The 144,179-nt window shown below is 42.5% G+C and overlaps 2 protein-coding genes and 1 long non-coding RNA gene across 3 annotated transcripts in view; 2 read left to right on the top strand and 1 right to left on the bottom strand.

Annotated features, from left to right (window-relative positions):
* The window catches only part of SLC37A3 (solute carrier family 37 member 3), a 150,806-nt gene extending 104,108 nt beyond the window's left edge, over positions 1 to 46,698 (top strand). Inside the window, exon 15 of the transcript XR_009610236.3 lies at positions 46,087 to 46,698. The gene's annotated coding sequence lies outside the window, so the exon portion shown is untranslated. The remainder of the gene's footprint in view (positions 1 to 46,086) is intronic.
* LOC144614588 (uncharacterized) lies at positions 11,097 to 13,260 on the bottom strand. Its single transcript, XR_013552440.1, has 3 exons — positions 12,978 to 13,260; positions 11,652 to 11,727; positions 11,097 to 11,320 (listed from the first exon to the last, which is right to left on the bottom strand). It is a non-coding gene; the product is annotated as an uncharacterized LOC144614588 (long non-coding RNA).
* A 14,028-nt stretch (positions 46,699 to 60,726) lies between the features above and the next one.
* KDM7A (lysine demethylase 7A) lies at positions 60,727 to 142,770 on the top strand. Its single transcript, XM_060633931.3, has 20 exons — positions 60,727 to 61,047; positions 96,296 to 96,381; positions 101,036 to 101,153; positions 104,420 to 104,580; positions 106,646 to 106,787; positions 107,092 to 107,278; positions 108,505 to 108,667; positions 112,337 to 112,424; positions 113,707 to 113,813; positions 117,160 to 117,251; positions 119,542 to 119,631; positions 126,499 to 126,708; positions 128,218 to 128,342; positions 128,556 to 128,710; positions 129,929 to 130,026; positions 130,515 to 130,663; positions 130,998 to 131,206; positions 132,593 to 132,678; positions 135,213 to 135,486; positions 136,148 to 142,770. Exons 1-20 carry the CDS (start codon positions 60,854 to 60,856, stop codon positions 136,240 to 136,242), a joined length of 2,829 nt encoding a protein of 942 aa, XP_060489914.1. The 5' UTR covers positions 60,727 to 60,853; the 3' UTR covers positions 136,243 to 142,770.
* The last annotated feature ends 1,409 nt before the right edge of the window (positions 142,771 to 144,179 follow it).

Raw genomic sequence — 144,179 nt, 5'->3', positions numbered from 1 at the left:
GCCATTGCCCAGAGAGTGAAGTCAGACAGCCATTGAGCTAGATGAAGCTGGACTGTGTAACCACACCGTGGAGTTTAATTTGCTGACCTAGATGTAGTTTGCAGCCCACAAAACCTCATACCACAGCAAAACTTTTCTTGTGCTGAGACAGCTGGCTGAGCACGATGTTGCAATGACTCAGTTCTTAGTAAAGGGTCTGAAGAAATTAGGGGCAGGGCTATGGCCCTGAGACCACAGCTCCAAGAGACCTTCCTGTTTATTCCAGGGCGAGAGAAGGGGAACCTTCTGTTTGTGGGCACTGGTGTTCATCAGAAGGGACGAGGCTGGGGCTTTGGGTTCGAGCTGTGTATACACGGTCCACACATGATGGTCAGACGATTATACTTAGACTGATCATTCAGACTTAACCACACAGGCCAAAAGCATTTTTGGAAAGTGGTCTTCAAACTACGTGAATCAAGTCATATTTCTCCTTGACTTCCATTTCAAAATTGGGACTAGTTTACATGAGGAAGCCTATTTCAATAAAATTAGGGTGGAAAACGTTGGGTTCTGAGGACTTCCCGTTAAACACAGCAGATTGAACACGTCCATCAGCCTCAAGCCTCCTCCCCAAGCTCTGCTAAGATGTGGGTAAAGAGACTTAAAAAAAAACAAACAAAAAAACCATATACCCATAAGAGAGATAAGAGCAGAGAGAGGGGTGAAGAAATCCTAGCTGAAGCCTATTCAAGGGAAATAAACTTACTTTGGATATAACTCCCTATTGTGAAATATATATCTAATAATAAGTTGTTAGACATTGTTACATTGGACAGTGTGCTCTGAAATACGTGTATGTTGTTTCGGCGGACACAATTTTACATAAATTTACGCTCTAAAAAGAATACATCTTAGAGTGTGTTAGTAGAAAGAAGGGGAAGGAGATTTAAATACATCCATGTGAGTTTATAATATTTTTAGTATTTATGATATTTATAGCATTTAGTACTGTAAATATAAGGATAGTATTATTTAGAGTATTTAGTATTTATATTTACTAAATACATTTAGTGTTTTAGTGTAGATATATATATTTAGTATTTAGTAGTAGTAGTGTTTTTTAAATTACTATTTGAGAGAGAGGGAGAGAGAGAGAAAGAGAGAGAGAGAGAGAGACAGAGAGAGAGAGAGAAAGTGCACAAGCGGGATAGAGGCAGAGAGATAGAGGGAGACACAGAATCCAAAGCAGGCTCCAGAATTTGAGCTGTCAGCACAGACCCCCATGTGGGGCTTGAACTCATGAACCGTGAGATCATGACCTGTGCCAAAGTCAGACCGTTAACTGACTGAGCCACCCAATAGTGTTTTTAATAGTATGGTATAGTATTAGCATTTATAGCATTTTTTCAACCCTAGTGGTGCATTGGAATCATCTTTAAGTGCTTATTAAAAATGAGAATGCTTGTTAAAATATATATATACATATATTTACATGTATGTATTTACATATATACATACACACACACACACACACACACACACACACACACATATATGAATGAATGAAACACTAGGATTGTGGATGGCAGAATTGTCAGGAGTCTGGTTTTCCTTCAATTATTCATTTATTTGTTTATTTTTAAATTTTCTTCAATTTTTTGTTTTGAAAATTTTCAAACATATAGAAAAGTTGAAAGAATACAATACTCACCCCTAAACCTTCCACCTAGCTTTCACGATGATCCCATTCACTACATTAGTTTTTTTTTCCTTTCTCACACTTTCTTTGGTTAAAAATTTTTTTTCTGAAATTAGTAAATTTCAGACATCCTGACATTTCACCCTTGTTGTGGGTTGACTTATGTTCCCCCAAAAGACAGCCTGAAGTCCTCAACCCTCGTACCAGTGAATGTGACCTACCTATAAGTAGCACCTTTGCAGATGTAATCAAGTGAAGGTGAGAGCGTACTGGAGTAGGGTGAGCCCTAAATCCAGTAACTGGTATCCTTATAAAGAGAGAGAGATTTGAAGTCACAGAGAGGCACAGGGGGGAGGACACGTGACTTGAAGGCAGCGATTAGAGTGAATGTGGTCCTGAGCCAAGGAACAACAAGGATTGCCAGAGCCCCAGGAGCTGGGGGGAGCAAGGAAGGATCTTCCCCCAGAGGCTTCGGACAAAGCATGGCCCCCGCTGACACCTTGACTTCAGACCTCTAGCTTCCAGAACTGTGAGAGGGCAAGGTTCTGTTGCTGAAAACCACCTGCTTGTGGTTATTTTGTTACAACCATTCTAGGAAACTAAGACAACTTCTACATACAGGTGTGGGTATTTCACAGGAGTAAAGACATCCTCCTCATAACCAGTACCATCATCACACCTGCAGAAACTAACAATACTTTTATAATATCCAGTCCATAATCAGAAGGATCTAATTGTCCTCCAAATATCTTTCGTAGATTTTTTTTTTTTTTCGTTTTTGGTCAGAATCCAATCATGGTACCTTTTATATTCATTTGATTGTTAAGTCTTTCTAACCTCTTTGATTCTAAAGTAATCCACTTTTTTTTTTAAATGACATTAACTTTTTGAAGTGTTAATGAAAAAATTATTGTCAAACGATAACGAAGATTATTGTAATAAGGGAGACAGATTGTGCTCAGCTCTGAAACAAGGACAGGTGGGGATTTATAGCCAAAGAGCAGGATGAGGGCATCGGTGGATGGACAAGTACTAAGAGCAGACATCAAGGGTAAGTGGGATTCTTGATACACTGGCCTGAAATGACTCGCTGAGGGCAGGTCAGGGACTTAGACATCAAAGCTGGGCGGAAGACCTTGATCCGAAGTCAAGGGTGATCAGATGTCAAGGGTGGGGGATGATTTAGCAAGATTCTTTGCTAAGACTAGCTGGGCAGGCTCAAGACAGAGTGGGGACCAAGTTCAAGTCCTAATCAAAAGACATTCAAAGGACCCTGACTAAAGTGTGGTCAAGGAGTGAGCCTTTGTCACCGGTCAGTTGTCTTATGGTCTGTTCCACATTGTGAGTTTATCTTCTTGATTTCTCTTGTTCCTCTATCTCCATCTTTCTCATGTGCTGGAATGTAGTCATGAGGCTTGGTTAGATTCATGGTAGTTACTTTGGCAGGAATAATTCACAAGTGGTATTGTGTATTTCAGATTATATTACATCAGAGGCACCTGGCTGGCTTAGTTGGTTGAGTGTCTGACTCTTGATTTCAGCTCAGGTCATGATCGAGCCCCACACTGGGATCCGCACTGACAGTGCAGAACCTGCTTGAGATTCTCTCTCCCTCTCTCTCTCCCTCTCTCTCTCTCTCTGTCTCTCTCGCTGCCCCTCCCACGCTCTCTGTCAAAATAAATAAACTTAAAAAAAGATTATATTACATCAGAAGGTGCATAATTGTTGTACTATTGGTGATGCTCTGTTTGATTACTCAGTTAAGATACTGACTCCCAGGTCTCTCTATTGTAAAGAGAAATTTCCCCCTTGATAATACTTGGGTCCTCTGTGGCAAAGTGAATATCTTACTGTCTAGTAAACTTTTATCCAGTGGCTCCATTGATAAACTTTGTATAAATCACTTATTTTACTGGGGGCTGCAAAATAGTGATATCCAATTCTATTATTCCTTCCATTTTTATTAGTTATTTCCCTTCCTTCCCCTCTTGTTTTGAATATCACTATGGACACATAGAGTTTGTTCTATTCCTTGTGTTACCAGTTGTAGTCATTATTCATTTTGGTGCTCTAATTGTCCCAAATTTGGCCAGTAAGAATCCCGTCTATATCTCCTATGTTTTTCAACACTTCCTAGTCTTTTGGCACAAGTTGATGCCTCAGTTTCACTTTCTCTGCCCCAGACAGTGAATCAGCCATTTCTCTAAGGGACAGAAAACATGGTCATCCTTCTCGGTTACCCAGAAGTAAGGTGTCACTTTCCCTATCCATTTAAAAGAAGCTTAAGAATAGCTAATGGATATTAGGTGCTGTGTGCCCGGCACTTTGTTTTCCATGCATCACCTCATTTAATTCATGTGCCAATTCTTTATGGTAAGTACTCTTACTTATCCCCATTTTATAGATGAGAAAACTGGGGCGTGGAGAAGTTAAGCAAATTGTACAGGGCCACTCAGCTAGCAATTAGGGGAGTAAAAAATTAGAATTTAGATCATTCTGATTCTAAAATCAGGCTTGGAACCACCATGCTATATTGCCAGTTTTGCTACCAAAAAAAAAGAGAACTACTTAAAAAGAACGGAACTTCATAATATCTACACTTAAAAACAGAAGCAAAAACCATGCTTGGTGATGACAGGTATTAAGCAAAATTTAAAGAAGGAAATCCTTGATGGGGCACCCAGGTGGCTCAGTCGATTGAGTGTCTGACTCTTGATTTTGGCTCAGGTCATGATCCCAGGGTTGCGGGATCAAATCCCTTGTAGGGCTCCTTGCTGAGCATGGAGCCTGCTTGGGTCTCTCTCTCTCTCTCTCTCTCTCTCTCTCTCTCTCCCTTCCTCTACCCCTCCACCTCTCTCTCTCTCTCTCTCTCTCTCCCTCTCCCTTCCTCTACCCCTCCACCCCCCACTCACTCTCTCTCTCTCTCTTTCTGAAATAAAAAAATAAATTAAAAATTAAAATTAAAAAAAAAGGAAATCCTTGAGAAATCTGGTACCTTTCTCATGATTTCTAAATTGCCAATAATCACAACTTAGCATAACCTGGGTCAGGCCTGGAACATGATTAGAAAGCTTTCTTACAACTCAACTCAAAGCCTTATCATGGAATGAAATAGAGCAGGGACTTTGGACCAGTTTAGTGTTCAAAGCCTTTCGAGCTTCCCTCACAGCTACCGGTGGTTTTCTCTGCTCCTGGGGTGGTCTATTCAGAGCTCAGGCTGTCCAGGTTATTGAAAGGGAGAGCAAAGGGAGGGAGGAAGGGAGAGCTGCTAGGATTATGTAACTGTCCCTTTTCTCCTGTCCCAGGGTGCTGGGAAGTGAGAGGGCAGCCGCCTGGAGGAAGGGGCCCCTTTCTCTAATCTGCACAAAGGTGCCTTATTGGCTAGCAGGGGCCCTCTGTGACTGAAGTTCTTCCTGTACGAAACTGACTGTTCTGGGTTCAAGGGCGAGTAACTCTCTATTATCTCTTAACGAGAGAAAACTTCCTCCTCCCCACAGGAATTTCCAGTTGTAGTTATTAGCCTAGGTGTAACCTGAAATTTCAATGTAATTACATTTCTCTTAGAGCTAAGGTTGCCCCTGGCAACCTACCAGTTTCCTGCTTTCCTTCTCAGGAGGAGAGTCTTTGGCCTTTTACTCCTTTTGTCCTTTTCCACTTTGACCATAGAGTCCAGTTGAACTTGTGTGGGGGGGTGGTGTTTAGTGAGGACGCTTAACCCAGGACACCAAGTCTCCAGCTTGTCCTCCCCCCCCCCCCCGCCCCCCAGCCCTGAGTCTTTGCCTGGGGCAGCAAGAGAGTGTCCCAGCGGTGGTGAGGTGGGTGGCAAGGAGTAACAGGGAGTGATGGGTGGGGGCCCATTAAGATAAGGAGGAAGAATAAACAGAAGCAGATGTGCCTTCAGCCCAGGTCTCCAGCCCACTGGAAAACAAACAGATGGCAGCTTGTCTCCAGGGCGGGGCCGGCCTCCTTGGAGCCAGGAGCTGGGCTGGGCTCCCTGGTCCTCACCTCTCCACTGGATCTTGTCTTCCTTCCCTGGGGACAGGCCAGAGGAGCTGTCCCTCCACACAATACAATATTCACATTCCATCTATTACCGATGCCAACGACTCCTCTCCATTGGAAAAGATGTGCACACACCGCCCGTCTGTGAACCACAGAGAGAGACACCGTACATATGCACACACTCTTCTGGATTGACATTCACAGCCCCGAGGTGACTTTAATGCCCTGGAGTGACGGACTCCTAAAGTTAGGGGCCCCTCCATAGGATGGACCCTCCATAGGATGGACCCTCTGGCTGTAAAGTCCCCTGGCTCTCCAGGCTGTTTTGGGCTACCCACCCCCAATCCAGGAGGGATCAAAGATCCAGGAGGGATAGAAAGTCTGGACATTCAGGCTGTGCAGGGCTGGGGCTGAGGCTGATGATGCTCTGGTTCCACAGCAATGTTTCCCTTTCAGAAGGGACCTGAAACTGACTTAACATTCTCAGTTTTTAATATTACCTAAATAGGTGCAGAGTTAACCCTGGGTATTCACTCTCTGTGCTTGTAAGTAGTCTATAGTCATAAAACTGAAGGAGGGAGAAGGGAGGAGCCAGGGTCTTACGCTCCCAAACCTCAAGGATGTCTCCAGTAGGGGGTTTCTGTTTCTCCCAGACAGACCTGCTGTGACCTACTGTGCTCCCAGCTTCTGCTGGATGACCCCTGGGCTCGGGTAACACTGCCCCATCTTCTGTCCTAGTCTAGGGGGTGATGGTGGCTTCCTGCTGTTGCTCATTGCTGGTTTGCCTCACCCTCCCTACTGGAATTCTGGATTCTTCTATCCTGGCAAGCTTGAGGTGGGAGGCAGTGTTTCATAAAGGTGGGGAACGCAGGGGTCTTAGGTGGGATGTCCCCAAAGCCAATGCTAAGAAGGAGATTTGCAAGCAGAGAGTTTATTGGGGAGCATGCCCCCCAGCAGCAGCTCTTAGAAGTGAGGGAAGCAGAGGGATATGTTGACATGCAACAGTTGCAACAAAAACTCCGAAGCCAGGATGGCCCTTCGGAATTGTCCCAAACTGAGGCAAGGGATTTGATTTTTGTACCCCACCCCCACCCCAGCACGGCTGAGTTGGATGGGGGCCGCCCCAGGAAGGGGCCAGTGTTGGACATGGGGTGGCTCCCTTCAGGCAGGGCTATTCCTGAGGGACTGGCTGTGAGCTGTCATCAGCCCTGAAGGGGAACCTGGACAGAGGCCACAGCGTCCACTTCAAGTTCAAAGTCCGCTTCTGCAACTTACTAGTTATGTGACCTTGACCCAATTCCTTATCTTTCTTTAGCTCTGGTTCAGTTTCCTTACCCGTGAACAGGGAAATTGTGAGGATTAGCTGAGATTGGTTCCGTGTTCTGTAGGGGAGAGAAAGTCTCCACCCCTCTGCTGGCTTCCCCCCAGGTCGCTGCTGTAATCTGTTTGGTCAGGATCCAGGACGCTGTTTCAGACACTTTTATGAGGGGGGTGGGGCTCTTGTGCAATAAAGGGTCGTGTGCCCAGGTGTGGCCTTTTCTCTCACTTCCTGCTCCCAGGGGCTGGGTGGGCGTCTCCTCACTGGGGACGGAATGAGGAAGCTGAACCCTCGTCCCGCTGCAGGCTGGCCTCGTTGCCCTCCCTCTTCTTCCTCCCTGGAGCACTGGCTGGTACAGGGAGCTGGGGAGCCAGAGCTCTAAATCCTGGACTGAAGCTGAGCTTCAGTCCTGTCGTTGAGCTCGGAGCCCTGTCCTGAGGTGGCAGTGCATCAGGCTCTGTGCTATAGAGCAGCACCCCAAATTTCTTCAGGGTCCCCCAGGTACATATGGAGACTTGGTATGAATTAGAAAAGGTCCTTCCTCTGGGCAGACACAGCCTCAGGAGTGCTCAGTGTAACAAATAGATAGTGCCTTTGTGTAAACTAGAAAAAGGCCCCCAGTCCTCTTTGTTCAACTTGAGGTGCAGTGCGCAACCTGCCCAACCCTATGGGGTGACCCTGAATGAAGGCTCCACTAGATGCCACAGGTTCTTGCCCTGCCTCTGCTTTGCCAGTTTTCTCAGAACCCACCAGATCTAAGGTGTAGCCCTGGATTCTAAACATTTTGTGTGGTTTATGCGCTTATTCTGGACAATCAAGTTCTATGCCAGAGAGCCTATCTCCCCACACATCCAACCTCTCTGCCTCAGAGCCTCTGATGCTACTTTCAGTGATGGCATTCATAGTTTCCAGTGGGTCCTGGAACTGCAAGGGAGCAGAGAGATTACTGGACATTGCTGAGTGGCAGGGACACAAAATCTGTTCCAGTGGGGACAGACCCCCCAGTCACAGAAGCACCCCAGCCCCGTGATTCTGTCCCACCGATCAGAGCACATGCCTAGGAACTTGGGTCAAGCGTCTTGTCTGTGAGACATGTTGCTGGAGAGGTGGTGCGGGCAGAGCAGAAGTCAGGAGCCAGATGACTTCAGGCTAGATTTAGCTGGATTTGTTCGATCCAGAACCAAGTGTTGACTCGTATGACTTTCCTTGAAAAAAATCTATATGGGCACGATGGGCCTGCATTCCTTCATGGAAACACTTGACTGGAGCTGAGCAGTGTCTTCCTCAGTAGGATTGTAGGGGTGGCCTTAACCCTGGTTTCATGGGGGAAATGATATACTCCACAGTTAGCCCGAGTTTGAATCCTGGATCACTTATTAGCTGTGGGACCTTGAAAAAGTTATTTCTCTGTGACTCAGTTTTCCCACCTGTCAAATAGGATGATGATATGATAGTACCCATATTACAGGGTTGTTATAAGGATTAAATAAGTACTTACAGCAGCACATGGCACATAATATACATTAGCTATTACAATGACAACAGGTGAGTTTCCACTGAGTAGGCATTTATGTAATGTTTCCACGAACATCATTTTATTATCTTAATGACTTCCAGATTCCCAGTGACAGATTGTAGCTGGCCTAGAGGAACCCAAGTTGGGAAAGTCACTCTTTGATCGATGAGGTCCCCTTCCCCTGAGCAAGGGAATCTTCCAGACCTCCCAAGACATGGGTGGCCTATGGCCATGACTCGTGATCTTTCCTGCTCGGAACTCTGTCCCTTCCGGGGGTATGCAGGGAAGCAATGTGAAGTTACGCTTCCTGTCAGCCACTTCTAAGAGCACATCCTGATATCCCAAGGCATCCTCATTCCTCTTGTAAGTCATTAAAATCTGTCAACAGCAGTCTTGGTTACTGGGCATTTTTATTTCCCGCCTGATGCCTGCTTGGGGTAATGAGTTCCATGAGCTTACCACCCACGGAGTGAAGTCAGATTTTCTTTTATTCTTCCTAAACAGAATTCTCTCAAGCTTTTAAGCAGGGCACCCTGGTCTAGTTCAGGATTTGGTGAATGCGTTCGTGACCAGCCTCACCTAACATTCATGATCAAACAGATGTGATTCCTTCTTGGCTTCTATCTTCCCAGATGGAAGAACCCTCAACATATTACTCTGTATTTTTATGGTAGCTTCCCTATTTCCTTGACGACTTTGGCTGGCCCTTTTTCTAGGTTCCCACTGTCTTTCTTGAGCTTTAGTAAGCGCACAGGACAGAAATCCCTCCCCCACCGCATACTGACCCGATGCCACATTCTGTTACACTTGGATGCCCTTCCAGGTACCAAATGAGAATTTCACTTCAGTACATGCAAATTGCAGTCATTTTGCTGAAAACCAGAACAAGAGGGTATTGGGAGTTGGTGAAAGAGAAGAGAGTCAAAGCAGCAAGGAGAGCACAGCCAGAGGATTTGCCGTAGAGGTGTGGGAACAATAAAAGAAGGTGAGATCTTAGAACCCTGACTCAGAACTCCACCCCGAGGCCGCTGTACACAATCCAGTCCTTGCCCCCTCACCATGGCCTTGGGTGCCAGGCTGCATCAGTCAGAGGGATTTCCTTTTCTCAGTTTGCATGAAGCCATCTCATGGACCAGCGGCTGTCCTGCCCAGGATGGGACAGCTGTGTCCTCTAGAGGGGAGGGCAGAAAAAGCCAGGTCAGAGCAAGGCACTGGGTCCTCCTACTCTGACACAAAGTTCTTCTCATCGTTCATCCAGTATTTATTGAGCATCTCTGCACAGCACTGTTTTAGGTGTTGAGAGGACAGTGGTGAATAAGACAGACATGGTTGCTGCTCTCATGGAGCTTACATTATAGTCAGGGGAAATAAATAAACAAGGTAAATTTAGACATCACAAGCATCACGATGGTCTAGATCAGGGTTGGCAAATCCAGCCCTTGGGTCAACTCCGGCCCTTGGCCTAGTTAGTAAGGCCCATGGGCTAAGAATCATTTATGTATTTTTAAGGATTCTAAAACAATACAGACTTCTAGGAGGCATGCAAACCCTCATTATCTACTCTTTTTCATGACAGGAAAAGTTTGCCAAGTACTGGTTTAGACAGTGACTCAAGGTGGTAGGGTGGTCTAGTGACACATCCGCTGCTTCCCCAGCACCCCTCCAAATGTCTCAAACGCATCGTAGCCTTGAGATTTGGGTGGTGGCATGGGGCTTTCACCGCCTAAGCCTACTAATTAGGGTCCTTTGAGCACTGACTGGTTCAGGGTTACCCCAGTTAGTGTGTGGGATTCTCCTGGGCTAAGGGACTGGTTAGGTGAAGTCCGGACTTTCCTTTGAGTGTTGGAGGACAAGAATCTCTCTTTCTGGATGAGGTTGGATATGGATGTGAGGCCAGGGATTGCTGCAGCCATATTGCTGCATGAGCCATTTTGAGCATGAGGATAAAGGTGACCTGTTGAGGGGAGCACCCAGAGAATCACAGAAAAATCCTGACTATACCCTGGCCGGAGCCTGATTTTCTTCTGGACTTAGTTCTACAGCCAATAGACTCCCTTCAATGTTTAAGCCGATTTAGGTTTCTTGTTCCTTTTGACCAAAACATCTTAACCGATATAGATGGTCAAGGAAGAAGGAGGTGATGTTTGAGCTGAGATATGAATGGGAGCAAAGAAGATCTGGACGAAAAACCTTCCAAGCAGAGGAAAATGCAAATGCAAATATCCCAAGATGGGTATGAGCTAGGCACACTGGAGAAGTGGGAAGGTCAGTGAGCCATGGGGAGAATGGTATCCGGCGAGGGAGAGGAGCAGGCCAGGTCTGGCGGCCCAGGAGAGGAGCTTCGCTTTTGCTCTAAATGCAACAGGAACCCACTGTTGGTTTCTTTTTAAATTTTTTAAACGGATTTTTATTAACATATAGCAGTACAGTACACAAGGTTTAAGGGCACAGTTGGATGAAATGAACACCTATGCACATATACATAAATCTCTGTCACCCAGATCAAGAACGTTCTCAGCCCCCACAAACCATGTATGTAATTTAAAATTTTCTAGGAGCCACATGAAAACAAGTAAAAAACAGATGAAATTAATTTCAATAATGTATTTGATTTTAATTCAGTGGATCCCCAATATTCTCTTAAGGCATCATCAGTGTTAAAGGTGTCAGTAAGCTGTTACTTTTCCCAAGTCTTTCAAATCTTTCAAATCTTACATGGACAGCACATTTTGATTTGGACTAGCCACATTTCAGGGCTCAGCATCCACACACGGCTAGTGGCCGCTGTAGGAACAGGGCACGTCTAGAGAGTAAGGAAATGAAGCAAACATGGTCCATTGATCAGAATAGAAGTCATGTAAATGTAAGCCACTGACCTTATCTCGGTTTAGAGTACTGACTCTTTCATTTTATTTTAGTGAAAAAAAGTTCCCACCCATTCTCAGTTCCCTACCCTATATTCCTCCGAGGTCTTATACACGACACAGCATTTTCCTACCATCAGTGGTTTTCATTCCCTTTTGGGCTCTCGTGAATGGAGCTGTCCTTCTGCTCATTCTCAGGCACTATTAAGTGTGGATAAGGAAGGGAGCCACAGCTGGTGACCCGTGTTCATCCCCCCGTTCTGTTCTTACCTCCAGGACTGGCTTTCCTGGCAGCGAGTCAGTGGAACCCCTTCTTCACACACAGGTGTATAATACTGGAGCTCACCTGTGTTGCAAGGGGACGATCTGAAAGAGCAATGACTAAGAAATTAACCTAGTCCTTCTGGATTTCATTCTAATTGTTGGGTGTGTCCTGGGCGCCAGAATCATAAAGCAGGCCTGCTTTCCTTCCTTTGATGTATTTAAAGAGCCCTGGATTTGCAGCCACAACACTGAGTACTAGTCCCACAGCCATCACTAACGGCAGTATCACTTTGGGTGTAGGGTTTAGCTAATCTGAGCATCACTTCCTCTGCTGGTTAAACATGAGTAATAATACCTGTCTTATAGGTTACAGTGATTACCAGATAAATCATACAGTTTGAAACTGTAAAGCATTACACAAATACAAGACGCTAACCTTTACAGCAGGGAACATGATGCAGGACATACAACAGGCGGAAAGGCCCCTCTAAGATGCTCAGGGCAGGAAGCACGTTTCTTCCCCTCTGCCCTCTTGCCTTTGCTCTTTGCCCCCTCACAGTTTGTAATGGCGTGTGTGTGGCTTTACAAGCAGCAGGCGCTCTGATCCAAAAGAATGACTAATTGAACACGCTCCTGGTATTTTGGTCCTTCATACACACCTGTCCTGGGCTCCTGGAAAGGCAACCCCCAAGGGAAGCCTCTTGGCCAGGTGTGCGAAAACGTTTCCTCCGCAGGCAGGTGGCAATTCCTCCGCCGGCGGGTAGGTTTCCATTGGCTCCGGGGGCGGGGGAGGGGGGGGGGGTAGGGAAGGGTTCCCCTGCGTCTATCTTTTATTGGCTGTCTGTAGCTGGGACCAGGAGCCACAGGCCCTGCTTAGTTCACAGCCCCGGAATCCCTGAGGGCTGCTGGCGCCTTTGCTGCCTCCTGTCCCCAGGTGGCCGGTGGGTGCGCCCTCCACGCCCCCTGGGCCCTTCCCGGACTGCTCTTCCAGCCCCAGGCCGGGCACCTACAGCCTCCTCTCAAATCGCCTCCTTGGGGGAACCGTCCCAGGCTTAACCCAGCCATTACCAGTCCCTTAATGGACACATTTCTGGTCCCCGGCTCAGAGGCGGGGCATCGTCCCCGAGCCACGCACACGAGCTCTGCCTTTGTCACTTTCTCAAGCTCCGCCAGCTGCGTTAGAATGCTCAGGTTTCTTAACTCTTCTCCCCGCGAAACACAGGTCGGGGGATGCAGTAAACCTCCTGGCTCCTCCCCGAAGAACTCTGGGACTTCAATGCACTGGGCCCCAGCCAACAACCGAATAAAGTGGAAAATTTTTTCATCACTTACAGAAAGTATTTTCACTCGGCAAAACAGCAGCTCCGGCCCCTCTGAGCAAGCCCGTTTTAGCCGCGCCGGGCAAGAGAGCACCCGTGCAGTTGGCGGCGCTTTCCGGAGGCTGCTCCAACCCCCCTCCCACTTCCCATCCCGCTGTCATTGTTCCCCCGCCGCTCCGGGCCGCGCAGCCCGCACCCCGCACCCCGCAGCCCGGCCCCGCGCGCCCGGGCGGCCCCCCGCGCTCCGGACCGGCTGCAGCCGCCGCGGCTCGGGGCGCCCCTTCACCAGCCCGGGCCTCCGCAGCTCGGCGGGGGCGCGGGGGCGCAGGCGGGGCCCGAGCTGCCAATCCCCGCGCGGCGCACGTGCGGCACGTCTCCGCATCCGGCCCCCGCCCCGCGCGGGCTCCGCCGGGTTTTCGGGGGTGGGGGGGGGAGTGGGTCCCGAGACAACCCGGGCTGCGCCGGCGAGGGGGGTGCGCAGGGGGTTGGAGGTGGGACCGCGCGGGGGTCGGGAGTGTGCTCGGATTGGGGGGGGGGGGCTGGGCGGTGCGAGCGGCCCAGGGTGGGGGGGGCGGTCAGTGGGGTGTTGAGAGGCTGTGAACGCGCAGGGGGTAAGGGGGATGCCTAAGGGTCGATGGGGTGGGGATCGCAGGGGGCGGGGGAGTACTGCGCGCCGAGGGAGTACCCCAGGGCCCACCGGAGGGTCCGCCCGCAGCTCGACCACCTCCCTAACCTGTTAGGGGAGCGCCGGGAAATTCCCCAAGCCCTCTCAGCCCGTTTCTGTCCCTCTCTGTCACTAGAAAGTGAGCTACGGACGGGTGCAGAAGGGCCTGTTGTCCACCGCCAGCTTAGCCGAGGGCCCTAGGCAGGAGGGCGGGGGGCCGGCGAGAGGGGGCCTTCAAATGCTGGGCCCAGAGCACCTGTTCAGGAGACAGCAGATCATTTTAGGCCCCTTCTTCACTACCACCCTCCCCACCCCCGCCCCGCTCCCTCACTTCCCTGCATCCCCGCCGTCTCCGCCCCGAGAATAGGGAGCGTTTTATTTCTGGTTGTGACTTTGAAACGCAGCCATCCAATGTGTTAGCCTCTCGGCGGAAGCCCAGGAATCAGAGCTGTGGACTTGACAGAGCGCAGAGCGGGGCACCGCCTGCAGGGGACTGGCCGTCGCTGATGGTCCACTCCGAGATGGAGCTTGCCGATTGCCCCTCAGTGTGCTGGGAAGGAGGAAGGCGGAGGGGCCGACGGTCTGTATACACAGCGACATCTTCATTCCCCCGCTGTGCTGCTTGGACCCCGGAAAGTTCCGCGTCCCAGCGTGGAAGCCAGCTGGATGTCGCTGTACCTCGCTGAGAGTGCCCCACCCTCCCCCCCCCAGCTGCACCGCTGTTTTACCCTCCTTGAAAGGCTGTAACAACTTCCGGAAGAGGGACTCCCTTTGAAGTGTGGGCAGCATTTCGGTTCCTCTGACTTCTCCTTGTCTCCTTTGATGTGGAATGACGCCAGGCTTAGCAGAGACTGGCTCCTGGGGACCCATAGATCAAACGCCACCCCCAAGTTCACCTCCAGCAGGACGGACATATTGAAGGGCAGACTGAAATACTCTAGAATCTTAAAATTTTCCATTTCCTGCTGTTTTTTTTAAATTAATGCTGTTCATATTTTTCAAATGTATCATTCAATTCTTGATGCCTGTGAAATTACAGTGGAAAACCTTGGGCCCAAGTGCTTTATCTACATTATTTCATTTACTCCTCACAACTACTCTCTCCCATGCGGGTATTATCCCCCACTTTATAGATGGGGAATTGAAAGCCTAGCTGTCTGAGACCCTTTCTTCTTAAAAAAAAATTTTTTTTAATGTTTATATATTGTAGACAGAGACAGCGTGAGCAGGGAAGGGGCAGAGAGAGAGGGAGACACAGAATGTGAAGCAGGCTCCAGGCTCTGAGCTGTCAGCACAGAGCCGGTCGCGGGTCTCGAACCCAGGAACCCCGAGATAATGACGTGAGCTGAAGCTGGACACTTAACCAACTGAGCCACTCAGGCCCCACTCTCTTTTTTTTTAATGTGCTATTTATTTTTGAGAGAGAGCTTGAGTGGGGGAGGGGCAGAGGGAGAGGAAGGGACAGAGGACCTGAAGCGCGGTCTGCTCTGAGAGTAGTGAGCCCCATGTAGGGCTCGAACTCATGAAACTGCGAGATCATGACCTGAGCCCAAGTAGGGCGCTCAACCAACTGAGCCACTCAGGTGCCTCTAGAGCTTTCCTTCTTGAGCACCTCCTCCGCTAAAAGCTAATTGGGTGAATCAAACAAATCGAAACCCACAAAGCACAACAGTGCCTGGCACACAGTAACTGCACAGTGAAAAGTTATTGATTTTTTGGATGACTGTCGCCATTACGAAGAATAAGCATGAAAGTTCTATCGTGATAGCAAGTTCTACAGCAGTCGTAGGCAGTAGACCTTGATGCGTTCTTTCAGAAGCATTCAGGGTTTTGTTTTTCCCTGGTGAGAGCTGTCTCTAAATGGTATTGGGAATTGGACTCCAGAACAAGTTGCTCCAAGACAAACTATACTCAAGTTTTCCCACAGAGATTTGCTCCGGACCTGATCTGTCCTTCCTTCCCAACTGGAGACGTTAGCAAAAACACGTTAGCAAAAACATGCCGTTCAGACCTCAGCTGGGTGCTTTGATGCCCTGGAGTTAAAATGGAATGTGTGTGTGTGTGTGTTAATGACATGGAAATGGTAACTTGACTTTGACATTATTTACCAAATCATTTACTTTTTTAAAAAAGTGGGGTTTTTTTTTATTTTACAAAGTAATGTTCTTTTTTTATTTAAAAAAATTTTTTTAACGTTTTATTTATTTTTGAGACAGGGAGAGACAGAGCATGAACAGGGGAGGGGCAGAGAGAGGGAGACACAGAATCCGAAACAGGCTCCGGGCTCTGAGCTGTCAGCACAGAGCCCGACACGGGGCTTGAGCTCACGGACCACGAGATCATGACCTGAGCCGAAGTTGGCCACTTAACTGACTGAGCCACCCAGGCGGCCCTCAAATAAACTTTAAAAAGAAACTGAAATGGAATAAATATTTACCATCATGAAAAGGAACAACCACCCTTTGTCCTCTGGGCTCTCTCCTCTGAGGAAATGACTCTCAACTGGACAGCCTTTTTCCTGGCATTTACCTCTATTTTCCTAAATAATATGTGTATATTACTATTTCTTGATTTTTCAGTTTGGGACATTACCTGTTGACTTCCAACCATGGTAGCTGAGGAGATAGCCCCCTACCATGTCCCTCTATTACAACATTTGATGAAGTGGTCAGTGTACCCATCGTTAGGACTAGACAAATGTTGTCAGCCTCTGACCACACCCCTTTCTCCTACAACCCTTTTCTTATTATGGAGTTATTATCAGCTTTTTTTTTTCTTTTCATCTGCCTGATTCTCTTTGACCATCTATGTTGCCCATATGCTCTGCCGTCTCTGCCATATCACTGTCACCAGGTCCTGTGCCCTTCATTTATCCCGGGCAGGGCAGTCCAGGTGCCAGGAAGGAGGAGGGGTTGTCTTTTAAAAGTGACTAGCAGCTTTCTGGTTTTTTTTTTTTGAGGTGGATGTTTCAATTCAACAAATACACTGTTCATCTCACCTGAGTGTAGAGGTTCATCGTTCTGGTTTCAGCACGTTAATCATCTGTTACGAGAAGCCAGGTCTGAATCCGGGGGAACAAATGACTGGAGAGCCAGTGATTTCTAAACTCACTCTTACAGAAACTGGTGTTTTTGTTGTCGTTGTTGTTTTCCCCTTGAGGGGGAAGGAGGTGGGTGGAGAAGGGGTGGAGATTTGCCGCAGGCTGCTTGCAGGAGATGGGGCGAGTGCAAGGGTGCAAGGTGCATTTTCTCCATCTCTGCACAGAATCAGCGCTGGTGGGTCACGTGGGGCGTGGGGGCCGTAGGGCATGGAGGCGGCCCCTCTGACCTGGAGACTTACAGCCTCACCATGGGCACTGTGCCATTAGCAGTGGTGGCCCTGGGGCTCTTAGTGGTGGTTTGGGGGCCATGGATCTCAGCCAGAGAAGTCAGGGCAGAAGGACACAGTCGTGACTGGGACTAATTAGGGAACCCTTTTGAGGACTCCCTGAAAGACCCAGGGGAAACTTTCAGGGATGGGACTGAGCACTGACATTCATCCAGCATCTCAGAATCACTGTGATTTGAAGTAGCAATCTAAAAGGGATCAGATTTCACCCCAGGCTGCTGAAAACTCAGTGCACGTGAATGGTTTCTTCAGAATGATTCAGGAAGACGGACTGGGTATTTTTACCCTTATTTTATGGATGGGGAATCAAAGTCTCAAAGAAGCGTGTCTTTAATTTTTTTTTAATGTTTATTTATTTTTGAGAGAGAGAGATTATTTATTTTTGAGCAGGGGAGGGGCAGAGAGAGAGGGAGACACAGAATCGGAAGCAGGCTGCAGGCTCTGAGCTGTCAGCCCAGAGCCCGGTGTGGGGCTTGAACCCATGAACCATGAGATCAGGATCTGAGCTGAAGTCTGATGCTCAGCTGACTGAGCCACCCAGACGCTACTTGAAGAGGCTTGGCTTTAAGCAAGAAATGGACTTGGGCCCCCTGCCCAGTGCTTTTCTATTTTCGTTGAACACAAAATTCAAGTTGCGGGAAGGTACGAGGGGACATAACAGGCCCATCGTACAATTCACTGGTCCTAGGTGCCAGGTATTTATTACATTCAGTATGGGCATCACATTTTAAAAGGCACAAGAGTAAACTCAAGAACTCTCCAGGACTTAAATAAGCTTCACGAAAGCAGATCAAGCCTGACCTTTTCAATGTTACCTCCCATTGCCCAACAAGACCTGGCACGTAGGTGCACAATAATTATTTACTGGACAAATGAATGAGTCCTGGGGATGACGAAAGACCTAGAAACCAAGTCATTTGGGAGGTTGCTGGAGGTGCTTAAAGCACTGAGGGGAGGAGGAGAGCACAGGAGAACTGTCTTCAAGTATGAAAAGCCACCGCACGAAAGAGGGATCAGACTGATATGTGTAAGTCCAGATCAGAGACAGCCGGGGGGCAGGACAAGAGCCAGTGGGCAAAAGCTAGAGTGACACCAGTGTTGGCTTAGAGTGACAGGACAACTTACAACACTTAAAACTGTCCAAAGGGAAAATGGAATGTTAGGAGCGACCGTCACAGGCTCTGCTTTGGGAGGTTTCGCTGTGCCACTTGGGGTGCAGGCCGCTGGTGCTGGAGGGTCCCAGGGGCCCATCTCCCCACTCGCTCCTGTGAGACCAGGCTGCGGTGGTCTTCACTGGAACCTTCTGTCTGCCCCCAGGAAGAGCCAAAGATCTGTGGGCCCCGAGAGCCCGAGAGCCCTCCGGACAGAGTGGTGCCCCACCCCGGGGCCCAGGGTGGATTCCTGGAGAAAGGTGCTGGAGGTCGCATCACTGGCGTCACCGGTGGAGACCAGCTGTGTCAGGAATTGCGTTGAAAAGTGAGCCCAGGGCCAGGCTGCTGGGAAAGGAGTGAAGACATGAAGAATGTCACTAAAGGAACTACAGGACTTGCTGGCTGATTTAATGCTGGGGGAAAGGAATCCTGAACTTTCCAGCCTGGTAGCTGGACCTTCACAGCAGAAATTGGGAAGGAGAGACGTTCCTCAGATACTGACCGAGACAGGTACCTTGGAACCAGCCCGGGGTCTGGGCGAGAAATGGGATGGTGAACTGATGCAGTGTTTGCAACCCGTCAGTGTAGACTGCACGCATGAAACCGTGTGGGCAGAGGGGCTCTGAGATGAGGCGTTGGACAGGGTATGGAGCCGAAGAACACACACAAAAGTCACGGTGTCCCAGAGCCCAGAGTCCCGGCTTCAGGCCTTTGGACACATCCCCGGCCACTGGAGTTATTAGTTTCCCGTTGGGTACTTTCTTAAATACCACAGGTGCTCCGCTGGGACCCCACAAGGCTGGTGTCTTCCCACAGTTGGGCATCGGTCTGTTTCCTGTCTTTCTAGCCTGATTCCCCCTGAAAGCAGAGCCTGAGAAGATGGACTTGCATGCGGGTCACCTCCCCTGGGAAATGATCCCGAGGAACTAGAGAGAGGACCGGGCAAGACACACAGGAAAGGGAAACGTCACCCCAATTGGCTTTGGGTAACCAGGGCTCAGTCCTGCCGGGGGTCTTCCAAGAAGCCGTGAAGACCACGCCTGTGACTTGTTTGCCCGGGCAAAGGGGGTGGAGCCTCCCCACTGGTTCTGGTTTCCTGGTAGTGAGAGCTGCCCCACGGTGAGTGGGTTGCGGCAGGTTACCGATTCCACAGGTGACAGTAGAGAAAAGCCAGGGCAGAAGGCAGGAGATCCGGGGCACAGCTGAGGCAAGGTGCCGTAGGTGACACCCTGTGTGGCTGGTTGCTGTAGCAACAGCTGGAGCGGAAAGAGGATGTGAGGCACGATGTCCCATCCCCGTATTCGGCATCACAGCGGGACCTCCCCCATCCATGCCTACACTACCCGGAAGCAGAGTTCTCTCTAGATTTTCTACATGACGATCTCCATATGCACCACAACATGCTCAGTGCCAGGGGCCCGGGCACCCGTCACCTGCCTCTGGACCACCTCCCATGTGGCTAATCTCCTCCACGGGCTGCAGCCTTAACAATTGAGATGGTTGCAAATGATTAATGATTAGCTCAGCCTTGTCAGGGAGTAAACTTGCTTTTGGTTGAGTTTCCTAAATTCCGGGACCCATACACTCTCCCTACAGCCCGTCGGTCTCCCTGGCAGCTAGGAAAATGCACTAAGAAGCTGCTGGCTGTCTTCCCGCTGACAGGTGCAATCTCCCCACACCTTGTTCACTCCCAGCACTGGGGCTGGACCAGGAAGGAGGGGCGGACAGGTGCTGGAGGGACTGAAGAGCTAGTGACCTGTGACGGGCTGAGTCTCCCAAGATGCTTCTCCTCAGTGGGAAATGGATGGGAATTTCCTATATTCTGATTTCTTCAGGCAAGACTGAACTTATTGCTGTAATGGGAAACTCTTTTAGTGAAGGCTTGAGCATCCCATCCCAGCGATTTCTATCACTATTGGATTCTAAGCTCTTTATATTTACAGATTTGCTCTGCCTCACTCACGCTACTACGTGTACTTTTACTGAATTTCTATGAACAGGCTAAGTAGTTTTATTTCCTGACTTCTTGTGATTTTTCAATGACCCCCGTTTGGAATTCATGATCATACAACCGCAGGGGTTTTCTGAGGTTAAGAGAAAACAGCAGCTTGAAGGCTCAGGAGGTGGATGGACTTTGGGAGTTCTGGAAATAGAGCCCAGATGTAGATTTACAGATCCTTGATGAGCCTGGATTGGCAGCTTGGATGACCTGATCCTCCAAGGATGAGTAATGCTGCTAGATTGGTCTCCTGCCTCTGGAAACACAGCACACAGAAGCTTCGAGAGGATTGGTCTCCTGCCTCTGGAAACACATCACACAGAGGCTTCAAGAGTGAGTGGAAAGTTGCTGGTCATACCTTCTCAGGTCCAGATATGCATTCCGGGCCATATAGTTAGGAATCATCCTTATGGTTTAGAGAAAACAGTTGAAATTTCCTGATTTATATCAATTAGTTTAGATTCGGCCACAACAATAGCAGCTTCAAACAGACATATTAAATTGCTTCTCATGTACACAATCTAGTTCTAATATGTCAGCTTCAGCATTATCAGGGGTACAGGCTCTTTCCAGCCCTCTGTCTGCCCTTTCTAGATGGTGTGTCTCATCCTTCATGGTCCAAAACGATTGCTGGGGTTCCAGCCATCACACCTGACTTCTAAGCAGTAGGAGAGAAGAAAGAAAGAAGGCCCTATACCTTCTTTTAAAGACACTTTCCTGGAAGAACCGTACTGTTTGCTGATACTTCACTGGCTAGAGCTTAATGGCCAGACCCAGCTGAAAATTAGTCCATTAGCAGGGGGTAATTCTACTTGGAATAAATTTGGGGTTCTGTTACCAAGCGGGAGAAACAGCATTGCTGTTAGGTTGGGCAGACATCTAGCAATCTCTATCAGAGAAAGCTGTATTTAGTAGCTGTGAAATAAACAGGTTTTTGGGATTTGTAATTCACTTAACTCTGTGTGGCACCAACCCTAGGCAGATCACTTTACTTCTTTGAGCTTCGGCATCTTCACTGAAAAAAGAAAAAAGTTAGACTTCCTGACCAATAGCCGTGGCTGTTAAACTGTGTTCCATGAAGTCCTGGGGTTTCTCGGAGGCGCCTCAGAGGCTAACAGAAGCACCTTGAGCTGAGACAGGCGAGGAGCCCAAGCCAGGACCTGCTCTTTTATTTGCTTTGTTGTGTTACCAGGGATCTCAGCAGTTGTAAAGTTCCATGGCCCCAGGGAGAAACTTCAGGAGCAATGGTGGAAAGTTTCTGGGTTTCAAGAGAAGCAAATTGAACAGGTTATGTGGGCTTAGGTCTCTGTGGTTCTAGAGATAGAGGCACACATTTCTGTAATTCAGGAAACCCAGGCTCAGCTAAAAAGCTTGGTAATACTTTTATGATTTTGTAGGTAATGAGACATAATTTTCTTTTTTTTTAATGTCTATTTATTTTTGAGAGAGGGAAAGAGGGGGAGGGGCAGAGAGAGAGGGAGACAGAGAGTCCCAAGTAGGCTCTGTGCCGATAGCGCAGAGCCCAACGCAGGAGCTGATCTCACGAACTCTGAGATCATGATCTGAGCCAAAACCTAGAGTCAGACGCTTAACGGACTGAGCCACCCAGGCGCCCCCAGACATAATTTTCTTAACTCGGGGACATTAGAATATATTTCCTAAGGGCTGGAGTGAAGAGACAATGAACTTTGGAATAAGATCCAGGCTTGTTCCTCTTCTGTTTTTTGCTGCTTGATACTCAGCCTCTCTGAGCCACAGTGTGCTCATCTATAAAATGGGGATAATAATGTCCACTTGGAGGGCTGCTGGGAGAATTGAATGTAATTGAGTATAGGAAGCTTAGGCCATGAGGAAGTGTTAGTCTTCTTCAGTGTCACCCATTGAGCAGAGGGTCCCATACTGCCTGGGGTAGCGGGGAGGGGGAGCAGAAGTGATTCAGCCAATTGGTTCCTAAGGCTCAAGATAAAAATGACGACACCCACGGTACCTGGGTGGCTCAGTCAGTTAAGCGTCTGACTTCAACTCAGGTCATGATCTCACAGTCCGTGAGTTCAAACCCCGCGTTGGGCTCTGTGCTGACAGCTTGGAGCCTGGAGCCTGCTTCGGATTCCGTGTATCTGTCTCTCTCTGCCCCTTCCCTGTTTGCACTCTGTCTCTCTCAAAAATAAATCAACATCTTTTAAAAAAATGGTGACACTGGACCCGGGAGCATCACCCTGATGGTGTCTAGACTGAGCCCCTATCCCGTGGGCGTTTGATGTTCCAGTGCCCTAAAACCAACCAAGTCGCCCTGCTGTTGTTACTCTCTTCCCTAAATCATTAGTCTTTCCCTCTTTACTGGCTTTTCCCCCTCACCATCCATTACATACTTGAGGTCTTTCTCATCTTGAGACAAAATTCCTTCTATTTCTAGGCAGATGACTGTCAATACCTGTGTCCTTCCTCCTTTCGCAGCCATGGCGTTGTCTGCGTGAACCGGCTTCCCTTTCTCTCCACCTCTGCTCTGCCAGCTCTTGGGGAGGGGGTTTGTGCCTGACCTCTATATTGAATCTGTTCCTGCCAAGGTCATGAACATCCCCAGTAACTGGCTTCAGTTCTGCAGCCTGAATGTCCCTAGTTCCTGTGACTTCCTGAGGTCACTCTTTAACAAGGGAAGGTTCAGCATGCAGTTGTAAGTAGAATGTATAAGTGGGGTGTGAGCCCCAATGTTTCCGAGGGAATGTGGTGTGTGTATGTCTTTAAATTCTTGCAATTTTCTCTCTTAAGTGTTCCCGTCCCAATTCCTGTGGCTGGTCTCAGCCTCACTCTCTGATGCGCGTTATCCCAGATATGAACTCACCTCTTGTCTTCATACCCAAGGACAATGCTCACCCAGTGGCGCTGGGTGGAAGGGACTGTTATTAAAGTCTATAGATGCTTCCTGGGAATTATGGCACGGAGAGCATGAACACTGAGTATCTGAACCCACATTCCTGATGTCCGATGTCCAGTGAGTCTGTGGAAACTCCTTCCAGCAGCCTCTCTTCTTGACCAGTCTCCTGCCCTGTTGACAGAGCCTTCTTGCTCCCCACGTAGAATTTCCTCCCACATTCATTAGCTTCCCTTCGTGTCAAGGTCCATCCCAGAGTCCTGTCTCTGAGGTCACCAGGGTACCAAGGGCCCGTGAAAATAACCCTTACCTTTCACACTGGGTAATTCCAGTTCCCTTTTGACTCAACTTTCCTTTTGAGGTGAGGGTGGTGACGGTGGGTGCTGGGGGGTGAGCCTCCCCTGCTTTTACACTGTGGGCCCACGAGGCATCTTCCACACCAAAATGCAATCTCCCCTTGGGTCTCCACCTTCAGCCACGCAGAACACTGGCAGAAATTCTGAAGCCATCTTTTCTTTCATGGAGTCAGTGGTTCCCAAGAATATTCCAGGCTTCTCTCCCCACCAGTAGCGCCTGTGGATGGAGAGTGGAGAGCTTTTCTAGGGCAAACTTGTGGGATTGAGGTTTGTTTGTCTTGTCTCCCCCTTGCATTTATGTGGCCTTTCTGCAGCCTTGACCCCTCAGACCACAAACTTCTGTTTGACTGATGCTCTCCTCCCTGGGCTGTTACCCCCTCATGGTCTGCTGTTTTTCCTCTACCTCCATGCCTGTTCTTTCTGTCTCCTCCTCTGGTGCCTCTCCTGCCTCTTTTCTTTTTTTTTTTTCTTTTCTTTTTCTTTTCTTTTCTTTTCTTTTCCTTTCTTTTCTTTTCTTTTCTTTTCTTTTCTTTTCTTTTCTTTCTTTTTTTCTTTTCTCTTTTCTTTTCTTTCTTCCCTCCCTCCCTTGCTTTCTTGCTTTTTTTCTCTTTTCTTTTAAAATGATTTCAGACTGAGGTGCCTGGGTGGCTCAGTCAGTAGAGCCTGCGACTCTTGATCTCAGGGTTGTAAGTTCGAGCCCCATGTTGGGTAGAGAGATTACTTAAAAGTAAAATCTTAAAAAAAAAAATTCAGACAGAGAGAGTATATTTGCACAACCGTGCAAATCTACTTAACGCTGCTGAGTTGTACCCTTAAAAATGGTTAAGATGGGGGGCGCCTGGGTAGTTTAGTTGCTTAAGCGTCCGATGCCTGATTTCAGCTCAGGTCACAATCTCATAGTTTGTGGAATCAAGCCCTGCATCAGGCTCTGTGCTGACAGTGCAGGGCCTGCTTGGGATTCTCTCTTTCCATCTCTCTCTGCCTCTCTCCAGCTTGTATATGTATGATCTCTCTCTCAAAATAAATAAATAAATATTTTAAAAAATGGTTAGATGGCAAGTTTAAAGTTGTATGTTTTTTTTAACCACAGCTTTAAAACAGAATGCTGTTTGAGGGACGCCTGGGTGGCTCAGTTGGTTGAGTGTCTGACTTCGGCTCAGGTCATGATCTCACAGCTCATGAGTTCAAGCCCCACATCAGGCTCACTGCTGTCAGTGTCGAGCCCACTTCAGACCCTCTGCCCCCTTTCGCTTCCCCTCCCCCACTCATGCTTCTCAAAAATAACTAAACATTAAAAAAAAAGAAAAGAATGCTGTTTGAAGGCATAGTTACATTGCAAAGGGGAAGGAAGGGGTAGAGATGGAGGTTGAAGTTCTTAGAGAAACAACTAACAAGTCAGTTTTCAACTCCATTTAATAAATATTTAGCACGTAATACAACCTCAAAATAATCTCAGATTTACAGAAAAATGTAAAAGAATGCCACAAAAAATTCCAGTACACTCGTACCCTACTTTCCCAAGTGTTAACTTGTTTTATCATTATCCATCCATCCATCCATATTACTTTTTTCCTGAACTGTAGAGAGTGAATTGCAGACACAATTCTCCTTTGCCCCTAGATACTTCTATTGGTTTTTACTTTCAAGGGCATTCACTTACAAAGTACAATGCTCAAACTCAGAAAAACACTGATATTGTGCTGTTGTCTAATCTGTAAACATTATTCCAAATTTTTCTAATTGTCCCAAAGTCACATTAATGGTAAACTTTTTTTTTCACTTTTTTTTCCTGGTCCAGGATTTAATCCAGGATTATACACTGAATTCTTTAGTTATTGTGGTTTTTCCTTGGTATCCTTTATTTAAAAAAAAAAATTAATGTTAATTTCTTTTTGAGAGAGAGGGAGAGAGACAGAGTATGAGTTGGGGAAGGGGCAGAGAGAGGGAGACACAGAATCTGAAGCAGGATCCAGGCTCTGAGCTGTTAGTGCAGAGCCCAACACAGGGCTCAAACTCACAAGCCGCACGATCACGACCTGAGCCGAAGTTGGATGCTTAACCGACTGAGCCACCCAGGTGCCCCTTCCTTGGTATCCTTTAGTCCAAAACAATTTCTCAGCCTTTCTTTCCTTTTTTTTTTTTTTTTTTTTTTTTTTTTTTAGCATTCTCTACACCCAACATGGGACTCAAACTCATGACCCCAAGATCAAGAGTCATATACTCCACCAACTGAGCCAGCCAGGCACTCCTCTTTCTTTGTCTTTCATACTCTTGGAATCTTTGAAGGGCCTGCTTGGGATTCGAGCATGGGCTAGTTATTTTGTAGAATGTCCTTCAGTGAGGGTTTGTCTGATGTTCCCTCTTGATTAGACTCAGATCATGCATTGGGGCAGGAATATTACAGAAGTAATGTTGTGTCCTTCTTAGTACATCATATCAAGAGGGACTTGATGGCTATTTGTCCCATTACTGGCAATAGTTATACTGATCACTTCTTTTTAAAGTTTATTTATTTATTTTGAGAGAGAGAGAGAGAGAGAGAGAGTCAGAGAGTCAGAGAGAGAGAGAGAGAGAGAGAGGAAGAGAGAGAGAGAATCCCAAACAGGTCCACATTTTCAGTGTAGCACCTGACAAAGGGGCTCGACCTCATGAACTATGAGATCATGATCTGAACCAAAATTCAGAGTTGGACGCTTAACCGACTGAGCAACCCAGGAGCCCCTGGATGACTTGGTTAAAGTGGTGTCTTCCAGGTTTCTCCATCATAAAGTTACTTTTTTCCATCACAATTAATCAGCGTCAGGTGTGGGAGATACTTTGGACTACGTGGAATTTCTGTCTGTCTCTAAATGCTGATCTTTCCTGGGCTCCATCCTTAGCCTCTGCTTTTCCCATTGGATCATGTTCCTGGCTCCCGTTCCTCCTCTCACACTGCTGAGTCTCAGACCTCTGCTCCGGCCCACATGGCTCCTGGAGACACAGCTCCCTCACCGGATGCCCCTCAGGACCTCTCTCCCTGGCTGTCCTTCCCTGAGCCCTTCCTCCTCTATGCACTGATGTCAGCCCGGGCTGGAACTCCCCTCCTGGACTTCTCCCTTTCCCTCAGCTTTGTGCACAATCTTAAGTCCTGTGGATTTTATGTTCCTCATACATTTTACTGCTTCCTTGGTTCAGGCCATTATCATCACAGCCTCAGAATCCTGCCACTGTAGCCTCTTCCTGCCAAGAACATTGCCTTCCCTCTGATTCATTCTCCATCTCCATCATGGGAAGCAGGGCGAGCTTCCCAAAGTGTGGATCTGAGCATGAAATTCAGAGCAGGTGAGATGGGTATTACTTAGAATCCCTCAGTGCCTTCACATCACCCTCAGGATACCAACCTACTCCATTTTTGTTTTTTTTTTTCCCCTAAAGTCGTCTCCATGCCCAATGTGGGGTTTGAACTCACAACCCTAAGATAAAGAGTCACATGATCTGCTGACTAAGCCAGCCTGGCACCCCCAACCAACTCCTTCTTGGTGGTCAGGCCTGACTACCTCTCCACCTGCCCTGGTCACGTTGATGATTTTCATTTCCCTTTTGAGTTGCTCTCTCTCCTTGACCTTTCACACATGAGATCTGGAGTGCCCCCTCCCACTTGGACTCATTCACTGGCTCTCACTGTCATTCAGGATTCAGTGTAGACTCACTGTGGAAGACATTCCCTGTGCCCCTGGGCAGGAGATATGCTCTTGCCAGGTGCTGCTCCCATTACCTTGAACTTGCCCCAACCCTACTGTGACGTTGTCTACACTGTTGAGATGAATTAGCTCTACTTTGATGCTTTCTACTGGGCTATGAGCTCCTCTCATCCAGAAACCACGTCTTGCCTATTCCTTGCTGGGAAACCTGAGCTAACATATTATCTAAGATACATGCTTTATAAACATTTGTGAATAGATAAGTTGGGTGAATGAGTGTGGGGGAGGGTGAATGAAGGCAGGACTCTGACATGACTGCAGGGTTTTATTGATCTAGCAAAAGTAACCAAGGCTCAGGGTGCCTGGGTGGCTCAGTTGGTTAAGCATCTGACTTCAGCTCAGGTCATGATCTCCCAGTTTTTGGGTTCAAGTCCCACATTGGGCTCTGTGCTGACAGCTCGGAGCCTGGAGCCTGCTTCGGATTCTGTGTCTCCCTCTCTCTGCCCCTCCCTTGCTTGTGCACTCTCTCTCTCAAAAATAAATAAAACATCAACAAAAAATTAAAAAAAAAAAAAGTAACCAAGGCTCTGGTGACTCAGATACTTGGGTTCTGGAGACAGGGTGGCCGGTTCTCAGAGACCAGGTCTCCCAGGCCTAGGACACCAGGAACAAGATGAAATATTTCAGAGTACAAAAGACTTAATTAACGCAGGACATTCATCAGATATCCAAGGTGCCCGTGACCCAGGAGGACTGGGTTTCCAAGTTGCAAATGACTCCAAAGGAATAGGTTTCCAAGGCCCAGGTGACTCGGATAGGGTTGGGCTTCGGAGCTCAAAAGGGGAAATGATAGGTAAGAAAGCAATCAGCAAGGTTTCTGCCCAGGTGGCCAACCACATGGCTGAAACCCTCCATTGACTTGGCAGCCAGTTCAGCCTACAGTTTCCTAGGGAACCAAGGGCCAATCTGTAGTGCAGCTCGGCACGGAGCCAGGGACACTTTATGAGGGCCAGATGGCTGGAGTCCGGGCACTGTCAGTGCTGCGGGGTGGGTGGCTGAGGGTCCTGGGGGTAGGACTCAGCCCTGAAGCTGGGAGAGTCTGAAGAGGGCTGGAAACTCACATCAACCGCACAGGCAAAGGGCATGGGAACAGATGAGACCAGAAATATGGGTCGGTGTTGAGAGCGTGGAGCCCAAGCCTGGTGAGCAGGCTGGAGCCAGGGGCCATTGCTTCCAAAAGTCAAGAAAGTGAGTTAAATAGGGACTCAGAGTGAGTGACCGACCACATGGTTGGAATCTGGGTCAAAAATATTATTTTGCCCCCTGAGAGCAGGAATCTTGTCATGACCTGGAACAAAAGAGTCACACAGGTCAGACTGAGAGACAGAATCAGGAGGGCTGCTTGAAGGTCGAGGTAATCGTGACTCATTGAGCCCTGGAGGAGAGTTCTGGTGAGAGCACTGGCCATACGGTTTTTAGTTTATTTACTAGGATTAATGGCTACATGAAGCCCTGATGGTTAAAAAAAAAATCATAAGGAATGAACAAGTGAACAGTGATGATACTAGGCATCTTTGCTGGATCCCTAGTACCCTGGACACCTAACCCGGCTGGAGAAGGTGGGGCAGCTTGTCTGGGATGGCCCCTTGCTAAGCGGACCTGGGGCAGCGAGGGGCTTCATGGGAAGCTGAGGAGCCAGGAGCGAACTTCTACCTGACTTGTCCTGAGAAGGCAGGAAATGACTAAAACTGAGCCTAATCACCAGATATCTTCTGTCTTGATTTTACTCAGTAGATATGCCGATGAAAGGCATTCCGAGCACGCGTGCTGGCGGTCTGGTAAGTTAGGCTGAGTTATATAACAGGGAGGAGGACCCGTTTGTGATATGTGGTTGGAGATGGGTGCAAAATGCTCCGTCTGTTGCATTTTTTTTCCTGATGGCAGCAAGAACTGGGATGTAGACACATCTGGGCAGCGATCTGAGGAGCTAACGGACAGGTGGAAAGGCCAGGACCGCTTACAGTCAGGAACGTGAGCTGGAAGTGCAGGCAGGGAACCCCCGCCTCCAGCAACGAGGGGCTCTGGACTCTGAAGTGAGCGTGGGCCAGAATGCCTCTGATACGCGCGGGATGGGCTGGTTCAGTGCGTAAGGGTAGGGGCAGGGAGACAAGTCAGAGAACTGAGCAGACCGGGTACCGGGTAGGAGGCAGGCACGAGAGGGCAGAAGACACGTCAGCTTCTGCTACCATCCCAGACCCTGCCCGTGGTGCCTCATTTTCTGTAGTGTCGTAAATGACTCCTCTTTATGAGTTTCAAGGCTCCTCAGCACCACCACCATCATCATCATCACGGTACCGTTGACTGAGCACTTCCCATTTGTTTAGTTGCCTCGCTTAGTTCTCATAAAACACTACTGGGGAGGAGTTGGAAATGGGTAAACTGGAGGCTCAGAGAGATTAAATGACTTGCTGAGGGTCCCTGTTACTCCATCATCACCTTGTAAGTGGCAGAGCCAGATTTTGAATTAAGGTTTGACGGGTTCCAGACTCTATATCGTAGCCTAGAGGTTAGGAACCCCAGCTGTGGACACAGAGTCGCTAGTTGTGTGACCACGGCAACTTAGTTTTCTCATCTGTAAAATGGGGATGATGGTGACAATAGAACTACCTCGTGGAGTAAGTAGGGACCATAAAATATAACTACTTGAGGAACAGGGTTGCCCAGTGTAGCAGATAAAAATACAGGATGCTCAGGGTGCCTGGGTGGCTCAGCCGGTTAAGTGGCTGACTTCGGCTCAGGTCATGATCTCGCAGTTTGTGAGTTCAAGGCCTGCGTCGGGCTCTGTGCTGACAGCTCACGGAGCCTGGGGCCCGCTTCCGATTCTGTGTCTCCCTCTCTGTCTGCCCCTCCCCCATCCATGCTCTGTTCATCTCTCAAGAATAAATACACATTAAAAAAAAATTAAAAAAAAAACGGTGGATAATATTTTAGAACAGAAAGTCTTGCAATAATTGGGACACACTTATACTAACAATTATTCTTTGTTTATCTGAAGTTCAAATTGAACTAGGCATCCTGTGTTTTTTCTGGCAACCCTGTCGGGGAGGCTCCCTCGGCTGGCCTTGACCCATCGCCTGGTGTGTTTTGCAGGACCCTCTGCTCCAGTGGGACTTGTTTCCTCCCTGGCCTCCCCGCCTCCCTGCTTCTGGTCCTGCTCTTACTGGCCCCCACGCCTTCTCCTCCTTTTCTCCTGGCCTCCTGAGCCTGTCTTTCCCTCCAGTTTCCTCCCAGGGGTCTTCTGAGTCTTCACAGCACGCTCCCCCCCTGACAGATCCCACTGAGATCCCCACCATGCCATTTAGCTCCCAGGTATATGGGCCAGGTTCATTTGTCAATCTTCCAGGTGACTGACCCTGCTCTCTCTAACGAGGCTCCATGCACCTATCACAAAGGGCTCTGTCTTCCAAGACCAGAGCGTGGACAGGTGCCAGGAAGTCCTGACTACCGCAGCCGTTGCCCAAACGGACCAGAGGGAGGGAGGGAGGGAGCCGCTTCTGTTTTCCTAGCACGGCTGGGGTTGTACCGTCAGATCAAACCAGAAAGTTTCGGCATCTCCAGAAACCCCGTTCGGCCCTCCTTCCTCCCCAGCCCGCAGCCCGTTTCACTTCTCCTTCCCATGGAGGGTAGAGGCTTGGACAGAAGCTTGTTTTTTCTCAGCCAAGGAGGTGGCACCCGGTGTGCCTCCCCTTCAACTGCGATAAGGAAGCCACAACCAGCCCGGGACCCTTTGAACGCGGCGAGAAGCAGGATGCCAACAAAGATCCTCTTACACCTTTGCCACAGTGCATCTCAGGTGGCATCAGGTGTGTGCTGAGTGTCGGGGCCTGCCTGGCTTCTTCCCCTGGCCCTTAGGCCAGAGTGGACACACCGTGCTCTTGGATGGACACGCTGACCCTGGATACTCTGTCATTCCCGCTTTTTGTCTTTTTCTTCTTCCCTGGCCAGGTGCGGGCTCTTGCAAAGGCATGATTCATAGGCTCCCTTGATTCATAGGATCCCTTGCCTCCCACACTTACCGTGCTGTGTTACTAACTCCATGCTTTTCAAACTAGTGAGCCTGAGTCACGGGGAGGGCTTGTGAGAACACATATCACAGGACCCCGCCCCTGGAGTTTCTGATTCAGTAAGTCTGGGCTGGGGCCCGAGAATTTGCATTTCTATGGAGTTCCTCGGTGATGCTGAGGCTGCTGGTCCCAGACCACACCGAGACCCACAGTCTGCAGATCTCTAGGTCAGCGGGAGTGGAGATTCCGAGAGGCCTCTTGACCCTCAGCTCCTGATTTTCAGCATTTGGGGAAGATGAGGCATCCCAAGCCAGCATGACGGTCCCCCGAAGACCCCTTTATCATGGCTGGCATCCCTGTAGCATAAAGGACTTTGGTATTTGCAGGCCCAGTTGGTAATCCCGTCCAGGGAGGCCTTCAAGAGGCAGGGCCTTGTGAGGGACGCTTCTAGCTGAAAGGGCAAGTCTTTCCCACAACATGCTCATCATCCAATGTGGAAACAAATGAGAAGTACAGGTAACGATTGTTCATTATGTGACCATCCCTCTCAGGAGTGGGTTCTGTGAATGCTCTTTCCCCCGCCTGCTGGGAGGAGGTGGCTGATGGCTCTGAGTTGAGTCTCTTTCCAGAAATTGCTGTCCTTGCTCAAGGTCACCCGCCTTCTCCCAGGACTTCCCACATCTACTGACTGGTGAGTGCTGGGGTGTGGCTCCCTTGCCCCAGTGCTAGACACTGATGGGCCATCCCAGCTCCAGAGCTCCTTTCGGGGGAGCTGAGGCCTTTGTTGTGACCACATCACAGCCCAAAGCCTCCCTAGCCCCGTCCTGTTTCACTCTGGCCCCACCAGCGATGAACCTTCGGGCATTCCCAATAACCTTCTTGTCTGTCTCAGAGTCCGATTGCCTGGGAACCTGAGACCTAAACCCGTTTGTCCCTAAATTTGGGGAAGCTAGAATAGATAATAAAAGCTTCTAGAAGTTAGAGGAGGGTGTTGTCGTCAGCACCTGGTGTTCACCTGCAGGAGGAAGTAGACGGCTGTGGCGGAGTCTGACTGCCTTTCCCCACCTGCTCTTGTAACCTTGGCAGCCTGCTCTGAGGTCCCAGGCTTGCTCTCTCCAGGCCTTTGGCCCAACTTGTCTGCTCACCCCCTTCCACTTGGACTCCTGTTCCCTTCACACCCTTCCTCAACCGTGACCTTTGGTCATTCCCATAAAAGCCACTCAGGTAGACGCCATCTTCAAGAAGAAACGAAAAGAGGGGCACCTGAGTGACTCAGTCAGTTAAGCATCTGACTTCAGCTCAGGTTATGATCTCATAGGTTCATGAGTTCGAGCCCTGCGTTGGGCACTCTGCTGCTAGCATGGAACCCGCTTTGGATCCTCTGTTCGCCCCCTCCCCTGCCCCTGCCCTGCTTGCTCTCTGTCTCTCTCAAAAATAAATAAGCATGAAAAAATTGTTTTTAATACAAAAATAAAAAAAAATATTTTAAAGAAAGAAATGAAAAGAATGTCTGGCAAAAAAAGATACTGAAACTCTGTGGTGAATCTTGGAAAGGGTCCCCTCTAAAGTGCTGTGAGTGTTTGTGAAAGCCAGGAGTGCCTTAAAGTTAAGGGTGAGGTACCCAAAGGACTTCTAGATGTAAGGATCCTTGTCCTTGAGAAGAAGGACTTCTGGGCTCACCTTGGGGAAGTCCCCAAAGGAAATTAGGATAATAGTCACAGGGGCCTGCAGCAGGCAATCAACAAACACGGGGGGAGGAAATGGCTGCACTGAGCATCTCTCTCAGTCATTTCTTAACGAATAGCACTGATGCTCTCAGCACATATTGGGACTGTAAAAATATTCCCGCATTTGTACAAGGCCTTTGCAAGCCATGACCCTTGATGACTTTAGAGGCCCCCAAGTCCTACGGAAAAGGAAAGAAGGAGGCCAATTTGGAAAGCATATCTGAAAAGGAGTCATCAAATACATCCCCTGAAAACATTCGTAACCCTCCCACTGATGGGCAGACGTAGGCTCTTCTCCCTTTGGGTGGGCACGTCCCTGAGTGCCCCCCTCTAAACGCCAGGCCCTGCTGCTCCTATAGCTCTCCAGTGTGCATAATTCCTCACCTGTCTCCCGCACAGCCTGTGAGCTCCTTGGGGTCAGGGGCTGTGTGTGTCCTTATGCCCCCACCCAGTGCCTGCCACACCGGAGGGACTTAATCGATATTTAGTGAGTGAGCAAACAAATGACATGTATTTGTTCTAGAAATAATCTAGCATGGGAAAGATAGGGCAATCAATTTTAGTTTGGACAAAACCTCATTCTGCCGAAATCCTTGAAGGTGATGAAGAAGAAACAAAAAAGGCAGAAATTTATGTTAGTGGCAGCACCAAAACAAGACTAATTAGAGCTGTGGGAGAAAAAAAGAAAAAAAAAAAAAAGATGTTCTCTGTGAATCTGGGTTCATTTTATTCTCAGCTCCTTTTCTGGAAATCAGGGCTTTCTGTATCTTTTTTGAAACAGTGGAGGACACCGAGTGCAGAGAACATAATGACTTTCTTTGTTTTACTGGAAGGCTACTTTCTCCCCCAGTTCTTAGAGTTTGTCTGATTCTTGCAAATAGGCACAACTTAGATTCCTAACGTCTTGTAGTCCCATCCGCAACAAGAATTCAAGAACATACGATTATCGAGTCAACTGATAGTTTTACAGTTAAATCTCAGATAAGCTCTCCTTTTATAGTTATTATATAAAGCATTCTAAGAGCAGCAACCTATACAGAGTCCATTTTCATGTTTCCAAACATCAAAAGGATTTTAATTTTTTGAAGGCCATTTTTGTATCTTTCCCATTTAATATAGTTCTCTTTCCTCCAAGTTTCCCCGTCCCCTTCCCCCCATCAGCAATGTTTTGTTTTGTCACGTCTTCAATCTTTCATAACAATCTACAACTCTACCCTCAAAATTTCTTTAAATGAAACCAGGTACTCCAAAGAACATTCGAGAAAGGTCTGAAAAATAAAATAATAGCAGTTCAGATTTACTGAGATGTACTGAGCACAGAGACATTCCAAATGCCTTACTTACTTGGATCTTCACAGCAACTCATGAGGTAGGTGTTGCCAAACTCTGCCCCCCCTTACACGTGAGGGTCTTGCCCAGAGTCACAACGGTGTTAGGTGGTGGGGCCAGCCTGCAAACTCTGGTGTATAACTTTCTGAGCCCGTGCCCTCAGCCAATGTAACGTCCTGCCCAGCAGATTCTCTGACCGAGATGAGAAAGAGGGAAAAATGGGGGGCTCTTTCTCAGGCCCCGTCAACGAGAACTGAGATATTATTACTGCGTAAGGTGCTCTCCTGTGGTCGGCTGAGCTCATCAGATCTGAGGCTGCTTGGCTGTCTCCAGCCTCAGGAGCACCGGTGTTCGATGCAGAAAAAAGGGATCTGGTTCTTTCTCTCTCTCTCTTTCACCTCCATTGTATTCTGTTGCTATCTATCTTAAGGCTTCTTGGTGGGTTCTTACCAAAAGAGGATTTCTTCTACTTCCGCTTCATAGACAGTTGAACTTCCTTCTACCCCTTATCCTCCCCCACTGCTCCCAGAAGCGATTGAGAGGTCAGAGGTCAATGACAGGAGTCAAAGGTCATCAGACTGGCCCCTTAAATGGTTGAAGGTCAGACAATTGAAGACTTAAAGTATGATAAAAATGTGTGCATCTGTGAACCAATTAATTATCGGGCCTCTGTCCCTGTGGTGTGAGTGTAAGACACCCCAGATCTGGTGTTGGCAAAACTACCAAAACACTGGCTAAAGGTGAAACCATCAGGGAGAAACAGAGCTTTCCAGAAAAAAATTTGGCTTCTCAGAGACCTTCTATCTTCTCCTTCTCCTTCTCCTTCTTCTTCTTCTCCTTCTCCTTCTTTTTTTTTAGAGAGAAAGGAAGATAGAATCCCAAGCAGGCTATGCACCTCCAGCATGGAGCCCAACACAGGGCTTGAACCCATGAACCATGAGATCTTGACCTGGGCCGAAATCAAGAGTTGGGTGCTGAACCCACTGAGCCACCCTGGCACTCCCCTTGGTTCTATCTTCCATTCACCAATTATAACCAATATTTGTGTTGGGCCTTTGATGAGCAAGGCACAAGGAGAAGGGCGTGAAGCACGTTCTATCCATGATAGCAGGACACTCGGGGTGTCTCTTTCCTCCTGGGGTGTAGCGGGGCATCGCCTCGGCAGGACCAAGCACCTCTGAGCTCTCAGATCAATTCTCCCCTCCTTCCGTTAGTCGTTTCAGACCAGACTCCCTTAGCGTGCAACCAGATGCTCTGTTTTCCTTTTCTGGATAGAGAGTAGTCTTTGTCCTGGAAAGAGAGGCTTTGGGGCCTGCCAACTGAGAGCAACTCACACCTCAAAAGCAGATCAGGTTTGGGCTCTGTGTTCTGACTCCGGTTGTCCACACTCCCTAAGTAACCTCCCCGCTGCAGGAACTTCCGTGTCCAGCATCTGCATAGCGGCAGGGTACTTCCCTCTTAGGATCCAAGAGGATTCGTGCGTGCGTGGTCCCAGAACGATTTTAGAGCAAATTCACAGGTCTTCATCCAAAAGTGTTTACTGAGATGGTTAATAATAATGATAATAATAAAAGAGTCATAAATGGATTTATGGAGAGAGTAATATATTCACAAAAAGAGGAAGATTACACAGCCAAAGGTGTGGCCTCTTTTTGCCCTTTCTGTGATATAAACAGCTTCATTTTAAAATTAGAAAATAGAGGGGCGCCTGGGTGGCTCAGTCGGTAAGCGTCCAACTTCAGCTCAGGTCATGATCTCGCAGTTTGTGAGTTCGAGCCCTGCATCGGGCTCTGTGCTGACAGCTCGGAGCCTGGAGCCTGCTTCAGATTCTGTGTCTCGCTCTCTCTCTGCCCCTCCCCTGCTCATGCTCTGTCTCTCTCTGTCTCAAAAATAAATAAAGCATTTAAAAAATGTTAAATTAGAAAATAGAAATGCTATTTGATGAACATGAGCTTAGATGAACAAAGCACTCCTCATAGCACGATGTAGAAATAAACTTCTGCCTTGAGCTATGATGGAGCCACAGGGACTGGATTTACCCTCCCACCTAAAACAATTGACAAACCAGACAAGATGTATAAGAGAACAGTTTTCAGACTTTGTACAACAGGCAATGCAAAACAGTGATCACTGAAAGAATTGGAACCAATAAGGGGCACCATTAAATTCCCCCAGATTACTACCTGGTGAGAGTGTCTGCCTGCCGTGTAAGGAAGAGGATTCTAAACAGAGCCTAGTGGTGTCTTGAGTTGAGAGAGCCAGTGTTGGAGTTTGGAGAGGCCGTGATGGTTAATTTCATGTGTCCACTTGGATAAGCCACAGTACCTAGAGAGTTGGTGAAACACCATTCTAGATATTTCTGGGAAGGTATTTGGTATGGACTGAAAATTTGTGTTCTCCTAAAAATTCATAAGTTGAAGCCTTAATCCCAGTGTGGTGGTATTTGGAAGTAGGGCCTTCAGAAGAATGGAGCTCTCATGATAAGATTAGCACATGAGCATGCGAGACAATTTCTCTCTCTCTGCCGTGTGAGGACACAACAACAAGGCATCCATCTGCAAACCGGAGAGCAGGCCCTCACCAGGGACCGAACTGGCGGGACACTTGGTCTTGGACTTCCCAGCCTCCAGAACTGTGAGAAGCAAGTGTTTGTTGTTGAAGCCACCCAGGGATGGTGTTTGTCATAGCAGCACAGGTTGACCAACCCAGCATTTTTTGGAATGGGATTAACATTTGAACCCGTGGACATCACCTCCATAACGTGGGTGGGCCCAATCCAATCAGTTGAAGGCCTTGAGAGAAAGACTAACTGCTCCAGAGGAAGAGGGAATTCTGCAAACGGGCTGCCTTCGAACCTGAGTGGCAACATCAACTCTTCCCTGGGTCTCCAGCCTGCCAAGATTTTTTATTTGTCAGCCTCCGTAATCAACAATCAATCACCCGAGCCAATTCCTTAGACTGGGAGCCTGCTGCAGTCTAACAGCAGGGCAGTGTGGATCAGTGAGGTGCTTTAGGAAGACGCCTCAAGCCGAACTGGAGGAAAGAGGGGCTAAAACTCAAGGCATCCAGGTGTGTGGTAAGAAGGAAGGAAAAGTGTGGGAGGGAGGCAGGGAAGAAAACAATTTTAATTTCTTTTTATTAATTTTTTTATTTTAGAGAGATTAATTAATTATTTTTATTTATTAGTTAATATTAATAGTATATTATTATAACATATTACAATATAATATGTATCGTTATTAATATATTATTACTTATTAATTTTGTATGTTAGGGATGGGGGGGGGCGCAGAGAGGGAGACACAGGATCCAAAGCAGGCTCCAGGCTCTGAGCTGTCAGCACACATACAACTCATAACCTGTAAGATCATGACCTGAGCTGAAGTCAGATGTTTAACCACCTGAGCCACCCAGGTGCCCCGAGAGAGAGAGAGAGAGAGAGAGAGACAGAGACAGAGACAGAGAGAGAGAGAGAGAGAGAGAGAGAGAATCTTAAGCAGACCTCATGCTCAGTGCAGAGCCCATGCGGGATCAGCCCTGAGCTGATACCACAGCCCTGGGATCATACCTGAGCTGATATCAAGAGTCGGATGCTCAACCAACTGAGCCACCCAGGCTCCCTGAGAAAACAATTTTAAAGAAAGATGGGGCTCCTGGATGGCTCAGTTGGTTAAGCATTCGACTTCGGCTCAGGTCATGATCTCGCAGTCTGTGAGTTCAAGCCCCGCGTCGGGCTCTGTGCTGACCGCTCGGAGCCTGGAGCCCGCTTCGGATTCTGTGCCTCCCTCTCTCTCTCTGCTCCTCCCCTACTCGTGCTCTCTCTCTGTCTCTGTCTCTCCCTCTCAAAAGTAAATAAACATTTAAAAAAATTAAAGAAAGACCTCGTAGGGCCTGGTAAAGCCTATTTCTCATTCACGTGACTGGGATGAGGGCGTTAAAGGCCGGGTGGCAAAGCTCGATGGAAATCCAAGAAGATAAGGGTTGAAGGTGCACGACTGGAAGACGGGTGATGAGCAGGAATGAGGAAGAGAAGCGGCCGTGTCTGAACAGGGATGGAGACTGAGGTCGGCTCGAAGCCTCCGAAGGGGCGCTCTCTGAAGGGAGGGGAGGTCTGAGGTGTGCAGAGAGTGGAAAGCAAGAGGAGTCGGCAAAGACCAGGCCCCAGAGCAGGTGCCGCCGAGAGAGGGCCGTGCAGGCTGTGGTTGGTTGAATTACGAAGAGAGCAGGGGCTGCCGCAGCCGAGAGGATACTTCTTTTAGAGAGTGAGTCATCATCGCTGCCCGGTGTTGCAGAGACTGAGAGGAATGAGGACGGGCAGAGGGCCCTCGTTTGGCACACTTGGGCCTTGGTGCCCTTCCTGGAGCCCTTTCAGTAATTTCCTAGTGGTGCCAAGCACAGCACCAGGGACCGGAGAGGAAACAGAGGCTCCGAAGTTCCTCGTGGGGGGAGGGCACTTGGGTCAGTTCCTTCAGGAGTGACAACCCCAGAAGCAGCTTATTTAGGATTCCTTCTGTTTTTGTTGTCTTCGTCCCGTGTCAAACCTTTCTTAAGCAGTTACTGCCATCAGACACCCCGCTAGGCGGTGACAGGGAAACTTGGGCTTTGCAGAAAGAGAGAGAGAAAGGGGCTAATGGGGAGCAGGGAGGGAAGGAGGCACACGGGGGGAAGGGGACGAAGGCACAGAACAGTTGGCCAGAAGAGGGAGAGCAAGGGGGGTGAATCTCGGGTGGAGGGCACGGAGGGCCAGCCTGCTGCTGCTGAATGTAGAGACGCACAGGTGGTCTGGGAGGGGACGGGAATCCAGGGGGTGGGCGAAGTGTGGCCTCCATCTGCCCTGGGGGTCTCTGCGAAGCCGTTCCCACCTTTGTCCCAGGCGACTGTTGACCGAGTCCTAATCACTGCTCACTGAACGCGTGGCTGTCCTCTGCCTGTTCAACAAGTGCTGTTTGTTGATCTGGCAAAGGGGACTTCTGATTTCTGGCCCGAAGGTATCCCAGGATGTGAGAAAAAGGTATGTTTGGGGCTGGAGAGAACTCCTCATTACAAAACTTCCCTTGGGACATGGAATTTCAATGTTTTCTCACTGAGGGGACTTTGCTCCTCGTTTTCCTGAATGACTCAAATGTTTGCTTCAGACAATGGCAGAGTATCTTGCTTGAATCATTGGATTTCTGTTATTTTTGTAAGATGTGGGTGGGCAATATGACTCAGTATTTTTCCAAGAGATGTGAAAATTATATTGCCTATTTTGGATCATTTCATGCTGAGATCTGGAACATTTTTCTTGACTTTCAAATCTTGAAGCTTGGGGAATTTTTGTTTTTATTTTGCCTTTCCATCATTTCAGATCTTTCCCAGACAGAAATTTAAGGGAAAACTACTTAGCAATGGCTCTCAGTGATGAAATAGACTTTGAATTATAATAGTCGGCATTTCTTAAATAAAAGATTTGCTAAATCCAGTGATGTGGTTGTCATGTTGATTGTGAAAAAAATTGGAGAATGTGGGGGTAGTGGAGTCTTGAAGGTTGTTTAATTTTTTTTTAATGTTTATTTCTTTTTGAAGGCGAGAGAGATAGAGCACGAGCCTGTAAGGGGCAGAGAGAGAGGGAGACACAGAATCGGAAGCAGGCTGACAGCTCAGAGCCTGACACAGGGCTTGAACCCATGGATTGCAATGTCATGACCTGAGTAGAGTCGGGCGCTTAGCTGACTGAGCCACCCGGGTGCCCCGAAGATTGTTTAACTTAAAACCTTGTCTAGTGCTTGAATAGCCTCAGACTAGTTTTCCAGCTTCTGCTTGGGCACCTGTCTCTGACAATTGAGTTCTGTGAAGGCTTCAAGTGACGGAGAACTCTTCGGGTACCAGGCAGTCCCACTTTGGCACGGCACTTTTCACACTGTCATCACCTGCCTCCTCGTAGCTTCCAGACGTGAAGTCCTCCTTATGATCCCATTCTCTGTGAATCTCCTGAATAATTCTGCAACAGAATGATAGTTTTTGAAATACTGCTATATTTTCCTTTTTGATAAATGAGGTATTTTTTCCATCAGTCTTATTACTATCAGTGTTAGGACAAGAGGCTGAGCTTAGTGTCTCCCGAGAAGGTTAGCGTTAAGGGGTAAATTGTGTCCCCCTCCCCCCCACCAAATTCACATGTTGAAATCCCAACCCTAGTACCTCAGAATGTGACTGTATTTGGAGATAAGGTCTTTAAAAATGATTAAGTTAAAACAAGGTCTTTAGAATGGGTCCTAATCCAATCTGACTGGTGTCCTTCTAAGAAGGGGATTTTTGGACACAGAGAGACACTAGGGCATGACAACACAGAAAGACAACCATGGGAAGGTCCAGCAAGAGGATGGCCATCTTCAAGCCAACAAAGAGGGCTGAGAAGAAAACAAACCTACCAACATCTTGCTCTTAGACTTCTAGCCTCCATAAGTGTAAGAAAATTCATTTTTATAGTTTAAGGCTTCCAGTCTGTGGTATTTTGTTGTGGCAGCCCAGGCAAGCTAATGACTTTTTGGCAATGAAGAATGAGAAAGACATGCCCCTAGGGCAGTCTCTTTCAGAGAGAAATATTAGACGGGGAGGGGCACAGTCCTTCCAGCATGTGTGTGTTGAGAGCCCTCCCCCCACCACTGAGTGAGCATTAGCACAGAGCGTGCAGAAACATGTCAGATGCTAGAGCTCTCAATGTCCCTCACCCCATGTTCCCAAGCCTCGAGTCAACTCTGGTGGGAGCCACTGAGGGGTGATGGAAGCATCCAGAAAGTTCTGGAACAGAGGTGGATTTACCCTGAGGTCCATGAAGCTTTAGCTTCAGGGGCCTCCTACTTGCTGGAGCTTCTCCCAATGTCTTAGGAGGGCTCTAGCAAGGTATTCACATATCGTGTTTTGGGTTTTTTTTGTTTATTTATTTTTGAGAGAGAGAGAAAGCTCACGCAAGCTGGGGAGGGGCAGAGAGAGAGAGAGAGAGAGAGAGAGAGAGAATCCCAAGCAGGCTTCACACTGTCAGCTGCGAGCTTGAAACGGGGCTCAAACCCATAAACTACGAGATCATGACCTGAGATGAAATCAAGAGTTGGACACTTAACCAACTGAGCCACCCAGGTGCCCCTTCACATTATCTTGTTTTTAACAAATTTGCAAAAAAAAATTTTTTTTTGGTATTTTAATTTATTTTTTTATTTTACATCCAAGTTAGTTAGCATATAGTGCAACAATAATTTCGGGAGTAGATTCCTTAGTGCCCCTTACCCATTTAGCCCATCCCCCCTCCCACAACCCCTCCAGTAACCCTCTGTTCTCTATATTTATGAGTCTCTTATGCTTTGTCCCCCTCCCTGTTTTTATATTATTTTTGCTTCCCTTCCCTTGTGTTCATCTGTTTTGTCTCTTAAAGTCCTCATATGAGTGAAGTCATATGATTTTTGTCTTTCTCTGACTGACTAATTTCACTTAGCATAATGCCCTCCCGTTCCATCCATGTAGTTGCAAATGGCAAGATTTCATTCTTTTTGATTGCCGAATAATACCCCATTGTATATATACCACATCTTCTTTATCCATTCATCCGTCAATCGACATTTGGGCTCTTTCCATACTTTGGCTATTGTTGATAGTGCTGCTATAAACATGGGGGTGCATGTGCCCCTTCGAAACAGCACACCTGTATCCTTTGGATAAATACCAGGTAGTGCAATTGCTGGGTCGTAGGGTAGTTCTATTTTTAGTTTTTTGAGGAAGCTCCATACTGTTTTCCAGAGTGGTTGCACCAGTTTGCATTCCCACCAGTGGTGCAAAAGAGATCCTTTCTCTCTGCATCCTCACCAACATCTGTCGTTGCCTGAGTTGTTAATGTTAGCCATTCTGACAGGTGTGAGTGGTATCTCATTGTGGTTTTGATTTGTATTTCCCTGATGATGAGTGATGTTGAACATTTTTTCTCATGTGTCGGTTGGCCATCTGGATGTCTTCTTTGGAGAAGTGTCTATTCACATCTTTTGTCCATTTCTTTGCTGGATTATTTGTTTTCTGGGTGTTGAGTTTGATAAGTTCTTTGTAGATTTTGTATACTAACCCTTTATCTGATATGTCATTTGCAAATATCTTCTCCCATTCTGTTGGTTGCCTTTTAGTTTTGCTGATTGTTTCCTTCGCTGTGCAGAAACTTTTTATTTTGATGAGGTCCCAATAGTTCATTTTTGCTTTTACTTCCCTTGCCTCCGGAGACGTGTTGAGTAAGAAGTTGCTGCAGCCAAGATCAAAGAGGTTTTTGCCTGCTTTCTCCTTTAGGATTTTGATGGTTTCCTGTCTTACATTGAGGTCTTTCATCCATTTTGAGTTTATTTTTGTGTGTGGTGTAAGAAAGTGGTCCAGGTTCATTCTTCTGCATGTCGCTGTCCAGTTTCCCCAGCACCACTTGCTGAAGAGACTGTCTTTATTCCATTGGATATTCTTTCCTGCTTTGTCAAAGATTAGTCGGTCATATGTTTGTGGGTCCATTTCTGGGTTCTCTATTCTGTTCCATTGATCTGAGTGTCTGTTCTTGTGCCAGTACCATACTGTCTTGATGATTACGGTTTTGTGATACAGCTTGAAGTCTGGGATTGTGATGCCTCCTGCTTTGGTTTTCTTTTTCAAGATTGCTTTGGCTATTTGTGGTCTTTCCTGGTTCCATACAAATTTTAGGATGATTTGTTCTAGCTCTGTGAAGAATGCTGGTGTTATTTTTATAGATGTGGCATTGAATATGTAGATTGCTTTGGGTAGTATCGACATTTTAACAATATTTGTTCTTCCTATCCAGGAGCATGGAATATTTTTCCATTTTTTTGTGTCTTCTTCAATTTCTTTCATAAGCTTTCTATAGTTTTCAGTGTATAAAATTTTCACCTCTTTGGTTAGATTTATTCCTAGGTATTTTCTGGGTTTTGGTGCAATTGTAAATGGGATTGACTCCCTGATTTCTGTTTCTGTTGCTTCATTATCGGTGTATAGAAATGCAACTGATTTCTGTGCATTGATTTTATGTCCTGCAACTTTGCTGAATTCATGGATCAGTTCTAGCGGTTTTTTGGTGGAATCTTTTGGGTTTTCCATATAGAGTATCATGTCATCTGCAAAGAGTGACAATTTGACCTTCTCCTGGCCGATTTGGATGCCTTTTAGCAAAAAGATATTTTGACGGCAGTTGGTTAAAACTGACGTCTCTTTCCACTCCAGTTTCCTCTCCGTCACATGTACCCTCCTGGTGGGTTGTGGAGGAGTGGTGCCCCGATAAGGAAATTTGAATTGGGGTTTCCTTTTGTTTGGGTTTGTGGGACAGATTTCGATAGGTCGCAGTCAGTTCTGTGCGTGGTTATGCGACGGCAGAGCGAACCTGGAGAAGGAGCGGCTACCAGGCCGTGCTAGGAAATGCTTAGAACCAGGTTGGTACCCAACGCTGATTTCTGTGCTATAAATGCTCCCACCTACTCCAAGCTTTTGGTGTCATCACTGTATGCGGGGCGGGAAGAGTATATACCATCGTCTAGTATAGGCACCGTATGAATACAGTAGATGTAAATAACTCCAAGAGCATAGTGATAGTAAAATGTCACGAAATAATTAGGAAAGGATGTGTTTTGAGTATTTGTTATCTTTGTTTTTAGCATTATTTCATTATACGTTTATGTTACTTAATTTTTAAGAATGGCTATGATCAACAACGACCTCCCAAAATTCCCGAAAAGCTAAGAGTCGGTGCTGGTGAGCCAGAATGAGCCAGCCCCATCACAGCGCTGAATACCAGGAGCACTCCTACCGCCACTATGTTGATTCACCCCGTTTTATGACACGAAGGTTCAGGGCAAGAGCTGGTAATTTGATACGAAATATGTGCATAAGGGAGAAGAAACCGGTTTCTTTAAATGTATGGAGCCAGAGGCCAGTCAGTGGAAAATTCTTTCAGTCATCGGGTATGTAACCTTTACACAAATGATTTGGTTTTCATCAACGCCTAGTTAAAAGTTCCTGCCTAGGAACTTGCCTATCAAGAATGTTCTTGATAATGCGGGCTATAGCATCATAAATGCCCCATAGATTTTTTTTTAATTTTTTTTTTAACGTTTATTTTTGAGACAGAGAGAGACAGAGCATGAACGGGGGAGGGTCAGAGAGAGAGGGAGACACAGAATCCGAAGCAGCTCCAGGCTCTGAGCCGTTAGCCCAGAGCCCGACGCGGGGCTCGAACTCAAAGACCGCGAGATCGTGACCTGAGTTGAAGTCGGACGCTTAACTGACTGAGCCACCCAGGCGCCCCAATGCCCCATAGATTTAAAGGAGAATTTTGATGGTGTATGAGTTATCTATTGCTGTGTAACAAATTACTCTGAAATTTAGTGGTTCAAAACACAAACATCTATTATTTCACAGTGTCTGTGGGTCCGGAATCTGGGGGTGGCTTAGCTGTATCTTCTGGCTCAGGGTCTGTCACAGACTGCAGTCGAGGTATTTGATAGGGCTGTAGTTGGCTTGATAGGGGGGTTGATTCTGTGTCTTTTCTTTTTCTTTTTAATTTTTTAAAGTTTATTTATTTATTTTGAGAGAGACAGAGACAGCGTGAGTGGGGGAGGGTCAGAGAGAGAGAGAGAGGGAGAGAGAGAATTCCAAGCAGGCTTTGCACTGTCAGCACAGAGCCTGATGCAGGGCTCGAACCCATGAAATCATGACCTGAGTGGAAACCGAGTCAGATGACTGACCGACTGAGCCACCCCCGTGCCCCTGATTCTGTTTCAAGCTCACTTAAGTGGTAGTTGGCAGGATATAGTTCAACATAGTTTGTTGGACTGAGGACCTCAGGTCCTCACTGGCTTTTGATCGGAGTCCTCCGAATGGAAGAGCCTGCTCATTCTTTAGGTACTATTTACCTGAAGCAAATAACTCCATCCAGCCATGTGAATGAAGTCTGTAGTGCTCAGAGATTTTATTTTGCTTTATTTTATTTTTAAGTTTATTTATTTATTTTTAGAGAGAGAGAGAGAGAGACAGCACAAGTGGGGAAGGGGCAGAGAGAGAGGGAGGGAGACAGAATCCCAGGCAGGCTCCATGCTGTCAGCATAGAGCTTGATGTGGGGCTGGAACCTAAGAACCATGAGATCATGACATGAGCCGAAGTCAGCCACTTAACCAACTGAGCCACCCAGGCGCCCCCAGAGATTTTTAAAGTAGCATGTCCCCCTCTGTTGAAAGCTGTCTAATGAGGCTTACTTCTGCTTGGGTCAGCTACTCTTACTACTCACAGTGTGGTTCTCAGACCAGCAGCGTCGTATAACCAGGGAACTTGTAAGAACTGGAGAACCTCAATGCCCACCTCAAGCCTGCTGACTCAGAATCTGTGTTCTCATGTGGCCCTCAGGTCACGTGAGTGTTTGCTAAAGTTTGAGAAGTTCCGTGCTCCACCATATCACAGGGCTCTTTCTTGCCATTTTGTTCACTAGAAAAACTGAAGTCTTTCAAAGAGCAGATAAGGCCTGTGTCATCTGCCCCTACTCTCTTACCTCTCTTATATCCTCTCTTACAAGACTCCCTTTTGCTCTCTCCACTCCAGCCACTGGGTACCTGGAGCTTACTCAGTGTATTCCTGCCCCAGGGCCTTTGCACTGGCTATTCTACCTGGAATACTTTCCCTCAGCTATCCCCATGAGCACTCCCTTATCACTTTCATGTCTTTGGTTATTTAGTCACTTTCTCAGCGAGGCCTTCCCTGGTCACCCAATCCAAAACTGCCATACGCCCACGCATCCCTTGACCTTTCCCTAATTGAAGTTGCTTTAGACCTTACCACCTAGGATGTGAATTTCCTGTACTTGCATGTAAGTTCAGTTTTTTGTTTCTTTTTCTTTTTAAGGTTCACTACTGCATCCCCGGCTCCTAGAAGAGGGTCTGGGACATGGTCGTAATGAGTTATCTTGATCTACCAGGCTAGTAACCAGGAAGAAAATCAAGTTCATCGAGCCATACTGGCTCCTGCTGATCCCTATCACTCTCATTTCCTTTCGTGATGAACTGATTTTTAATTATAGAAATAATGCACACACATAGCAAAATTAGAATGATACAGAAAAGTAGAAAATGAAAATATAAAACGAAAAATAGACATATTTCCTTGCCAAACTACTCCCTCAGTCTCACTCTTCAGAATTGTCAAGAATTCCTGTTTAAAAATGTTATGGTGGTTATCACAGAACCTGAAATAATTTGCTTATACCTTTGTTTTTTGGTTAATCAGAAAGCATCTACTAATGCCTTGCTATGAAAATGAAGAATCTAATACATCTTACAATGCCACCTACTTTCCCTACCAGTTTTTATTCGATATATTATTTTAGTTCTTTAGTTTTCCTACGGGGTATTTTACAATTTCAGATAAAATACTAAAACCTTTATTTCTGGATTTATCAAATTCTGGCAGATCCAATGGGTTCTCTGCTTTTCTTATCTGTCTCTTATTTCCTTATGTGACTTTCTTTTTTTCTTACATTACCAAGGTTTACATTCTGTTCTGTAATCATAATGATGGTGTGTGTGCGTGCGTGTGTGTGTGTGTGTGTGTGTGTTTTGACTATAGATTGATTCTACAAATAAAAATCATTAAAAAAGCCATTATAATATTATAATTATTTAAATATTATTTACCACTGAACCACCAATGATTGGCTCTATAGAAAAGGAATGGAATCCAATGTCACTAAATCTTAGAAGTTTCAAGAAAAATTGCTTAAGCATCAATACCTAATGTATCCCATTTTCTTTTCATCTTCCTTTACTTCTAGGTCATTCCCAGCTACCACTGTGTCTGGTATTTCAAGCCACTTTATTTCTTGGAGTCCTGATTTATTTTTCTGGAAGTTCTAAGTTGTTTTGAAAGCTACTCAAATACCATTTTCATGTAGGATAGGTGTCAAATAAATTTTCTAAATCCTTACAAGTCCCAAAACATCTCTATTTGCCCTTCTACTTAGTCAACAGTTTGGCTGAGTATAGAATGTTAGGTTCAAAATCTTTGCTTCTCAGAACTTGGAAACAGGACTGCCTTTATTGGCATGAGACCTGTGCTCTCCAAGAAAGAAAATAGCATGAAGTATTATAAGCCTTGGTAGCTGGGAAGGACCAGGAAATAAAGGAAGCACAAAATAAGAGGCCCCCGTACTTAGAAGGACCCTGTGCTTGGAAGTGCCCACCCTCCCCTGTTTGGTATAAGACTCTCCTGTCACCATCTTGAAATTCTTAATACTTTTTTTATCATGGAGTCCCACATTTTCATTGCCACTGAACCCTTAAGTTATGAAGTTGACCTTGCTTAGAAGACATTCAAGCATCTAGCAATCTTGGTAAGTCTGAAGTCAGACTGATTCTTATTCCTTGGTAAGTAACATGCTTCTCTTTCTGGAAACTTTCCATGTACATACACATAGATATTTTAATCTGAATTTTATTAGGGATTTTCTCCAAGATGCACCTAGTTCTGGGTCTTGTTACACCGCGCTGGCCTGGCATTCTGTGGGCCCCTTCATTCTGAAATCATTCATTCTTAAGCTTAGGGATATATATATATATATATATATATATATATATATATATATATATTGCCTTGTTGTTTCTGATTTTTCCCCCCTTCTCCGTTTCTCCGTTTGCTTTCCTTGAAGAACTTCCATTTGATGAACATAGGACTTCCTTCCTCTTCTGTTCATTTTCCTTCACATATCATGTATTTTCTTGTCTTTTGTATCATGTCCTGGGACATATCCTTGGGTTTATCGTCCAGATCACGAATTTGGCCATTAATTTGTTCATTCATTATTCTGCTCATTCACTTTTTTTTCTTTTTTTTTAGTTTTGATAGTCATGTATTTTAGGTTCCTCAAACTCTGTGAGAAGCTGGACTCCTTTTTCATAGCAGTTTGCTCTCGTTGCTTGACGTTTTCTCTCGTTTCTCCGAGGCTACTCACCGAATTAGGACAAAAATACATTTCTCTTCCTGAATTATACTTCTTTTAGGGTGAGTTGTTTGTGTGTGTGTGTGTTTCACGTTAGTCCTCCTCTTTTATACCGTGGATTTTCTTCACATGCCTTTTCGTCCCTTCACATTTATAATACACGTTCCTGTGGGGCGCCTGGGTGGCTCAGTTGGTTGAGCATCCGACTTGCACTCAGGTCATGATCTCGCGGTGGGAGAGTCTCCCGTTTTGTGAGTTCAAGCCCCGCATTGGGGCTCACGGCTGTCAGCGCCCAAGCTGTCAAGGCAGAGCCACATTTGGATCCTCTGCACCCCCCTCCCTTCAAAAATAAATAAACATTAAAAAATATACAACACACGTTTATATATATAAAAATAGAGACGTTAGTGTGTAGCTGCTTTGGGGTTTTCCTGCAGTTGATTGACGTGGTTCTTCCCTGTATGGGAGCCCTGAGTGTGGGTTTTAGGTCAGTGGGTGAGGAATATTTGCAGGCATTCTGCTGGTCAGGATGTGGGCAGCGGGCAAGCAGGTTGGGGACCTCCTCAATTGTCAAAGTAAGAAGAGCTTTATTCTGGGAAAATAGCAAGTTAGCGTGTTTCTATCCTTGGCTTTTACTCCTGCTTCTTTTCCTTCTTTTTCCTGGCATCTGTTGTGGAGGCCTGGAGTTAGTTTTAGCTGTGCTGCGTGTCTCCCGGCCCTCAGTCCCCTTATTAAGAGCCCTCCTGAGGCACGTTCCCTGCCGGTTTTCGTGTACTTTTTTTTCTTTTCTGTTCAAGTTTGTATTTAAATTCTAGTTAATTACCTTACAGTGCAATATCGGTTTCAGCAGCAGAATTGAGTGACTCATCACTTCCATATAACACCCTGTGCTCATCATGACGAGCGCCCTCCTTAGTCCCCATCCCCCCACCTAGCCCACCTCCCTCCAGCAACTTTCGGTTTGTTCTCTGTCGTTAAGTGTTACGGTTTTGCCTGTTTAGAGAGCAGTTCCAGCTTCATCCCGGATTCGAGGTTCTCACTGTGGTCCCAGATTCCCTGTAGCCGCAGCAGCAGCTTTATCAGGAAACTGCTAGAAATGCAAATTCCTTGCCCCACCCTAGCCCTACTGAAACTTTGGGGGTGGGGCTCAGCGATCTAGGTTTTAACAAGCCCCAAAACAAGCCCGGTAGTGTGACACCTATTGGCCTAGGGCGAAGCCACCGCTGCCAGCAACTCTGTTTCTGAGAAGGAGAGGGGAGGGTACACCTGCTCCAGCTGGTTCTCACGTTCTTTAGTGAGTTGCTTTGCTGACTGTCCCATGGCTCACTCCTCTTTAAATGTATTGACTGGTGACTCATTATTACTTTTTGCGGTGTGGTTCCTTGTTTCTTTTTCAATCAAACCCCATCTGCTTTTAAAAAATTAGCAATTTAGGGGCGCCTGGGTGGCTCAGCCGGTTAAGCGTCGGACTCTTGGTTTCTGCTCAGGTTAGGATCTCAGGCTTCGTGGGTTCAAGGCTCACATCCGGCTCTGCGCTGGCAGCGCGGAGCCTGCTTGGGATTCGCTATGTGTCTCTGTCTCTCTCTCTCTCTCTCTCTTTCTCCCCCTCTCTCTGCCCCTCCCCGACTCGTGCTGTCTCTCTCAAAATAAATAAATAAGCTTAACAAAATTAGCCATTTAGGGGCACGTGGCTGGCTCAGTCGGTTAAGTGTCCCACTGCGACTCAGGTAATGATCTTACCATTTGTGAGTTCGAGCCCCATATCGGGCTCTGTGCTGACGAACCCAGCACTGGACACTGACAGAGCAGAACCCTGCGGGTGCCCGCTCTCTCTCAAAAATAAACATTTAAAATAAATAAAAAATGAGGAATTTTGTCATAATGATATAAGTAACAGATCAAATAGTACAAAAGTGACTTGCAATGAAAAAAGCAGTCTTCTGCTAACATCACTACACCTTGCTGCCCTCACCCATGCCACCCAGACTCATTCTCTACTGGCAACTGTTTTGAACTCTTTCAGCCTCTTTTTCTGTCATTTACCTCTGTATTTCTAAAAAATTTTTAAATGTTTCTTTATTTTTGAGAGAGCGAGAGCATGTGCGAGGCGGAGGAGGGGCAGAGAGAGGGAGGTGGAAGATCCAAAGCGGGCTGTGCACTGACAACAGAGAGCCTGATGTGGGGCTTGAACTCACAAACCACAAGATCATGACCTGAGCTGAAGTCAGACGTTTAACCGACTGAGCCACTCTATAACTCTATATTTCTAAATAACATACTTATAGGGCTATTTCTCAATTTATCAACTTTGAATATTACCATTATCATGACCTGAGCTTAGATCAATAGTCTGATGCTTAACTGACTGAGCCACCCAGGTGCCCCTATATGTATTAGGTTTTTTTTCTTTTTAAATCAATAACCAGACTTTAAATAGGATTCACTACAGAACCTTATAGTGTACTGTTTTTCGTTTACAATTTGAGTTTGTCCTAATGTTAAAATCAACCAATTTTTGAATTTGCTTCTTTTTCTTTTTTTTCCTTTCTAAGAGTTTATTTATTTTGAGAGAGAGAGAGAGAGGAGAGAGGGAGAGTGAGAGGTAGAGAGAGAGAATCCCAAGCAGACTTCCCACCATCAGCGCGGAGCGCGATGTAGGACTTGAACCCATGAATCGTGAGATCATGACCTGTGCCAAAACCAAGAGTTGGATACTTAACTGGCTGAGCCACCCAGGAGCCCCTGAATTTGCTTATTTTTTTTAGTGTTTATTTATTAATTTTTTTCCTCAAATGCTCCAATATACTTGTCACACTCATCAGTTGTATTTTGTTTGTTTAAAATACCATTTCAAGCCATTTGTCAGTTTCATTGTTTTTGTTTTTGTTTTAATCCCTGGAGACCTTCCTCTCCTAGCTGTCTGCCTTTCCCATCTGACAGGTTGCTTTGCAGGCTTCTGCTCAGCTACACTCCTGGGGTTTCCCTTAACCATTTTCCCATGTTGCGTGAAACTTAGCAGGAAGTATTTAAGCAGGTCAGCGCCAAGTCATTCTTCCTTGAATTGTATGTCAAATTCCTGGCCTTCTGGCCTAGTCCCTGTGATTAGGTCATTCTTTTGATGTATTTCAGACAACATAGGCCTAGTACCTAACTTTGCTCTAGTCAGTTTCCTTGCCTAGGGAAGGTCACCCTAACCCTAGACCCCAGTCCCAAGAAGTGGGGGGCGGGGGGCTGTTATAGGTGTTCACAGACTTACTTGATGCCAATGGGCACCTCTGATTCTTGAGTTTATTATTCCTTAGATTCCACATTATTGGGCCATCTTCAACATATAGAGGAAGATACTGTGAAGTCATACAGACCTGGGTGAAGAGCTCACTGGCTCCTCTCACTTGCTGCCTAACCTTAACCTGCACATTAAGCCTTATTTTCCACATTAGAGAAGTCTGAGGATCATCCTACTCCCATTAAGATTGTTGAAGACATTAAATGAGAGAATGTATACTAAGCATCCAGGATAGTTCCTGCATAGAAATACTAGCTCTATTCTCCATGCCCTATTACCTTGTCTCTGATCCCACAGTAAACTGCTGTCTTTGCATTGCCAACTGGTTTTACTCTTTCCTTTGGGCAAACTGACCCTCATACATATGAACCTACGTCTGTCTCTGGCATCACCTACCCCTGCCTCTCTCATACTTTGATACTTCCCTTTGGCCCACTCAAAAACTAAGTCTAGTTTTAAACAGAGAACCTTTCTAGTCTTCCCAATCCTGCTACAAATAAGTCGGGTCAAATCAGTACTTAGTTCCACATGCCATCTTTTTTTTTTTTTTTTTTTTTTTTGGCAGAGAGTATTTTCTAGCTCAAAGATGTCTTCTGGTAAGAGTGATGAAAATGAAATAGATAATTGGGCAAGTTTGCTTTGTCATCTGTCAATATTACACCATCAGCCCCAAGCATCCTGCCTATGTCTTCCTTGTTCTTTTCTCACTCTCTTTCTCAGAGTCCCTTTAATTGTCTTTAACTTTTTTTGGCAAGGCCCATCCCATCCCATGCTTTAATCTTCCTCATATCTTTTATACAAGTCTGTGCTGCAGTTCTGTATTTGTTCTTGATTGAATGTCCCTTTGTCCAACTTCTCTGAAAATCTTGGCTTTCCAGGGCTCCTTGTGTACCACACGATTAGCCCTTTGCTCACTATTTTTACTCCTGTAAATTATAAGTTACTTAAAAGCAGGAGCCATTTGTATATTTCTTTCATTTTTCTCCATGACATCTAGCATACTGCCTTACATGAAACAGACCTCAGCAAAATCTTATTAACCCCCTTTATTTTTGTTATTACATGCTCCGGTAATTCTTAGTGCATTTGTTAAAAGCATCTTTAAGGCTATTCTTTCTCAAACATGTGGAAATGCAAACTTCTTTCCCATAAATGGCCCTAAATATTAAGGCTTACTGTACATTAATTACCATTTTTAAGTACTGAAACAAAAGAGACCTGGGAATTCTAAACGCTATCTCCTATACTATGAAGAAAGATGTTCAGTGGCATTTTACAGTTTTTGAGCAATTAGAAAAAACTAAGGGGCGCCTGGGTGGCTTAGTTGGTTGAGCATCCAACTCTTGATTTCTGCTCAGGTCATGATCCCAGGGTTGTGGGACTGAGCTCCACTTCGGGCTCTGCTCTGAGTGTGGAGCCCGCTTGAGATTCATTCTCTCCCTCTCTCTCTCTCCACCCTGCTTCCCTGCTTACCCACTCGTACTCTCTCTCTCTCTCTCTTTCTCTCTCTAAGAAAGAGAGAAAGAGAGAGAGAGAGAAAGAAAGAAAGAAAGAAAGAAAGAAAGAAAGAAAGAAAGAAAGAAAAAACATAACTGTAACTTCAATTTTGGTTTTATTGTTAATTTCTCAATTAGGGTTTAGAGAGGAATAAATCTGTGGGACAATAAACTCAAGAGGCAGGACTCACAATTGAACTAAATTTATAGACTTACTAGGCTGTAAATATAGTTATGCATAGGCCATAGGTGATATATGAGGAATTTAAAGACAATGAACAATATCTGTACTTATTACATATATATTTAATGCTGCAGTTTTCAGGTCACAAAAGAATTACCTGTCATTTGGGGTCAGTTTGAAAGAGATTCTTTGCATTTTAGAAATATTTATGTATAGGTCTTTAGGAGTGACTACTGATTATTATCAATCAGAAATGAGGATGAATTACCCCTGAACTAGGAATGGAAACAAAATTTAGTAAGAACTTTCCCATAATTTTCTATTATGGTATTTATCCAGTTTTTCTTTATATCTGCAGTTTTGTTAAACATACTGCCTTGGGTGCTTAAAAAGTGTTTGTGGTTGTTGGTACACTAGTGTTGGTACACTGTCTTATTCAATCCCTTTTAAAGATATACAACCTGACTTGTTTACTAGTAAGCACTATCTTGATTATTTCATTTGCTTCTTATAGCCTGAAAACTCTAAAACCAATATCTATATCTATATCCGTATCTATATCTATACTTATAAATATATATATCTACTTGAGATATATATATATAATATATATGAACACAGTAAATGTATATATATATATATATATATAAGTATATGTTTACTTGAATATATGTATAGTATATATGTACTTGATATATATGTGTCTATATATGTGTAGACACACACACACATATATATACACACACACACATATATACATACATAACATACATACATACATGTGTACATATTACTTGATAGATACATCTACTTGCAGTGAGAGTAAAACTTCCTTATGTTGCTTGGAAAGTAAATTTTTAATATTTCAGAAATAGGGACAGTGAAGGACATAGAGCTTCTTTCAGTGTTTGTCTGCCCTTTAGAACTAAACATGTCCTGATCTATCCCAGTCTGGATTAGCTGACCCTTCTACGTGCTGCTACAACTCTTTGTGTTTTTCTCCACCACAACACTTACCATAATGTGTTATGGTTTTTTTTTTTAAAGTTTATTTATTTTATAAAAGAGAAAGAGACACAGAGAGAGAAAATCCCAAGGAGGCTGCATACTGTCAGTGTAGAACCTGACACGGGCTCGACCTCACGAATCATGAGATCATGACCTGAACTGAAATCAAGAGTTGGACACTTAACTAACTGAGCCGCCCAGGTGTCCCCTGCTGTGGTTTTATATTTACTTGTTTATTTATTTATTTTTTTACAGTGAGAGCCCACTGGGGATAGAGGATGTGTGTTTCATCCCTGGTTTTCTTAGCAACTATCAGATGTATGTAGTAGCCAGTCACTCAATAATGATGAATGAATGGATGGATAAAATAAGTTACTTTACTTTTAAATTTAGCCAATCCCTCAGGCTAATAATGTTACACATATAGACACAGACCTGCATACTTTTCCAGACTTAATCATTAGTAATATGTTGCTCACCCCACCAGGCATACCTTCTTAAACTGCATCAAAGTGTCACAGAAATCAGAATGGGAAAGCATGATCTAGTGCCCTGCGTAGCTATATTTTAGCAACTGGGTTCGTATTTGAAACATGGAGACCTTGTAGGTAATGTACACAACAGTGTTTTGGAATAAACTCTATTTTTTAGAACAGTTTTAAGTAGTACAGAGTTTCCATATGCAAATACCAAGTTTTTCCTATTATTAACATCCTACATCTGTCTGATACGTTTATTGTAATTAATGAACTGATATTGATACATTATCTTTAATTAAAGCCCATGATTTATACAGATTTCTTTAGATTTAATCTAATGTGGTTTTTTTTTCCCCCTGAGGATCCCATCAAGGGTACCACATTACATTTAATTGTCACATCTCCTTAGGATGCTCTCGGCTGTGACAGTTTCTTGGGTTTTGCTTGTTTTCATGATCTTGGCCATTTTGGGTATACTGGTCAGGTACTTTGTAGAATGCCCCTCTGTAGGAATTTGTTTGATGTTTTTCTCATGGTTGGACTGGGGCACAAGTGGAGTTTTTTTTTTTATAAGGATCTAACATGGTGGTTATCAACTTTTTTCTGCTTCCATGTTGTACACATGTGTGGCACACACCCATGAGTAACATCTCCCACTAGATGACAGATGGAGGGGTGGAGGCACAGTGTTAGCAGCACTTCGAAAACTTTCTGGATGTGCATATAGATAGTCTAAAAATGTGCCACTCCCTGTTCCTGTTTAGAAGAGCCATATTTGGGTTTTAGAGTTTAATGAAATAATGGTCCTATAGTACTTTGCTCTTTGGAAGACAGGTGAAACTCCAAAAGGCATTATAACAAGAAAAGAAACTGTAGAGATATTCAGAATAGGAAATCATTGACTACATAAGTATCATTTAACTTCTGAGCAGACTCAGGAAAGAGGCTGTATTATTAAACTTATGAAAAATTACAAAAATACAGAAAAGTTGAAAGACTGGTCCATTGAACATTCATGTACACATCATTACCCAGATTCAACAATGGCTAATGTTATTGTACTGTCTTCATTCATCTCCATCTTCTCCTTTTTTTCTAAATCTTTCAAAGCAAGTGCTGATGTCATAATGCTTCACTTTTAAAATATTTATTTATTTATTTATTTTTAAAAATAATGCTTCACTTTTAAAACCTCAGCATGTCTTCTAAAAATGAGGACATTCTTCTTTTTTTTTTAATTTTTTTTTTTAACATTTATTTATTTTTGAGACAGAGAGAGACAGAGCATGAACGGGAGAGGGTCAGAGAGAGGGAGACACAGAATCTGAAACGGGCTCCAGGCTCTGAGCTGTTAGCACAGAGCCCGATGCGGGGCTCGAACTCACAGACCACGAGATCGTGACCTGAGCCGAAGTCGGCCGCTTAACCGACTGAGCCACCCAGGCGCCCCGAGGACATTCTTCTATAAAACTACAATACCGCATCACACCAAAGAATATGAATGTTTTCTTAGCATCATCTAATGCCCAGGTTATATTAAAATGTCCCCAATTATCCCCCAAACTGTCTTTTATAGCTATTTTTTTTGGAATCAGGATCAAGGTTCATGAATTGTGCTTGGTTCTTTTCGTTCTTTATTTTATTATTTTTTTTTTTTTAATTTGAGAGAGAAAGCAAGAGAGAGAGCGCATGAGCAGGGGAAGGGTAGAGGGAGAGAGACAGAATCTTAAGCAGGCTCCATATTCAGCACGGAGCCCGATGTGTAGGGCTGTATCTTACAAACTTACTTGGCTGTGGGAACCCTGCAGTCCCCAGAATATTTCTTAGTGTTACTGCTCCACAGAATCACCATCAATGGGATACCTCTCACACTTGATACATCTGTCTTTGTTCAGGAGCCTTGAGGATAGGAGACCCTACCTACCGCTACCTTTGAGGGATGGGACTTTTATGTACCTTGGCAGGTTGATGAAGAAAACAAGTTGGGATAGGTAATTTCTTTCAGGACCCCAAATAAATTGCATAGGACAAATGGTCTATAGCCTTCATCACCATAGAAGCATCCAGAGCTACTGCTAAATATTTTACTAATATCCCTTCTTTTGTTAAAAAAATTTTTTTCTCATTATTCAATTTTTTCCTGTAAGTATATAAAGTTTTGGGAAGCAGGCTCTTTCAGTTCCTGAATTTGTAAGAAGGAAATTATCCCCTAGAAAAAAAAGTATGGGTACTGGCTGAATATCTGGGTAACACACAAGTAGTATGCAAATTAAATTTTATGTATATAAAGGTACACAGTATCATCAGGATTGGGGGGTGGGTTTTGAACAGCATTTTGAAGAAAAAGGGAGAGAATAGCAGACATGAGCACGGAGCTAGACAAATATTGGTAGTAGTAGGAAGCAGAGTTGTTAGGCTGGAGAATATATTTCTTTTCACAGAAATGAGGGTTTAAGGACAAGTGCAGTGTTAAAAACAACCAACAGAGCAGCTTAGGTTTGATATGAAAAGTAAAGGTCTACTTCAGGTACTAGGGTATCTGCAAAGGAGAAAAAGGCGGAGGGAGCCCCACAGTCATTGCCGACCAATGCTAGCAGGGAGCTGGGTGTCTTTCTTCAAGATATTTTCTTTCGGAATTTCTCTCCCCCTTGACTTGGGATAATACTCTCGTAGGCTTCCCTTCTAACTCTCTAGATGCTCTTCAGTCCTATTATTGTCAATAAACAAGTAAAATAATTATTCATAGTTACAGCTAACAGCTATATGGGTTATTAGGCACTAAGAATTGTGGCCAGCATTTTGTTATCTCCTTTAATGAACCCAACCCTGTGAAGCAGTTATTCTTATCATCCCCATTAAAATGAGAAAACTAAAACCCAACAGTACGTTGTCACAGAGATAATAGACTGTAGAATCTATGCTCTTAATTACCATGCATGGCGCTTGTCACTAAAATTTTGGCATTATTCAGACGTGTGGCCTTCATCCCTTTCTTCTCAAGGTCAAATATTTGTGTTTACAATTTCTTTAACCTTTCCTTACAGATCGTATGCCTTATAGTGTTTTTATTCTTGCTGATTTCTTGATGTACCTTTTAAAACGTTGCATTTCCAAACTAGAGACTCCTCTAAGTAGACCAGGAAGAAATACACAGAAATGATGTTAGTATACTTCTCATTGGATCCTATCAGCTGGGGCACAGTTTTGATTTGTCCCATTACCAATGGCCTTTAATCACTTAAGATGGTGTCTGCCAGACTCTCTCCACTGTAAAATTACTCTATTCCCCTTCATAATGAACAAGTATTTTGTGGGGACATAATCTGAAAGTATGTAAATATTCCAATCTTTTTCAAATTATCAGTTTATGTTATTTACATCTGTATGGTTTCCTGTGCTATTCAATAGGCTATAATACATTATTATCATTTTTTATTTTGAAGCTGGATTTGTCAAAGATTTGGCCAGTGGGACCCAAGTTGGCCTGTGTCCATTTGACATGCCCCATTATTCTTTTAGCATGTCCTTATTTTCTGGCACAGCCTGAGGCTCCAGGCTCATCCTGTACTTCTCTTCTCCAGTCCTGAAATCAGCCAATTTGCCAAAAAAGAAAAATAAGGAGAATGGTAGAGAAGCCAAGATCTGGGGGCACCCGGGTGGCCCAGTCTGTTAAGCATCCGACTTCGACTCAGGGCATGATCTCACAGTTCTTGGGTTGGAGCCCCGTGTTGGGCTCTGTGCTGACAGCTCAGAGCCTGGAGCCTGCTTGGGATTCTGTGTCTCCTTCTCTCTCTGCCCCTTCCCCGCTTGTGCTCTGTCTCTCTCTCTCTCTCAAAATTAAATAAACATTAAAAAAAAAAAAAAAAAGCCAAGATCTGGACTAGATGTGCTCATTGTTTTGTTTTGTCACTACTCCCAGACTGTCTCAGTGGACAGAGTATATACTACTTAAACACCTATATAAATAATTGACACCTCCATTGTCAGTCCACTACCAAAAGGCTCATTCTAGTTTTCTTTCCATATATTTGTAACTCTCTTCTTTAATAGTGAGACATATGATTCCCATTTCCCTTATTTACTTATTGGATCAATACTCATATATAACCAATCTCCCACCACCAATACTGCCCCCTCTTCTGCTTGGCTGCTCTCTTCAACCTACCCAGGCTGATTTCCCAAGGTCAGATAGCCCCTCAGCAGGGAGAGGAGAGCACCCTGCACCGGACCAGTTCCCTGTGTGGATGCCCTTCTCACCCCAAATCCAACATGACAGCTTTGGCTGCCTCTCCTTCCCTTACACTCGGCTGTGCTATCCCCTAACAACACACATCCTCTACAATGTACTTTTAAAAATACATTATCTGGCAGACCCTGGGTGGCTCAGTCAGTTAAGCATCCAACTTCGGCTCAGGTGGTGATCTCCCAGTTCGTGGGGGCTCTGTGCTGATCGCTCAGAGCCTGGAACCTGCTTCGGATTCTATGTCTCCCTCTCACTGCCCCTCCCCCCCGCTCGTGCTCTGTGTCTGCCTTTCAAAAATAAGTAAACATTAAAACAAATTTAAAAATACATGATCTCTTTTGCTTGTTATGAAAACTCTGTGAGGTAGTATTACTATCCATAATTTTTCTTTGAACATATCTCCAAGGGATCTAGTTGAAGAGAAATGGAGTGACTCGCCCAACGTTGCACAGCTTATATATATGTAGGGTCTGAGTGTGGGGCTTCCACTCCATCATGCCTCTAAACATATGCCAAAATTACAGTAACTTTTTTCCTTTTTCTCCGGTATAAATGTTTCGAACGCATTCACTTTGTGGTCAACTCTGATTTCCAGGTGTTTCTTTGCCTGCAAAATACGTGCCAGGTAGTGGTGTGGAAGAAAAAGGATTGGCGCATAATCAAGAAACTGAAAGTTTAGCTCTAGCTCCGATCGGTGAGACTTCAGGCAAATTACTCACTTTCCTCGGTTATAAAAAGTAGGTTAGATCAGCGATTCTCTGTCGGGCTGGCTGAGATGGGAGCCATAGGGCTTTCCCCATGATAGAAATTACTACGAAATTCAGCTACAAATATCTGATTCAATAATCCTTAACGTGCCTTCCAATTCGCGTAGTTATGATTCCAAAGCATTCTTTCTCTATTCAGTACTTGTTAGCTGTTTTTATTATCAATCTCACCTCTCATTCAAAAATATTTATTAATGGCCTGTTACGCGCCAGGTACCGTATTGTCTGTTTTTTTTTGCAGTATTCCTTTCCCGAGGTGTCACTGTCATTTAGAATTTTATCCTTGTCTTCCGAACTTGGGACTCGAAAGCATTCGCATCTACGTCGTGTTATTTATAACACGCCAGAGTCCTTTCCAGTCCTTTCTCCACCCAGCACACTTCACGCTGGTCCCTCTCGGCTCGCTGACATTAATGAATTCCTCTTGAGAACCACCTCCTTCACCTATCAGCGGCTCCATCAACACTAATTCCCTAGCTGGTCGGTGGGAATTGGAGTGGGACGTTTTCGGGTCTGAGGAACTCCCCAGCACACTCGGGCACCTTGGCAGGGCTCGGCGTGCTGTTAAACCCTCGGCTCCGGCCCGCAAAGGTCGCAGGGAGGCTGCTAATTGCCTAAGGATTCTCCCCTCGTCGGGAGGTGGCCCTGGCGGGGCTCTAACTTCCTCGGTTTCCCTTCCCGGCGCACAGACGCAGCGTGTGCCGCTCTCCACTGCGCAGGAACTTCCCCGGCCTCAGCTCGCACTCAGAAACGCCGAAGCCGGCTTTTCGCACGCTCCCGCCGTCCTCCTCCTGTGGCCGCGCTCCCTGCGCCGCCGCGCGTGTCCTCAGGGAGCCTCCCTCCGCCTCCCCCGCCCCGAGTGCCCTTCAGCGGGTACCCCCCCCGCACCCCCCCTAGCGCCCCCGCCCGGCCGACGCGAGGGGAGCGGGGCGCGCGCGCCGGCGGCGGGACGACGTGCGCGAGACGCACGGCCCCGCGCGGAGCGCCGGAAGGAGCCGGGCCGGAGCCTCGCGCGTCGTGCGCGCGCCGCCGCCCGCCCCCAGGCTCCGGCAGCGACCTCGCGCGCGCGCACTGAGGCGCCGCCGCCGCCGCCGCCGCCGCCGCAGCCGCCGCGGCTGCTGCTCCGGCTGCTGCAGGAGGCGGCGCTGGCTGGCGGCTGCGCTCGCTCCAGTCGGCGAGCGGAGCAGCGAGCGAGCGTGTGTGTGTTTTTTAAAGATGGCCGGAGCGGCGGCGGCGGTGGCCGCGGGAGCAGCAGCTGGAGCCGCCGCGGCAGCCGTGTCGGTGGCGGCTCCGGGCCGGGCCTCGGCGCCCCCGCCGCCCCCGCCGGTGTACTGTGTGTGCCGGCAGCCGTACGACGTGAACCGCTTCATGATCGAGTGCGATATATGCAAGGACTGGTTCCACGGCAGGTAAATAAACCCCCTCCAGCCCCGCCGCCGCCGCCGCGGACGGCCACGGGCCAACCGCCGCCGCCGCCGCGCCGGCCGCCCGCGCCCCCCTCCGCCCGGCCGCGGCGCCGAGCGCCGAGGGGCCCCAGCTCCGAGCCCCCGGCCCGGGCAGCGGGGCGCGCGGGGCCCCGGGCTCGCCGGGCGCTGGGCGGGCTGAGGGGGGCCGGTGGGATCTCCCGGCCGGGAGAAGAGTCGCCACAACAAACGGGAACAAAGGGGGCCGGCCGAGAAGTTGGCAGGGGGAGACCGGGGCGAGGGGACGCGGCCGGGGCAGGCGCCGGCGGAGGCGGCGGGCGGAGCGCCGGCGGGGCCCGCCGCCCCTCGCGGCGCCCGCAGCCCGGCCGCCGCCCCGCCCGCCCGGGGCTCCGGCCCGGAGTCGCCGCCCGGCCGGCCGCCCTGCTCGGCTGGCCGCAGCGCCTTCCTTCCGGGCGGCGACCGGCTCGCCCCAGCTCAGGGTCTCCAGAATTTGCCCTCTTCCCCTCCCCCTCCGCGGTCCCCGTCGCGCCCCCTTCCCCGGTCTTTATCAAACTTCCTCGGCCGCGGGACACTGGGACGGGGGCGTCGGCAGCGCCAGCCCGGCGAGGCTCCGAGGAGTAAACAGAGCAACAGATGAGGCACTCTCGGGGACTTAAAAGATGCCAGTCGGAAGTTTGGGGCCGGGGGTCCCGGGCGGGGCGGCAGGTCGGCTCTGACCGTGCCCCCCACCCGCCGCCCCAGCACACCCGGTCCTGGCGAGGGTGGAGTGGTCAGCGGGGCCCGAACGACAGCCTCTGGTCCCCAACCCCCTGAGTCGCCCCCGCGCCGCAGCTCAAACTTTACAAAGAGTGAAATTTCCCGTCGCCCAAGGAGCCGGCGACACCCGGACGGCCGGGGGTTCGCATCCGGGGGGCCTGGTGCGGGCGAACTTTGGCCGGCCGGTGGGCACTTTGGGTCGGGTGGCGGGGGCGGCGAGCGTCGCCCTCTGCCTCCGCAGCCGCCTGCGTTTCGGGTTTGACGTTTGTGAGAGCTCGGGCCGCCTCCGCCGCCAAGCCGTCGACTCGTGTGTTTTGTAATCAAAGTGTGAGGCTAATAAAGGGCGGCGCCACAGCCTCTTGACTCCGGCGTGGGAGGGATTCGCAGGCATTTAAACAAAGAAACTAGTTGGGGTTGGGCTCCCAAAGTCCTTATTTGGGTGTTGTGGCAAAGCCTGCGGTCACCTTTAGGTGAAGCAGGTTACGCGAGCACCGTTTGGCGTTGTATCTTGGCGAGAGTACGCTCACGGCTAATAGCAGATATGGTGACTGTGATTGTAGGAAGTGTCCTTTGATTGACAGCAGGACATTTAAATACAGCCTCCGCTCCCCCTCCCCAATTTTACAGAAACACTGCACGACCAGGCCAGATGTCTTAGTCTCCCTCTACTGGCCCTGGGAGAGAAAACCGCTTCTGTTACAGCGTTCTTTGCAGTGTTTAGTGCTAGGTACAGTTAGTTTTACTTAATCTTCAAGTAGTTTTATTTAATCAGGTTGCACAATTCTGACAGCGACAACAATGACCACCCCCCCCCCCCCCGCCAAATTGTCACTGTAAAAGAAGGACAGCGTCCTAATTTTGTATATCAGGTAATCTTTCACAGTCTGGTCTATGCTAAGGGAATATTATTACAACTTTGGAACATGTAATTAAGAATAAATTATCCAGCGTTCTTTTTTATTATTCCAAAGCGATTTTTTTTCTGTATTTTGATTATATGTAAAGCCGAAATTTGAACATACCAAATTTTGCCAGTTCTATTTCTATATCCTCTGTTCCCATAAAATATTCTAGGCAACCGGAGTAGATTATCCAAAAATCTAGGTTACATATAGAATAAAACCAGGATCCCTGGTGATTATGTAAATAGTTACTTTTTTCAAAAAACTATTTTAGCTGCATAAGAAATTTGTTCTATTGTGCGATGTAGAGATGTGATACATTAATAAATTTTAGACTAGAATTTTCTTAAATCTTAATTTAGGCAATTTAACACTATAGCCATGAAAAGCTGCAGGTAGGTTATGGAGAATTTTGTAACATTTAAGTATAAATTTGAAAACAGAAGTTTGAAGGGAAAATAAAGAGGGCATATATTGAAGGAGGGAGAGTGAGACCAAAACATAAATTTATCACATAAATTTGTGTGACTTCATATCTGTGGAAGTGACTCTGAAATGTTTTGTTTTGTTTTGTTTTTTGACCAGCAGTCCTTGAGAATTTTAATGTGGTTCAGATGTCACAAGTTAGAAAATTTAGTAATAACGCCCTGCCACGCAAAAGCAACATCTTCTTAGCAAGTTTCTTAATCAAGTATGGGTAATTTGAGCAACATTTGAGAAAATAATGTTTATTGTACCATAAAAATGAGTGGTGGTTTTCTTGAACACCTCAAAATATTCTTTATGTATTAATTATTAAACAAATATCATTTGCTGAAGTGAGAATTGGCCACTTAGATACTAAGGTATAGTTTTAATCTTCCTGCTCCGCTTTCCTTTGGTTTCCAGGAGTGGTCTGTCTGCAGAGGAGGAGGGAGTGGGAGGGCTGATACAGAGAATTACCTTTACCAGGATAATTTCTTGATGATTTTATTTCTTTAAGTAGAAGAATTTTTTGAACTCAAGGGATCAGTGTTTTGGTATAAATTTGAGTTTACTCTATCTGGAGTTTCTGACATCTGGAAATCTGAAAAGTTTTTGCCCTCATTTAGCCTGACAGGGAGAGAGAGGCCCTTCCTTCATGCATTTCAGCCAGGCTGCAAAGTGGGTGGAACCAGCTTCCTCCACGTTTGAAGCTGTTGAACTACCGTATCCTTGGTGTTCAGGAATTCTTTCACTCCTCCTCTGGCTAAGCCTTTTTTCTAAGTGGGCGGGGAAAAGAACACTTGCCAGGGTACAATGTGTAATTGATATCCTAAGGATGGTGAGCTGAAGAATTAACAGGATTTTCTTACGAAGGTTCCTTCCAGCCTAGAGATGGAGTTCTTCCTCTCGGGAGTCCTTGGTGGAAGTAAGACAATGGAGATCTTTCCTGATAATGTCTCACCCCCTGATCTCTAGGCTCGAGGTCTTTCACATAGTACTCTCAATTTCATCCTATACAAAACTGCGTCACTGCCCTATTAAATTGGATTATATCTTCTGTCTCCCCATAAGAATGTAAACACCTTTGTTTACTAGTCCTTTTAGTGTTGTATTCTCTTTGATTGACAAAATCAATATGGAAAAAATGGGGAGTACAGAAAAATATCAAGAGTACGAAAGTACCCATGTCTTCCAGGGATTACCACTATTTTAACATTTAAGGGATATGCATAGATTTAAAAAACTGGAATTCATTTTATTCATTCCACTGTTAACTTTGCTAACATATGTTTTTTCCTGTGTCTGTGATGTTCTTTAAAAACAGTTTCAGTGGCTGCATAATGTTTAATTTCATAGAGGTACAGCATGTTTTCACATCATTCCCCTTTTAGTTTTTTACCTTATTTACTGCTACTACTTGCAATTCCTAGTGATGGATGGTTGACATCCTTCTAAACCATTGTGAGCATCTCTAATATGTCCATAGAATAAATCACATGCATTAATACATGCAAAACACTTAGAAGTCTGGCACTTGTAAGTATCCGATAAGAAATTTCCTTGAAGTAGAATTATTCGTCTCAGGGCACAGATATTTTCAAGCTTCTGGTGCCTGTTGCCACATTGTCCTCCAGAAAGGTTATTCCAGTTTACACTCTCACCAGCACTGCCCACTTCTAGTTCCCTGTGTCATCCGTAGTCTAAAGTATTATTAAACCCTTCCCCCAGAACCAGTCAAACATTTCGCCAGTCTGCAGATAATATTTCCACCAAAAGACATACCGAAGATTGTTTGCAGCTGTACTATTCATATTATCTCCAAACTGAAACAGCCTGAATGTCATCAACAGTGGATTTGATAAATTGTGGTATATTCATAAGACAGAGTGCTACCCAATGATTAAAAAAGGAACGCACTATTGATGCATGCAATAACATGGGCAAATGTCACAGATATAAAGTTGAATGAAAGAAGCCAGGCACAAAAGCAACTACTGTTTGAACCTACTTATATGAAGTTCAAATACAGGAGTAATTGGGTGAGAGAAGTCAGACTGGTGCTTACCTCTCTGGGGCTATTTACTGAGAGGAGACCCAACCAAGAGAGCTTCTGAAGTTCAGGAAATGTGTATCTTGATCTTGGGTGGTGGTTACATAAATGTACGCAGTTGTAAAAATTCACTGAGATGTATGTGCACTGGAGATCTTTCTTTTTAAGTTTACTTATTTTGAGAGAGAGAGAGAGGAAGGGAGAGAATATGAATGAATGAATATGAATATATACTGGGCAGGCTCCACATTGTCAAGGGCAGAGCCTGCCCAGTGTAGGGCTCGAATCCACCAACTAACTCGGAGATCATGACCTGAGCTGAAGTTGGATGCTTAACCGACTGAGCCCCTTGGGCTCCCCTAAATAATTGTCTTTTTTTTTTTTTTAAACACGAGAGAGAGAGAGAGAGTGCACATGCACATGAGTGAGGGGCAGAGGGAGAAAGAGACAGAATCTTAGACAGGCTCTGAGCTCAGCGTGGAGCCCAACTTAGGGCTCTATCCCATGACCCTGGGATCATGACCTGAGATGAAGTCAAGAATCAGCTGCTCAACCAACTGCACCACCCAGGCGCCCCCTGCACTGGAGATTTTTTAAAAACGATTTTATTGTTGAAGTGTACTTCAAAATTTAAAAAGTTAATAATTTGCCAATTTGGTAGCTGATGTATGGTATTTGCGATTTTTTTTCTTGTCCCCATCTTTAATGGGATTGCCGCCTGTGTTTTATTGTTGAGTATGATGTTGGCTTTGGCTCGGGGTTTGTGGTATGCGTGGTGCTGTTCTTGGTGCTAGGAGTATAGCAATGAAGATGATGTTCCTTGCTGTCTTGTAACTTATATTCTAGTGGGGGAAGATAGATAAGTATATATTACAAAAGAAAAGGAAATTGACCTAGGAAAAAAGAAAGGCTGGGAAGTAGTATAAAAGGCCGCTTTTATATGGTGTGATTATGGAAGGCCTTGAGGAGACATTTGAACACAAGAATATTTTTTATTTTGCTCAGGTATATTTTGAATAGAGGAGTAAACGATTTGACTTAACCTTTAAAAGCTTCATTCTGGCTGCTATGTGGAGAATAGACAGAGAGGCAAAGGTGACAGGCAGACCAGGAAGACGGCTGTTGTAATCATCCAGGTGAGAGGACTTTAAAAGTTGGAATCAATTTTGGTAATTTTCAGATGTCATAAAAGAATGAATGAAAAGCTTCGTTTATGAGAAAAGAAAAATTTTATCTAGAATAGTGCTATTTGGTAGCAGTTTCTCAGGTCCTCACCTGAAGTCATCGGAGTCCTGGAATTCACTCAGACACTATTGAATGCTTTATACCAAGTGCTAGGCACTGTTGTGTTAGATGTATTAATTAGCTCATCTATTTCTCATAGTCACCTTGCTGGATACGGGTTATTGTTATCCTTATTTTACAGATGGGATCTGAGGGTTAGAGAGGTTACTAACTCTTCCAGCGTCCAAAGCTAGAAGGTCTTAGAGCTAGCATCTGAATTCAGGTGAGCTGACTCCTGAGCTCGCTCTCTTGACCAGTAGTGGGCGGTATTGGGTTTCTTCCCCCTTGTCTGTTTTTATCCTGGGATGGGGTGAGGGGGGGCATTGGTGGAATAGATGGAACAGTTTCCAGAGAGATACATCTATAAACATTGTACTTTTGTTTTTGTTCTTTATTAAGTTATTGTCTTTGGCATGAATATATTAAAAACAGTCATAACTGCTTTGGGAGTGGCACTTATAAAATATTTGAGAAGTTTTATAACTTTGTTTTCATGCTTGTTATAATGGATTTCTTATTTTTATTTACTTCTTTATTTCTTGTTACTTTATTACTTTTTACATTAGGGATAAAAATTATTTTTAAAATTTATTTTATATATCTTCTTAAAGGTGAAATTACTTCTAGTGTTGCGACATAAACTTACCAGGTGAACGTGTATTTCCCTATAAGAAAATGAAAAGCCCATTTGAGGAACTTACCAATATCTTTTTTTTCCAAAGTTTTATTTATTTATTTTGAGAGAGAATGAGCATGCATGCGCATGAGTGTGTGTGTGTGGGGGGGGGTAGGGATAAAGGGAGGGAGAGAGAATCCCAAGTGGGCCCCAAGCTATCAGTGCAGTGCCTGACTCAGGGCTTGAAATCATGAACTGTGAGATCATGACCTGAGCTGATATCAAGAGTCAGATGCTTAACCAACTGAGCCACCCAGAAGCCCCCGCCGCCCCCCACCACCCCGCCACTTTCTTTTTGAGATGACAGTTTATCATAAGAAAATATATGAGCATTCTTTTCATGTGTTTGACTTATAAAAGTGAATATATGTGTACTTGATTTTGCTATTGAACAAAATCTGTTTTGATGTGGGAGTCATCTCAGGCTGCTTGGAGGCAGTGACATAGTTCTCTCATCAACTTTTTTTTTTTTCTTTTTTTTCTTTTTTAACTCTCAGTTTGGGGAAGATTTCTGCTTGGTATGCTCTCATATCCTGTGTTCTTAGGTATGAAATTGATTTTACTGAATATCCAAGGGGAAGAATGCCTTTATATTTGATCTGAAATGGGGATTTAAGAATAATGGAACAGGTGTAGAGGAATTTGATTATGAAGCAAGCTTTACTTGGTTTGAGCAATTCAAACCCCACAATAATTTGCACAGCTTTTGAACAGTTGACCAGTGTTGATCTTGCAGCTGCTACCAAGTTTCTGATTCTTTTTGGAAGTGACATTTTGTTACTATAGTGATTGTTTACTTTTCCATTAATATTATTAGTATTATACTTTTCCATTAATTATGGTGTGAATTAATAGAAACTTGGATGATTTTTGTGTGTGTTTCTGTGAGTCCTGGTTCCTTTTATTGGAGACTGGTTTTTAGAAAGGAAGGTCTGGCATTAGATGGGCTTTTTGCTTGTAGGCGTTCTCCATGACCAAGCTAGGAAATTTATTATGCATACACAACTGTATTTGTTTCTGTTCCATCTATCTGTATGTTTTAAAACCTACGAGTTTTCATAATCATAACTTTGATGCTAATTTAATACTACAGAGTTCAGTTTAGCCTTCTCCCTTTCCTTACTTTTAACTTTTTTGTCCAGCAGTGGTTTGGACAGTCTAGCTCTTATTATCTCCAATATAGTTATGTTTTCTTCCATCCTAGTATATACATAAAGTAGTTCTAGAATTGCTAAACCACACTGTTGTCATAGATTTACTAACTAAATTATAGCATTTATTTGTGGTTCTTTTTGTTTTTAGCCTTATACCTACAATATCTTTAGCTTTATAATATCAAATATGTATCTATAATATCTAGCCTATACTTTCTAGCTATCTATAACATCTAGTCAAACACTGTTTTCCACACTTAGGTTCTGTTCTTTTATCCCCCAATTTAGTGTGTCATGTCATTTATTTGTAATACAGTTGGGTTTATATGTTACTATTTGTGTTGCATTTTGGTTTCCTCCCACATCCTGGTTGGTTTAATTGTTGGTTTATACTTTGAGTACGTAAAGTATTACCATGATTCTGAGAAGTCAGAGTTACGTGAAAAGGTGTACTCAGAAGGGTCACACCCTGTTCATCTCTCCAGTACCTTTGCATCTCTTTTCCAGCTACCTCTCTTTAGTTTCTGATTTATCCGTTGTGGAGTTTTTGTTTTCCCACAAAATGTGGGAAGATTAATGTGTATTTTCTTGTATCTATTTCCTTTACACACAGGGTGGCTTATGATGAGTACTCTTCTTTGTTTTTTTTTCACTTAAGAATACATACTGGAAATCATTCCATGTCCGTTCATAGAGCTCTTCCTTATTCTTTTTAACAGCTGTATAGTACTCCTTTGTGTGGATGTTCCCTGTTTTATTCATCCATTCTCTTGTATATGGGCAGTTAGATTGTTTATAGTATTTTGTGATTACAAATGGCTACCAAAAAAGTATAACCTTGTGCATATGTATTTTCATATTGTTGGAGGTATATTCAGGTTAGATTGGCAGAAGTAGGTTTACTTGGTCAAAAGATAAGTGCATATATTGTTTGTTAAGATTACCAGATTTCCCTCCAGAATTGTTGCACCATTTTGCAGTTCCACCAGCAGGATATGAGAGTGCATCTTTCCCCATGTTCTTGCCATCAGAATGTTGTCATGTTTTTTAATCTTTGCCAATCTGATAGGTGAAAAATAGTATCTCTGTGTGTTTCCCTAATTATAAATGAGTTTAAACAACATTTCATATATTTGAGGGCATTTTCTTTTTTTGAAGATTGTTTATAACTTTTTCTGACTCTGTCAGGTTTTTGGAGCTCTTTACATTTTAGGAATGTTAGCCCTTTGTGGCATATGTAAATATTCCTTCCATGGTCATAGTTATTTTTATAATTTTGCCTGTGGTGATGTTTTTTATGCCATGCAAATGTACACACACACACACACACACACACACACACACACACACACATATCACATATCACATATATAGTCTTATTTACCAGTCTTTTATTGGTTCTGGATTTTGAGTCATAATTAGCAAGCTTTTCTCTACCCCAAGGTTAAAAAGGATTTTAACGGTTTTCTTTGAGAACTTGTATGGTTCTTTGTTCTTTTACATTTATATCCCTAATATATTTGGAAGTTATTCTTGTATATGGTATGAAATAGGGATATAGTTTTATTTTTTTCTAAATAAATTTTCCTAACTGTCGCAGCACTATTTATTGAAAAGTTCTTATTTGCCCCGGTAATTTGACATGCTACCTTTATCAGATATTGAAATTCTGTATATATGTGAATCAGTTTCTCCCCTTTCTGTTATTTTCCACTGATCTGTTTATCTACTCTTATACCACTACCATACTTTTAAGTATGGCTTTTATTGTATGTTTTAAAGTCTGGTAACACCAGTCCCAGCCTTGCAGTTAGTTATTTTCAGTGTTTTTCTGGCTATTCTTGGGGGTGTATTTTTCCATATGAACTTCAGGAGCAACTTGTCTAATTTCATTAAAAGCTCGTTGATTATTTGAAAGCAAGAAACAGACTCTTAATTATAGAGAACAAACTGATGGTTACCGGAGGAGGGTGGATAGGTGAAATAGGTGATGGGGATTTAAGGAGTGCCCTTGTTGTGATGAGCATTGGGTGATGTATGGAGTTGTTGAATCACTACATTGTATACCTGAAACTACTATAACACTGTTATGTTAACTAATTGGAATTAAAATTAAAAGTTAAAAAAAAAAAAAGGCTTGTTGATATTTTACTGGTATTACATTGAATTTCTAAATTAGGGAGAATGGACATTGTAATCCCAAGAACAGGGATGTCTCTTTATTTAGGTCTACTTAATGTGACTATCAGATACGTTTAAATGTTTTTTTTTTTTTTCTGAAGATTTTGCAAGTTTATAAGTTTATTCCTATATATTGTTTTCTTTGTTACTGTTGTAAATGGGCTTTTCTCTATCATTTGCTTGCTAATTGGTTATTGGTTGTATATATGAAGATTTGACTTTGGGAGTTACTTTTATTTCCAGCTATTTTACTAAAAGAATTGTTTGAGTTCGTTGTATTATCAGTTCACTAGAGGTCCCTATCATACCTATTCTGCCTCTAAATGAATTCTCTTATCTAATTGTACAGGCTTATCCCACTTGCAATATTAAATAGTGGTGGAGATAGTGGACATCCTTTCTTTGTTCTTGATTTTAGTGGAAAGGCCTCTGTTTCTTCATTAAATTAGATACTAGCTTTAGGCATAATTTATCCTATTAAGAGTCTCTTAGGTTTTTTTTTTTTAATGTTTTTATCATGAATGAATATTGAATTTGTCAAAAGACTTCTTCAGCATCTATGAAGAGAACCGTATGCTTTCCCTCTTACATCTGTTAATATACACATAACATATTTTTAAGTGTACCTTATCATTAGCTGGCTGGGAAGAATAGCCTTGTGGGAAAATATTCTTCACTACAGTGTTCACTAGTGGATATTTAAGTTGTATTCCTGTGATGCTTTGTACTTAAGTTTAAAAATATTATTCTTATGTGGGTCTTGAGAAACTTAACAGAAGACCATGGGGGAAGGGAAGGGGAAAAAATATAGTTACAAACAGAGAGAGAGGGAGGCAAACCACAAGAGACTCTTAAGTACAGAGAACAAACTGAGGGTGGAGGGGGGAGTGGGGAGAGGGAAAATGGGTGATGGGCATTGAGGAGGGCACTTGTTGGGATAAGCACTGGATGTTGTATGTAAGCCAATTTGACAATAAATTGTATTTAAAAAGAAAGATAAAAATATTATTCTTATCTAAATTTTAAAATACCACTGCTTTTGGTCATTTTTAGTATTAAACAAAATTGATGAATCGAAGCGACATAAAGGAACAGATATACACTGAGCAACTAAATGAATATAATAGGAATCTCTAAAGCATTATTAATGATTCAGGAATATCTCTAAAGCAGCATTTTCTAATCTGTGTTTTGTGAACCCCCGGGGTTTAAAGTATCCTGGGAGTTTCTTTTAATTTGTCTTGGAAAAAGAGGAATAGCGTGTGTGTGTGTGTGTGTGTGTGTGTGTGTGTGTGTGTGTGTTTAATGCATTAGTTTGAGTGCCTCTGAGTGACATTCATGGGATAGTTAGTGGAAACCAGTTGAATGTTACCAAGATTGAGTTACTGGGTTGGCTTGTCATTCAGCTGAGTGCTGCTAGTTACCATGATGGTCTTGACTTTAATTTTTGTTTTTTCTAGAGAAGATTTCAAACATACACAAAAGTAGACCGAATAATACAATGTGCTCCCAGGTAACCATCACTATGCTTCAGTGATTATCAATTCATGACCAGTCTTGTTTCATTGAACTCTCCCTCTTCCCTTGCATTTTTTGTATTAAGATTTAAAAAAACTTTTAAGTAATCTCTCGCCCAAAACATGAGACTTGAACTTACAACCCCGAGATCAAGAATTGCATGCTCTACTGAACCAGCTAGGCGCCCCTGCATTTAGTTATTTTGAAGCAAATTCATGACAAATCATTTGTGAATATTTTAGCATGTGTATCTGTAAGATAAGGCATCTTATAGAAAAATACCGTATCACAACTAAAAATAATTGACAATTCCTTAATTTCATGAAATAGTCATTGTTCAGATTTTCACTTGTCTCAAAAATGTCATTAACTTTTTTTTTTTTTACTGTTTGTTTGAATCAGGATCCAAATATAGTCCACAAGTCTTTTAATCTGTAGCAGTAGTTCTCAACTGGATAGGTTTTGTCCCCCACCAGAAGATACTTGGGAATATCTAGAAACACTTTGGTGGCACCGGGGTTTGGGGCCGGTGGATGGAGAGGGGGGATTGCTGCTGGAGTCGAGTAGGTAGAGGGCAGGGATGCTGTTAAACATCCGTGCACAGCACGGCCCCCACGAGAAAGAATTACCCATCCCTAAGTGTCACTAGTGCTGCTTTTGGAAAACCCTCATCTACAGATTTTCCTCATGTCTCTTATTTTCCCCTTGCAATTTGTTTTTGGTCAGCAGTGCTCTTTTATCCTGCAAAGTTTTCCACTTTCTGGATTTTGCTTATTACATCCCTGCTGCATCTTTTAACATATTCTTCTCTTTCCTGTAAATTGGTAGTTGGATCTAGAGAAGCTTGATCAGATTCAGTTTTTTCCCTTCAAGAATATTTTATAGGGGTGCCTGGGTGGCTCAGTCCGTTAAGTGTCCAACTCCAGTTCGGCTCAGGTCATGATCTCGTGGTTCATGAGTTCAAGCCCTGCATTGGGCTCTGTCCTGACAGTGCGGAGCCTGCTTGGGATTCTCTCTCTGTCTCTCCCTCTGCCTGTCTCTCTTTCAAAATAAATAAATAAATAAATTTAAAGAATATTTTATAAGTGGGAGGTATAGTCTTCCATCAGGAAGCATAAAATGTTTGATTTCTCTTTTTGTCATGTTTACTGCCATTGACCAATGTCAGTATCCATTCATTTATTTATGAGTGGTTCCAAAATGATGATAATTTACTTACGTAATTCTTTTTTATTTACTAGTTAGAATACTTCCATAAAGAGAAGATTTTTCTTTTTTTTTTTTTCTTTTTTTTTTTTTTAACGTTTATTTATTTTTGAGACAGAGAGAGACAGAGCATGAACGGGGGAGGGTCAGAGAGAGGGAGACACAGAATCTGAAACAGGCTCCAGGCTCTGAGCTGTCAGCACAGAGCCCGACGCGGGGCTTGAACTCATGGACCGTGAGATCATGACCTGAGCCAAAGTCGGCGGCTTAACCGACTGAGCCACCCAGGCTCCCCAAGAGAAGATTTTTCTTTATCTACCCCTTTGGTTACCTAGTGGTATAGTTTGTGTAGGAGAGGCGGAATTAACTGTTTCTTTCCCTTTATCACTAGTTTTGGAATTAATCGGCTTATTAGCATTCTTTATTGATTATTCGTTAAAGAATTATTTTAATGTATAACATTTATCAGCTTTAAGCGATATAGGGAGGTAAAAAGATGAATACAAGAAAGGGTTCATATCTCCTTTGACCACATACCCTGTAATTAAAAAAAACAAAACCAAAAAAATCTAGTGAGAAATTCAAGCAATATAGAAAGATGAGAAAATGAGAAGTGAAAATCTCTTGTCTCCTTCCTACAGTCCACTTCTCCAGCAGTAAACAACATTGACAGTTTTGAGTTACCATCCAAGAAGGCGGACGTCATACAGTACAGATGATTCTATACTGTGCTCTTTTTTTTTTTTAATGTTTATTTATTTTTGAGAGAGGGAGAGTGAGAGAGTGTGAGACACAGAATCTGAAGCAGGCTCCAGGCTGTCAGCACAGAGCCTGATGTGGGGCTTGAACTTACGAACGGTGAGATCATGACCTGAGCCGAAGTTGGATGCTTAACCAACTGAGCCACCCAGGTGCCCCTGTACTGGCTCTTTTTCATTTATTAAAATATCCTGGAGGTTGAGGAGAGCTTTTTGTAACAGCATAACAGGTATTTCATTCTTCTTTAAATGGCTGCATAGAATTCCATTCTGTGAATTTCCCATAATTAACCTGGTTCTCTGATGATGGATTCTTCATCTGGTTTCTCTGTTTCTTTTCTTTCTTTTCTTCTTAGTACCTAACTGTGCTGTAGTATATGTTATTTTTGTATGTTTATCTTTATTCTTGACAAGCATTTGGGTAGCCTTAAGTTCCTAGTGTTACACATTTTGAAATTTTTTTTATCTGTAGCCATATTTTATTTAAAAAAATTTTTTTTAAGTTTATTTATTTAGAGAGAGAGAGAAAGAGAACGAGCTGGGGAAGGGCAGAGAAAGAGGGGGACAGAGGATCCAAAGCGGACTCTGCTCTGACAGCAGAGAGCCCTATGTAGGGCTCGAACCCACAAAATAACGGGACTGTGACCTGAGCCGAAGTCAGATGCTTAACTGCCTGAGCCAGCTGGGCACCCCTGTAGTCATATTTTAAAATTTATGTTCTAAGGGGAATGTTGAGCACAACCAGGAAGCAGAAGGAACACTGATACTAAAATATAAGTTTGGTGAGCTTAACCCTACTAACTATGCAAATTTAACATACTAATTTACCAAGGCAGTAAGTTGCATTCATCAGCTAATTCTAATAAATCAAAATCAATATTAGAGAACATACAACGACATATCCAAATTGTATTGCATGATGGGGAGGGGGAATAAAACATTTTCAGAATGTTTTGTGAAGAAGTGCAGAACTTCTCTTCCTTTGTAATTTAGAAGTATAGTTTTCCTTGAGCTCAAAACACAGGCATTTCAAATATCTAATATTGATTCCCATTTATCAGTTAGCAATCATAACAGCCTGACATCATGTGCAGTAAATTATGACCTTGTTCAAGCTGGGAGAACCTATACCATTGTAGATAATTTGGTGGTTTTTTTTCTTTTTTTAATTTTTGTTCATGTTTGTTTATTTTGAGAGAGAGAGAGAGAGAGAGAGAGCGAGCATGAGCAGGGGAGGGGCAGAAAGAGAGGATCCTAAGCAGGCTCTATGCTGTCAGTGCTTAGCCCGTCATGGGGTTCCATCCCGTGAACTGTGAGATCATGACCTGAGCAGAGTCAAAGGCTTAACCAACTGAGCCACCCAAGTGCTCCAATTTGGTGTTTTTTTTTTTTTTTATGTGCACAAGCTGTTGTCAGATAAGCAGTCACTATTTGACAAAGAAATTGGGATAATGTCCACTGTGGTCCTTTTGATTTATATAGTGTTTTATGGATACTTTAGTATTAACAAATATAAAAAAGAAAATTAAATGGTCCTGGGGATCTGCTTGGAGGTCCTGGAGATATTCTTACTGCTCAGGAACTCCACAGACTATTTAAAAAACAATAGCAAAAAAACAAAAAACAAAAAAAACCCCAACAACTCCACATGAACAAAAGTCAGAACCGAGTGAGTTTGGATAGCGTCCTAATTTAGTAAGTGACAAAGTGTGGGACAAGGCACCCTGGAAGCAGAGGCTTTCTGGCCAGTTCCCATCAATGACGTCAGAAACTTTCTGTGGCCTTCTGGGGAGGCCACATCAGAGCCTTCTCCCCCCAGAAACTGCTTTGTGGGTTCATGGGTTTTTCCTCTTCTCTGTGAGCTCCCACACTGCCTCACCTATCACATCACACACACTATATTGGAGACATGTGGTCAGTCCTTTTTACTTCATTGCTTTCTGAAGGAATTGTGGGGTATAAATAGTTTCATCTGCAGATTAGAGGAATTTGAGTCTTTTTACTTAATTTAACTTGTCACAGATATGACTCATATTTCTCTCTTAGAGTCTTCCCTATTTCAGTACTTTTTTAAGGCTGACTTTTTGTGTGCCTGGTTCTTTGAGTCACTTTCTTTTTTTTGCTAGGCTGTCCTTATTTTCTGTATATCAAAGGATCAGATCCCATGGTTACTGGGAGAGCAGAGTCTCTTCTGTTTGACTCAGGGAATTCTTTCCCCAAACCTGCTTTTCCAACCATCCAAATGCCAAGTAGCCTGTGCTGGCCTCCGCTCCCGAATTTTCTTGTTCTTGCCTCTCCCTTTGTGGGCATCCAGCCTGTGGTGGGAGAGACCGGATCCCCTGATGTGAAATTCTTTTCGGTGTCCTCATTCCTTGAACCCCTTGTTCTAATTGTTCATCCACAGCCTTTCACACACATCTTTTTCTCAGAATCACCTTGTTGGGGCTGCTCGTCTCTTCGGGAGTGTTATCTGACCCAGGCAGCTTCTCTTACTTCCTGCCAGTCGCAGAGTGCTTGTTTCCAGCCTTAGTCCTGGCCCCAGGCCTGCTGCATGGTTCTTTCACCAGCTCCATGCTTGGAGAAGTTCTTTTGTTTCTCTGGACACAACAGAGGAAGACGATGGCACGGCTTTTTAGGACTTTAAGGTCAAGTGGCGTTAGGATATGGGTGACTTTTCTTCCCTTTCTGTCTCTTCCTCTCCACCACATCAGTGAGTTTTCGTCTTATTGGTCACCATCACGGTTTCTGCTGTATCTGTGTACTGCAGTATTTATTTAACATTTTTCTTTAAAACAGCTTTAAATGGATTTTAGCTTTTTAAATTTAATTTCGTCCTGAACAAAGGTGTCTGTTAAATCGCATGTTTGCAGTACTCACTACATATTTGAATTTTTGTGAGAAAAGATGTATGTATTGAGATAAAGACTCTTTATCACAGAAAATGTGTATGTGTAAGATTGACAGAAGGGTGGTGGTGATTGATGACAGGGTAATTACAGACACGGGGAAAGAATACACATTTCCTAAATTTTTTTAAATGTTTATAGAGAGAGAGCATGAGCGGGACAGGGGCAGAGAGAGAGACACACACACACAGAATCCAAAGCAGGATCCAGGCTCTGAGCTGTCAACACAGACCCAGAAGTGGGGCTTGAATCTATGAACTCTGGAATCGTGACCTGAGCTGAAGTTGGACGCCTAACCGACCGAGCCACCCAGGTGGCCCCAAGAATACACATTTCTTTAAGGGAAGTAAAGGATAGAAGAAGAACTTAACCAAATGAGAATGGCTTCATACAGCAGGAGGCCCCGCGGCAGGACAAGCCGTCCTGGCCTTCAGTTCTCGTGAATGTGTCCTGTTGCCGATGTAACGCCATCTGGGAACTGGATCCCATCAGGTTGTCCAGCCTTTCTAACGGTGGTGGTGGTGCTGGGTGGGGTTCTCTGGATTCCTCCCTGATTTAGCGGTGGCCTTGCCTGCCCAGCGAGTAAGAGTAACTGCTCTGAACCACAGCATATCCCTTAGCATTGAGAGCAAGACAGGGTGACTTGAAGATCAGCTGCTCAGATGTACCATCTTCCTAGGAGGCTCTCAAGCCACTTGATGCAGGTTTGCGTAACTACACTTTGGTAGACCCTGAGCTGGGTCAGTATAGAGTCACTGGAAGCTGTCTGCATACCCACTGGAAAGAAGGGATCTTTAAATGAGGACATGTAGCCTATCTGTTTTGTCAGAACAACATGTATTCTTGAAATAAATGACATTTTTTCCTCTGTAGTGCTTTTTATTCTAGTCATTGTTTTTGAAGGGTCAGTGCGATACATCTTGTATTCAGTCATTTGTATGTGAGCCACAGTTGCCGAAGTTTGCTGTAGTATGGAGAGATCTCTTTTCAGATTTAGGAAATTTCTGGAAATGTAACTTTCCAGAAAGAAAAGGAAACTGCCAAAGTTATTGGGAATTATCTTTAGGTATATTAGATCCTATCCGTTGTCATCTGTTCAGGGACCTGGCTTCAATAATTGTACCCCTTACCCCATATTGTTTTTTCTCATTAGCAAGTAGTATATAACCTTCATTTTTTAAAAATGAAGAAAACATCCTTAACCTGACACTCCCCCTTCGTCTGCAGCCCCCATTTCTTTACTCCCTTTACAGCAAATTCATCAAAAGAAGTGTCCATGTTCACTGTTTCCAATTTTGTTTTTGTTCTTTTTCTCTATCTCTTCTTTGCTACTTAAGGTCCCATTCTCTCTGAACCCAATCGGGCTTTTTCATCTTTACCACTCTGTGCCAATGGTCTTGTCAAAGTTGCTGGTGAGCTTCCCCTTCCGTGGCTTCCAGGGAATCCTTGTGCTGGGTTTTCTCCAGCAAGTCCTTCTTATCTTCCTGATCTTTTAACACTGGAGGATCCCAGGGTTTAGTCCTCAGTAGCTCTCTTTTTCTAGCATTTATCTCATCCGTGACTTCAGCTTTCATCCGTATGTGGATGATTCCTAAATTTTTATCTCCTTCAGAGACCTCTCCCCTGAGCTCTAGTCTTGAATATGTAGTTGCCAACTTTATGTCTCTACTCGGATGAGTTGTAGTAGTAGTCATCCCGCCCTCTAGTGTGTCCACAGTTGAACCCAGAGCTCCCTTCCCAGTCAGCCCTCTCCTCCTCCTGCTGCCTTCCCGGCCTCTGTCAATGGCAACACTCCTTCAGGGTGTTCAGGCCAGAATCGTTGGAGTCATCCTTATTTCTTCTCTTAGACTGTGTTTTAAATTCTCCAGCAGAACGCTGTTGGCTTACCTTCATGGTCTCATCCCTTCACATCGCTCCCCTTACATAAATTGAGGTTATTGCAGTAGCTTTCTAACTGGTCCCCTTCCTTCTGCTGCCATGGGAACCAGAGTGACACTTTTAAAATATAAGTCAGGTCTTGTGACTCTTCTGCTTGGAACTCTCCAGAGAGTCCCATCTCCCCCAGAGTAAAAGCCTTCTGTGCCTCTAAGAACACCATGTCCTCCACTGCTCCTGGCCAACAGCGTCCCTGCTTTCTTGTTTCTTACACAGGCCGACTTGCCTCAGGGCCCTTGCATTTGCTTTTACTTCAACTCAGAGCATTCTTTCCTCACATACCCCAGGGTCTGTTCCACACTTCCTCTAGGTTTTTTCTCATTGTCATCTTTTCAGCAAGGCCTTCCCTAACTGTGGTAGTATAAGATAGAAAATCCCTTACCCTCTGGCACATTTTTTTCCTCTGCAGCACTTGACATCAGACATATACTGTATGGCTGCTTCTTTGTTTTTCTGTCTCCCCAAATAAAATGTAAGCTTCAGGAGTGTAGACACTTGATTTTCTTGATTTTTATCATTGTTACATTTCAGGTGTCCTGATAGTGCTTTGAATGAGTGAATGGCTGAGTCATAGAAGCCATTCTGGGTTCACTCTACGGTATGGAGTTTATCCCTTGATGAAGGAAAGAAGATGTCAAGTGTGTCTTTTACCCACGTACGGTGTTACGGCTGCTAAACTAACAAACCGGTGTTACGGCCTGCACCTCCACCTGCTTGTATTTCTTTTTCTTGCTCTCACCTCCCGTGCTGGACATTGCCCTCGAGGGGTCTCTTTGTGACTTAATCTCTTCTATCTAATCCCAGCTTCCTTTGTTTTCTTTTCTCATTCCTTGAGCCACCCCTCTCCATAACCCCTTCTGTATGCTCCTTTTTCATCCCCCTTGTTCCCCCCTCCCCACGTAATTTAGTGTAGCACTTTCCTCTTAAACAAAAGTCTCTGGAAATTCCCTAGTCATCACCATGATTTCTTCTTTAATTTAAAAACAGTTCCTGGGGTGGGGTGCCTGGGTGGCTCAGTAGGTTAAGTATCCGGCTTCGGCACAGGTCATGATCTCACGGTTTGTGGGTTCGAGCCCCGTGTCAGGCTCTTTGCTGACAGCTTGGAGCCTGGAGCCTGAGGCTTCAGATTCTGTGTCTCCCTCTCTCTCTCTGCCCTTTCCCTGTTCATACTCTGTCTCCCTCTCTTTCTGCCCCTCCCCTGCTCACACTCTGTCTCTCTCTCAAACATTAAAAAAAATAAAAAAATAAAATACAATAAAAATAGTTCCTGAAATGGTACTTTTTTCTGTGGAACCTCTCTTAGGATAGCTAAGATATTTTAATCCCTTTTGTCTAAAAGATTGCCCTCTTTCCATCTGCTCCATGTTTCGTTCTTCTACATAATGGTCCAGTCTCATAAGAGATTCAGGGTAGCTGAGCCCAGAGCTGAGACTGCCCTCAGTGGTGGAACAAAATTTGTCTTGAAAATTCATCAACTTTATGTATGTCTCTGGAGCTGATATATAATATGCTGCTAGGAATGATTATTTTCCCCTCCGGAGAGCTGCCGAGGTCCAGTGATGGTTCTTCCCCTCCTACACAAATCAGTTGTGAATTTCTTCATCAAGTTGGACAAATTTTCTTTAATTTTTGTTCAGAAATATTACTTATTAATATTACTTAATATTACATATTAGTATATTGCATATTACTTAAGTAATTAATATTAGTTATTAGTATTACACATTAGTGTCTTTTACTTAATTTATACCTAGTTACTTATGATAACTTTATTATATTCTACATGTATACTTGTTCAGCATTTGTCCCCGAGAAAATGGAGGAATAATAGGGAGAAGGGGGAAGAACTCCATGAGTATTGAGATGAGCATATACGTACCAAGAATGAACAAGTAGGTGCGCACACTAGTGTGACTAGACTGGAATTTTGCATACGTAGCAGGCTCTGTAGGAGCACTACCCTTGTTTCCCCTGGCTCTCTGTGTTTCAGTCTATTTCCACTTGTCTTTATCTCCCTTTTTTTTTCTTAATTTTTTAAGTTTATTTCTTTTGGGACAGAGAGAGAGAGAGCGCGCGCGCGAGAGCGCACCGGCGAGAGAGCGAATCCCAAGCAGGCTCCACACTGGTGGAGCCCTACACCGGGCTCAGACTCACAAACCATGAGATCATGGCCTGAGCTGAAATCAGGAGTCAGATGCTTAACCGACTGAGCCACCCAGGCGCCCCTCTGTCTTTATCTCTTGAAGACTTCTTGCTGAAAGCACTTGAGACTTGGCCTGAGGACTTTCTCCAGCTGTAGGAGCTCAACACCTTGCATTTGAAATAGGCTGGAAATGCTGGGAAGTTAATGCCCGGAGGATAGCCGTCACCATTGTCTGTTGGGAGACTGGATAAATAACCTTGCTTTCTCTTCCTTTGGATGGGACCATGTCCCTACTACACAGTCTTCCAGCTGTCCCGAAAGGGGTGAATGCTCATTAGGGTTTGCACTGTGGCTTCTTCCTGTCCCACTTTTACACTCCTCTGCTAGTGCTGCCTGCGATCACTGCCATGTGAACATCTGCATTCAGGTTTGTGTATCAGGATCTGCTCTTGGGAGACTCCCACCCAAAGCCGTAGAAAATTATTAATGAGAAGAAGGGTCATAAATGAGAGATACTGGGTTTGAAAGTAGAGTTTGGATTCCCTTTATTAAATAGTAAATAACAGGGGCGCCTGGGTGACTCAGTCGGTTAAGCATCCAACTTCGACTCAGGTCATGATCTCACAGTTCATGAGTTGGAGCCCCGCACCGGGCTCTGTGCTGACAGCTCAGAGCCTGGAGCTTGCTTTGGATTCTGTGCCCCCCTCTCTTTCTGCCCCTCCCCTGCTCATTCTTTGTCTCTCAAAAATAAATAAACATTGAAGAAAAATTTATAAAAGATAAATAGTAACGGATTTTTTACCTGATGGTCATATTTGTGTATTAATGCCTGTATAATAAGTGTGCTTTCATTTACTTGTATCTGTGTGCAGATGCACTGGGAAAGTTACCTGCAAAGTACAACATGAAAGCCACTTACTTACCTCATTGAATAGTTTTCTGGTCCTGCTACCTTAAAAAGATGTCTTGTGTGATAAGATTTGACTTTGAAGTTGTTTGCTACTGTTTTAATTTATTTCTCCCTTTCTTTATCCTTTCTGAATCCCTTTTTCAAAATGCTAGAAATATTCTGTAGTGGTAAGTAACCTTTGGCATGGGTCCAGTTGCAATCAAGTGTTAACATTTCACAGATTAATTACCATATAAAAACTAGCAGCCATTTTGCTATCTTTGAGGAATGATGTGGTCTACTGGAATAAAATTTCCCTACTACTGAAGATTCTCCTTGTGAAATGTAGTTGAATGTCCTCAGAAAAGTTGCTCTGGAGATAAAATTCCTCATATGTCAATTATTTTTAGAAGGATTTTGGTGGGCATATTATGCTCTACTAGAGAATACTGCACTATTGAATTTTGATGACTAAGCATCACGGACCTTGGTTTGCTGTGCCGCATGGGCTGCTGGCGTGTGTTGGACCGTTTGTGCACTAAATTGCCTCAGACCGGTGGTATTTATTGGTAGTGTTTCATCTCCTAACTTGCTATACTTTCCTGCTAGCTCTTACATTCTGCTCCTGTTTTACCGTGTTTTCTTAACTGGAGAGAAATGTAAGATTTCAAGTGGAATCAGACAACGGGTCTTCTTAAATTGCCCACTCTGTCATTGTGCTACACTTGTGACAGGATGAGCCCGGCCAGGAATGGAATCAAGCTATGCCGAGGGATTTGGCAGTTACCGTTTCAATAGGTCTGGCAGGAAAGGTTAGGATTTGTAAAGTGTGCTCGTGACGCTGGATAGTAGCTTGGAATGCAGAAGCTCTGCCTGGTGAATGAGGGTAGTGCTGGCTCACAGGTAGTCTGACCCAGAGGACACGCAGACGGCTGGGGTGGCGATAGGCTGTATCTTGCCTCTGAGGCAGTCTTATTTGACCATGGAATCGTTTTGTGAGGAACCTTACCTCCTGTGGGACGGTTAAGACATGCTCTTTTGGAGACTGCTGTATGTGCAGTCTTCACTTAGCAAGGTTCTGATAACGCACAGATTTCAGTTACCACGTGAAGGAGAACTGTTATTTTACCTCCCCGGTATGCTGACACCTGTCTTCGGGCTTGTCACCACATGGGTGCAAGAGAGCTGGCGAAGGTCTTCTTAAGAGCATCCAAAGCAGGAGGGAAGGAAGGGGTCAAAAGCAGTCTTTCTGTCACGTGGCCTTCTCTTTTATGAAGGGAGAAAAACCTGTCCCTGAAGTGCTCTACCATACCTGCCTCTCCATCTTACCATCGTCTTGACGAACAACTGTGAATAAGGTACTGCCCTGGCCTCCCTGCCAGGATTTTACATCCGCAGTTCCTCAGATACCATTGCTGAGGATTGCGCTGAGCTGGCTGCAGAAGAACCACCTGGGGAACTTGTTAACAATAAAGGTTATTGGGCCCCACCCATTAACTTTTCCCTGTAGATCTAAGGTGGGGCTCAAGAATATGTTTTTCGTTTTAAAAATAAGCAATAAGCAATGCGCGGGCGCCTGGGTAGCTTAGTCGGTGAAGCATCCAACTCATGTCATGATCTCGCAGTTTGAGCCCCGCATCAGGCTCTGTGCTGAGAGCACAGAGCTTGGAGCCTGCTTCAGATTGTGTCTCCCTCGCGCTCTCTCTCTCTCTCTCTCTCTCTCTGCCCCACCTCTGTCTCTCAAAAATGGATAAAAACGTTAAAGAATTAAAAATAAGCAATGCACGGCACAAAAGATTTAGAAAGTTATATGGTAAAAAGCAATTCTCTCTTTCCATTCTGCATCCATTCTGATTTCTTTCCCAGAGGCAATCACTTGTACCAACTTTTTGCATATTGTTACAGACTTATACTCTGCACGCATTTGCAAACACGCTTGTGTGGTTGGTTGGCCGGGTGGGGGCATATTATACAAATCTGCACCTGGCTTTTGTTTCTTTCCAGCATATCTTAAAGATCTTTTTCTCCGTCTCTCCCCACAGAGCTGCCTCATTCTTTTGAAAGGCTGCCTCCTAGCAGCTTATAAAAACCCTACGGGGGATTCTATTGTACAGCCAGGTTTGGGAGCCACAGATAGTCTGAATGTTAAAGGAGGTTAGGAAAAGTTTTCTTGAGATGTTAATGCTTTAAATCTTGCATTCCACAGCAAGGGACTAGACTCAGCAAACATTTTGTGTACTTCTAGATTCAGGTTGCTTTAGAACAAGTTTTTACATAATGTTTACTTGATATGGTTATTAGGTAAAATTTGTCAGTCAAAAATATACTAAGGCAGTAGTATTATATGTATTATATATATATAATATATATATATATAATATATAAGGCATTATAATATGTATATAAAATATATAAGGCATTATATACTGATACGCATACTGATAACATACTTTTAAATTCCTTCCTTTATTAACTTAAGAAAATTGCCAAGCAAACGTTTATGAAATTGCTAATGTTTATCCTTTATTGACATGGCAAGTTTTTTCTCCCCCCTGAATAATTTACAAAGTTCTTACATGTTCACATCATATTTGCTTTGGGATGGCGTTTATTCGCTGTTTCACTGGTTACAAATAGAAGTGCAGTATAGTCTAGCTCCATGAAATAGCAGATCCTCAAATAGCGGATCCGCTGGGCATTGTCTGCATTATAGCTTCCCTTAGTCTCTGCAGACATACCTTATACAGAGCCAGACAGGCAGAAAGTAGTTCGCCAAAGAGAAGCAAGACTATTAGCCCAAGAGGTCGAATGGCTAGTGGAATGACCACAGGCTGGTGAAAGGCAAATATGTTTCGCTGTTTGGGTATTTCGGAAATCTTAAACACCTTTTCTTTCTTTAGAACATTCTAATAGAAATTATTACCTTCGTGAGAGAACAGTTTATTTGTAAAGATCCATTTCATCCATTTACCATTTACATTGCCTGCTTGGTACTTAGATGTCAGGCAGTGACAGGCAGAAGGAACATGTTTTTGGCACTCAAGAAGCAAACAGTACAGTGTGTCAGCATTTAAAATGTATTCGATGTATTCGATAGGTTTTACAAATTTACCTTGGAACAAATTTTGTTAGAAGCTTGTTAACAGAATGTCCGGCTTTTAAGGGGTGCGTTTTGTACCAGCGAGCACACCTGTTGGTTCTTCAACCTCCCCTTATTTTTCTCTCATGTTCTTTGTTCTGTTCTTCAGTAACATAGATGTTTTCATCAGCTGGTTGGAAATAAGTTGGGAAGCCCTGGAACAGTTGGAAGCATAAGCCAGCTGTTTGAGGTAGAAAAAGTGTCTCATTTTCTGAGATTATTATGAACTGAAGGAATTTGGTTCATAGTATGCACTTCATTCAAAACCCTCGTTAAATATAGTTAAGCACATAATATGCCAATAAATAGCTTTAATATGTCAAAAATAAAATCTCCCCAGCAGTTGAAATATGCCATACTTGACTTATAAAGAAAAGCACTTAATTTTATGAAAATAGCTTTACATGTCAGCAAGAAAATAATAGAAGTTGGGCTTTTTCTGAACCACAGATTTAATCATAAATTACCATTTTGAATTTCATATGTGCAAATTATAAATTTTTACTTTAGCTGATATCTGGTAATAATCTCAGGGTTAACACACTGCACAGAATGTAATTTAAAAATGAAAGTGCCTGGGACACCTGGGTGGCTCAGTCGGTTGAGCATCAGACTCTTGATTTCGGCTCAGGTCATGATCCCAGAGTTGTGGGATTGAGCCCCCCATTGGGCTCCGCACGGAGTGTGGAGCCTGTGTAAGATTCTCTCTCTCCCTCTAAAAGAAAGAGAGAAAGAGAGAGAGAGAGAGAGAGGGAGAGAAAGAAAGAAAGAAAGAAAGAAAGAAAGAAAGAACGGAGAGAGAGAGAGAGAAAGAGAGAAAGAAAGAAAGAAAGAGAGAAAATGCCTATTGGCATCCTTGTACTTTTAGTAAGAATGTCAGCCTATTAAGCCAATACTAGTTAGCAAAATAAAGTTTTTGGACCAGCAAAACTAATGTTCTACAGTTTCATTCTAAGCATTTTATGTATATTAATTTTATTATTAGCTCTATGAGGGAAACAAGTATCATTATCTCCATCTTTACAAATAAGACAAAAACAGGCAGAGTCAGTTGCTCAAAGTCGCACAACTACTCAAGTGGAGTAGCCAGGATTCTAATATAGGCTGACTGAGTCCAGTCAATGCAACCATCAAAATCAATCAGAAATTGAAAACAAAGTATCTCCCCTCACCCCCTTAAAGAATGGCCATTTGAATAGCTAAGTGTTCTCTGAAGAGACATCGGGAAGAAAAAATATTAAGCCAAGTTTCCTGCTTACGCTCAAACCTCATAAATAAACCCAAAGGTATACTAGCTATGACCGCTCTGATAGAAATGTAATAATATTAATGGCTCCCATTTATTAAAATATTTACAGTGCCATTGCTTACTATTTGCCAAGCCCTGTGCCTTACGTGTTTACACACATTGTTCTATTTGATCCTAGGGGAACTCCTGCCCAGAGAGATTAAGAAACTTGCTCAGAGTCAAAACTACTGGAGCTAAAATCAAACCAAGCTTTTCTAATTCCAAAATCCGTGCATCTCACTGAAGCTAGTCCACACTTGTTTATCTTGTGGCAAGGACCTAGGCCGGGTAGATATTGCCTGGCTTATCGCTGTCCCATGAGCCCACTGACCTCAGAGTTAGAATCTAAAAGGAAATATGAAGGCGGGTTATAAACTATCTTCTATGTTCCTGGAGGTCATTCACTTCAAAGGCTACTTCCCAGCCTCTTTGATGATAGTGTGGGGCTTTGGAGGTCGTAGTCGAGTAGTTTGGTGCTTTGGGTGAGAAGGTGGAGTTTTGATACACAGGTTAAAACTTTTGTAAGGAAGGAAAATTTTAAATGAATGAATTTCTTTACTAGAGCCTTCTATCATCCAAGAAAGGATGAAAAATCTACTAATTCATATGTTGAAAGATCTTTCCCTTTTTTACCAACTGTTTGATGCCTTTAGTTATTGTACCAAATTCTTAAAAAAAATTAAAGCTGGATGGACTTTTTTTTTTTTTTTTTTTTTTTAAGTAGGCTCCATGTCCAGTGTGGGGCCCAATGTGGTGCTTGAACTCAGAACCCTGAGATCGAGACCTGAGCTGAGATCAAGAGTCGGGCACTTAACCCACCAAGCCACCCAGGCAGACACCCCAAGCTGAATAAACTTAAACAAAAGTTGCTTATAACTTTAACACAACGTATTAGTTTTCAGATAGGTATTCTGCATAGTTAATAATCAGTAGAAATTTGCTGGGATTATGGTGGTGTGGGGACACTGTGCTTAGCCAGGAGAAATCCTGAGCTCAACTCAGGAAATAGAGTATGTAAAATAGCTCAATATCAAAGTGTGAAAATGTAGCAATAAAATGTTGAAGGACTTTCTGTGGGGCGATCCAGTGAAGTTTCACCGAGAAGTTGGAATTTGAGTTGAGTCTTTGAAGACTAGGTAGTGTGGATTGCTTGGTGAAGAATGGAGAGAGAATTTGAAGCAAGAGGAATAATATCTAATGAAGTCCACAGGACAGTAAGATCTTAAAGAATTTGGCCACCCACCCTTCCAACCACAAGAGTAGAGAATATAAATGGGAGCATTATCTAAGAGGAAAAAAGAATGCGTGGCAGATCCTACGGAATTCTGGTTAGTCATTAATTCAATTCTGTTCTTGTCAAGGGTCCAAAAAAAAAAAAAAAAAAAAGCCAGCTAAGCAACAATTTCAGAAGATTAAGACAATAGAAAGTGCTAAAGTTGTCACTGTCCCACTCACCAAATGGCAATAGGGCTGTTCTTCTATAGATGGAAGCTATTCAGCAAAGGTCAGATTGTCACCCCTATAGAAAACCACCCCCAACACATACACACACTAGTCTAATAAACATTTAACGTTTTGCTGTTAGGAAAAAGGGCGATTTGTATATGAAGGAAAGTTTTATAAGAGAAATAAATGGAGAGACTAAAGGGTTGACAGTGATTCTTACAAAATTTGCTTTCAGAATTCTGCATTTTGTGTGTCCTACTCTATTTGCTTTTAACATACCTGTTAAAGCTGTAGTGATTCTAGAATTCTCTTAATGTAGGGTAAGAAGTGGAAAAAGTTATCCCTCCTCTGGGAAAGAAACTGAAATGTATGTAGTAGTTCCTTTTACTGCCCTTCATAGACCTGAAATAACCTTCTTGGTTTGGGAACATTTAATTAAAAAAAAAATTTTTTTTAATGTTTGTTTATTTTTGAGAGAGAGAGGGCAGTGCAAGCAGGGGAGGGGCAGGGAGAGAGGGAGACACAGAATCCGAAGCAGGCTCCAGGCTCTGAGCTGTCAGCACAGAGCCTGACATGGGGCGTAAACTCACAAACTATGAGATCATGTATGACCTGAGCTGGAGTCAGATGCTTAACGAACTGAGCCACCCTGGTGCCCTGGGAACACTTAATTTTGTGTGTTTAATTTGATTTTTTAAAATGATATTTTATATGATTGAAGAGATTTAAATAATTTATCAACTTACTGCTTTAGTAAAAAAAATAGTGTACCAAATTTACTATAAAGTTCTGAAATTAAAAAATTTTTTTTAAATTTTATTTATATTTATTTATTTTTTTGACAGAGCTCATAATTTACTGGAAATATGGCCTGTGAAACCATTACAATCCAAATTGGTAAAAGATATATTCTGAACTTTATAACAGAAGCTATAGAAAGGAACAAGAAAACCTAACTCAGTTGTCAGCTGTGATTGGAGTCAGGCAGGCAGTGATGGTCCACAAAGTGGTGATTTCTGAACCAAGTTTGAAGCACAGGTAGGAGTTAGTAGATCAGACACATAGTGGACGAGAGTATAGCTTCACCTCATGCAGACATTTAGCTTGCTTGATAATCATGAGGGCACATAAGGTAGTGAGAGGTTCTTGAGTAAAATGCCATTTATAATGTTTTGGTTTATTTTTAGTTTTTATCTTGATAAAAACTTAAAATTCTTAGACTCTGAGAAAAAAATTTTTTTAAATGTTTATTTTTGAGAGAGAGAGACACATGTGAATGGGGGAGGGGCAGAGAGAGAGAGAGGGAGACACAGAATCCAAAGCAGGCTCCAGGTTCTGAGCTGTCAGCACAGAGCCCGACGCAGGGCTCGAACTCAGGAACCGCGAGATCATGACCTGAGCTAAAGTCAGACGTTAAACCGACTGAGCCACCCAGGCACTCCAGGTTCTGAAATTTTAAAATGAATGTTGGTGAAAATGTTTTGCTAGTTGATGAGAATTGTCAAAACCTGAAAACATCACTGACATTTTAGTGTAAGAGATTATATTGGGGAGGGGGGTGAAGAGTAGAAGCTGGAGAGAGGAACTAGGGATCTTTGGGGATTATTAGCTAAGTTTTGCCTAAAGGGTCCTAAATTAGTTCAAATGGCCCTATCTTCTTCCCTAAGCCTTGTGGGAGTCACCCTTATTTATGTATCTTAGCTATTGATAGATGAGTTTGTGTTATATGTTGAGTTAGATTTTCCAGGACATTATTTTCTTTTCTTTTTTTTTTTTTTTTTTTGAACGTTTATTTATTTTTGAGACAGAGAGACAGAGCATGAACAGGGGAGGGGCAGAGAGAGAGACAGATACAGAATCTGAAACAGGCTCCAGGCTCTGAGCCGTCAGCACAGAGCCCGACGCGGGGCTCGAACTCACAAACCGTGAGATCATGACCTGAGCCGAAGTCGGACGCTTAACCGACCAAGCCACCCAGGCGCCCCCAGGACATTATTTTCTTACTTAATTTGGTGTAACCGTCACTATTTAAGAGGAATGTGGCCATAGTCGAGGTATGACCTGACAAATCTGAGTTTCTGGAAGTGTCAAGTTGGCTTCTGTGCCTTTGAGTTTCTGCTCTGGTTGGAGTGTAGCCTCTACTGCTGGCACCTCACGAACCTCCCTTTCGAGGCTTGGTTTGGAGCTCTGACTGGATACAGAGAGAGCTCTCCCCCATCTCGCTTGCTTCTGTGCTGCATCTCAGCACGCTGCCACTGCCCGTAGCACTGTCGGAGAATCTGCTTCCTTGGATGTCTCAAGCTCTAAACGTTCCGCTACTTGAGCATAACCTCTGCCCCTCGCGGATCGCTTGCTCACGGCCTCCGCTGAGGCGCATAGGACCACACTGAGCCGCCTCAGACCATCTGACCATTTTTTCGCTTTCACTGCCTTTTCCCGTCTTCCTGCCCCTTTTGTCAGCTCACACTGCAGCGTCCATCATTATGTTAACTTCCTTGGAAATACCCTCACCTCTCTTTCTGGTCTTTGTCCACAAAACCCCAGCTCTGGACAGACCCACTCTCCTTCTTTGGGCCTGTGTTGAACACTGCCGAAAAAACATCGCACACATGGGCAGAAGTGGTTTTACTTGGAATTTGTGGTCACAGACCTCAGGCGGACTCTCAACACTGCCTGGCAGTGTGACTGTGTTTCTTGGTCTTTCCTTCTTCGGGTCGGCAATTTTATACTTTCTTCCCTAGCTCCTCACGCCTTTCTTTTCTCACGCTCTCCACACTCAGCTGATTATCTCACACCAGACTAAGCTGAGAAAACCGAAGCCTTCAGGCTGTAGTGTGATGTCCAATTTATCAATTTTTTCCTTTGTTCCGTGTGCCTGTGGGGCTGGATTCAAGGCATGAAGATTTACTCCTCTGCTTTATTTGAAGAGTTTTATAGTTTTAATTTTACATTTAGGTGTATGATCCATTGGAGTTAATTTTGGTATACGTATATGGTGAGGTCCCAATGCATTCTTTTGCGTATTTGTTCATTTCAGGAGCATTTGTTGAAAAGACTATTCTTTCCCCATTGAATGGTTTTGTCACTGTCGTCGAAAATTAGTTGATCCTAAAAGTAAGGCTTTATTTCTGGGTTCTCAAGTCTGTTACATTGATCTGTTGGTCTGTCCTTATGCTCCTACCACACAGTCTTGATTGCTGTAGTTTTATATGTAAGTTTTGAAATTTGGAAGTTTGGATCCTCCATCCAATGAATTTTAACCTTTTCTTTGGGTTATAGAAACCTTTTTGGGTATAAGAAACCGTGGGCCCAGGACATGATACATAAATACGTAGAAAATTTTACATAGGGTTTATTTTATTGAAGTGGAAATTTATAGTCTTTCAGTTAAAAAAAAAAAAAAAAGCTTTATAGGGACACCTGGGTAGCTCAGTCGCTTGAGGGTTTGACTCTTGATTTTGGCTTGGGTCATTGTCCCAGGGCGGTGGAATCAAGCCCTGCGCCGGGCTCTGTGCTGAGTGTGGAACCTGCTTAAGATTGTCTCTCCCTCCCTCTTTCCCTCTCCCCTGCTCACACACTCTCTCTCTTTAAACAAAAAAAAAACAAAAAAAAAAGCTTTTTAAACAATTAGCATATTCACCTTTTGCTTTCTATGGAAATAAATGAAATAAATTTAAATTGGACAAAAAAAAAATAAAGCAATTTTCAGTCTGCTCAAAAGTAAATTGCACTTACCTGATTTAGGTACATGGATTGAGTGTTTGAATGGCCTTGTCATGTTATTTATTTATTATTTTTTTTAATTTGTGTTTTTGAGAAAGAGAGAGACAGAGCGGAAGTAGGGGAGGGACAGAGACAGAGGGAGACACAGAATCCGAAGCAGGCTCCAGGCTCTGAGCTGTCAGCAAAGAGCCCGACATGGGGCTTGAACTCACGGTGAGATCATGACCTGAGCCTCAGTCAGATGCTCAACCGACTGAGCCACCTAGGCGCCCCCGTCATGTTATTTTTGACAGCTGGTTTTAACTTTTTTGTCTTGATTGCAGCGAGCTCTACTCAGAGTCTCAATGACTTTATGGTAGCAGATGTACTGGATGGAGTTCACACATGAAAGTAGGCTTGTTTGCGGATATTCAGAGATCTCTAAGATTTTTTTTGATATTTTGCTATGGTCGTTAGATTGCTACATTTCAGAGTTTTTGTTGCTTAATTTTTTTACATGGTTGTAAAAATAAGATAGAATTTTATCCTTAAAACGTTTTAATTATGGGGGCATCTATGTGGTGTTTTATTTCATTGTTTAGCTTTATATTGTTTGTATATGGAAATGTGATTGCTTTTTATGTCCTGATAACACATCTAGCAACCTTCTTATTGATTCTTATCGTTTATGTATAGGTTCTTTTGAGTTTTCTGCATATGTAACCGTAGCATTTGCAAATGGTAGCTTTTTTTTCTTTTCTAATTATTAAACCTTTTAACCTTATTTTATTACACCAGCTAATATTCACTAGAACTGGTAAGCCCAGACATTCGTCTTTTGTTCTTAATCTCGGACCAATTTCATGTTATTTGCATAGAATTTTTTAGAAGTATCCTTTAACAGATTATGGAAGTATCCTTCTAGTCTTGATTTTATTAGAGGTTTTGTTTGCTTTTTAATCATAAGTAAATGTTGAATTTTGTTGAGAACTTGTCTTGCATTTTTTTTAAATGGTCATACGTTTTTTCTTTTAATCTGTTTAATGTAGCACATTTCACTGATTAAAATATTTAGTGTTAAAACCACCTTGCATTCCTGAGATAGGCCAAACTTGGTATTTGTATGTTTTCTCATAAATGAGAGTGGTTTGTAATTTTCCTTTCTTATATCATCCTAACTTTTAGTATCAAGTTATGCTATCCTAAGATGAGGTAGGGAGTAAGGCTTTTTGTCCTACCCTCTGGTGCAAGTTTTTTTTTTTTTTTAATTTATTTATTTTGGGGGGTGCCTGGATGGCTCAGTTGGTTAAGTGTGGGACTCTTGATTTCGGCTCAGATCATGATCTCATGGTTGGTGAGATCAAGCCCCGTATAGGGCTCTGCATTAGCATGGTGGAGTCTGCTTGGGATTCACTCTCCCTTCCCCTCTCCACCCCATTTCTCCCCCTCCCTCTCCCCCACTCCCTCTCCCTCTCTCTCCCCCTCTCTCTGCCCCTCGCCTGCTGTCACACACTCTCTCAAAATAAATAAAATAAAACAACAAAAAAAGTTTGTTTGGGGCGCCTGGGTGACTCAGTTGATTAAGTGCCCGACTTTGGCTCAGGTCATGATCTTGAGGTTCTTGAGTTCAATCCCCACATTGGGCTCTGTGCTGACAGCTCGGAGCCTGGAGCTTGCTTTGGATTCTGTGTGTGGCTCTCTTTCTGCCCCTCCCTCTCTCTCTCTCTCTCTCTCTCTCTCTCTCTCTCTCAAAAATAAATAAACATTAAAAAAAATTAAAAACCAAGTTTGAGAGCAAGACAGTATGTGGGTGCACATGCGTGGGAGGAGCAGAGAGAGAGAGGGAGAGAAAATCCCCAGCAGGCTTGCACTGTCAATGCAGAGCCCTATGCGGGGCTTGATCTCACCAACCCTGAGATCATGATCTGAGCTGAAATCAAGAAGCCAGTGCTTAACTGACTAAGCAACCCAGATGCTCCTCTAGTGCAAGAATTATTTACTCTTTGAGTATTTGATAGAATTTGCTTGTGAGGCCATCTGGGACTGGGATTTTTTTTTTTTTTTTTTTTTTTGGTGGGACAATTTTAAAAATTACTAAGTAACAGTTACAGGACTATTCAAATATTCTATTTCCTTGTGATTCAGGTTTGTCTGTCTTACCTATATTTTCTAGTCTCTCAGCATAAAGTTGTTCATAATACTCTCTTTTACCTTTAATGTCTATAAGAATCTAGTTTCTACCTCTTTTCATTCCCAGTATTGGTTATTCGTGTCACCTGTTTTTCTTAAACTTGCTAGAGGTTTTCCCAGTTTTGTCTTTTCAAAGAATTTTTGGCTCCGATGCTCTGTTGCATGGTTTGTTTTCTGTGTCATCAATTTTGCTTTTTTATTCTTTCTATTTATGTTTTAAGGCTTATTTTGCTATTCTTTTTGTAACTTCTTCAGGTGGATGCTTATTAGTGTATTGATTTCAGCCTTTTCTAATGCATGCACTTAAAACTGTATATTTCTGGGGCACTTGGGTGGCTCAGTCGGTTGAGCATCCAACTTCGGCTCAGGTCATGATCTTGCAGTCCGTGAGTTCGAGCCCCGCGTCAGGCTCTGTGCTGACTGCTCAGAGCCTGGAGCCTGTTTCGGATTCTGTGTCTCCCTCTCTCTCTGACCCTCCCCCATTCATGCTCTGTCTCTCTCTGTCTCAAAAATAAATACACATTAAAAAAAAATTAAAAAGAAATAAAAACACTTTACTTTGTAAGGGATATTTAAAAAAAAAAACCTGTGTATTCTGTTTATAAATTCTGCATCCCACAAGTTTTGTTATGTAGCATTTTCGTTAGTGCTCACTTCCAGATAATTTCAGTGTTTCGTTATCTGTTGACTTATGGGTTACTTAGCAGTTTATTTCTTAATTTCTAAGCACATGAAGATTTTCCATTTAGCTTTCTGTCATTGATTTCTAGCTTAATTGAACTGTAGCTAGAGAGTTCCTAATTTCAGACCTTCAGAATTTGACTGTGGTCCAGTGTATGGTAGCTTGTTACCAATGGTCCATGTATGCTTGAAGGAATGTGTGTCCTAGAGAGGTTGGGTAGAGTATTCCATAAATGTCCATTAGTTCATGGTTTTTTTTTTTAATCCTGCAGTTCAAATCTTGTGTATTTAGATTCTTGTTTGACCTGCTTATTCCATCAGATACTGACAGAGGTGTCAAAATCTCCCAGTACAGTTAGTTGTTCCTGTTATTGTCCTCCTGGGGAACTGAAAGTTTTAGGCTTTATCGCATATTTTTTACTTTAGATTTTGTGTTGCTTAATTTTAATATAGTGTACTTTCTTTTGATTACTATTTTCATGGTATTTATGTGTCCATCTATTACTTTCAATCTTTCTGTATTCCTGTTTTATGTATGTCTCCTGTAACTAGGGAAGTCCAGCCAGGTAATCTGTAGCTTTTAATTGGAACAGGTTAATCCATTTTCATATAATGTAATGACAGAGGTCATATATTTTAATTTATACCTCCATCTTATTTTGCTGTCTCTATTTCTTTTCCTCTTTTTTTTCCCCCTCCTGTTTTTGAATTGATTTTTTTAAAAATAAATTCTTACAAATTCTATTTCTGCTTCGGTACTAGTGTGGAAGCTATACTTTCTTTAAAAAAAATTTTTTTTTAATCTTTATTTATTTTGAGAGAGAGACAGAGTGTGAGCAGGGGAGGAGCTGAGGGGAGGGAGACACAGAAGCCAAAGCAGGCTCCAGGCCCTGAGCTGTCAGCACAGAGCCTGACGCGGGGCTCAAACTCACAAACTGCAAAATCATGACCTGAGCCGAAATCACTTAACCCACTGAGCCACCCAGGGGCCCCTGGAAGCTATACTTTCTATTTCCGTTCCTTTAGTCATCTCTCAAGAAATTCTAATAGGCATTCTCAACTTAAGGTGATGTTAATCATCACCTTTCCTGTCCTTCCAGGATAAGTGCCTGAAGAGCCTGTAACTCCTTTTGTCCTTTCCTTACTCAAGTGCTGTTGTTATGTGTTTTAGTTCTCTCTATATTTTTAAATCTCACATGACATTATTTTCGGTAGTGAGTCTCCATGTAAATTTACCCATATATTTATTACATTTTTTAGCTTTTCACTTTTTTCTTGCATCCAGACCTCTCTGTGATCATCTCCCATTTTCCAGAAGTATGTCCTTTGCATTTCCTGTGCTGTGGGTTAGCTGGAGGTGAACTCTCAGGTTTTGGTTCACTACAAATCATTATCCCCCCTCCTTCTTGAAACATATTTTTAACTGACTACTAAGTGCTAGGTTAATAGAATGCTAGGATATAGGAGGGAGGGAAGAGGAAGAGAAGAGAAAGAGAGCATGAGAGCTCTCTAGTCTCTTCTAAGGACACTGATCCTGTTGCATCAAAGCCCCACCCTTATGACCCCATTCAGTCTTTATTACTTCTTAGAGGCCCTGTCTCCAAATACAGCCACGTGGAGGGGTTAAAGCTTTGGCATGTGAACTTTGGGGGGACACAAACATTGAATCCACACTAGGTGACATTTACATAATGGTTGAGCTCTTGTGGCTTATAATTATATTATTTCTGATGTCTCTGCTGTTAATAGTGAATCATTTCCCATGTATTTGGGCATATTTTTGCCCCATAATTATTTAGCAAGTGTGTAGGGAAGAGAATAAAATTTGTACATATGTTTCTGGAATCTACAAAATTTGTTGGTGAAGTTGTTGTACACTTCGCAGCTAAATTCTAACCATCTATTACAGTTAAGTAAATATTTTCAACTTATTTACATATTGATTCTATTTTTCTTTATCTTAGCTGTGTTGGTGTAGAAGAACATCATGCTGTTGACATTGACCTTTATCACTGTCCCAACTGTGCAGTTCTACATGGTTCCTCCTTGAGTAAGTACTAGAAGCTTAAATAAAAACTGAAGTTTAGAATTTAATGTGTACAGGGTGCCTGGGTGGCTCAGTCAGTTGAGTGTCCGACTCTTGATTTTGGCCAGGTCATGATCTCATGGTTCATGGGATCGAGCCTTGTGTCGGGCTCTGCACTGACAGCTTAGAGCCTGCTTGAGATTCTCTCTCTTTCCCCCTCTCTCTGCCCCTCCTCCCCTCACGCTTGCATGTTTTTTTGTTTTCTCTCTCTCTGAAAATAAATAAACATTAAAAAATAAAAAGAATTTAATGTGTACATGACAATATTTTAATAATACTTTCACTAGTTATGTTACATCCACTAAGAACTGTAGGGGATATTTTTCTGAAGATAATGAGAATGCACTTTCTGTCTGAACTATTGAATAACTTATTTCATAAGTCAAAAAGATTAAATGAAAAAATATTATTCTTAATTGCCAGTGCAAAGCCCCCAAACTCAAGGACATACATTCAAAGTTTTCAATTTGAGAAATGTGAAAAATTTGCTAATTCTAGAAACTGATATCAACTGCTTTTATTTCTTTATAAATAAATTTTAAAAACCTTTCAGTAATATTTGGGACAGACTTTAATGCACACACATGCATTATATTTTTAGGAGAAAATTAGGGCATCAATATGCTAAAATATTACTTACGTTTTCTGAATTTGGTCATCAGTTTGAGTATGGCCTAGAGTCCTGCCCAACTTGAAACCACACCCCGTCCAGTCCCATTCTGAGGAAGACCGAAGCCAGACCAAGTGTCTGCCTGCACTCTTCTGCCCCAGGGGCAGGACACAGGCAGGGAAGTTCACACATCCTCTGGGGTGTACCAGCGTCACACACAAAACGATATTTTACAGATGCTTCAGAAGAATAGACTGGAATGTTAATGGTCATTGTGCAGATGGAAAGTAGGGATAACGTTTAAAAGGTTTTGAAGGATGTTATAACTTTCTTTTGTAAAAAATGTAGACTACAAACTAGCATTTTTGTGTTCATGAGACTAGAGGGAAAAACCAGGCTTAATCATTTTGCAATAGGAAGAAAACTTTACCTGAACATACTTTGATATACACTTGAGTGAGATGTAGGTAACCTATCCAACCTTTTTAAATGCAGCTTTTTTCCTAGTATTTTTTTCTTCATAGAAATTTTTTTCTGAAGTTGTGGGCAAGTAATTACTTAAGAGAAACTTACTAGCAACTGACTGCTTATCTGTTAGAAATATTAGTAATTTATCTAGTCTCTTTGTAAGAGATTGAGAAATTTAAGCTGTAAGAATACATTAAAATATTTCCTTGTAATCTACAGGTTATCCATTTATTAGTTACACAGTATAAAATTTGAGGTTAACAAATTGGTAGAATTGTTAGTGTAATTGATCAGTTTATGGTCATAAATGTTTTTAAAAGTTCTTATTTTGTATAGCTGTGAAGTATGTGGCATATAACTTGTAATAATTATTGACCAAGTATAATTCTTAGAGGGAGTAACCAATACTGGGTTGTTATTTCAAGAAAGGAAACGGAACTAAAATTTATAACAGTTTTAGTTCAGAATTCAAGTATGTAATCCCAAAATGAAATAATTTGATTTTAATTTCTATGAAATACCAGTGGGTTACTATGATATTTGATGCACTCTATTTTCTGTTTTTCCTATGTGATTTAATTTTTTAAAAAGCTTGTCATCCTCACTAAATTGATTTCACAATCCATAATGGATCACGACCTGCACTTTGAATAACGATGCTTCAGAGAGAAGCTTGACTACTGCCTGGCCCTGGCCTATATGCTTCTCATCCTTGAATAACATAAGGTCAGGCATTGGTTATCTTCTGGGCAAGAGTCCAGCTCTGAATACCCACAGGGAAAATGCCCAAGATCCAGTAATTTGTTTTATCTTGATCTAAGGCTCATTTTCCCCACCCCCTCACCCTCCACCCTCAACTTGGGTCATCGCTTTTGGCCTCTTTCCCTCTGCTGTTAAGCCTCTCTTGCTGGCTACCTAGGGCTTCTGTCTTCTCAGAATTCCCTGGGAATTCTTATTATAGATACTATTAGTCAGTATAATACCCACTTGGTATAGTGAATTTAGACTTGACCCTTTTAATGGGAATCAGGAACTCTATTCAAGGGCAAGTATCAAAAAAGCCCAATACTTAAATACATACCTCAGTGCTCCTCAGGCACATGGAAGCCAAACTCAACATTTTCTCTCCCTAGGACCACTGCTAGAATATTCCTTCCCCTCAGATATTCAGCCACCTTCTTGCAGTGGCTGATTTTATGTGTTAAGCCTGTTGGCCTAACAGGACATTTACAGCATTCTGTTAACATCATGCAAGACTGCTTATTTAAAAGGAAAGAGAAGTAATTGGCAGCTCATGGGATGCCCCGGACACTGTGCTAAGAAGTACTTGACCTCTGTCATTTCCTTTGATATTTGTAACACCTTGATGTGAGAAAAATATTATCTAACCAGCTCTTTCACGTAGCTGTTTGGTAGAGCTGGGGTTTGAGCCCATAGCTGTCCAGTCCCAAATCTGTTCTAATTCTAATCTGTTTTGCCGAAATGAAAATTAAAACAGTGTAATACCATAGTTTACTTATCAGATGGGCAGCCTTTTCTTTTTCTTTTTTTAAATGATGATGCTCACTGTTGATCCAGGGTTTTGAAATGGCTGCTGCTTATATGTACACTGGTAAGAATATGAGTCACCTACTGCTTTTCTGGTAAGAGTATGAGTTACCTACCACTTTTCTGGAGGCAGTTTTGCAGTATGTAGCAAGTATCTTCATAATATTGAATCTTTCTTCTAGCATTTCTAAGAATTTATCCTGAGGAATTAATGAGGGAAACAGATTGATGTATATGAATATTAATCTTAACTTTGTTTGAAGAAAGATTCAGAATGAGCTAAGTGCTTAAGAATCAAAAAAAGGATTATAAAATGATGCATCTACATCTACGTCTTAAAATTCTAGGCTGCCTTTAAATTGCTTTTGAATATTTAATGAGAAAATGCTCCTGATAGAATAAGAAAGGTAAGCAGGATGAATATCATGATCCCAGTTGAAAATAAAATGGGGTTATGAATCTATATATATGTAGAACAGAAGCCTGAAATGAAACACCCTTGAATTTTACAAGTGATTTAAATGAGAAAAAAATAACAGACGAAGGATACTAGGAAATGGTATTTTCTAGGAAGGTTGCTTTAAGATCCTCAGTTTTTCTCATGAGACTTTTAAAAAATGGGATTTACTCTTCTCCATGTTGAGGGTCTGACTGCCATGAATTACTTGGGAATCTTGTTTTAAACTCTTAGATATGAATAAGGCTTATTTCCCCCCCCATTGGGTATTTAGTGTGACTTCTTATCCATATGAAGATCCAGTATTATTTTATTATTATGATCTTTGTAAGGTGCAGGTTTAAAATAACTTAGATTCATAGAGTTGCCCCCGCCCCATGTTTTATTATGACATTGTTCTAACATACAGGAAAAGTTGAAAGAATTTTGCAGGAAGTACCTCCAAACTCACCATCTAGGACTCTGTTAACATTTTACGTTATTTGCTTTACTGCGGTCTGTGTAACTATCCCACTGTCTATTTGTGTATCCACTTTTTTTTTTTTTTTTTGATGCATTCTAAGCTGGTTGCAGACTTCAGTACATTTCCCAGAATCATGAAGGTTTTAGGCTTAAGAGTGATTTTCGAACTTAAAAAAAAAAGATAAAAAATTGACATCTTACACCGATAGCAACAAAAGGGGTGTATGTGGTGCTGCCCTGGTGCAAGCAGAATGAGGTCTGGAGTTCCCTTTTCGGCCTCTTCTCCATCTTTGCTTTATCAAGGGTTTCTTGACACAGTTTGAAACACAGCCCTCCTGCCTTCATTTCCACTTGAGAAAACTGGACCCAGTCATGTTCCATGACTTGCCCAAGGTCGTGGAGTAAGTCATGGCTGAACTAGGAGTCAAATCCAAGTCTACTGATTTTGATTGCCGTGACTCTTGAAGATCGTAGCCGCCCAGAGCTGTAGCATCACAGGATCTTGGCGTTAGAACTAATCATAAAGTTATTTGTTCTGTCATTCCTCTTGTTTTCCTTTAATTATGATGTAGCCACCTGCTCTTCTTTTGTGGCAGTGTAAGCATGCTTATTTGGGGAATAGATCTTGACATAAAAGAGAAGGGAGCTGTGCTGTTGGAATAAATTTCCGATGTGGAATCAAAGGTCCTATCCTGAGAGGATGACTTGGATGATCCGTAAAAACCATATTATGACGTAATGGTCTAGTGAAAATCATGATTTAAAATAATTGTGATATTTTATAGTATGTGTAAATGTGGCTATTATAATGGACTCCCTGCTAATTTGAATTTGTTGCTTTCATTAAAAATTTTTTTGAAATAAAAAGATTTTTAAAAATCCACAGTTAATTGCCTATAATTGCAGCATTACACAAAGTAAAATTTACCTCTTCAGCGTGGAAATGCATTAAAAAGCAGGTGTGTTTGTACTTAAACAGTTGTTATTTCTGATTATATAGAATATAACTTTTAGAAAGTGCATGGTATCACCAGTTACCAAAACTGTTTTCTTTTTCTAATCTGAAAATCCAGTGAAAAAGAGGAGGAACTGGCACAGGCATGACTACACCGAAATTGACGATGGCTCCAAACCAGTGCAGGCTGGGACCAGGACTTTTGTTCAGGAATTACGTTCTCGAGTCTTCCCAAGGTATGGAAACTTGTTGTGACCAAAGACAATTGGAGAGAGTTACCTGGTCACGTGACATTATCGAAAGCAATGTTTTCGAATTTCGGGTTGCAACCCCATTCTCAGATTTTTACCTTTCTTTTTTAATTTTTTATAAATGAAATAGAAAATATCGGCATGTTGTTAGCAACAGGAATAAGTAAGTGCAGTTTCACGAACTATTGTGTCCTGTATGTGTACTGGGGTCACCTTATAAAAATATATTCACTGTTGATCTCTGTCCAGAAACTCTGAGATACACTAAGCCTGGTGCTGGGTTCCTTCTGCTGTACAGCTGCTGCTTCTCTTTCTCTTTTACCTCATCTCTTCTGATTTTCAAACTCGGGTTTTTTTCTTAGGTTGTTTGCATCTCTCTCTCTACCCTAGGGCTACCAGAGGGACCCATAACCATGGCTTGGCCTCTCTGGGGGCACCAGGACTGGGCTTCTTGATTTTTTAAAGTTAATGGAAAGTGTTTGACTTATCTGTGGCTCAAAGAGAGTCAAAAGTATGATCCAGCTTTGAATCATGCTAATTGAGATCATTTCCTGCTCGCTGCCTGACATCTATTTAAAGTGATAATGCTTAATAGCCTTTTACACAGATCATATCCAGGCTTGTGAAAGAGGGGAAGCACGATTTAAATTTAAATCACAACATCACGTGCAGCCTATTATGGAGTTATTTCAGATCCTGTGACTATAAAACCCTTGACGTTGCCTCACAGCCTTTACATTCCGGTCTGTCCCCTTCCCCTTAATCCTTAAACAGAAACCTAGAATTGATACGTGCCTCGTGTTGGCTCCCTCAGGTCTACTGAGGTTTCCACAGTGGTTTCCACGTGACTTTTGTGATATTAAAGTCCCTAGTCTCAACATTACTCTTTTCTCAGTTTCAAAGGGGTTAGGAGAATGTTTGTTTTCCTTGATTGGTTCAGAGTCTAGGGCCAGAGTTTCCGGCCTGGGCCTACGGACTGGCTTCAGAGAGGCATGTGAGTTTCTTACAACTGTATAAACAGTTCAGTGTCAGTATGTGAATGTACATTTTTCAGGAAGAGGAGCCATAGCTTTTATTTTTTTCGAATAGGTTTGTGACCCAAAAGAATAGTGTTAAAAATCCTGGCTATGCCGGTGGCTTTTCTGCCAAAGTAATCACTAACGAGAGCAAGTTATGGAGATGGTCACAGATGTCTAAATTGTAATTACCATTAATTAAAGGTCTTTGGTTTTCTTTTGTTTAACTCTGTAAACCTTCATATCATTTAAAACCAGAGAGTGACAATAATTAGTTAAGTTACACATACTTGATGTGATTAACACACCAAGTGTATAAGATAAAGTGAATGGGTTATCTTTCTCCTCCCCTATTTTAAGACTTAGTGTAAGCCTTTTGTCTACATAATTACATTTAAGATACTTATGTTTAGGAGCGCCTGGGTGGCTGAGTTGGTTCGGCGTCTGACCCTCGATATCGGCTCAGGTCATGATCTCATGGTTTGTGGGTTTGAGCCCTGTGTCAGGCTCTGCACTGATGGCGTGGAGCCTGCTTGGAATTCTGTCTTTCCCTCTCTGTCTCTCTCTGCCCCTCCCCAGCTCATGTGTGTGTGTTCTCTCTCTCCCAAAATAAATAAAATAAAGTATTTTAGTATATAGATGTATGAATATATAAATATATATGCATCTAATTTTTTAAATGGGGTTATGTTATGCAAATGATGTGCAGCTTTTTAAATTCTATTATATTTCATTTGTGTCTTTCTCTATGTGTGCAAAAATGTACCTCCCTCCTTAACTGCTGTGTAGTATGCAGTTGTGTATATTCGCCATAATTTACTTAACTGTCCCTCTGTGATACATGTGTAGTTTGTCACCAGTTTTTTTCTCTTGCAAATACTAAATTTGAATAGGTTTAAAAAAAAACTATGTTTTTAAGCACTTGTGTTTATGTATTTTTGATCGACAGGGGAAGTAAAACACCAAACGTTAAAGATCAGGGTGTACAAGTGATTCGAAATTCTCCTTTAGGTTGGAGTTCAAGGAAGTGTTTGATTGTCAGAGGTTGGGGAAGGAGGGAAACTGGGGGGTGGGGGGGAGTAGAAGGTAGTACAGAACTCAGTGAGTCCGGTGAAGGAGATCTACACCCTCCAAATGTAAGACTGTCCAGGAAAAGTCTATCTCATTTTGGGGAGCCTCAAACCGACCTTTTCTTATTGAGAGGGTGGACAGAGCCAGTAATTCAAAGAACTGGTACCTCTTGTCTTCTCTTTGACGGCTAAGCCACAGATGACATCAAGACGGTTAAGGTCTCGTTGTGTAAATGGAAACTCTTGTGATCTAACCTATAATGCAAGGGTTGCACTTATTTGATTGTACAGCAGCTGCATTCTGGGAGCAATTGGGAGATAAAATCTAGAACTTCCCTTAAGGAGATCTTCAATTTATGGCAAGAGAGAGGACAGTGAAAAGGGGCAAACCACACTTAAGTGTAACGCCTGTGGAGTGTTAATCATCAGAGAGGGCGTGTGGGGTTATCCTTTTTTAGTGGCTTAAGGTGACTGCTTACTGGAACTTATGAAATACTTGTTGTACCAGATAATTTAAGTCAGGAGTTCATTCTGGACGTTTGTCTCAGTGGGCAGGGACTGTGAGAGCCAGTCTGCCTGTGTTGTGCAGCATAGCAGTGAATTGTTCTGTGGCCATGAGACTTTGAAATGTCTGACAAGTATTTATGTAGAATTTTATAGCCAGATAGAATCTGATCTGTTTTACTTATCCTGACACTGATTTTTATTCTGATGTGCCCCTTCCCTTTTGCTCTTCTGATTTCCTACACGACTTGTGTTGAGTGGCTTCTGATCTAGTTACTTTTTTAAATTCAGCCACTCATTACAACAAATTGTAATCACCCTATTATTATATTCTCTCTTCTAGCATAGTTTTCCTAAACATTTACATCTTGAAATATATATATTTTGCTGTAATTTTTTTCTCTTGTGTTAGTGAAGGCATTTAATACAATACATCTGTATTTTTCCAATTATATGTATTGGACTAATTATGAATTTCACTTTAGGATAGTAAAAGAGACTTTATAAAAACATTTTTTATAGAATGGACAGTTCGGTATGACAGGTTGAGAACTGCTGATATGGACAATAATGCAGTGTATGAATTGACCCATTACCAGACTATTTTTTTAAAGCTGAACTTAACAACAAAGATGACATTTTATCCTTATGTTTTCCTTAGTGCCGATGAAATCATTGTAAAGATGCATGGCAGCCAGCTGACACAAAGATACTTGGAGAAACATGGATTTGAAGTTCCTATTATGGTCCCCAAATTAGATGACCTGGGACTCAGGCTCCCTCCACCTGCTTTTTCAGTCATGGATGTGGAACGCTATGTAGGTACGCACTTGATTCCTTTAAGTACTTGGGAAAATGCGGTAAAAGTAATAGTGGTATTGTCCTAATAACATGAGAAGTTAAGTGAGGAGATGTTAATTTAGTTCAGTTTTCTGGGTCAGGAAAAGTGAAATTCAGTATCACCTATATTGAAAACTATTTCTTCTCAGCAGACCTACAATTACCAGGAAAACAGAATGGAACAATGTATCTATTCTTATTTCCTCAGGCTCACCATGCTGCTTTTTTTTGTCATCAAATTTTCTGGTACTTGCTTAGGAAAAACCGTAACTGAGGTGTAACTGTAAATACTAAGAAAGACACTGGGAAGCCGGACGGGTTCATTCAGAGAGGAATCTCTGGGTCCTGGTGTTGTAGTGGCCTCCTGTGTGTAGAGAAAGACTAGAAAAAAGAGGAGACCATTTTCAAGGCTGTTTTTCTATTAACAACTTGATGATATTGCCACTTAATGATGTATGGACTCCATTTGTGATGTTGAGGCCCAGAAAGGCTTAAGAAACAGGAGGGAAAACCATTTATGTCTTGCCATCTTCTTGACATTTTCAGTCATTTTGTTCCTTCTCATCATGCTATTTATAGATAAAACTGACTCTGTAGATCTCATTCTTTGTCAGCTGTAGATAGAGATTTTTTGAGGGTTAGATCTCAAATCTCCCTTGACTCAGAATTGTACATTTACTGTGATACATTATCTCCTGAGTCTGAAATGTCTGAGGACTTCTTCTTTTATTGAGCCGCTGGTTGACAGTTTTTATTGATAACTGTTTCACCGAGGAAACCCGGTTAAATGTCATGACTTCACATTCAGCTAATTTTTTTTTTTTTTTAAACGTTTATTTATTTTTGAGACAGAGAGAGACAGAGCATGAACAGGGGAGGGGCAGAGAGAGAGGGAGACACAGAATCTGAAACAGGCTCCAGGCTCTGAGCGGTCAGCACAGAGCCCGACGCGGGGCTTGAACTCACAGACCGTGAGATCATGACCTGAGCCGAAGTCGGACGCTTAACCGACCAAGCCACCCAGGCGCCCCACATTCAGCTAATTTTGAGTTATTTGATGAATCAGGGGAGGAGGCTGAGGTTTAACCTGAACCTGTTTGCATAAATAGCACCGTAGAGTCAGTGGCTAGTGTACTGTAAGTATAGGAAAAAATATTCAAACGACTGGATAGCTTCCTTTTCAGCACTGTAAGATGCCTTGGTTAACAATCATATTGCCTCTGAAGTATAAAATAAAGTCTACTAGGTAATACTTTAAAGTTAAAGTAAGAAAATGGCATTTATTTGAATTCTTTTTCAGATTGGTTATTGCCGTGTTTTGAATTCCGCTTGTCCTGTAGCACATTGCAGAACTGGTGATGCTTCCCGGGGGGACAGTGCACTGGTGTGCAGGCGACACCTCATGGTTTTATAGGAAAGTTATAAATTAATCCCAATTCACAACTCCTCTCACATGCACTAATAGGAACTGAGTTTTGCCTCCTAACCACTGGCTTTTTTCTTGAAGCAGAATATTAGAAGAGGAGACCCTACCTGGCAAGCAGAAATTGTCTGTTGTGGTTACCTTGCTCACTAATTCCGCAGAGACTGATTGGTTTTTCTAAATGATAGAATCTTATAGAAGATACTTCTCATAGAAGTTACAGAAGCGAAAGGAGGAAGTCAGTCCGCTCATTTTATGCGTGAGGAAATGGAGAATCCGAGCCTGTGGTGCACTTTGCACGTACCAATAGAATGCGTTTTTGTCAGTATGAGCTGCACACGAAAAATCACTAGCGTATGGAAAACTTTGTAAACATTTAGGTTTTCACACTCAGTGTTAATCAGTAACTCTGTCTTCATTGCTTTATTCTTTCCCTCAAAAACTGCCCCCTTTTTCAAAAGTTCCAGTTGGACTTAAAAAGCAAGAATACAGGCAGATTCTTTGTCTAGGCTATGTAGTTTTATAGCTGGCTGAAGTGAATATGGTCTTTTAAATATTTTTGTTTAGGGCATCTATTGATGTAACTCTTAAGCCCGATAATAAGACTATAATTTTTCTCTGCAGGTGGTGACAAAGTGATAGATGTCATTGATGTGGCAAGGCAGGCAGACAGCAAAATGACACTTCACAATTATGTTAAATACTTCATGAATCCTAACAGACCAAAAGTGTTAAATGTGATCAGCCTTGAATTTTCAGATACAAAGTGAGTAGTTCTGGACGTTTTGGTGTAGTCTTCTCAGTGTTAGCTGAATGTAGTTAAATGATACATTTATTTTAGTAAGAACTATAATTATTACTTCTAAAGTGGTCCAGTGATAGCAATGTTGTGCATTTTGCTTTGGCACACACAGAGTATATTTAGAAATATGATGAATTTTAAACTTTATTGGTGTTAACCTTGAGTTCCAGTTAATTTCTTGGTTTGGGTTGAGATGGGGGATGAAATTTTAAGAACTCATTTGCATGACGTGGGTATATGTATATGCGTGTGTTTGTTTTTTTTAAAGGATGTCTGAATTGGTGGAGGTCCCTGATATAGCCAGAAAACTGTCCTGGGTGGAAAATTATTGGCCAGATGATTCAGTTTTTCCCAAGCCATTTGTTCAGAAATATTGCTTAATGGGAGTTCAAGACAGCTACACAGATTTCCATATTGACTTTGGGGGAACTTCAGTTTGGTACCATGTCCTCTGGGTAAGATTGGTATATTTCTCTGTTCCCTTATTGCCAGAAACACATAATCTTGTTTTTCCAGGAATGCATTCGTTTGCTATAAATGACATTTGTAAAGAGGGAAGTTTTTGTGCTTTTTAAGTAGGATCTGTCATTTTACCTTTAAGTATTATGTTGTTGGTTTTTAAGTCTCAAGTAATGGAGGGGCCACCATGAGTTTTTAATTTATATTTAGATTCCTTTTTTTTTTTTTTGTCTCCATCTTATAAGTTGGTCTCTTTTAGCCTTTTGTCTCTGTTTCCTCTTTCTCCTAGTCAATGATCAGTTAATCCCTGAATCAAATACCTGATTATAGCAAAATTACAGTAATAATTGCTTCTGATCTTAAGGGCAGGCCAGGACAGCTAGTTGGATAAATCGGGAATGCCCACAAAGCTGCTATTTTTTTCTTGGCAGCTTATATTCACCTTGCTTTAGCTAGAATTGCATTATTTGGTACAGTAGCCACTGGCCACACATGGCTAAATTTAAGTAATAATAATTAAATACAATTTAAAATTCAGTTCCTTATTTGCACTAGCCACATTTCAAGTGCTCAGCAGCCACATGTGGCTTATGACTCGTGTATTGGATAGCACAGATAAAAAACATTTCTATCATCACACAAAGTTCTGTTGGACAGTGCTGGTCGAGAACCACATCTTCATCTATATACAGTGCCTGTGCATCTGTGATGCTCTGGACTGTACTTGATGCTGTGTCCTTGAGCTTCTGTTCCTTTTCTCTAGGAGAAGGCAAAGGGTTAGTTGATGAAATGAGGTTTATTTACAGGCCTTTAAAAATAATCATATTGTAGATCTTAGGGGCAAGGGCAGAGTTTGCAGAGATGCCTCTCTGTGACCTGGGCCTGTTAACATGTATTTACTTGCATACTTTGAAAATGAGATCAGTAAGATGTTCATGATTCTTTACCCTCCTCTCTTCTAACTGCTTCTCCGATGCTGTCTTACTGACTTCTCGGATTTTGGCGGGGGAGGGGAGGAGTTTTAGCTTTTGTGAAGATGTTTATTAAGGGCAAGAGCTATTGATCAGGTTTGTGAAAGGTGTCCTTTTGAGCCTAAAAAAATCTGATAATTATGTAATTTAACTTAGATCGTTGTACTGGAAAATTGCATCACTGTAGGGCGTCTTAAGAATGGTGCTTTTTTTTTTTTTTCTTCAAAAATAGTGTGATTGCTTCCTTCTAGGGTGAGAAGATTTTCTATTTGATAAAACCAACAGATGAAAACTTGGCACTCTATGAGTCTTGGAGTTCATCTGTGACCCAGAGTGAGGTGTTCTTTGGAGATAAAGTGGATAAATGCTACAAATGTGTGGTAAAGCAGGGACATACATTATTTGTTCCCACAGGTAAGGCTTTAATCCCATTCCCGTACCCCATGGTTGATACTCAGTCACATGAAGCTGGCTTTTTATTAGAACCTCTGGCTTTAACATGCTTGGAAAGTAGCTTTGCATAGCCTGAGAGATAATCCTGATTTTAGACTTTTCACTGCTTTGTCCGTTAGAGGGCTTCTCTTGTAGTTAGGACCTGTTTCAGAATTGTGTTTTTTGTCATTTGCCTTCATTTTAATTTTTATTCAGATAAAACTCACAGACCATGATATTTATCCTTTTAACATATAAGAGTGAGTGGTTTTTAGTAGATTAACAAAGTTGTGACCCATACCACTTCCAGAACATTACATCACCTCAAAAAGAAACCCTGTACCAATTAGTTGGCATTCCCCATTTCCCCCCCCTCCTCTGAGCCCCTGGCAACCACTTAATGTACTTCCTGTCTCTTTGGATTTGCCTGTTCTGGACATTTCATATATAATATGCGGGGTGTATGGCCTTTTGTATTTAGCTTCTTTTAGTTAGCATAATGTTTACTAGGCTCATCCATGTTGTAGCACATGAGTGCTTCATTAAAGTTTTTATGGACAAATGATATGCCACTGTATAGATATACCACATTTTGTTTATCCATTTGTCAGTTGATGGACATTGGGTTGTTTCCGCTTTTTGGCTATTATGAATTGTGATGCTTTGAACATTTGTGTAGAAGTTTTTGTGTGGAGCTATGTTTTCATTTCTCTTTGGTTATATATATACCTAGTAATGGAATTGTGGGTCATACAGTTTATGACGTTTAACTTTTTGAGGAACTGCTAAACTGTTTTCCAGATGGTTGTACCATTTTACATTCCCACCAGCAATGTACACATGTTCTGATTTCTCCACGTCTATACCAACACTGTAATTATCTTTTTTATTTTGACTGTTCTAGTAGGTGTGAAGTAATGGTATCTTATTATGGTTTTGATTTGCATTTCCTTAATGAGTAATGATGCTGAACTTTTTTCTTGTGCTTAATGTGGCTATTTGTATCTCTTTGGAGAAATGTCTATTCATATCCTCTGCCCATTTTTAAGTTGGGTTATTTGTCTTTTTATTGTTGAGTTTTAAGTGTTCTTGATCTATTCTGTGTACTAGATATATGATCTAGATATATCCAGATATGTGATTTGCAGGTGACTCTCCTATTGTGTGGCTTATCTTTTCACTTTCTTTATATGTTCATTGTAATGTCCTTTCCACAAAATGTTGAAATTTTGATGACACCCTTTCAATTTTAATTAGTCGGCTCTATATTGCTGCCGAAGGCCAAGTCTGCTGTAAGAATCTGGGCTGCTGTCCTGGGACATTCTGGAGACAGCGGGTATATTTTGAGGGACCCTGGGAAGGGACTGAATACCAGCCTTAGCTATAACCTCAAGTATAGGTATCAGGTCAGTCACTTTGAGTTGTGACTGAATGCAGGGTATGGACTCTCCAAGCCAGTGGTTTTGAGAAGTATGTTTTTCTGATGTGGGTGACCTTCCTTAATGGCTGCAGAGTTCACGGGGATCTGTCGCCGCAGGTCTGGCTTTGTTGCCTTGCCTCTGGTGTGTATAATAATAAATATGTATTGAATAAATGAAGAATAAATGCCTAGAACTGCCAGAATTTAGAAATCTCGATGTGTATCAATATTTTTATTGTGAGTGGGTTCAGCTCCTCCCTTCAGTCCTCTTCCCAGGGCACCCTTTTATAACAAATATTTTGTTATGCCCTCTTCAAAATCTTGAATTCATATTCTTTGATGATATAACCTCCAATAACCAATAATTTCCCCCAAAATGTAGTGCTCTAACTAGAATAGAAAGAAGAAATTAAAAAGTAATTTATAGTAAAATACAATTTTATACGTGCCTGTTCAGACAAGTGTATAATTGGCAACTGAAATTCTTTAGCATTGGTGTAGATTAATGGTTCTCGGATATCACTGAACATTAGAATCACCTGGAAGGCTTATTAAAACTCAGATTGCTAGGCCTCATCCCCCGCAGTTCTGATTTAGTAGATCTGGGAAGGGAGGCTGAGAATTTGCATTTCTAACAGGTTCCCAATTGATGCTGATGCTGCTGGTCAGGGGACCACACTTTGAGAACCATTACCATAGGGACTGTTGCTTTTTTCCAGGGTAGCTGGCAGCTGATAAACTTTCAAACAAACTATACTTTCCTTCAATTTACAGAGTAGGTTGTATTCCTGGGAAATTGTGCCAAATGTGCAAAAAATACTGTTTACATATATCATGGACTTACAGTTTCTAGACTTAAACAGTTAATGACAGATTTTGTACCTGTGTGAGTGCCCAGGAGAGAGTCCTGACTAGTGCAGGACAGGACAGTTTCTTACTGCGTGGAGTGGCCTGCTCGTTGCATCCCTGGCTCTTCTTCATGAAATGACAGTAGTGCCTCCTGATCACTGAGACAATCAAAAAAGGTCCTCCAAACTTCCCAAAACATCCTTTATAGGCAGTGCTGCCTCTGTGGAGAACCACTGATGTATAGGATTCGTAGCTGACAAAAATTTCTAATTTGTGATTTCAGGGTGAAGCTCAAGGCTTTGTGTGCCTTTGAGCACACAAATGGGCACCACATGAAAGTCTTTAAAGAAGTTTTTTTTGGGGCACCTGGGTGGCTTAGTCGGTTAAGTGTCCGACTTCGGCTCAGGTCATGATCTCCTGGTTTGTGAGTTCGAGCCCTGCGTCAGGCTCTGTGCTGACACCTCAGAGCCTGGATCCTGCTTCAGATTCTGTGTCTGCCCCTCCCATGCTCATGCTGTGTCTCTCTGTCTCTCAATGATAAACGTTAAAAAATTTTTAAATGAAAAAAAGAGTTTTTTTCATGTTGGGTTGCAGCATGATGAGAGATCAAAAAATGAAAAATATAAAGAAAATGGGTTCTATTTTAGTAGCTGATTTTTACGTGCAAATGTGTGTGTATATTTATATTTATATCAAGGCTTTATGTTCAGCATATGCATATTTCTTTCAAAAGTTAGGCATCATCTCTTAGAAATGATTCTTACTTTCAAAACATTTTTGTGGGGAAAAAAAAGACCTCACTTTGATTGTCAACATTTATATTTATAGGACCATAACCTTCCATAATGAAATGTGGGTGATCTACCTTTATCTTCTTAGAGCCAGGCCTCCAGCTGAGTTCTACTCTTGCTCCTCTGCTTAGTCCCTAAGGCACCACTCCTTTCAGGATGACACTAGAGGAGGGACATGCTCAGCCAGTCCCAGGTTCATTTCATAGACATGTGCTCAGCTCATTCTAGCCACATTTGACTACTCTCGGAGTAAAATCTTCAATGTGAAGTTGGGTTGTGTTTTTAAACTAAAAAACGAAAACGGCAACAACCACAAAAACCATCACCTATCCTGTACCATGATTTTGTTTGGTTGGATCGATGCGTTTGTTTCCTCTAACTCAGCACAGAATCTGGCATATAATAGGCATTTAATGGATACTTAAATGAATGTATCTGTAGATCATAATAGACATTAACTTCTCTAGCCCGGGCGGAGTATGAAGTAAACTGATGTTGATATTGTGAGTTTCTTGTCTCCCAGATAGATAGCACATTTGTTTGGTTTAAATATTGAAAGATCACTGATTTATGTTCTTTTAACTATTTCAGGGTGGATACATGCTGTGCTCACATCTCAGGACTGTATGGCTTTTGGAGGGAACTTTCTGCACAACCTTAACATTGGCATGCAGCTCAGGTTTGTGTCATCAGTAATTTAAAGGATCTTTTGTTTTTTCTTAAATAGGGCATTGTTTTAAAGTTTCCAAAAAATAAACTCAGCAATATATTTTAATTGAAATCTCACGAAGAAAGGCCCTGAGAAATTATTAGAAATAGGACCTTTCAACAAATGTATTATCTTCAAATTTTGTCAGGAAGGTTCCTTGATGCATTTCAACTCTAAAAACAAAAAGAATCATTTATTCAGTTTGAGACTAAATGTATCCCTGAATTTCAAAATTTTATAAAAGTGGGTGGGTCCTCTCCTTTGACTGTTTTTACAATAAGGGAGATGAACCAAATCCCTCAGGCTCAGGTGTGACGGTGCTGGGGGAAAGTAATTCTAAGTTAGTATTGCTGAACACCTGCTTTAGTTTTGCTGTGGGTAAAGGATTAGCAGCTGTTTCCCCTTCTGTCTGAGAATTTGACCTTTGGATGCCTCTGTTCCCCTTGGTAGCCTGAAGAGAGTAGAATGTTACCAGGCTACATTCACTGCTTATGGTAAAATGATTTCTGATTGAGTAACTGCATCACGACTGGGAGAACTAGAGATACCTAGTAGGAAGCCATATCTTTGGGCTTTCCTGAAAGTGGTGACTCTTGTAATTTGGCATACCCACGGGGAACTTGGAAGCTATGTGTCCTTGGAGTTACTACAGAAATACTGGCTCTTACGGGTCAGGAACCTCTAAGCCAGGGCACCTTACACACCTGTCAGATGTGAATCTTGTTTCTTTACCTGAACTGTCCCTGGGGGAAAGATGGCTCCTGGCTATATGGACTGCTGCCAGGACTCCCAGGGAAGACTGACACTGTGACAAGCTGTGGTTCCTGTCTTCTCACCTTGACCAGTGCCGATTGTGTCCTTGAACCTGAATGCTTAGTAGAGCCTGAAGAAAACTCCCTGAGTGGGTGTTGCAGTGTTGTCCAACACAGGGAGCTCTCTTCTAAGCGTACTAGTTTACTTATTACGGTGGAACCCTTATAAAATTCCTTCTACCAAAACTGGGATACAAATTCCGAGGTTCTGATCTTCTGGAAGACCGGTGTTATTCTTCAGTGTCCTTTTGTTAAGGTCAGTCAGACCTGGATAAGATCACAGTTCATTCTTACTCAAATGAAGCAGTGCTTAGTAATACACCCTACTTGATAGGGCTTATGTGTTGTGGCCTGCTTGCTTTTATTTTCCTTGAGTTGGTTGCCTCCATTTAACTTTGAAATGCTAATATTAATACTAAATTTCTTCAAATTTTATTTAGGTGTTATGAGATGGAAAAAAGGCTAAAAACACCAGATCTTTTCAAATTCCCTTTCTTTGAAGCCATATGTTGGTTTGTAGCCAAAAATTTGCTGGAAACCTTGAAAGGTAATTACTAATCTTCACATTATGATGTATGATGTTTGTAAATTCCACTGAAAGCCACTGAGAGAAAAGCCCTTTTTTATTATGGTGTAACTGTTGCCCCTATTTGGCTTTTTAAATGCACGATTTCTCCCTGCCAAGAACCTTTTTAGCAAATCGGAGTCTCTAGTCCGTGGCCTTAAAAATCAGATATATGAAGAGCTATAGCAGAACAGCATAGGTTATACTGAAAAATGTTCATTTCACCTTGGACTCTAGTAGCCTGAACACACTGTCAGGCATGTAAAAGGGCCTCCCTCACAAAAATGGAGTTTAAGCTAAGAGACTGTTACTGTAATGTGAATTTTTTATGTCCTGAAAGAATCAGGTAGCACCTGTTTCATTGCCCTTAATGACGATTCGGCTGGCCAGTTTCAGGTCCCTGTTAGCACAAAACAGCTGAATGTCAAGCTATGAGTCTGTTGTTGAAAAAAATGTTTTTTGGGAAGGGGAAATTCTTTTATTTAAACTTAGAAGCTACCGGGCACCTGGGTGACTCAGTCAGTTAAGCCTCCGACTTGGGCTTAGGTCATGATCTCACGGTTTGTGGGTTCAAGCCCCACGTCAGGCTCTGTGCTGACAGCTCAGAGCTTGGAACTGCTTAGGATTCTGTGTCTCCCTCTCTCTCTGCCCCTCCCCTGCTTGTGCTCTCTTTCTGTCTCTCAAAAATAAATAGATGTTAAAAAAAAATTTAATCTTAGAAGCAACTTTTGTAATGTGGAATTTCATATTTTGGTGTTATATCTTTGGTTTAATAATCTTTGAGCAGTCCAGTTTGACACAGATTGTCATGTCTACTTTTATCCATTTTCTCACTTGTGCTCATGAGAATACAGTTTGTCTGGTTTTTGTGTTGTCTGACTTTTCTAGTCAGTTTGTAAATTGTGCTATTAAATTAACTCTCAGAAGGGGGCGCCTGGGTGGCTCAGTGGGTTAAGTGTCTGACTTCAGCTCAGGTCATGATCACATGGTTGGTGAGTTCAGGCCCCTTGTCGAGATCCTCTGTCTCTCTATGTCTGCTCCTCCCTGACTTGCCTTCTCTCAAAAATAAATAAACATTAAAAAAAAATTAACTCTCAGAAAAACAGATAAAAACATAAAAGGTAGTCTGTTCTAAACATTTGTTTCTTTCTCCATTTAAAAGTTGCACAAGAATAAAAGGTAAAATGAAAAGAAACAATAATTTCCCAGGATAGAATGCACAGAATTAAATGATAAAACTCATTTATGTTTCTTTCCTCAAGACACACACACACACACACACACACACCCCACAACCTCCCTCTCTTTGAAAGGAAAAAAGAACAGTAGGGCTCCTTCCCACATTTGCAGCAGTGGAGGTAGATGTCTTAATGTGGTGCAGGTATACCGTCATATATATGATGGAGGAAGGAGACCATGGATGAAGAGGAATGGGTGCTTTCTCTACAAGACCAGTCTCCAGAAATGCATCCTAATCCTAAATCCCTGACTCATTGAGTGTTTTCAGGTTTTGGTGAGGCTGAGCCCCACCTCACCTTCAGTGAGCATGCATTGATGTCTGGACTGCAGGAATCTCCCGGTGGACCATACATAGAGTTGCCGTGTGTGGTTTCCAGTAAAGTACTGGGTAGTAGAAGCCTACATAAATAGGAACACTTACAAGTACTTATAAAAATATTTATAAATGTCCTTGGTTTTTGGAAATAAAACCCTGTTACTGAACTCTCCAGATAAGAGATTGGCAGTTCAGCACTCAGAAAGTTCAGAGTCTTTTTCCATCTTTTCTCACTAACATACACCCAGCCCTCGAGTGATGCTTTTCCTTTTTTTTTAATGTTTATTTACTTTTGAGAGAGAGCACACAAGCAGAGGGGCAGAGAGAGAGAGGGGGACAGATGATCTGAAGCGGGCTCCGTGCTGACAGCAGAGAGCCCAGTGTGGGGCTCGAACCTGCGGACTGCAAGATCATGACCTGAGCCAAAGTAGGACGCTTAACCATTTGAGTCACCCAGGCGCCTCAAGTGGTATTTTTTCCTAATGTCCAAGAGAGGTTCATCAATCAACTTTTTGGAACAAATTAAAAAATTTATCTGAAAGACAAAATCTTGCTGTTCCTCTTGCACCCACAAACAGCAAATTGCTGAGAATATTGATTTAGCCTTTGTTTCAGGCTTTGTTTCTGAGAGTTCAGAAATACAGAGGTCTGATTGAAAACATGGCCCTGTACATTAAAGACTTAAAAAGATTTACTATAAACGGATATTGGTAGGTCAAGTTTTTAAATATTTTTATTTCATCAGTACAGGATCAGTATGGGATAGGATAGCCGGCAACACGAGCGAGGCCATCAAATCCCACTAAGGCTGGGGCCAAGTGGCCGTGTACCAATTGCTCATCATCCTAGGCATTCATCCTGGAAGCGGGAATGGTGGTCTTGTCACCCCACATTATGTTCTTTCACCCCTGACCTTTTAACTTGCCATCGTGGCCTGTTACTTACCAGCTCTCAGACTGTTATTAGGCTTATGTGATGGGTAAAATGAGGATAGATTGTATGAAACTTAATTGTGTTTAGTGTCAGTAATAATACAGCAATGAGCTAATTTTGGACTTGTGTAACTAAATTAGCCACTGGACAGAAGTAAAACCTTTTGCTTTTGGTTCACCTTACCCAAATTTTAGACCATATCATACATAAATAGAATATATTTTGTGCGAGTTTTAGATAATTAGTTTGGTTTAAAGACTCGGAAAAGGTATGCGCATGTGTGTGTGGTGTGTTTACCTTTATAATCATGAACTATGTCATGCCTATAGCTGACTGTGTAGACAACACACACTGTGTAGAGTGCACGAGCTTAACAGTTTAAATAATTACAAGGCTCACCTGGAGAGCATAAACAGCCTCGCCAAGACGTTTGAAACGTCCAGTTATTTTTCCCACCGCTCCCCCACCTTCCCTTCTAGAGAGAACCACTGTCCTGACTTTTGTGATAATCCTTTTCTTCCGTTTTATCACCTCTGTCACAAGTGATAAAATAGCGCAATGTTTTCCATTTTTAGAGTTCACGTGAGTCGATCCATAGGACATTATTTCGTGATTTGTCTCTTCCTCAGCACTGTGTGAGCTTCTTTTTGCCTGGAGCACCTAGTACAACTACCCTTAAATGTAATTCCATTTCTTTTTCTTTCTTGCCTTTTGTTTCACCTTTTTCCTCTCTGGTAACTTGGAAGTTACGCACTCTGAGAGTCGGTGGTTGCTCAGCATCTGAAGTTAGCCCTTTTCTCCGTTGTAACTCCCTTCCCCGCTCCGCTTCCCTTCCCACAGAGCTGAGAGAAGATGGTTTCCAGCCTCAAACGTACCTGGTACAGGGAGTGAAGGCACTGCATGCTGCTTTAAAATTATGGATGAAGAAAGAAGTAAGTAGTTTTCTTTGGGGAAACGATGGCTACTGTTTCTATGGCAAGATCCAAAGCGCGAGTCCTGATGCTGCCGCGGCAGCACTTTGAGTGGCGTGGTCAAGGGAATGGACGCTTTCAGTACAACGTGCGTTCTATCATACGTGGTGCACAGATGTCCTGGCTTGTGTTTACGTTGATGAGGATAGAGTACCTAAGTACTTCTTTAATCTTTAGCCTGAAAAGAAAATAATTCAAATATATTTAAGATGCTAAGAAAAGAACATGTAGATACAGAACGATAATAAATAACTTTGAACTCGTATCGTGTGCTAATCGCTGTGCTTAGTCTTTATATCCATAATCCCATTTAGCTCTCAGAGCAACTCTGTGAGGCTGCGATGCTCTCCTTATCCCTGTCTTACATATGGAGAAGCTGAGGTTGAAAGAGTTGTATGTGACTTGCCCAAGAATACCGGAGGGTCTTGGACTAAAGCTGGGGCTCTGTAATTGCAAAGTACTCTTATCCATCTGCTAGACTTCTGTAAAAATGAAGGAAAAGGGAGGTCAAGGTTCAAGCAGGAGCTTCCATTTTCACTAAAATGTGGTCTGTTTGCATTGGAGTCCTGCTGCCTCCAAGAGGTCATCCAGGCTCCCCAATTGGAAGCTGTCCTACCCTTATGCTTAGTAGCATCTTTCTTATGCCGGTGGACTTCAAAGTAATGTCTGTAAAGTAACATATTCACATCCCCTTCACTAGGTTTATGAGCTTTTGAAGAACAGGGACTTGCCATCTTTATTCCCCTCTGTAACTTGACATGCAACTCTTTAATAAGTGATATATATGTGAGCTGATGAAAATACATTCCCATATTAATTTTTTGAATGCCTACTTGAAATAAAAATTCTGCTCTTAAGAGATACCGGAGACAATAATTAATAGGTTATCCTTCCAATAATTTTTTTTCACTTCTTTTCGCTGTATTATCATCGCTACATACCCTCTAGAGCAAGGCACTGTGGAAACATTCAGGAAAGAGAAAGTTGTGTCTTCCCCTGTCAGAGACGTCATCGTCTAGATGACACATAAAAGTGTAAATAGATTACAAAACTGTACAACCATATCATAACAAAATAAAGGATATGTTGCAAAAACTGTGTAATTTGTTTCCTGCTGAAGACTTGAGATAAGTTCTTCTCAAACTCCCGTATTTGTCAGAATCGCCTTTAGAGCTCTCTAAAAACAAACTCCCTGGATCCTCCCTAAGAGATACTGATTAAATAGATTGGTGGTGGGATCTGAACCTCTGTTTTTAACAAACTTTGTAAGTGATTTTGATGTACAGTGAAATTCATTAATAAGTCCTGTTAATTCATCACATTCGAAGTGCTCTTTTAAAAGCATGATGTTTGCGTTTAACTGCCTGTTAACCTTGCTCTAGGATGAGAGGCAGCTTAGTCTAGTGGTCGGGAGCATGGACTCTGGAGTCAGATGTTTGGATTCAAATCTCAGCTATGCTACTAAGAAACTAGCGAACCCCTGTGCATTCTTTCCCTCAAATGTAAAGTGAGAATAGTACTAGCTCTGTCATAGCGTTGGTGAAAGGATGAATGAGTTAACACCCTCAAGCGCTTCACAGTGCGGTACCTTGCCTGGCACATAGTTAGCACTTGCGGTCACTGTTGTTCCTGGTTTGTTTTAACAAGTTATGCTAAAACCAAGGAGAAGATGTAAAGCAAAAGTAAAAACTGGTTTATCAGATGCATCTGAAGAATCAAAGTGTTCTTAACAACAGTTAAGGTTTAGAAACAGACGTAAGAAATTATGGCAGTAGTTTGCAGTTGGATAGATGGGGTTTCTCAGCAATGCGTCTGTCCTACTGATGCAATCTTTTTCCTATTAGAAAAAAAAGTTTCAAAAACTTATTCAGATTAGACCTCCTATAGGAAATAGGATTATTTTAGTGCCCTGTGTTCCTACTTACAAATCCTTATATACTATGAATTAAATGCTAGACTTTACTAATTATAGTAGTAGTTAGAATTACAGTGGGCTTTGAGGGATAGAGTACAAGGTTACTTCTCAGTGTAAAGCAAAACTCACTGTAAGATAGTCCATCTTTAACTCGAGTTAAGAGGATTTCATGCTAATAAGGCTCTCCTTAAAGAGTATTATACCAACTCTGTGAACTCTGAGACCTGGCTTATTAGTATTTCGCTTAGAGAATCCAAAATTTGTTTAGTAAATTAGTTTTCACTTATTAAAGTGTAAATAACTTTGGTTGTCTTATCTTTGTTAATCCGAATCCAGCTTGTATCTGAACATGCCTTTGAGATCCCAGACAACGTCAGACCTGGACATCTTATTAAAGAACTTTCAAAAGTAATTCGCGCAATAGAGGTAAGAGTAGAAACTATCAACTGAATGCTTGGTTACTGTCTGCTTTGAGAAGCAAACGCAGCTACCGTGACGTTACAAACATTGGAAAGCATTTATACTCTTAGATGAAATAGAATGAGCTGTGTCTTGGAAGGAGTCTCAGGTTCTCAGGCTTCCAAGGTTCTACAGAGAAATTTAGAGTATTATATCATAATGAAGAAATAAGGAAGTGGTTACCAGGTTACTTGAATTTCTTCAGCTTACTCCAAGAATAAAAAAATACACAATAAAAAAAATTTCAGATCCCATTCCTTTCTGCTATGCAGAGATGAGTATGTGTTAAGTAATTAGAGGAAGAGACAAAACGTCAGGTGAGTCGAGCCAGGTCAGGCTCGTTGGGAAAGAGGGATGCTACTGGTGGGGAAAGGCAAGGAGACCCACGTGACTGAAGTATGAGAGCAACTTGGGTTGGTAAACCCCCCCTTGATAAAAGCCCATAAAATCTGAGATTAGTTGTTTTAATTGTTTAGTTAGAAAACTATTTTCGGTATTAAAGGGGATTTTAATTAAAGTAATTCTTCAACAAGGTGGTTCTGTTAGCGTCTCGCTCGAAGTGAAAGGAAATTAAGTGGAGGAATGGAGGCTAAGTGGTAATTTAACAGCTTAGATTCAGGCTGTGTTTGGGGAATGGAAAGAGGTATACATCTAAGAAACAATGAAATGCTGTGTTTAATATCCTCGGATAGAATATTTTATGTAATTCTCAATGTGTTCTGATACGGTGGAAAAATATTTTCCGTGTTTAAAGAGTGGTGGTAATTGCAATAAAAAGATTTTATTTATTTATGCACAGAGATAGATTTTGAAATCAAGAGTCACATATATAATCTTAAATATATGTATAGATACATACATGCATAAATCTCATGTGTGATAACCAAAACTAAGAATAAACTCAATAAGAAAGGAGGTGTGAGTCTAGGGGCACCTGGGTGCGTCAGTTGGTTTAGCATCTGACTTTGGCTCAGGTCATGACCTCATAGTTCCCAAGTTTGAGACCTGAGCTGTCAGTGCAGAGCCTGCTTCAGATCCTCTGTCCCCTGCCTCTCTGCCCCTTCCCCACTCAAGTGCATGCTTGTTCTCGCTCTCTCTCTCTCTCTCTTTGAAAAATAAATAGACATTTAAGAGATTTTTAAAGAAAGAAAGGTGTGGGTCTATATGAAAAACAAAAAATTATAAATCTTTAGTAAGGGAGGTGAAATAAAATTGAATAAATGTCATTTCTGAAATATGTCAATTCCAAATTGATATTACAGATTTAAAATGGTGAGATCTATCTGGAAGAATAATTGGGCAAAAATAGCCAGCAAAGTGCTGTTGTTGTTGTTGTTGTTGTTGTTGTTGTTGTTGTTGTTTTTTAAATTGGAGGGTTGAGAGTATAGAAGGCAGCAAAATGACTGTAGAAAAATGTGCCAAGAAACTAAACAGGTATCTCACTAAAGAAGAAATAGAAATGGCCAATCCAATAAAAATATGAAAAAGATTCTCAGTATGTGAAAAAGTATTCAGCCATATTTTACCAAATAATTTATGATTCCAAATGATCGTTTATCTAATTGGCAAAGATAAAATTCTGTATTCTTGTCCTGCTGGTCAGGAAGTGTAAATTAGCTTGCGCTTTCTAAGTGGCATATCCCTTAGCTGAGCCCTTTCACTTAATCAAGTAAAGAAGAGGATTCTAATTAAACTTGGTATGTTGATCATGCCTACTTACTGCTCTCACCTCTTGGAGCCAAAATGATAGTAAAAGAATAAAAACGATATTCCTGAAGACAAGGAGAATAATAGAAATGAACTCCAGCGTGATTTTGGAAGCTGGAAAGAAGTATACAAGTGATCACCAATTTAACAAGCTTGAGAGAGCCAAAATCTGTGTGGGCAGTGGGTGAAGCCCAGAAGCAGGTCTTACTTGTACAGGAGAACCTTCAAAAAGCTCGGGAATTAGGGAGCTAGGACCCTCTGAATATCAGAGTGGAGGTGGGATTGAGAACAGGATTGATTACAGGTCTGTTTAAGAAATGAATTAATCTCCAAATCCCTGTCTTAACACATGTAGAAAACTAGGGATTTAGTGGTTTGCAAGGGTGGACTTGAGACTGGACTTGGGGACACTGAACCCAGCTGAGGGACGTGGGTACATACTGAAAACAAGAGGATTAAGTGACAGTCTACAGTGAATGATTCTTTTTCCACCCGACTCTCCAAACGCTGGCACCCTGGCCTATACCTCCCAGGCCAGGAAGAAGATCCGCTGATAGTGACCATTTGAAACCTTCCTGAATGGAACAACCCAGGCAGCTTCCTACAGTGAAACCCACCAATTGACAAAGCCCTACTTACACAGAGCTCCCAATTAGCTTTTTTCTTTTTACATACAGTAAAATGCACAGATCATAAAAGTACAGTTCGAGTTTTGACAAAAACAGGCAGTTGTGTAACCAATACTGCAACTGAGATATAGAAATCATTTTTGTCATCCCAGAAAGTCCTTTCTCCCCAATATAATCTGACTATTAAAAGCCACCACCATTCAGACCTCTGTGGCTCTCATCATGAATTAGTTTGTCTGTTCTTGAATTTCAAATAAAGGCGACCATGTAGTACATACTATTTTTGTGTCTGGCTTCTTTCAACTTAATGCTTTTGAGATTCATCCGTGTTGTTGTATCAGCCAGTAGCTCTTTTGTGGTTGCTGAGTGGTATTTCATTGAATGAATATACCATGATTTGCTTTCCATTCTTCTGTTGATGGATATTTGGGTTACATATGGATGTGGTCGGTATGAATTAAACTGTTATAAACAACGTTGTATGTCTTTTTGTGGTAAATATATGTTTTCATTTGAGGGGGAGGGTAAGTACCTGGGAGTAGAGTTATCAAGTCATATGGTAAGTGAATTTCCACTTTATAAGAATCTGTCAGACCGTTTTCCAAAGTGGTTGTGCCCCTGTCACCACTAAGGTATAGGACTTGTAGTTGTTCCATATTCTTGCTATATTTGGGGTTTTCCGTCTTTTTAATTTTTGCTTTCCCAGAGATAGGAAATACTATTTCATTGTGGTGTTAATTTGCATTTTCCTGATGACTAATGATGTTGAGCACCTTTTCTTGTACATGGCTGTTTATATATCTTTTCTTATGAAGTATCTGTTGGAAGTTTTGCCCATTTAAGAAGTTATATTGTTTTTATTATTGATTAGTAGGAGTTCATTATATATCTTGGACACAAATTCTTTTTTTTTTTTAATGTTTATTTATTTTGAGAGGACACAAGTTCTTTTTAAAAAAATGTTTATTTATTATAAATAAAATTTATTTATTTGGGGAAAGGGCAGAGAGAGGAAGAGAGAGAATTCCAAGCAGGCTCCAGGCTGAATGTGGAACCTGATGTGGGGCTTGATTCCATGGCCTGGGACCATGACCTGAGCTGAAATCAAGAGTCGGATGCTTAACCGACTGAGCCCCCCAGGCGCCGCTCTTAGACACAAGTTCTTTGTCCTTTGGCATGCCTGTGTTCATATATGATGAATATAGTGAATATTTACCCACAGCCTGTGGCTTATCTTTTCATTCTCTTAATAGTGTCTTTTTATGAGCAAAAATTTTTAATTTTGAAGAAGTCCAATTTATAAATTTGTTTTCTTTTATAATATTTTTTGTGTGTCCACTCTAAGAAATCTTTGTCCACCCCAAGATTTGAAGGTACTTTTTTTTTCCCTGGAAGCTTTTACATTTGGGTACATGGGCAATCTTGAATTTTCATGTATAGCATAAGGTAAATTAAGGCATTATTTTCTCCCTATATATTTATCTAGTTCTCTTGCCACAATTTCTTGAAACCAATTAGCTTTTTAATTACGCTTTCTCTTTTGGGGTGTATGGGTGGCTCAGTTGGGCGTCCGACTTCGACTCAGGTCATGATCTTGCGGTCCATGAGTTCAAGCCCCACGTCGGGCTCTGTGCTGACAGCTCAGGGCCTGGAGCCTGCTTCAGATTCTGTGTCTCCCTCTCTCTCTCTCCTTCAAAAATAAACATTAAAAAAAAATTTTTTTTAAATAAAGAAATAAATGCATTTTCTTTTAAAATGCATGGAGAACCAAGAAGAGTTTTGAAGGCAAAAACAAAAAATAAAAGAGAAAAAGAAAAAAAAAGTATTTGAAGGAAACAACAACCAATAAACAAACAAATCTTTAGGCCCAAACCCAAATATAATTGATATCTTCGAGAGAAAAGAGTAAATAAATATTGCTTCCATGAGGAAAGAACAGGTGGCTATAACAAAGAATATTTAAAGAAGGAAGGAAAGGGGTTCTTGGAAATTAGAAATATAATAGAAACAATATTTAGCAAAATCACTGGAAGATAAAGTTGGGAAAAATCTGCCATAAAGTTAAAAAATAAAATTAAAAAAAAAAAAGACCAAATAGGACAGAACAATTAGAAGGTCATTTTACATAGTCACCATCAAAATAATAGAAAGTCCAGAAAGAGATAACGTAGAAAATAAGGAGATTATCAGAGGAATAATCCAAGAAAATGTTTTAGAATTCAAGGACACAAGTTCCTAGATTGAGACCCTACAGAATGCTGAGTATACTAGGTGAGAAAAGACCTATGCCAAGGCCCATAGTGGTCACATTTTAGAATACATGTAACGGAGTAGATTCTAAAAAGCGTTAGGAAATAATGCATTAGGAATCAGAATAATATCAGACTGCTCAACAGTGACACTGCAGAACTAGAAGACAGTGAAGCAAAGTCTTTTAACATTCTGGGGGAAGAGGGTGATGGGAGCGATGTCAGCCTACAAAAGTCTGTATTCAGCCAACCATACTTTAAAATAAAGATGACAAAGAGGCAGGATTTCAAAAGGTTTGCCTCCCATGTACCCCTTCTCAGGAAACTCTTAGACAGGTGCTGTTCCAAAAGAGAGGAAGTAAATAACACCAACAAAAGAAAGAGCTCTGGAATTCTTCCAACAAACACGGAATACCTACTGTGTGCTGTGCCCATCTAAGATGGGTATAGAACACTGAAGAAAACAGAGGCTGTGCCCATATGGAGCTGAGTAGGAAGAGGTTAACCATAAATACTTTAATGTATCCGGAATTAACAAGTGCTATGAAGAAAAATAAAGAAGGGGAAAAGATAGAGAGTGACAGCCAGAGATGGTGGTGGGGGTTGCAGTTTTAAGTGGTGGAGTGAGAGCAGGTCAGGAAAGGTTTTTGATGAGCAACCAGCCAAGGATGGATCAGGAGAATGAAGGGCTCTATATTTGTTGTTTATCTGAAATTCACATTTAGCTGAGCATCTTGTACTTTAGCTGGTGTTCCTGTCCAGGAGGCATGTCACTAAAGAAAAATATAAAATTGATAGATTACCTAATGTGTTTGAATATTCTTCCAGTGGAAAATTTTAAGATCAGTTAGTGATAAGTACATAGAAAACAAAGCAGAGGGTGAGACAATTATAAATTCAAGGGAAAGACAAAGGATGTATAAGAAAGGAAATGCAATAAATAAGCCGTGGCCCTCAGTCGTAAGTAATTTTCACTGAGTCCAGTTTACGGAAGGAAGAGGAAATATGTGTACATTTAAGAAAAGTGTACAAGGATTAAAACTTCATCTTGCGTAGTAGGAATTCAGTAATATCTAAAGCTGAAAAATCAAGAAATAACACTTTAAACGTGATTAGAAATTTGTGGGCAAATAACTGAACAAACAACACCACCAGCACCAAAACAGCTGCAAGAGTTGCAAGTGCTGGGTATATGCCCCAAAGGATTGAAAGCAGGGTTTTCATGCACGTTCATAGTAGCATCATTTACGCAGCCCAAAGGTGGAAGCAGCCCAGCTGTCCATCATGGATGGATGGGTGAACAAAGAGTGGTATAGACATCACATACACACCGGGGACTATTACTCAGCCTTGAGAAAGAAGGGAATTCTGACACATGCTACACTGTGGATGAACCTTTAAGATACCGTGTTCAGTGAAATAAGCCGGTCACAAAGATACTACTGTTGTGTGGTTCTACTTACATGAAGTTCCGAGAACAGTCAAATTCATTGAGAAAGTAGAATGGTGATTGCCAGGGGCTGGTGCTGAGGAGGAATGAGGAGTTACTGTATTTGATGGGTACAGAGTTTAAGTTTGGGAAGATTAAGAAGTTCTGGAGGTGGATGGTGGTGATGGTTGCATCACAATGTGACTGTACTTACTGCCACGAACTGTACACTTAAAAACGTTAAAATGGTAAGTTACGTATATATTACCATATACGTGGTGCAAAATTACGTGGATGTCACTACAATAAAAAGAAACTTGCAAGTGGTTACCTCAAGAGAATGGGAATCAGGGATGGGGAAGAGGAGACAACTGCTTTTCATGATACGTTTTATAGAGTTAATTGTTAAAACTACATAGATGGGTGACTTTGGTTTAAAAAACAGTTGCTGATTTATGCAAATATGTATGTGTGAAAAAATGCTTATCATAGGAAAGAACTGGAAGCAGCCTGTAATAACTACCAGTGTGTTTTAGGTCAATAAATTATGCTATATCTATACAGTGGAACACAACCCAGCTTTCAAAATGGTATTTGAAATCAAAGAAATATGTTCACAGTATATTACATGGGGGAGTGAGGGGAATAATGGTCTCAGCAAAGCTTATGTTGAGTCTTAGGAGTGTTATGATTTGGTCTTTGTTTTTTACATGATCGAACTGAATGGTTTTTGTTTTCTAAAACGTTTTTGTGGCTGATTATTTAGTCAGGTATATATGGTGGCCTTGTCATAAAAACACTCTGAATTTAATTCTTAAAGGAGGAAAATGGCAAACCAGTTAAATCTCAGGGAATTCCTACTGTGTGTCCAGTTTCACGATCCTCAAATGAAGCAACTTCCCCATATCATTCCCGACGAAAGATGAGGAAACTTCGAGATCATAATGTCCGAACTCCTTCTAATCTAGACATCCTAGAGCTCCATACAAGGGAGGTCCTCAGAAGGTTAGAGATGTGTCCGTGGGAAGAGGCAAGTATTATGTTTCATTGTTACAGAAAGAGACTTGGCTGTTCCTGCAAGTTCTTTAGAAGGGTCATAAAAAGAAGAGTGTGGCCATTCTTGTTTTCTAATCTTTGCTTAGCGTTGTAGGGGTCAACAGTACTGATGCTTATGACAGGGAACAGGCTTCATTCAGCTTTGTAGGCATCGGTGTAGAAGTAGGATGAATAGATCTCATTTATCTACGGACATGTTTATTGAGTGTTTACCAAATGCCCTGTGCTCTTCTAGGCTCTGAAAAAGATACTGGAGTGAGCGCAACTTAAGTCTCTGCTATTGTGTGGCTTCCATCCTAGCTCAAGTTGGAAGGATGGAACATGAGGCATATACTAAAATGTTGTAATTTCAGATAACAAGTATTACGAAGGAAGCCAAAACAGTAGAGCAAGAGAATAAAGGGCCTGGGGCGTGGCTGGCTACTTTAGCCGGGGCCGTCAGAGGGCCTCTCAGGTGGGGTGGCATTTGAGCTGACAAACACTGGAAGATGTCAGGTGGATACAAGGATTTGAGGAAACAGAGGGAAAAGCAATTACAGAAAGCCTATCCCTGACTCAACAGCACCAGCATGGGGGACTGTTGGACAGGAAGACGGTCAGAATAAACCCAGAGAAACTGTCAGAGAAATGCTGGCACAATGGACAAAGGGGAGAGGGCGGACCTTTGTAAAACATGGTAATGAGTTTGTGATGAGATGCAGATCACCCATCAATTTACATCTTAAGTAAAGGATAGGAATAATTTAAAATGAATAAGAAAGAAGTACTTCTGACTTAAAATATTTAAAGATTTTCCGTAGGAATTGTAACAAATATTTTACATTTTTATGTAATTGTATTGATACTATTTTAAGCTTTTGTTGTTCTAAACCTTTTTAACCGATAGCCCTCTGGAAAAGACGTAGCTTATTATGAAAGGTTCTATTTATTACTAAAGAAAAAAATCACCACCAAAAGGAAATACTCTCTATTAAAAACCAGCTACTGTTGTTCTTTTATGTCACACAGTGGCCTTTGTCCCTCGTGATGGCAGGGTGGTGGTCTGTGAGTTGCTGATGGTGCCTCTTGGGAAGACTAGAGATTAGGTCAAGGATAGGATGACTGGGAGGGACTAGTGCTTCGCAGGAAGAAGCAAGGAAATGAGAATTAAAATACATTAAGGCACTGCTTTTCTAGCTTTTCAGCTTTCCGCAAGAGTGAAATATCTTTAAATTCACTTTATGTAAATTTTACATTCTGCTTTATAGAATGTGTTTTATTGTCGATGGCCCTACAGAAAGATAAACCATATTTATGCTTTGGTTTTAGGAACCACATAGCTTTAGTGCCACACGTTGTGTATCCCCTGGCCTAGGGGACTGCCTAGCACAGTTTGGGATTCAGGGCCATGGAGGAAGGTAGCAGGCAGTATACTGCATTTCTTTTGTCAGGCAGGCATGTTTGAGGGCAGATGCTAAGTTCAATTCTGTTTTTGTACTTTAAGGACATCTTGAGCTCTAAACTGAATGGAAAATTTAACAAACATCTCCAGCCATCTTCCACGGTACCTGAATGGAGAGCAAAAGATAATGATCTACGATTATTGCTGACAAATGGAAGGATAATTAAGTATGTAAAGTAGATCACAGTGTCATACAGATGAGTTTTCGGTGGATTCCCTGTGTTCATTTAATCCCTAGTCCACATTATTGCACGTCTGACTCAAATACAGGGAAAGCATCTCGGTTTTCCACTCCGACTGTAAATTAGGGGAGAGGGTATACTATTTGGCTGCATTGTTGCACTGTTTTGTGACTTGGTCGCTTTTCCCTCCACGTACAGGGATGAGAGACAGCCCTTTGCAGATCCAAGTCTTTATACAGCAGATAGTGAAAATGAAGAGGACAAGAGAAGGACAAAAAAGGCCAAAATGAAGATGGAAGAGAGTTCAGGAATAGAGGGGGTGGAGAATGAAGAATCTCAAAAACCACTTAACAGTATGTTTGTTTTAATGGTCGCTTTAAAGGTCTGCTTATTACCAATGTGATAATGTGTAAAGTATCTTGCTAACTTTAAGATTCTTAAATTCGTGGCAGGATTGAAAATCGTCGTGTCCCTAATACTCTTTTGAGAAATCTGAAGTGTTTCCGAGTAGTTTGTCCATCGGGGAAATGTGGGTGCGGATGCCAAGTGAGGTGTAATGCACAGGGAAGGCATTTTTAGTGACAAGGATACGTGCTGGTCAGTGACACCTTTGTCTAGTGACAGTTTTTATCAAGAGTCACATGGAAGCCTGTGCGTTTTATGGGCCTCTACTCCAAATAATAAAATAGTCACCAGTTTAATACAGCCTCATAAATAATTTTAGCTAACGTGTGTGGTTTTCAGAATTAGGAGGCAGTACAGTTGGCTGGTCTGAAGCTGTTAGTAATCCATATATTGTTTTATTTGATTGCCTGTTGACAGGACGACCTCTGCTTGGTTATTGTCAGCATGACAAATAGTAACACTTCCTCCTTCTTGAGATCGTTCTTGTTTGAATGAAGTCTTCATTTCTTAGCATTTTTCAGAGCCTCTGTGTACGCTTCCGTTTTAAAAAGTAGTTAAATATTTTGATAATGACAAGAAAAATTAACATCAAGTCTGTTTTGGATACGTCAGTTCCTGCTAATTCCAAGTAAATTTGGTGTGGCTGTGCATGTGTTCACACGCCAGGGGGAAGGCAGCTCATCGGTGGGATTAGCAGACAGTTGTCATGTGGTGATGCCACGTGGGAGAGAAGGGCAGTGGCAAAGCCTGGTTTTCACACTTCTTGAATTCGCTATCCACGTGAATGCTTTTTCGGTTTAGGAGAGTTATCTTTTTGTTTTTTGTTGAGTGAAAGAATGCAAAAGGGAAAGTGAAAAGCATCTTGTAGCTAATTTTAGCGTCGGAGGTTTTTTTCTGGAAAGAAATACAAAATTTCCACGCAAATGAGGACTATATCATCATGTTCAGTGAATGCCACAAACGTTTTAAGAGTACAGTTCAGTCTGTATCATGGTCAATTAGGGAGAAAGTCTCTGGGGGAAGAAAGAAATGAACAAAATGAAAGCAGTGGGAAAGGGGAGAGCGGGGCAGTTGAGATAGACCTGGAGGCTGGACCAACTTCAGGTACCACCTTGCTCATAAGCTTCCACTGACTTTCCTTTTTCCCTCTTCCTTTTTCTTTGTAGGGTTTTTTACAAGTGTGAAATCAGAACTCAGGAATCGATCATCAGAATATTCTGATATTTCTGATTCAGAAGACTCTGGACCTGACTGCACTGCACTGGTATGCCCAAACCCCTGTGACTACTGCAATCTTTGATGGAAAGATGAACACCTACTTTCCTTTACCTACGAGGAAAGTAAATGACAGCTTTTCCCAAAGCCCGTCTCCATGACCTTTGTGGACCCGGTCTTCCCTGTAATGGTGATTACACACATGCACGTGCACACATACCCCCAGTCACAGACTATTTACATTTGATAAATGTGGCTTTTGTCTCGTTTTAGAAAGGGTGGGTGGAAATACTCTTCTTATATTTCTCATAGGTTATATTTCATTTTACTTTAAAGAAATCCTGTACTGTATGTTTTTGTACTAAGGAGGTACGTACTGTAATTGCTAGAAACTTTAGCTGTCATATGAAATACAGAAATAATTCCATGATAATTAAGATTCTGACTTTGCCTAGACTGATAAAGTGTTTTTGGTTAGTACAGACTTACTCAGATTTCTTACATTATTTGCTTCCATTTAATTATTTATTATCTCAGAAAAATAATTTTACCACTGAAGAGTCTGAAAGTTCAGGTGATGAAAAGAAACAAGAAATAACATCAAACTTCAAGGAGGACTCTACTGTGATGAGGAACTTTGTTCAAAAGGGCCAGAAGCCATCTAGGAATGAAATTCCAGTTAAAAGGTAGGCTTGGGGTGCCTGGGTGGCTCAGTCGGTTAAGTGTCTGACTCTTGATTTCAGCTCAGGTCATGATTTCACAGTCGTAGGATTGAATCCTGTGTCAGGTTCTGTGCTAGGCATGGAGCCTGCTTGAGATTCTCTGTCTCCCTCTCTCTCCGCCCCTCCCCTGTTCATGTGTATGTGTGCTCTCTCTCAAAAAAAAGTTAGGCTTATTGATGGTAGTGGTGTTATTACATTGTGATATAAATGATATGAAAACATTTTTTTATTTTAAATTTTACCAAAAAGTGTCAAAAGAATAAATAAACTCTTGTCCTTTTACTTACCTTCTCTTTAGGGAATGTCCTACCTCGACGAGCACAGAGGAAGAAGCGATTCAGGGCATGCTGTCTATGGCAGGGTTGCACTATTCCACATGTTTACAAAGGCAGATACAAAGCACAGACTGCAATGGTGAAAGAGACTCTCTCCAGGATCCCAGCGGCTGCCACAGCAGTAACCATGAGGTCAGACAGGTGTATCGCTGTGACAAACCAGTGGAATGTGGTAAGAAACATAAATTAGTCTCTAAAATGTAACATGTCTCCCCCAACTAATAGCTCTGTAATCCTAGCTGCAGTTAAAGATTATGAATAAGAACTCTTGATCGGACATCTTTAGTTGGAGATGGTGTTACGCTTATTGGCCAAAAAATGCATAATGTTGATGTATACAAGATGCAAGTATAAGAACTCAAAATGTAAATTAATGGCTGGAGAATCATGTTCACTGGCATAATCCTACCAGTTCTGTTGCAAGATAGTTAGTACTATTTCCCTTTCCTAAGCTGTTCAGAGTGGAAAGAATGTTGAGGCATCTCACATGGTCTGCTAGGCTTGAACCGTCAACCCTCTTGCCTTTCATGGGAGGGGAAACAAGTTTTGATCTCTTTCTGGTTGAGAATATTCTCTCTCCTACTTGAAAAAGAAGTACTGGGGAAGAGAAGACTCAGTGACAGTATTAGTGATGTTATGTGGTGTTTTTGTTCTCTGTGCCTTGGAGGAAGATTTTGTCTACCGAAAGTCTGAGGAAGACAGGGGGAGAAGACGGTACCACATTAGAACGAAATTCCTGTTGTAGAAATTGTGTTCATTCCCACCTAGTTGTGTGAATTGTCTGCCAGATACTTGACATCCATTTCATTTAGTCCTTGAAACAACATTTTGGTGTATGTAATAACGCTTTTATAGGAGGAGGCAAGAAGACTTAATAAAGCTAAGTGAACTTGCCTGTACTTACAGTACTTACATAGCTATTATAGTATTACATAGCTATTATTTGTTGGTATTGGAATTTAAACCCAGGACTGTCTGATCTCAGAATCTGGGCTTATTGTAGAATAGGAAACTGAGGTTTAGAGATAACTTGCCTGAAGATGCATTGGTAATGGAAAAACTCAGATTCAGGTCTGGGTTTATCTGTCTGTCCACACCATTGTGTCTCCTTGTAATTTCTCTGGTCCCTTGAAAAGAAGGCTTCTAGGAAAATACTGCGGAATTCAGGCAAACATATGCCTTTATTCTCTATGGAAAAATATACCAGTTTTAGAGTATGTTGCATTTGGTTTCTCATCTCCAACAGATGGCCTTAGAATTTGACTCTAGATCTTCCAGCATCTGGCACAAAACCTGTCATAGAAAGACAGTCTTGGAGAGAATTGAAAGGTTTAATGTGTTAGATTGTGAGCTGGTGGCTGTTTTATTCTTGGGAGGGAAACAAGTGTGGTGAAAGTATGTGCATAAGTACCTAAAGGGTTAACATACTGTTTTGTTTTTTGTTTTGTTTTTTAATAAAATGTCCACCTAAATGTACTTTCACTTTTAAACATTAGGCGAATTTTGTTCATTATGATCAAGTCTGTACGGAGGTGATTTAATTAAAACATCTCTTTAGGGTACCATGTCAAGACTGAAGATCAAGACTTGAGGAGTTCTTCCTGGAGAAAACAGTTGGATACCACTTCCAGATTTCATCTTCAGGTATGTGCCAGGCTTGAAACATCAAAAGGAGAATGAAGATTGTTATTAACTCTTTTTGCTTTCTATTTTTTTTTTTTTTTTTTTTTTACTGCAACCAGTAATCAACTGTTCGATCTGTAAAGGTAAAAAAATACTTTACAGTTAAATGCACATTTAACAGCTCTCCTCCTTACGGGTTTCCGATGTAACAACTAATGCAAGCCATGTGGATATAATGTGATCTGGAAAAGAATAGTTGATATAAGGAAAGTTAAAAACTCCTGACGCCAACACTTTTAAGTTATGTCTGGGTAGAGTGAAAGGGAAAAAAAGTACCATGAAGATCTCTTTTTAATCTCTGACAGTGTTTCTTGAACATTTTTAGATAGTAAATTTCTTTGAAATTTGATGACAGTTATAGATTCTCTTTCCAAAAAAATGTTCATCATAAATACTGATTTTTGCATAGAATTTTCTCACGGTTTGTGTCCCATCCTTACCCCAGACCATCCACTGACTCCAGATTAGGAGCCCCTGCTCTAAGAGAAGAGACACTTGATGTCTTGGGATCCCAGTGTATTATTGCTTATACCAAACAAAATGAACCCAAAATAGCTTTTTGAAAAGCCACAGCCTTACCAGTAGCACCATACAAGGAAAGTGATACGACCTTTTGCTGCAAACCTTGGAAAATGACAGAGGAAGAATCAAAATTCTCATGTGGCAGAGTTGAGTCCCCTAACCTTCCCAACGCCAAGCATACTCTGAGCAGTGGATTTTATGTGTGGTTTTTATTTTCTTCATTTGGCTTATCCACATTTTCTAAATAGCTATCGATTTTACCATAAGAAAAATAGCCAAGTTATTTTTTTAAGGCAAACTTTCGTAAGTACAAGTTCTTTTAATAGAAGAATATGCTCCAGAATCAAAGGTCAAGGAAGGAATCCTTTAACTATTAGTAATTCACTCATTCAGTGTATGATTTTATAGTACCTCACTGGTCATACAATTTATAATTTGTTAGTATTATAGGATTCAATATTAAAAATAAGCTATTATTTGAATCTTTTGTTTTTTATATTTTTTTAATTTTAAAGAGAGAGCATGCGAGGGAGGGAAGGGGAAGGGGGGGAGGAGGGAGGGAGGGAAGGAAAGAGAATCTTAAGCAGGCTCCACGCTCAGCACAGAGCCCAGTGTGGGGCTTGATTCCACGACCCTGGGATCATGACCTGAGCCAAAATCAAGAGTTGGACTCTCAACTAACTGAGCCACCCAGGCGCCCCTGAATCTAGCTGTTGTTTCTATTGTTGTCTTTGAAAATAAAGAAGCAAAGCACATAATTAGCAAGATCGCCTTAGAAAATATCAGATTTCTTTTGCCTGTAAGCTAGAGAGGTTTTATAGAGAGCCATGTCAAATCATAACAATTGTTTTCTCATCCTCAGGCAGATTTGTAAGACTAATTTAAAGCAAGTCTATGTTTAATGCTGTTTTTAAAACTTATTTGACCATTACGGAATCAGGAATTTATTTTATATCATACACACATATACAACTGGTTTCATGAAACATCACATCAGATGTATGCTCTTTTCGAGTTTGTATTTTCCTTTCCTTTTTTAATTCTGGTGATGACCCTTTCCATTGGTTTCAAGACCTACCAGTCAGTAGCACTGTTTGTTTTTCCTAGTGGTTCACTCAGTGATCTTGAAGAGACTGAAGGAAGAATTGTTAGAGAAAAATCAGACTTGGGGCTCAGCATCCAGGGGCTTTTCTTAGCACACAACTTACAGTGGAGATGAAACTTAACAGAGGTTAGATTCTAAAAAAGATAGTGCATTGCACCATACATGGGAGCTGTGTTATGCTAAGGAAATGGTAGGTCCACATACCCCATCCCCGTGTTCCTTCCATGTCATACCATGGCACACGCACAGTGCCATGCTGCAGTATGATATACTTTATGTATTATATGTACTTATACAAATATATACATTTAGGGAAAGAGGTATTTATATACATAAATTATAAGTGGGGTGCCTGGGTGGCTCAGTCGGTTGAGTGACCGACTTCAGCTCAGATCATGATCTCACAGTTGGGAAGTTTGAAGCCCTCATCAGGATCACTGCTGTCAGCACAGAGCCTGCTTCCTATCCTCAGTCCTTCCCACCCTGCCTTCCTCCCCTACTCATGCGTGCTCGCGCACTCTCTCTCTCTCAAAAATGAATAAACATTTAAAAAATATAAGCTATGTATATATAAATTATGTAAATAAAACTATATATGTGTGTATATATAAATATGTAAATAAAAAGTTTTCTTTTGGACTTAAGTTACTGTGCAAACTTCACTACTTGAATCCGTTTGTGCTGTTGGGTTTTGGAGTGACATGGCCATCCTGAAGGGGTGGTCTTCTGTGGCTGCCACATTTTACAAAAACCGCAGTTCAGTAGTCTGTTTCTTCTCTCCCTTGACTTGCTATTGAATAGAGAGGGTAAATACCTCACTTATCTTAAAGGACTCCAAAAATCCGGCCTTATTTCCTTCCTTTTTTAGGATCTTAGTAGAGGCCAGAAATGCATCAAAAAGGAAGGTTCATCCGAAATCATTCAGAAGGTACAAAGTAGAAATTCTGTGGACAGCAGTGGCTCAAGCCCTCAAAATGGAAAGTATACGCAGAATTCAAGCTTGATTTCAGGGGCGTGCCAGATGAATAATGGCAGTATAAGCCCAGAAAGGCCAGTTGGTGAAACTTCCTTTTCAGTGCCCCTTCACCCCACCAAGAGACCTGCATCAAATCCACCACCTATCAGCAACCAGGCAACAAAAGGTAGGCTGAGTATAATTTTGTGTGTGGCGGTGCTGGTGGCAGTTTCGATGGCCTCGTATAGTGGTTTGCCCTGCAGCTGCTGACAGCCTGATGCCTGAGGGATGGTGCGGTGATGGCAGCTTGCAGAGGTTGTTGTGCGAGCAGAGATGCCCGTGGGAACAGAAGGATACCTAGGTCGGCCGTGAGGATTGGGAGTGGCTTTCTGGAAGAGGAGGTGGATCCCGAAAAGGGAGGTTAAGGGGTTAGCCAGGCCGGGTTGGGGAAGTGACGGGGTGGACCACAGTGAGGGTGAAGGAGATGGGATGGCCCATGGTACAAAGGTGAGAAACAGTAGGGGGCGGGGGGTGGTATTTAGGGACCCACCGTTTTGTCAGTGAAGCACCGGATGACGCAGGAATCCGGTTAGAGCTCATGCTCAAGAGATCGGCAGGGATCAGACTGAGGGACGGATGGCCTGGTAAGTCCTGTGAAGGAGGTTGGCCTGTATCTCTCAAGTGCTGAGGTGGAAGTTTGAAGCAACAGGATTCCAGGAGTGTGACTTTGCCCGATCGGAACACCTTAAAAGGCTTGCTTTCCGTACAGCTCTCCCTTTAGGTCCTCCAAGTGCTGTCTGTCGAGAATGATTTTCATTATGATTTACACTGTTGTTGGTGTTTTATAGGTAAACGTCCGAAAAAAGGAATGGCAACAGCCAAGCAACGTCTTGGGAAGATCCTTAAGTTGAACAGAAATGGCCACGCCCGTTTCTTTGTGTGACGGGGCTGCTGCTGTGGCCATTCTTCCCTTTGGAGACAGACTGGTTTCGGGGGCGCGGGAGCCTGGAGCTCCGGCCGGGCCCTCGCCTGACGCGGTTTGCATGTACAGTAGAGAACACTGCCTGAAGAACAAAATGAACCTGATGCTGCATTTTCACTGTGCCACACCCACTCAGCAATAACCGTTTTGGACCTGGTGGGGGAGAGGAAGAAGGAGGGTAGAACCTTAAAAAGAGACCTTGAACTGGGAAAGGTCTCTTGTCAGGGCTTGAATTTCATTTTGTTGTTGGTAGTGTCTTGATTTATTTTCAGTAGTAAGGTAAAGAATTATCAATAATTTATTTAACAGATTTTTTTTTTTAAAGTTAACAGCTTTTAAATTCTTTCTTTTTTAAAGCTATTTATTTGGAAGATTTCTGGAGAAATATCTCACTAATTTAGATTTAAGAATGTGAAAGTTTTTAAATTATTTTTGATAGTGTGTATGTTACATGTGGGGAGGAGCCACAGTAACAGTAACTAGTCTGGACTCTTAAATTTGATATTCAGGTTAAAGTCTTAAACAGGGATTTGATGCATTAATTATTTTAAATTAAGATGTATATGAAAATCATTTTATTTTATATATTTCATGTGTTTTTTATAAGCTATTAGCTTCGCTTTTGCTAACATCCAAGGTGCATACTGTTATCCAGGTCGATTACCTTACATCCCACCTTCCCTCTGCACTCCCCATCATTTTGTGACGACACAAGACTCTTCTCTTTGCAGGGAAACACTTTCGTAGCCAACGTGTAAGAATTACATAAAAGATCCCACATTTCGCATTTCGTTTGACATTGCAGTTTTCTTCTAATTATATATAAATAGGCTTCTTGCATTTTCATTTTTGCTGATGATATCTGGGTCCCAAAGAGAACAGCTTTAATATCTTTTTCCTACCTTTGGGGAAAGGATCATAAGTTTGGTTAAATTGTCACGTTTATAGTTTTTCAAATACATTTGTAACTACAGAGGGCCTTCTTCATACTGCTGGTGTTGGAGGGCAGGACGAGCACCTGCCACAGAGGTTATATTTTGTGACGCTTTTATTCCGTGTGTATCTAACTTGTTGGAAAATATGAGATATGGTTTGACTTAGTATATTCAAATCTGCATAATAAGCCGTAATATAATAGGACTATACTATATTAAGTTGTATAGAAGCAAGCATGTTGGAGTAGATCTTTTGGGTGTATGTGTGTCTAGTTTCTTATTTCTTAACTTTCTAAGGAATTATTTAAGATACGGATCTGGAGTAAAATGGTGCTTCTTGCAGTTTCTTCCGTATGTCCTAACTTAACCAGTGCATATTGAGATTAAGTATCTGGTCGAGCTTTGAGGAATCGTTTATCTCCTTTATGCACAGTTCTTACTAAATGCCAGTTTTCGGTTGCTCTAATAACTTATATTTTCCCTTTTCTCCCCCATGGCATAAAAATAAGTGATTTCTGGGGGTGGGGTGGAGATATTCCCAATTCTGACATTAGAACATTTTACAAGTTTCTACAAAGAAAATATAGGCAAATAAGATAAAATTTATTTTTACGGAGAAGAAATATGGCCATATTGTGGATTTGTCTCTTTTTTACTCAGCAAGGTAGCAGGACATTCCCTTCTGCATTAAGTGTCACTTGAAGAGCTAAGAAAAAAACCTATACCATCATCTTTCATGGTTGTATTCAAATGTGTATTTTCAAAGAGAAATATTTCTTACTCTGTCTCTATTCCAGTATTTCATAGAATAAATATAAAATAGCTTATGAATTAGCCTTTCTGGTCCAAGCGACTGGACCAAAGTCTGGGTCTTAACTGGGTGTCAGGAAAAAGAATTGGTATGGAAATACTAAATGTCTATAAATGGCCTACTTAAACTCTGTCTACACTATGCCAAAACTAGTTAAGGAGATGGGTATAATCAGTCATTTGTTTGGTCATTGGGTCTCAAGTTGTCAAAAGTTGGGGTTTGACTGATTCTCCTACCTCCCAATGTATTAATTGTGACGTTTTGGTTTTCTGCAGACACCGTTTTAGTGTTAGAGTTCCCATGATTTTGTTTGGGTTTAAGAAATAAGAATTATAATTTCTTCTTCCGGCTACATCATGATCTGGGTTCGTTTTCTTTACATTTTTCTTAGCTCTAAGTGTTGTTAGTTACCTGACCTCTTTTCTTCAGCTATAAAAATGAAGATCGATTTATTTTTATGAATTAAAGTGGGGAGCAGTGTCCACCCTGTGTACTTCGGCCAATAAATACTAATTTTAAGTAGCCAGTATGTAAAAGTATTAAGTGAAGGTACTGTGGATTCATTTTTGGCACATTTAGCCCATTAACGGGCCAAGTTAAAACAACCAAAAAACAGCTTTCGGTAGTATGATATAACCACTGAAACAGAATTCATGTATCTTTCTCTGAATTGGTGAAAATTCAGCCTACTGGCCCAGTGAGTCTCCTAGTCAAAGGTCTTCTAAAGTTACTGGCTGTGATGCATCCTTTTATCTCATGGAAATGACTGAACTTTGAGATGACTGCAGCCAGGGTCTGGACTCCGCTGTGATAGACAACCTTTCATGTTTTCCTCTGTCTCCTTTATAAACCATACTACCACACGGACACTGCAGCATAGACAAGGAGACAACAGTGGTGGCATTTAGCTGATCACATGCAAATAAATAGGTAAAAACAATTGCGACTTAACATACGTGATTTTAATGGTACTAGTAGATCATGGTTTTTCTGTATTGATTCAAATAAGTGACTTCTGTTAACCTGGGACCCCCTGTACTGTAACTCATAATGTCACACAACATGCTTTCCAGGATTGATTAACGATGTAAATAATACAAAGCTGGCAGTTGATAGTAGTTTGGCGTCCTAGAAATACACTGAACTTCGTAAGCATCAGTTAAGTTTTAAGCCTACAGAGTTAAAAATTCTGACTGAAATCGCCTTGTAAACTCAGAGAAAACAAGCCCATCTTTATCACAACTTAAATACTTAGCTTGAATACTGTTCTGTTTTTTTAGTAATCCTAATTATTGCCTTTTAAATGAACTCTACTGTATTGACTCGTATACTAGCAGCAGGTATTTACAAAACACCTGTGTGCCCAGCACTACTTAGTACTGTGGGGGAATTTAAAGTTGAACTTGCGGTCTCTGCTCTTGAAGGTATCTTCTCCAAGAAATAAGCAGTATTAGTTTCATTTCTAAGCAAACTTATGCAAAAGAGGGCCCATGTATTTAAAAAAAAAAAAAAAAGCATAACTTTAATAGTTTCAAAGAAGTGGAAGGTTTTTTTTTTTTTTTAATTTTTCAGAAGTTAATATTTTGATGTTGGTAGTAGAAATATTTCAGAAGTTACTAATTTCATGTTGGTAGTAGAGGGGTGTGGTGTAACATGGAAGGGAGCACGAACCTGGGTTTTTGTCCCAAGTTCTACCGTTCATGCATCAGCTGTGTGTCCGGAAAGAAGTCACCCTTTCTGAGTCTTGGTTTTCTCATTTGTAAGTATGGACAAAAACGCGGTTAGGAAAAACATAGAAAAACATTCCTTAATTATTAACACGTCCTACTTACCGAGAATTTATCATTATTTAAGTTACAACTGACCGTGCACATCTCTATGCATTTTTAAGTGAAAACTATTACTCATAAATTTTGTTTCATATACAATACATGCCCAGAGCATGGTACCTAAAACATCAGAAGCATCTCTAACAAGGCATTGAGTGAAAATCAGAATTAGTGCTTGAAGTGGAAGAAAAAGAAATGAGCTAGTTTATGGATAAGGGTTTATGGATAACAACAAGTAGCTGTCACAATGGTTTAAAGGAACTCAAAGGTGGTTTGAGGTTTTGCTCAAAGAGGAATTAGGTCGGTGCTGCTCCACAGACTCTTCAGGTACTAGATAAAGGTAAAATAAGTCATGGAGTGAAAATGGTTCAGCAGCTACCCAAGGAGCCAGGGAAAAAATATAAGATGGTCAAAAGACGGGAACCAACAAAGCCAGCTCGCAGTTGGCCATGAAAAGCTTGCTGGGTAGAGAGAGAACACACTGTAGTGGGAAAGGAGACTTGACTGGACATCTTCAGAGGAGAAGATTCCTTCTGCTCTTTTCAAGAGGTGCTGTCTGTAGTGATAGGGCTAGTCCCCAAGGAGTGGATGAGTAATTGTACGGCCCACTTTACTACTGCCGGGAGTAACTACACTTGATCTTAGCCCAAAGGCCGAGAAGCGATACCAGGAGTAACTACTACAGTATGTAAACATTTTACAATTTCATGTTAAGAAATGAGGGCTTAATAATGTAAATCTGAACATTTTTCAAAAATGCCTTCCCCCTCCCCCATTAAATATTAAGCTAATGGCTCCCTCCCTGCTAAAAATCGGCAGTCATTTTTGGATGTCCCAGACCTTCACCTAAAGCAATCTTGAGAAGGCTGAGCTTCAGATCGTTAGCTTAGGAAAAGAGTGTTGCCGGTAAATAAAGGAGACCAACGAAAGCCAGGAGGGCAGTGATTCGCCTGGGGTCACAGTGGATCCTAGGCCTCGGGTCCCTCGCTTCCTGAAGCAGCCCCTGTTGTGTGACCTTGTGCAGCCTCTGCTCCTCCTGTGGTGGATGACGATGATAAGCTTACTAGAAGTCACGTGGAAAGAAAGGGAAAGAAATAATATGCTTACTACGTTGCTGGTGAACGAACGTAATGTGATTTTAATACTGTAGCCTTACTAACAACCCTTTTCATATTTTCGTTTGTTTTTCAGTGAGCGTCCTGCCATAAGTCAAATATTTGATCCCCTTACAGAAACAAAATTTTAAAAGTAAGGTGGCTAAGAAGCAAATGCCTGTTTCCAAAGCAATCAGCTTATCATGACTGTGGTTTTATTCTTTTATAGTATTTTTTCCCTTTATAATGGGTAGGGGAATATGATACTCATTTGCCTGCATTCTACCCCGTAGACTCTTCGACTCACCCTTGGTGCCCTTTCTAGTGTCCTCAAGCTTTGTCTTATCAAGTGGAAAATTAAATTTTTTGTTAAAGCCTTTTTGAAACTGCATACAGTGAATCTTCCAAGTTTATCTGCTCTGCACTATTTCACTAATAAACCCTGGCTACCACGTAGCCCTTGACCTCCAAGTAGTTTATAAACCTATGCAAGACCTGTGACATTCTGAATCCACTTTTATTTTGGAAATCAGTCCTAAATGGAACCTGATCATAAAGATAAACCTTGCCTCCACCCAGTTTTATTTTGGCCATTTCCTTTTCAAGATGTCAGCTCTTTGTCCCCAAGATTTTTCACCAAAACAATGGTCATAAGTGCTGGAATATATAGTACTTTGCAGGAATAAAATAACCCAGACATACTCTTCTTACGTTTCTTTGGTGGATTTTGGTTGGTGACAGTTACCAGCATTGAGTGTGATCTATAATGAGGAGTTGATTCCTTGCCTAGAATCATTTCTTCCCTCTAAGATTCATAAGTAACCTTTTATTTTTACAAAGCATACATATAACTTCCACACTATAGTCAGGGACCTGAGGTGTAACTTGCTAAGTGAACCCCAAGGTTATTTTATCTTGCAAAAGAAACCTAAACCAAACTAAGGGCCTTACATTTATGGTTAGACTGAATCAAAAGCTATAATAACCTCAGTTTTCTCAAAAACAGCTTCTGACTGCAAAAGCGATTCATGCAGTTGTTAGGTGTGAAATAGCACTGATCAGGGAGCACAGTGCACCCTTGCAGACTATTTCCTTCCAACAAGACTTTTCTACTTTTAATATAAATTAAGCCATAACAGTTTCATGCTGTGGAAAGAGGGTGAAAAGGTTCATTCTAAGAGATTATATAATATGAATTTTCACATTTACTGTGAAATGTCTAACTTTGCCAGTGCTTCAGCAGGTTTTTTTTGGGGGGTGGGCGGGGTGTAGAGGGTGGTGATGCGGGGGTAGTATTGGTTTTAGGGGTTTTAAATCTGTGAAATTTGAAAAGGGGACAGTTGTTGGCTATGGTATTTACTAGTTTTGTAGTAACGTTTTGCTAGCCTGACTGACTTTCCTTAACTGATTTTTATGCCCATGGTCCAAGGTGACTGTTACCCTTTCTTGTTTGGGGTGTCTGCGGAGTAGTGTCTTGTCTGTTTGTATAGGCAGTCGGTATGTGTGCACATGTGTGTCCTTTGAATACAGAAGCACACGGTGTGACAACAGAGTGGGGTGTGGCTGGGAAATGGGATGCGGAAGCTTTAAGAGCATTTTTTTTTGGATTCATAACAGTATTTCCCATCTTTTGCCTGCAGGCAGGGAAAGTGTACAGTATTTATTTTGTTTCTGTTTTCACTTTGTAAGTCTTCAAGTAGCTTACATTGGTTATTCTAGGGGAGGACAAGTGACTTGTTTCAAGTTGTATTTAGTATTCTTACTTTCCGATTTCTGTATTTTAAAATATTGAAATTAAAATTGTATTACTTCTGTTTTGATTTTTTTAGCACTCGGTGTATTTTTTGCTCATTTTGTTTGAAAGTATAAATGTTGAAAGTTGTATAAAATGTGTCTTTGAAAGAAAAAAAACCTGAATTCTATATCCAAATCTGACTTTCTGCTCCCTTTTTCTGTTTATTGACTCATAGGAGATTGGAGAATGTGAAAAGCTGTGTCACACTTCCGCTTCTTACTGTTTCCGAAGATGTAAATGTGAAGAGTAATGTGTCCTATTCTTTTATTAGATGTATCTCTGGGGAAGCGGTTGCTGAAAGAGGGGAAAGAACACAAAGGCTAATGGGCAAGATGCTGCTGTGTTGTGGCCACGGATGGGGGTGTTTCCTGACGGACATTTAAGAGCACTCCTGGTCCCCAACCCGGTCACCCCACAGAGATTTCTTGGGCACCTGCAGTCTACCGGCTGCTGTTCTAGTGCCGGTGCTACAGGAGTGAACAGAACAGCCCCAGTCGTCAGGGAGCTTATGGTCGATGTGAAAGGTGGGGGAGAAAAGAGGTGCCTCGGTGACCAGCTGCCTCAGGGAACGTGGGGTGGGAGCGCTAGTTCAGGGAGAAAGACGGGTTCACTTTCGGACGTGGTGCTTTTGCGGGATCTGATAGTCCAGTCTGATGCGGCACAGTGAGAAAGGAGCCGTGGACAGAGGAAGGAGGAGTACGGGGTTGGGGGCAGCACTTCAGGGCAGAAGAGGGGCCCGGGAAGGGGGCAGAGAGTGGCCGAGTCTGCTCAGGAGGAGAACCCCGAGTGCAGGTCACAGGAGCCAAGGCTACAGAGATAACAGGGGCCTGTGCCCTTCCTGTACCTAATACCCGCAAGAGAGTCGCTGTTCCAGAGCACGCACGCTCAGCCCACCTCAGCAGCTGTTACGGGAGTGTTACCCAAAGCACCTTTATGCCTCCTCTTTCTTCTAAACCGGCCTGCTCTGGTCCCGCCGATTGAGACCTAAATCCGAACGAATCTGTTCTTTTGTAAAAATCCAGACTGTCGGTCTGTATACCTGCGGGATGTTGACCCTTCACCAGGCTCGTTCGGTACCGGTTATCAGGACCTACTCTCCGTAGACTTAGCTTGATTTTTGTGTCTGCACCAAGCAGTGAGACTGAGACGCATCACTGTGAGATGTGTCGTGTGACCCAGCCCTCATTTTAGATTGAGAAGAATCAGGTGGTATGCCGAACACAGAGTTTGGGACAGAAGCCCTCATTATCTTTGTTCCATTTGAGTACTTCCTGTGTATAAGGGATATTTTCATTTCTTCCTCGGAGTAACCCAGCGAGGTAGGTGCTATATTCCCCGTCCTACAGATGAAACTGAGGCCAGAGAGGGTAAATAATATGTGTGGGTTCACACCGCTAACAAAACAGATTTTAATCAAAAGCCTAACCGAAAGCT

Source organism: Panthera onca, chromosome A2, assembly GCF_046562875.1.
Source record: "Panthera onca isolate mPanOnc1 chromosome A2, mPanOnc1 haplotype 2, whole genome shotgun sequence".
Classification (NCBI taxonomy): Eukaryota; Metazoa; Chordata; class Mammalia; order Carnivora; family Felidae; genus Panthera; species Panthera onca.
This window is presented reverse-complemented; position numbering and strand designations above follow the sequence as displayed.

Coding starts and splice junctions, on each gene's coding strand:
- KDM7A (XM_060633931.3), top strand. CDS start 60,854: ATGGCCGGAGCGGCGGCGGCGGTGGCCGCGGGAGCAGCAGCTGGAGCC. Junction 96,382..101,035: donor TCTACATGGTTCCTCCTTGA/GTAAGTACTAGA, acceptor CTGAAAATCCAG/TGAAAAAGAGGAGGAACTGG. Junction 130,664..130,997: donor AATGAAATTCCAGTTAAAAG/GTAGGCTTGGGG, acceptor CCTTCTCTTTAG/GGAATGTCCTACCTCGACGA.